Source organism: Euphorbia lathyris, chromosome 9 (assembly GCF_963576675.1).
Source record: "Euphorbia lathyris chromosome 9, ddEupLath1.1, whole genome shotgun sequence".
Classification (NCBI taxonomy): domain Eukaryota; kingdom Viridiplantae; phylum Streptophyta; class Magnoliopsida; order Malpighiales; family Euphorbiaceae; genus Euphorbia; species Euphorbia lathyris.
This window is the reverse complement of record NC_088918.1, coordinates 9,879,969-10,015,000: the sequence shown is the minus strand read 5'-3', so window position 1 is coordinate 10,015,000 and position 135,032 is coordinate 9,879,969. Positions and strand designations below refer to the sequence as shown.

At 36.6% G+C, this 135,032-nt stretch overlaps 2 protein-coding genes and 3 pseudogenes across 2 annotated transcripts; 2 read left to right on the top strand and 3 right to left on the bottom strand.

Moving 5' to 3' along the window:
- Positions 1-22,450: 22,450 nt before the first annotated feature.
- On the top strand, positions 22,451-26,187 carry LOC136207244 (peroxisomal 2,4-dienoyl-CoA reductase [(3E)-enoyl-CoA-producing]-like). The gene is made up of 4 exons (XM_065998547.1): positions 22,451-22,456; positions 22,866-23,025; positions 25,318-25,490; positions 25,960-26,187. Exons 1-4 carry the CDS (start codon positions 22,451-22,453, stop codon positions 26,185-26,187), a joined length of 567 nt encoding a protein of 188 aa, XP_065854619.1.
- A 1,868-nt stretch (positions 26,188-28,055) lies between these two features.
- On the top strand, positions 28,056-54,060 carry LOC136207130 (peroxisomal 2,4-dienoyl-CoA reductase [(3E)-enoyl-CoA-producing]-like; annotated as a pseudogene).
- Positions 35,680-41,372, bottom strand: LOC136207129 (DEAD-box ATP-dependent RNA helicase 36-like). The gene is made up of 6 exons (XM_065998410.1): positions 40,339-41,372; positions 37,063-37,385; positions 36,651-36,854; positions 36,487-36,568; positions 36,251-36,349; positions 35,680-36,081 (listed from the first exon to the last, which is right to left on the bottom strand). The coding sequence occupies exons 1-6, from the start codon at positions 40,963-40,965 to the stop codon at positions 35,920-35,922; spliced, it is 1,497 nt and encodes a 498-aa protein (XP_065854482.1). The 5' UTR covers positions 40,966-41,372; the 3' UTR covers positions 35,680-35,919.
- An 806-nt stretch (positions 54,061-54,866) lies between the features above and the next one.
- LOC136206698 (ATP-dependent zinc metalloprotease FTSH 12, chloroplastic-like) lies at positions 54,867-69,661 on the bottom strand (annotated as a pseudogene).
- Positions 69,662-79,464: 9,803 nt separating this feature from the next.
- LOC136206439 (uncharacterized) lies at positions 79,465-85,673 on the bottom strand (annotated as a pseudogene).
- Between the last annotated feature and the right edge of the window lie 49,359 nt (positions 85,674-135,032).

Below are 135,032 nucleotides of genomic sequence, written 5' to 3'. Positions count from 1 at the left end.
TCCAGACCAAATAAAATTTCTCATATGCCTAGTCATACGTGTAAGCAGCGCAGAGGGCCATTTATAAATGCTAAAAGAGTGAATGAAGCTACCAGTAATTACAGAATTTATCAGAGCCACTCTCCCAGCCATAGACAAACAATGCATTTTCCATTTAGCAAAGTGAGCAAGCACCCTATCCATCAAACTAGTCAGATGTTGTGTCTTTGGTAAACCAAAAAACAAAGGGACTCCAAGATAGCGAAATGGAACAGACCCTTGACGAATACCAATAATATCATCAAGACGATTGCCACATCCAAAAGAAACAAAGGAGCCCAAAAATAATTTAGATTTGTTCCAACTAACACACTGGCCCGAGATAGATCCATACAACTCAAATACACCCATAATAACAGCTAGATTACCCGAAGAGGCCCTGCAGAAGAGAATAATGTCATCAGCATAAAATAAATGAGTCGGAAACACCTTTGCAGAAGTATATTGCATTGGAGCAAGTCGGCCAGTATCCACGAGGTGAAGCAACCAACGACTAAGAAAGTCCTCGGCAATACCAAACAATATAGGAGACAGCGGATCGCCTTGTTGAACCCCTCTTAAACATTTGAAATATCCACTAATGGATCCATTGTTCAAAATTGAAATCCGAGATGCAGATAAAACATTCAGAATCCAGTCTCTGAATTGAATAGAGAAACTAAAAGCGTCCATCACGGCAAGTAAAAAATTCCAATTTAAAGTGTCAAAAGCTTTCCTGATGTCAACCTTCAAGGCTAAATTCCCTCCAAAACACTTTTTACGAAGCATATTAGTGCCTTCAGAAGCAAGCGAAATGCATTGGTGAATACTTCATCTAGGAATAAATCCAAATTGATTCTGAAAAACAATGTGAGATGCAATAGAAGCGAGTCTATCAGCCAAAATTTTTGTAATTATTTTATAAGTAAAGTTGCTCATTGCAATAGGCCTATACTGATCAAGAGATATCACACCCTCCACCTTCGGGATAAGGACCATAATACTGGAGCACAAGCCAGGATGTATCATGCCACTCATAAAGAAGCTTTTGACAACATCAAACACATCAGCACCAATAATATCCCAAAAAGACTGAAAAAAGACCCCAGTATATTGGAATAAATTACATTCATTGCTTCAAAGCTTCAAAACTTCAAAACGTAAAAGTTATGATCTATGAAGTTTTTAACTTTGAGGTCGTTTAGGTGTTGTTTTGTTATAAGGGAGAAAGTGGTTGTTTAGACACAGAAAGATTTAGAAATGGTGATTTAGAAAATCGAAAACAATAGTTTCATATAAAATATGTTTCTGAACAATTTTAATTGTTGGACTTTTCCATTTGAAGTTTATGGACAAATTTGATAATACGGGATAAGTTACAAATTTAGTTTTACAGCTATTAGGGAAAAACAAATTTAACCTCAAGAGTGCCGATCGAAAAAAAGTATAACCACAAGATTTATTTTTATACTTTTTCCTGGTTAATAAGGCTTGAAATTTAGTTTTATAGCTATTAGGAAAAGCGAATTTAACCTTTATATATAAAACAAAATTTCAAGCCTTATTAACAAGGAAAAAGTACAAAAATAAATCTTGTGGTTATACTTTTTTTTCGATCGGTACTTTTGTGGTTTAAAAATTTACTAAATGGTACTTTGAGATTCATTCTGCTAGCAAACAAGTGCTAAATTGGCTAAAGGTGTTAAAAAAAAGTAAAAAATCAAAGAAAAAAGAATTAATTTTATCCTTTTATTTATTTTATAAATTAATCCACTAATAGAATCCGTGGCATTCTTCCTGCGATCATTTGTCAGAATCAGGGTAGCTTTGTGCCTGGTAGACAAATGATGGATAATGTGGTGATCGCCCAAGAGATGGTCCACACGATGAAGATTAGGAAGGGGAGGAAAGGCATTGTGGCTCTGAAGCTGGATTTAGAGAAGGCCTATGATCGAATTAATTGGGATTTCTTGATGGAGAGCCTTGAGAGAGCTAGAATCCCGGACAGCTGGAGAAGTTTAATTAAGGTATGTATTTCTTCTCCTGTGTTTCAAGTTATGGTCAATGGGGATATGTCGGAGGAATTTTCCCCGGGCAGAGGAATCCATCAGGGGGATCCTATGAGCCCTTTCCTTTTTGTTATTGCTATGGAGAGGCTCTCTCACCTGATTCAGGATGCGATTGATAATGGGAGTTTCCACCCTGTGGCGATCAACAGCTTCTGTCCCCAGGTGACTCACTTATTCTTTGCAGATGATGTCCTTATCTTTCTTGAGGGTAATGAGGAGCAGTTGAGAGTCATTATGGATATTCTGGATTGTTTTTGTTCGGCCTCTGGGCAGAAGCTTAATATCCAGAAATCTAGGATGATGTGCTCTAAGAATATGAATCAGAGAGTCTGTAAGAGATTAAGTGATCTCTCAGGTATTCCTCTTACTGATTCTCTTGGGAAGTATCTGGGCGTTCCCCTCCATAGTGAGCGTGTGTCTAAAGGCTCCTTCAAAGAGACTTTGGATAAAGCTAATTCGAAGTGTGCCACTTGGAAAGCCAAGACTCTGTCTCTCGCTGGCCGCCTCACGTTAATTCAATCTGTTAATTGTGCTGCTCCCAATCACATCATGCAGGCTTGTAAGCTTCCGGATCCTGTGCTTAATGATCTTGACAAGATTAACCGTAGGTTCCTGTGGGGGGAAGCTGCGGAGGGCAGGAAGATCCATCTTGTGCCTTGGAGTGAGGTTTGCCAGCCTAAAGATTCTGGGGGTCTGGGTATTAGGAAAGCAAAGGACAATAATAAAGTTTTATTAATGAAACTCCTTTGGCGTATGTGGCAAAACCCCTCCTCTCTTTGGGTTCGCCTCTTTTGTGGTAAGTATCGGAAAGACAAAATCTTCGGGGGCCCGAAAGAGAGAGTTGCTAATTGTTCCTTCCTCTGGAAAGGACTTAGTGCTGTGTTTGATGAGTTCTGCTCGGGAGTTGGCCTGGAGGTGGGGAATGGTAAGTCCATTAGTTTCTGGTTTGATAACTGGATTGGGGATAAACCGTTAATTGAGGTGTGTTCTTCCCCCCCGCCTAGTGATATACGCAACTGGAGGATTGCCGATGTGGTTGACTCGGAAGGGGACTGGATCTGGTCAAAGTTTGATACTTTCTTTAGCCTTGAGACTCTCCTTAGAATGCGGGGAGTGAAGGTGAGTAATCAAGAGGAAGACTTGGATAGGCACTGTTGGGCGCTGACTAACAATGGAGTTTATTCTTGCAAATCGGCCTTTGAAGCTTTCTCTCTCTTTAGATCTGATCCTCCCTCGGATGTATGGAAGTCGATTTGGACCCTTAAAGTTCCTTTCCGTATTAGGAGTTTCCTGTGGCTGGGCGTTAAGGACAGGCTTCTTACTAATTCGGATAGGCACAGAAGGCACTTGGCTGATTCTGGAGCTTGCAGTAGATGCAGAGGCCATGTTGAGACTTTGTGCCATGCTCTTAGAGATTGCTCTAATAGTAAAGAGGTTTGGAGGAAAATTCTCCCACACCATATTTTCTCTTCCTTCATGGCACATTCTGAGGTCGACTGGTTCTCTGATGGTGTTAGAGGAAAGTTGCTTCCATACATGGAGCATGGTGACATTTTCTTTGCTATTATCTGTCACCAAGTTTGGAAATGGAGAAACGAGGAGATTTTTGGAGATAAAACTGTTTTTATGACAAACTTAGCTGATTTCTTCTCGAAAAAACTTTTCTCTATTATCGAGAGTTTCAAAGGAGAGTCCCTTGCCAGAGCCTCTCAGTGTTGTGATGTCCATCTCGTGGGATGGAGCAGGCCAAGAGAGGGGGTTGTGAAGCTGAATACTGATGGTTCCTGCCTCAGTAACGGTAAGATTGCGGCTGGAGGTGTGCTTAGAGATGTAGGGGGCGTCTGGCTTTCTGGGTTCTCCCAGAATTTAGGGTTGGGTTCTTCCTTTTCTGCGGAGCTCTGGGCTATTCTTACTGGAATCAATCTTGCTAAAAGGCTGGGTGTTAAGAGGCTCTCTGTGGAGTCTGATAATTTGGAAGCAATCAAAATGATTTCTGAGAATCATTCTATGGGTCTTAACAGTCGCAACCTCATCAAAGCTATTATAAGGCTTTGCTCCTCCTTTGAGTTCGTAGAGTTCAGACACATTTTTAGAGAGCAGAATCGTGTTGCTGATCGCTTGGCGGCGGCGGGCCATGAAGGGACGTTAGGCGTTACTACCCTTCCTGTTTCCCCTAGTTTCATCTCTCATCTTCTCTTAGAAGATAGGATTGGGGTTAGCTTCCCTAGGCTAATTCCTGGGTAGTTTGTTGTTATTCATTTTTCTTTTCCTTTTCTACCAAAAAAAAAAAAAAAAATAACAAACAAACTCCAAAATAAAAAATAAAATCAATTACACCATTTTCTCTATTTCTTATTTTTCTTCTACTTTTTCTCTCTTCTCTTTATTAATTTCTCTATATATAATCAATTCAACATAGGAGCAATGGATGTATGTGATCGGGTATACCAAAAACTCAACTTCCAGAGCTGAAACATTATGGGCCGCCGATTTTAGACGAAGAGGAAGTTGAGTTTTCGGTATGCCCGAACACATACATCCATTGCTCTTATGTTGAATTGATTCTAGAGAGAAATTTTAATAAAGAGAAGAGAAAGAAAGTAGAAGAAAAATAAGAAATTAAAGAGAAATAGAGAAGATGGTGTAATTGATTTTTATTTTTTATTTTGGGGTTTGTTTATGATAATTAGATAATAAGGGGGGTTAATTTATAAAATAAATAAATGTAAAGATAAAATTAACTCTTTTTCCTTTGACTTTTGATTTTTTTTTAACACCGTTAGTTAATTTGACTTGTGTTTGCTAACAGAATGAACCTCAAGGTACCATTTTGTAAATTTTTAAACCACAAGAGTGCCCATCGAAAACAGATGTAACCATAAGGTAACTATAAGGTTTATTTTTATACTTTTCCCTATTAACAAATAATGAGTTTTCTCATTAATAGAAGATGTACAATTTCATGTCTTATTGGATAGTCAATAGGTTGGAGGTTGCACGGGTAGCTAGAACATGAAATTGTATGTGAAAAAACTCATATAAGGCTTGAAATCGCATTGTCGGATGAACATTAGGGTTTAAATTATATTGTTTTGTATGTGGAACCTAAATCCGCTCTTTCTCGATAACTATAGATTAACTTATATATGTAACGACTCAGTTCAGATCGGGTGGCGCTGGGATAGAAGGTCTGAGCAAGGAACGACTCTAAAATATGACGATGGAGGTAGAAATGAATTGAATCCTACATTGGAAATGGAGATAGAATAACTGTATCTTATTAGTAAGGTGAGAATCCAATATATTCAAATGTGTTTTAAAGTCGTGAACCCCAAAGTTTTACATAATATTGAATTGGGATGTTATATTATATCTCGATCAATTATCCATGAAGATTTATAAGATTTATAGTGATCTCTCGTGATTAATGAAAGTTAAATTGATATTTTTATATAAAAAAGTTTAAAACTCTTAATACATTTCCCTATTGTCCTCCTATCCTATCGTTCTTTAAATTAAATGCAATTACAATGTGACATTTGGGATTCACTATTCATTATAAAATTTATTTTTGTTGATATAAATTAATATGTTAGATTTTCTCCTATACTTATTTTGCTTCGCGGAATAATATTGTAGACAGTTGGAATTTCAGATGTTATATTCCTTTTTCTGCTTCATTTACAGTATACTACTATATATTATCACAAAGTGAGGGACAATAAGACATTTTTTTTTTTCCCTTATAATTATAGCTCCAAAATAGTTGCATTTAATTAAACATTAATTAACATCTATGGGCTGTTGTAACTTTGAGGAAATGGGTAAAGTTCAAAAGAAATAAATGTATGTTATTTAACGTATTTGTTAAATTGATACCTTGGAAAAATTTGTCCAAAAGGTAGCTCACTTTTTCGTTTTATTAGGAAGATGATAGAGGTTTTTGATTTTACTAAAAGGATCTTAAAATTAAAATGAACATGAGGATCTCAAAATTAGAAAATTCAAAGACTTTATAATATTTTAAGCAACTTTAATTTTAAGATTATTTAGGTGTTATTTGATAAGGAAAAGGAAAATGAATGTTTTAGAGAGAAAAAGCTTCTGATACGGATTAATGGTGAAAGGACTGATTTTGATCTTAAATCAATAAAAAGGTTCTTTACTAGTTTGAACTAGAAGGAGTGTATCCTAACTAAAAGGTGTAATTTAAACCTTGCTTTCCAAGAGAAGTTTGTATTCAATTAATGAAAAAATGCTCATGTTTTAAATATTTTCCTTAAAATAAAGATAAAAGCCCATAAGGCCCTCATTAGAGTTACATCTCATAACTAATTGAGTAGGGGTAAGGTGGGATATGGAGGATAAATGGTAAAGCAGTAAATAATTGGTTAATGATAACATAGTGGAAAACTAGTAATTGTAATGAAATAGTGTTTTGGCAGATTGATCTCCTTGGTGAGGAAGTAATCTCACATGGCGTTGGTGTGACTGACAACTCCAACAACTCGAACGGTTGAAAGGGGCGATCTTCGGTGGCTTCTCCAAACAGGTATACGACATGTGAGGATAGCCACATTTCATGCAAATCTTCATAAAACTTCCAGAGACTCAGAGAGTCGTCCACACACTGTGTTGCCCTCTCAGACACCGCGTGGGCCAATCTCTATGCTCGGTTCATCCAACACCTTGCTTACACGGCGTGTGGCTGATGTTACATGGCGTGTGACCTTGTCTTGGATCCTTGAAGGAGATGTTTGCATTAAACAAATTTAGTTTTATGATTATTAAGGGAGAGCGAATTTAATCTTTGTATATAAAACAATGAAATTTCAAGCTTAACGTTTACAAGAAGGTTCACTTTCAAGTCTTATTAACAAAAAAAATGAGTATTTCACTAACAAAAGATGTACAAATTCATGCCTTATTGGATGGTCAATTAGCCGGTGGTTGCTTGGGTGGCCAGAAAATGAAATTGTACGTGAAAAAAATCCATATAAGGCTTGAAATTGCATTGTCTCACAAACATTAGGATTTAATTGTACTATTTTGTATGTGGAAGCTAAATCTGCTCTTCCTCAATAACTATAGATTAACTTATCTGTAGGGACTCGGTCCAGAGTGAGAGGCGTTGGGGTAGAAGGTCTGAGCAAGGGATGACTCTAAGGGATGGAGATGTGATAGGAATGAACTAAATCTCACATCGGAAATGGAGAGAGAGATTGTAGCTTATTACTAAGGTAAGAATCCAATACATGCAAATGCATTTTAAAACCGTAAAGTCCAAGGTGTTGGATTTGGATCAAATCAAACAATATCTATATAGTATTGGACCACAATGTTACATTATCCCACGATCAATTATCCATGTTAATAGTTTTGTTAATGGTTTCAGTTTACAGTTAAAAATGCTTGATTTATAAATTCTAAACCCGTGTGGTGAAGTTCTTAGCCTGTTGGTTGAGAGCTTACCTATGACTGTGGGGTGGGTTGTGGATTTTCATGATGATTTTTCACAAGCAAAATAAAAGATTATGTTATAAAATAGATCATGATTCATTATGGTGATCTATTATGATTTATGAGTGTTAAATTAATAATTTATAAGTAAACTGAATCTCACATTGGATATAGAAAGAGAGTGATTGTGGCTTATTAGTAAGATGAGAATCCAATACCATGCAAACACGTTTTAAAGCTGTGAGATCCAATGTGTTAAATTTGGGTCAAATCAGACAATATTTATATAATATTGGACCAGAATGTTACACTATCCTTCGATTAATTATCCATGTTAATGATTTGAATTTACAGTTAAAAATGCTTGATTTATAAATTCTAAACCCGTCCTAAAAATAACTAATATCATTTTTTTCAATTCAAAATCAACCTATCAGACATGGATCTAGACTTGGACGAATAAAAGATTATGTTATACTCTGGAGAATTTTTTTTTGTTCCACAATACATGATATTTTGCTTCAATCTATGCAAATTAATTTACTTTTACCAAATATATCCCTATTTAAATTGACGTTTTGCTTTGGGAATAGATAAAATTACTAGGGGACGCAATTAATACAAGGGTAATACAGTCTTTTACTTAAAATTAATTACATTTTTTTTGTTACAATGAAAGTAGAAAACAAAAGAAAATGCTACACTAAATAGCAATCAACCGAGGGAAGCACGTTCCCCGAATAATCATCCTGGAGAATGACTTTGATACCAATTGGAGCCTCATTGAGGAATGTTAGGCCGCTGGGGAAGCTGAAGGCAATTGATGCATTTGTTAATTAGTGTATATTAACTTTAAAAGATATGTATTGTGAAATAGATAGAGTAAATACTATCAAAGATAGATTCATGATTCACTAATTAGGAGACTTGTTGTAATTTATTGTGATTTATGGATACTAAATTGATAAATTTTAGGTGTTTTCCCCAATCAAAACTCGGTATATTTTTTATAAAATTTTCATCATTTTCCGGCGAGTGGACCCTTAAACCTCCCTAGCTCATATGGATCCGTCTCTAAATACAAGGCAAAAAACATCATTAAATTCCTGATTTTTTATTTAGATATATGATAACTCGGCGAATAATCTTCGTTGTAATTACCTGCAAAACAAAACCGGAGACAGGATCTCCGGGAAAACTCTCCGACGATCAAGTCAGTTTTTGAGGAAATTTAGTAGATTGATGAACACATTAGGTTTAAAAAAGTGACGTTACCCCTCTTCTAGGCTTCCCTATTTCTTTTATAGGCATCTCTAGGTAACCGCCTTCGGCGGTTACTCCTCCTATCCCACGTCTCCAACGTGGCCATGTGTGTGGTCCCTTATAACTGTTTCCCTGAGTGGGCAGTTAGTGTTTTTCCGGGCGGGCGGTTAGCCTTTTCCTTTATCAGGAGCCCGTTTAACTTGAGGTGTGGGCTTAAGTCATCTTAGATTGGGCCCGTGCTTTAGATTCGGCCCGGTCCAGTTAGCTTCGCGCATCATCAGATGCCTCCCCCTTGGTTTGATAAGAGCCCTTTAGGGTCTTTTCATACGTTTATGCAACTCCTCACATTCGTCTGGGTATTGAAATTCGGGGGGTTTTAACCAGTGGATTTTCGTTTTCTGTCATTTCCTCTCCAGCATCAACCCTCTCTTCTTCGTTCTTCCCCTGCGTTCTTTCTCACATGTAAGTTTCTTTTTCTGTAACTCCTTCAACCGTCTTTAATTTCTGCATATTTCCTTCGTTGATATGTCAAACCCCGAACTCGATTTCACACCCTTCAACGAGAATTATTTGCGCGAGGTGTCCAACGAAGTTGATGAGATGATTGATGAAGTCTCAACCAGCTCACCTAGGTCTGATTCTCATCCCATCGAGTTTCTCCACCTGGCGAATACGACTGATGAAGTCACAGGTTTTGACCCTAGGAAGTTGATTCCACCACCTATCCCAACTCCCCGCTTGTTGTCGAATAAGGATAGGTTAGGAAGTTTAGTTTGCCGCGAGACGATTGACGATTTGCGGGAGCAGTATCCCTGGCTTCAAGGCTTGGAGACAAGCATTCCCGGGGAAAATAGAGGTCCCGGCGACTTCCCCAAGGGGTATTTTACCATATTCGTTGCCCAAATCATCTGCGGTTTCACATACCCGTTGGCGGATGAGATTGCTTCCATCCTTGATGGCTATGGAATTGCCCCTGGGCAACTGCATCCCAACGGATGGGCGGACCTGACTCTAGATAAGTTTTTGGTAGATTGTCTGGAGGTCCCCTTCTCGCTCAAGGTCTTCTCCAAGCTTCACCACTTCAAAGGATCGGGGGAGTATTTTACCTTCATCCGACAGAGCGGTTACTACGGCTTTGATGAAAAGTCGAATAAAATCCGCGAGTGGGACAGGTCTTATTTCTTCATCAAGTTCAATGAGGAGAACCCAAACTTCCTTCGCCGCTGGGGTCGACCTAATATAAAGAGTCTGAATTTTGGTTATCCGAGCAAAGAAGAATCCGCCATTATAAAATTCTTGAAGAACACTCCCCCTTTCATATGGACATATGATCAGGCATTCCATATGTTAAGGAGCCGAGTGGCGATTGCTTATCGCGAGGGGGATCATGTTGTCTATATCCCTTATCGTGTTTTCGTACAAGGTATTATTAGCTTATTTCCTATTTGATGAATTCTCTTAACCCTTTGCAGGGGTGACCCTTTATCCCAACTCGCTGCAGATCGAGAGGCGAAAGCTTTGGCGAGGAGGAAGAAACGGTCGGCGGAAACAACTTCTACCGCATGGGCGAATCCAACTATGGGGGCGACCCCTTTTGTCGAGGCGGCTTCTACTACAGTTGCTTCCGTTTCACTGGACCCCGTTTCTGAGGACCCTCCATTAAATCGAAAATGGAAGAACAATGCGGATGCGGAGTCTTCTCGCCCCAAGAAGAAAAACACCTCTGTATCCTTGCCTGTTGGTGGCACGCCCGCGTCCACCCCATCAAAAGAAAAGTACCGTGCTCCCATCCACGAGGTATCATAATTTTCCCTCTCTTTTCGTTTTCTTTATTTTCCACCACATCTTATCAGCTACCTGTGATTCTCCTGATCCCTTTCCTTATGCGTTTGCAGCCGATTCCTGATATGAGCGGATGGTGGACTAGAACATTCGGTAAGGCCGTGAGCTTTTCCTGCAAGGACATTGCTTCTTCCATAGGCAATGTCCTTGGACGACTTCCATCTGCTTCTCGCATCCGCAAAAAGGTGCCGCTTCCAACTGCTATGGAGGGGATTGAGAAGCGTGCCATAAAGGTATACTGCTTTTCACTCATGTTCCATCTTTCAAATACACGTCTCCTTTCGCTCTTTCATTCATGTATCGTCTTATGTGCAGATTATCAATTTCGCTGAGGGTGCCCTCTGTAGGGATGCTGAAAGGGCGAGAGAGCTGGAAAACCTTGGTACTGAATTGGCGACTCAGAAGTCGCTTCTTGATGATGCCCAAGGCAAAGTAAAGGCCCTCGAGGATGCCTGTCAAAAAGCTGCCAGCGAAAAGGAGGAAGCTCTTAAATCACTTCAGGCTAAATCCAATGAGCTTCAGAAGGCAATTGATGATCTGAATTCGTCCAATGAAGCTTTGGAGATGCAAAAGAGGAAGGCAGAGGAGATCGTAGCAGAAGATAGTTCTCGCATCTACTGTTACGGGGAGCGGATCCATGCAGCCTATGAGCGTGGGCATCCAAAGCGTATACTCAATCGTCCTAAAGTTCCCATTCCTGATAAGGATTTAGCTGAAAAATGGGACAAGTTGGAGGCAGAAGATGCTGACATGGATGAGGTACTTTTCCTTGACTGGCAGAGTTTTCATGACTCTCCAATCGGCCGCGAAACCCCAGACCAGAATGTGGAAGAAGGTGCGCCGCAAAATGTTTCTCATGTTGAGCCAGAGGTACCTCACCCTGATGCGATTACTGATCTTATTGTTGGGGATTCGCTTGAAACAAATCACCCCGTTGAAGAAGATGAGGGAGCCGCTGGAGGCGAAGGGGGCAACAGAGGCGAAGAGGAAGGAACTGTAGAATAATTTCATTCACATCTTAACTTTTGTATGTAACAAACTTTAAGTATATTTTAACCGAACGACTTTACTTTTTTCGCTTGTCGTTTTGCTTATATGTGCAATTTCTGTGGGATTTCTATTCCCTGTCGCCTTAATGTCGGTTACTTTCGTATGCGACCCTTGCCTTTTGCCGACTTCATACTTGTAACTTTTTCGCAGTTAGTTTTGTTTTTGTTTGGGTGGCCAGACCCTTTTCGTAATTTTTTAGAGTACTCGTTTATTCGCTTAATTTTATGCCTTGCAATTTTTAAACAATCATAAGGTTAATCATAAGGTTTTGCGAATGATGTGTAATCATGCATCCGCCTTTCTTTTTGTAGGCAACACATTTATGTGTTTTTATTATCATTTGAAAAGGACATGCACTCAACTGTTGCATATTAGATAATTGTAACCTTTGAATATCTTTATTTTGCTATTAAAAAAGACTTCACGTTACATGGATACATAAACTGTGTGGGATCAAAGCCTCATTAAAACCTTTTATTAGAAAACCCAGTGGGATAAAACTTATAAAAGGAAAAAGAGCACTCTTCATTTCCCTTAACTACCCAGCCTGCTTATATAGGCGTAAAGTTCTCCAGATTCCAGGTGCGCGGGAGCTTTTTGCCGCTCATTTCTTCTATTTCAAAGGTTGCGGGTCCCAACTTCTTTGACACCCTGTAAGGCCCGACCCAATTGACACCTAATTTGCATTTGCCTTCTCTGGATTGTATTTTATCCGCTTTTTTCAAGACCAAGTCTTTCTCGTTGATTATCACCTTTCGCACCCTTCTGTCATGATACTTTTTAATTCTGTTGCGGTATACTGCCATTCGCATGTAAGCTTTTTCTCTTCACTCTTCCACATAATCCAATGCATCTTTAACATTGATAGGATTCTGGGTGTCGCAGTAATAAATCACCCTGTCTGTAGGTGACTTAATTTCAACATGAAGAACTGCTTCGGCCCCATAGACCAGCGAGAAGGGTGTTTCACCTGTTGCCGCCTTTACTGAAGTTCTGTACGCCCATAACATATGCGGTATCTCATCCGCCCAACCCGTTTTCTTAACACCGAGTCGCTTCTGTCTCACGTGGGACTATTGCTTTGTCATCAATCGCTTCCTTTCTAACAAATTGACTTAGCTTTCCCCTCTCAATCAACTTTTCAATCTCCCTTTTCAATTCGTAGCAATCATTCGTGTCATGGCCATTCAACCTGTGGAATCTGCAGTATTTACTAGGATACCGCCCCAAACTGGTTCGACCATTTGCCTCGGGAAACTGCACATCTTTCTTTAAGGGGTTCTTTTCAATCCAAAGTAACACCTCATGGCGAGTGGTGTTCAATGGTGTTTGATGTCCCCCTCCTTGAAAGGAGCGATCGCCTTTTCGGACAAAATTACCCTTGGATTGGGTTTGATTTTGATGGCGCCGATTGTCTGAAGTGGATCTAGCAGCATCTCTCTCTCGCCTGGTCTGAGCTCTATGTTCTCTGTTAACATCATCCACCTCCATGAATTCTTTTGCTATTTTCATCAGTTCGGCCACCGTGCGTGGCTTATTGCGAATGATTTCCTCCCGCATGCTCCAGTCTGTGGTTCCATCTGCCATTATGTTCCGAATGCTCACGATATCTGGATTCTGCAACCGCACCAGAATATCATTAAATGCCACGAAAAATTCCCTTAGCGAAGTATAATTTCTCTGTTTGATCTCTTTTAGCTGTCTGTCCGTCACATCCGCTGCCTTACAGCCCACGAACTTTGCACAGAAATCACGACTGTACTGAGTCCAGTTGTGAATAGATTCGGTAGGTAGAGATCGGAACCAATCGGATGCTGCTCCGCCCAAAGTGGTCGAGAACAGTCGACAAATTATACTTTCGCTTGCTCCTGCAACATCCATTAACTCTCTATAGTTCCTGACATGCGCCTCAGGGTCAGAGTTCGGATCCCCATAATATTTAGGTATCGCCGGTGCCTTTATTCTGTGATCTGGAATAAATTCCCGCAACGATGGGGCAAAAGGCGAATCACTCTGCACAACTGCTCTCGCCCTAGGGGTATACCCCATTCGTTCTATCATGTTTCGCATTTGATCTTCTAATTCAGTATGGGATTCCCGCTGAGTTTCTTCCATTCGCTGCTGGTGAATTCTGGGCGATATCCACCTCCCGTACTGTGTTGACCCTTGTTCTTGTTGTGGTTCTAACCTTTGTCCAGTTATAGGATCAAAATTCCAAGTGTGCTCCCGCCCAGACGTATTCGCTCTGGATGTCATCAACTCTGAATGTCTGTGAACAAAGGGCTCCGTTTGTTGTAGCAGAAAAAATCCTTGCATTCCTGACATTGGTTGGGATGCTTGCCAGGTCGAATGGGTCGCCATATTAGGATCTTGGTATGAGTAGTTGCCTGGATGGCTATGTGGTGTCATGCGACTACTCTGACCCACCCGATTTGTCTCTCGAGATGACTGCGGAAGCATGGATATGGTAGGAATCGTTGATGGTTGTGTTGTGGTGACAACGGGTTCTTGAGGAGCATCCGCTACGGCTGTATTGCGATCAGCGACTTCAGTTAATAAACTAATCATTCGATCTCCAGCCGCTTGGCTCATATTCGCAGCCAAGACTTGTCCTGTCATTTGTACGAACTCACTATTCGACATCTCCATCTCAGTTTGCACCTGGACCTCCAATAATGGACTCAACCGTTCCGAAGGATTCGATGAGCTGGGTACCACAGGCTGTGTACTCGCAGGCTGCGAACTCACAGTCCGCGGACCCCTTGAGTTCGTACTGGTTGATTTGGTTGTAACTCCAGTTGTTCGTGACGGTTCTGACATGTTCTTGGTGTACCTTTAACCAGATGTTGGTAAAAAAGGTTCCACGTTCACCGCACCAATTGATAACTCGACGAATAATCCTCGTTGTAATTACCTGCAAAACAAAACCGGAGACAGGATCTCCGGGAAAACTCTCCGACGATCAAGTCAGTTTTTTGAGGAAATTTAGTAGATTGATGAACACATTAGGTTTAAAAAAGTGACGTTACCCCTCTTCTAGGCTTCCCTATTTCTTTTATAGGCATCTCTAGGTAACCGCCTTCGGCGGTTACTCCTCCTATCCCACGTCTCCAACGTGGCCATGTGCATGGTCCCTTATAACTGTTTCCCTGAGTGTGCAGTTAGTGTTTTTCCAGGCGGGCGGTTAGCCTTTTCCTTTATCAGGAGCCCGTTTAACTTGAGGTGTGGGCTTAAGTCATCTTAGATTGGGCCCGTGCTTTAGATTCGGCCCGGCCCAGTTAGCTTCGCGCATCATCAATATATTAAACCCCTGATCTTTTATTTTTTTATCTCATTAAATCATTGATGATGAAATTAGTAAGCTGTGAATATGTAATTATGTTAAAAAGACGTTATTAACTTCATATATATTTGAAATTAAAAATATATTTTTTACAGTTTGAATTAAAAAAAATTAAAAATTTTTATAATCATATTACACATCCAAAACTTCTTTCAAACAGTGCAAAAATACAAATTTCGAATGCAAATAAAATTAATAACAAACTATTAACCGAATTTTATGTTCAAAATTACTTTTTTGATCATCAGTGGCTCAGTGAGACCAAAAAATAAAAGATCTATCCAAATAACAAATCAAAGGTTTTTTTTTTCTCAAACCTAAAAAATCAAAGGCATGATGAACCAAAAAGTAAAAAAAATAAAGAAAAAAATAAAATAAAATAAAAGATCACGGACTAATAATACTTTTTGCCTAAATAAAATTAGAATGTTACATGTGGGATTCACTATTGCTAATAATATTGTAGACAATTGGAATTTCAGATGTAATATTCTTTTTTCTGCTTCATTTACAGTATCACAAGTCAGGGACAAGAAGGTTTTTTTTTTTTTTTTTTGTTTTCTTATAATTATAAATTATAATTAGCATTTTTGTCCCTTTTAATGAAGACATTATAGTTCAATTAATTAGGTTCACAACTAATTAATCTTTCACTTGATAATTGCCATTAAATATATAGAATTATTGTTTAATTTGTTTTAAATCAATCGGCGGACTAAGCAATGTTCACTTGATATATGCTTTTAAATAGCACTATTTGTTTACAATAAATTACATTTTAATTAATAATTAGTACCAGTAGCACGAATACATGATTGATCGGTTGGGGGTCGATTTTACATGTGTATGTAAATTTTTTTCCATAGATATACGTGTTATAATCTTGATAACTTGTGAAAAAATCGTTGATCGGAGCCCTTCCCTGTGAGGCGTCATTGGGATCGGCCAGGGACACTCCAATGCCTAAATCAGTAATATTCTTGAGAGAATAATCTGTAATCACAAAGTAGAGTTAGAATAATGTGTACCTTTGATCCTAGGTAGCGGGGATATTTATATGCTATTATGTAATAATCGCATTAATCCCATTTATTATCCTTGAATGTGGTTTTAATGTAACCTTAGTTATACTCGATGGTTTCAGTATTAATAGAGTTGTTAGTATCATCAATGTTGGAGGTTTTTCTTTGATAACGGTTTAGAAACCCCTAGATTAATCCTGCATTAATTATCATTAATTCCATATTAATCATGCATAAATCCCATTTTTATAGGAAATAATGGTTTGTCATTATTTCTATTAATTTTCTTTTTATTCATAATAATTTGGGTTGTTATCAAATCTAAGTGGTCAAGAACCAATTTTTAAGTACCGGTGTAAAACTTCTAAAAATTAAGCTACGTTGTGTTTAAGATTTTTAACATATAGAAAAAAATCGGGTTTAGGAAGCACCTAATAAGCCAAAAAATTTAGAAATTTGGATTTAACGAGAGCCTAGCAGGAAAAAAAATTAGATTTAGAAAGAGTCTAACAGGCAAAAAAAAATAGAATTTTGAATTTAGAGATGGCTTAACAGGCCAAAAAAATTAGAATTTTTTTTTGAATGAACCATATAAAAAAAATAGAATTTTAGATTTATAGATGACCAAACAGGATCTGGACCAGTTTTGGGGTGCTAATTCAGTACTCATCAAAATTTCTTGGAGACAGAGGACTAGAACGGCCACAATCTCAAATTTTGTGGAGATAGAGGCCAAAACTACCCCTGATCATGGTGATTCCGATGGCGGGAGGGGCTGAGACCTTCCCTATATCCGCCCGTGATTATTACTATTTGTTACCAAAAAAAAAAAAAATTATAGAAAAATTAGACATAAAAACAAATGTTTTTTAATTATTAAAAATATAAATGAAATCTCTTTCAAAGAATATAAATGAAATTATTAGTGTTATTTTAATGCATAATACCCATTTGAGTCCCCAAATTAAAGCTTCAAAGTCAATTAAAACCTTAAACTATTAAAATCATCAATAAGGTCCCTGAACTAAGTAAAAATCATCAATTGAGTCATCATTCTAAGCAAAAACATCAATTGAGTCCTCATCGGAAATCATTCGGTTGAATAGTTCCAAACTCTTTTTCTCAAATCCATCTTAAGCCAACATAGAGATCATTACGATCCATGTATCACATTTTATGTTTTTAGAATAGCAAAAAGACTCAATTGATGATTTTGCTAAGTTTAAGGATTTAATTAATAATTTTGATAGTTTAAAATTTTAATTAACTTTAAATTTTTAGTTTAGAGATCAAAATGAGTGTTATGCCTATTTTGATTGAGTGTTATATTTTAGGTAATCGATTATATGCAATTATAATAAATAATTAATATATTAAATTGAAGATTAGTTAACAAAAATAGAAAATATCAACAACCTCACACAATACCTTTTGCCATTTTTTAATTGTGTGATTCCTCTTTGTCCTTTTTTTATAAGATTTATCAATAAACACATTTGCTTCCAAATTCTAAGGTTAAATTCGTTTAATTGTCATTTAGGCTTATCTCATACGGGGTTAAATGCATCATTGATCACTAAACATATATAGTTGTTTTAAAATGGTCATTCAACTTCAATTTGTCTCAATAAAATCATTCAATTTTGAGTTTTGTCTCAATTAGGTTACTCCGGTGATTTCGATTATTAAAAAGAATCAGAATGATGACATGAGTGATACATCAATATAAGTCAACTTAGATCTCTTGCCGAAAATGATAGATGGAATCCACATATATGTCACATGGTAACCACATGTCGGTTAATTTTATGATAAACAAAATAAAACTTAATTTTTTTCATAAAAATAACTGACATGTGGCTAACCCGTGTCATTTCGGTCAGAAATCTGAGTTGATTCATGATGTCGTGTCAGTCATGATATTATTCTGATGCCTTTTAACCACTGAAATTATCAGAGTGACCTAATTGAGACAAAATTCAAAGTTGAATGATTATTGGGACAAATTGAAGTTGAATGACCATTTTGAGACAATCATGTAAGTTCAATGACCACCCTCTCATATGGTGTTATCACTTTCTCATGTCAGCCAGTGAGGGTTGCTCGAGTGGTAAGGAGTTGAATCTCTATTTATCAGGATTGAGATTTCATTTTCCATTCCATTAAAATTGAACGACTGTGTCATGTCAGGCTGGTGTTTATGTAAATTGTATTGTCATCTCAGAAGTTGTTACCTCTATATAGAATAATAATAGTTTTTACATAAATGAAACTGTTATATTTAGACTTATTTAAATTTTAAAGTAGAGATTTAAATTATTCTAAAATTTATATTTAATAAACCTGAATTTAACAATGACTGACATGGTGAAAACCACTAATAGGACAATACAGGTTAATAGGAATTTTCACATGCACCTTAATGAGCAAGTGAATTTGCTCATTCACCGTTAGATATATGTTTATTAAATCTAAGCCTCAGAATGCTTTGAATCTCCACCTTAGGATTCTAATAAGTCTAGATCTAACGGTGAATGAGCAAATTCTACATGCTCATTAAGATGCATGTGATCAAGACCGGCAAGCTAAACTGAAAGTCACCAAGATAAAGAGTGGGCTTAAAGAAGGATATGCCCGGCCCATGAATTATTGGATACTTTTTTAAGAAATTTGAAAAAACAGTTCTAAGGTCAATTTCTGATGGGCCACCAAATCCATTTAATAAAAGTACAAGCCCATTTAACAATATATCATGTTATGATATTCTATATGTTGTAATATATTTTTTTTAAAGAATATATGTTGTAATAATTTTCATTAATTAAAAAACTACTAATTTTGCTTGAAAAAAACTACTAATTCCCGATTATTTTATATATTATGAAAATGATTATATGTTTATTAGATAAAAAGAGTACAAATACAAAAAAAAAAATATGGAATAAAACTTATAAAGTTTACAGAGGGACAAAAACGACTACAAAGAGCAACAAAAACTCATAAAAAGTATAAAAAAAACACAAAAGGCAATAAAGCATATACTTCTTGAAAATCCAAATTTGCAGAAGAGCAACTGCAATCCAATCTTCATCATTCAGGTCCTTTCCAACATTCAGATCGGATTCATTTCGTTTGTTGCAACCACATAGATATATTGATCCATGTATAAAATAAATTGTTTCCGCTTTTACTAAATCTGAAAATGGTATAAATAAAAGAATAATTAGGAGCATATACAATTTAAACAAACAGAGAGATCCGAAAAAAAAAAAATATAAACACTAGTTAAAAAAAAAATAACAAAAAAACGCATAAAACCTAACCCGGATGGAGGAGGTTCTTTCTCCTTCAAGTAGATCCACCAGAAAGAACAGTTTGAAACTGATGATTAGACTTTGATTTAGGAAGAGAAGAGAAGCAGCATAAAAAATGATGAATGAGCGGTCCCTTTGGTTCCGTTTGGTTACTTGTTGTTTGTTGTTTCTGTTTGCTGATTCCTGCTCTTGTTTGCTGTTTGCCTTTGGAAAATGCTGCTTTTCCAAAAAACAAGGATTTCATGCTTTTGTAAAAAGCTATTTTTCAGCTGTAAAAGGCAAACAGGAGGTGTCTAACCAAACACCTCAAGCTCTGGCTTTTAAAGTGAAAAGACAAACAAGAGGTAAAAAGTAGATAAAAAAACACCCATTTATCAACTTAAATCATTTAGTTAAGTAATTACTTGTTATGGTATAAAATTCTTCTTTTTTTATATTTTATAAAAATGCTTATATATTTATCATCATTAGATGAAGTATAAGTACAATAACAAAATGATAAGAATACAACCTAACACATAAGGTTCACGAAGGGAATAAAATGAGTATAAAGAATACAAAACGTTATAAAAGTATAAATAAAACATAGAAGAACAATAAAACATATACTTCTCGTAAATCAATATCCGCATAAAAACACCTGCAATCCAATCTTCAAAATCTGCATAAAAACAGTTGCAATCCAATCTTCATCATTTAGATCTTTTCGAATATTATGATTTGAGTCTTTTCTTTTGTTATATCCATATAGATCTAACTGACAAGATAAATTGTTTCCACTCTTGCTAAATCCGAAAAATGTAAAAATGAAAGAATAATAGAGATCCGATAAAATATATGAACACCGACTAAAAAGAAAAGCAACGACTAGAGTGGGAGAGTCAGAGTCGAAAAGAGGATTCCTCGCTTCTTTCTCTCATTCAAAACCGTGCTTCCTCTATTGTTTTGGATTCAATCCTCTTTTTTGTGCCTTAAACCGAGCCGTTAGTTTCCTGGAGAACGTCGGTACCACCGGCAGGTTGCTGATATGAAGGAGAAAGCCCGCGGTAATTGTCTATTTCTAACCATCGTCTATTAGTGGAGAAGGTTTTGATTTTTTACCTAAGGTTCGTGCTACAATCTTTGTTGTTCACATAACCTGGGACAACAGCTGGACTCGAATTTAGTTAGAGTATGTTTCTTCTTACATGGTTACTCTTTTTAAGACTCAAACAACTTCAATCTCATGGGTGATTGATTGGCTTTCTATTCTTCAGCGTCTATCTACTATTCAAGTCATTCTGCCCTTATAATATAGAGAATGTAATTATTTGACCCAAAAAAAAAAAACCATAACATACATTTAGCTCCACAAAATAGAGCTTCAAAGTTAATTAGATCTTTTAACTATTAAAATAATCAATCAAGTCCCTGAATTAATAAAAAGTCATCAATTGACTCTTCATCTTATCCTAAAATCAGAAATTGATTTGACATGCATTATAATAATCCCTGTGTTGGCTTAAAATATGAATGGGAACGAGTGTCTGAAACTGTTCAACCGAATGATATTCGATAAGGACTAAATTGATGATTTTTGCTTAGAATGATGACTCAATTAATGTTATTTGCTTAGTTCAAGGACATAACTGATGTTTTTGATAATTTAAGATTCTAATTGGCTTTGAAGTTTTAATTTCCGAACCAAATGAGTGTTATGCTTTTGTTTTTTAATGGCTTAATACATCATTTGCCTCTGAACTTGTCCAAAATGGTTGATTGACCCCCTAAACTTTCAAAGTGTCTCGATAGTCCCCTGAACTTGCATAAAATGTTCAGTTAGCCTCCTAAACTTGTATAAAATGTAATCCATTAATCATTCGGTTGTAAAAAAGTAAATCAAATACGGAAGATATGTTACACGATACTTCACAAAATATATTAAAACATGTTAAAAAAGAATTTCTTACTTATTCAACTATAAAACATTTTATTCTCTAATATTATAACCGCATACCCCGATCTTTGTCGTTTTACTTTTTTAAGATGCATGCAACATATCTTCCGTATTTAACTTACTTTTTTTTTTTACCACCGAGTGATTAATTGATTACATTTTATACAAGTTCAAGAGGCTAACTGAACATTTTATGCAAGTTCAGGGGGTTATCGAGACACTTTGAAAGTTCAAGGGGCAATCAACCATTTTGAAGAAGTTCAGCAGGCAAATGTTGTATTAAGCCTTTTTTAATTAATGAAAATTATTACAAAATATGTTCTTTTAGAAAAAGAAAATTATTACTAACATATAAAATATTACAAGATGATATATTAAATGGGTTTATACTTTTATTAAATGGATTTGGAGGCCCAGAAAAACTGTTTTTCTCAAAAAAAAAAATAAAAAAAATAAAAAGTAGAGTATCCAATAATTCATGGGCCGGGCATATCCTCCTTTAAGCCCACTCTTTATTATTATAATGATTTTGAATCTTAACTTGTATTGTTGTATTTGATTGAAACATTATCGATGACTTACTAAATGGATTTCATCGTTAAATTTAAATTTATTAAATATAAATCTTAGAATGATTTTAATTCTACTTAAAAATTTAATAAATTTAAATCCAATGGTGACTAATCACGTGAAACTCATTGTTATTCTTTTTTTTTGGTAAGAAGGGAAGAAAAAAAAACAAACAAACAAAAACCTAACCCGGGATCAGTCTAGGAAGACTGACCCCAATCCTATCCTCAAGAAGAGAAGGTAACAGAAAAGAAGGAGGAACGGAAAGGGTAGAAACACCTAACATCCCCCATGCCCAGCAGCTGCCAAGCGATCCGCCACGCGGTTTTGCTCCCTATAAATATGGGAGAAGGTAAGAGAATCGAAGGCAGGACGAAGCCTCAAGATAAAACTCATTGTTATTCTATATAAAGGTAACCATTTCTTACATAATAACATGATTTATATAAGTATTAGAATCACACCACGCAATATATTCAATATGCTTTTAAAAGAAATAGTAAGAAGTGTGTATGTTTTTTTTAGTGAAGATTGGAAGCTAGCATTTAGAAGCATATTGAACAATGAAGGTTAGCACTTTCAGGGAACAACGAAGAACTAGGACCAAATTTATATTAAAAAAAATTAAAAAAAATGCAAAAAGAATACAACCTCGAGAAGAGGTAAATCCAAATTGTTCAACTCTGTTAAAATCATCGCAAATTAAAGAACTACAAAAAATGCAAGAAAGAGCTCCATCAATGCAATTCATTCGACCTAAGTCGAAATTAGGCAAATACATGAACCGCTCTTCAAATTCCGGTATGCAATTCCTGTCTTGGATGAGATTCTCCATCTGAGTTCATTTCCAGGTCTTATTTTTTCACGAAATCTAATGGTTTTGATTTGATTGGATTAGCTCTCTTTTAGTAATTCATGGATTGAATTTAGGGTTCTGTGATTATAATTCGGCCATTGATTTTGCTTCTGAACTTGCAGGCTGCTGGTTTTGCTGGGGATGTACGGAAACAGGAAGATGCGAAGAGAGTATTGGAATCAACTTTTCAACAATTTGGGAGGGTTGACATTCTGGTTAATTCTGCTGCTGGAAATTTTCTTGTATCACCTGAGGATTTATCTCCAAATGGATTTCGAACAGGTTTGTTTTCTTGAAGAAAATTCTTTAAATAAGGCCCATTTGAAAATTATAAACCTGTTTTCAATTGCAAAGAACTCTCACGGGTTCAATATCAGATGCTGCTTATGTTGCACAGACACTTCTAGTTAGTAGCGTCTCTGCTTTTCGTGTCCATGTTCCTGTCCATTTTGTGTCAGTGTCCATTTTCGTTTGAAGTGTATTGTATGAAGGTTATGTTTTAGAAATAACGTTCCTGTGCCCCTTTCCGTGCAATATAACCATAAAGGTGTGTCAGATGCTCACTGAATCACTAGGTTCTTTGCATTCAAAACCAATATTTTGAATACCCGTTTATGGGCATTAAGTCCGGAATTTTTTGGGACCATTGAAACCAAACTGTATTTGGAAATCAGACTTCCTTGTGCAGCTAACTTGGTAACAAATTATGAAAACTACTTCAGTTAGGAATCAGTGCTCCTATGTTAAGAATCTAATTCAGAACTACTTTCATGGCCGTTTCCATTTCCATTGCCGTTTCATAGCTATATTTTTTTTAAGAAATAACGTTCCTGTTTCCCATTTCCGTTTCCGTTCCCGTGCAACATAGATTCAGAGCCATTGAAACAAAATGGATGGATGATGAATTTGGTCCTTACATATAGATATAATTAGGCTCATTAAATTATTAGGTTTCAAACTTACACTAAAGGCCTAATAACCCTCCTAACTTTCAAAACGATCTTTCCGCTGCCTCAACTTGCTTGAAATGATTTTTCTTCCACCTTACTGTTGCCCCAACTTCCTTAAAATAGTATTTCCGCCCCCCCAACATGCTTGAACTGCCAGTGGGTTCATAAAGTGTGTGGTACTGCCACGATAAGTGGCTAGATATGACAGTTTAAGTAAGTTTGGTGGCAAACAAGTTGTTTGAAAGTTTAGAGAGTCAATAGACATTCGAGTGCAAGTTGGAGAGGTTAAATATGTATTATGTTTATAATAAACTTTGCAAATCCATTTACTCCACGACATAAGATTTTTCTTTTTTGTAAAAATATTTCAAAAGTACGTGTCAACATATGATAAGTGGTTCCCAAACACTCATACGTTACTTTCATACTAATTTGACAAAAGAAAAAGGTCTAAGTTGCGAACCAAATTGATAGTTATTTTAGCCAAGTTTAAGTTTAAGAATCAAATTTCTTGTTTATCAAAAACAAAAAGGTATGATCCAGCTTCCCTTTGCCACTCAAGTGTACGGCATCCGCCGTGCTTAGGCCCCTTCTTCCCTACCCTAATGAAAGAGTCCACCTCTTCCTTAGTAGCCTCAGGGTTCAGGCCTGCCTCTTTCTTTAGTAGGTGATTCACTACCGAAGCGAAGAGAGGGCTGGATCATTGTTGCTGGACTCTACCCTCTCCCCCGGCTCTCTCGGCTCTATGCCCAAAGCTTCAACTCAATCCCTTGGACAGAGGGATTCATCCTACCAACTGCAGGCTCGGGTGGGAGAACGGTATCCATTGCCTGCTGCCCCATCTCAATAATACGCGTTTATCAACCATCGGTGCATGCAACTGTAGTGGGAAATCAAACCAGATCAAGAGCTGATTTCGGGTCCGTTTAGTTCAACTGTTTAGTAGATATTAGCAGATTTTCTTCTAAAATATATCAACAGCTGTTTCGAAATCGTAATCAAACACTTCATAGTTATTGTTTAGAGTAAAACAACAACAGCAAAAAAAAAAAAAAAATGCTACAAAAAGGAGAACCAAGCAGACATTTAGTAGTAACGTATGTTGCACGAACACTTTTGTTTTGTAGCATTTCGTGCTTGTGTCTGTTTTTTTTAATGCTATTTTATGAAAGTTATGTTTTAGAATAATTTTTCCGATGTCCGTTTCCATGTCTGTGTCCATATCTTTTTCTGTGTCCGTGCAACGTAGGTAGTAACGTCATGAAAATTGCTGAAGTTAGGAATTAGTCAAGTCACTCTATGTTGCATGGGAACTCTTCTTCACTAGCGTTTCCACGTTTCTTGTCCGTTTCCATTTCTTTTCCGTCACCGCTTCCTAGCTAAATTTTCTTAGAAATAACGTTTTCTGTTTTCCGTTTTCGTGCAACATCTGATTCATCTGAACCTCCTTGAAGAACTGATTATGGAACCAAAAGCTCTTATTTTTGTGCACAAAGATTCAAACTCGATACCTTATTTACAAGGAAGGAACTCTTGATTATGCTAATCAACTACTCACAAATTAGTACTTAATTAAGATTAGCTCTTTAACAGATGCTAGTGTTTTTTCAACTGCCCTTCACAGTTATGGATATTGATACTGTTGGCACCTTCACAATGTGCCATGAAGCCCTTAAATACATCAAGAAAGGAGGGCTCGGCCGAGGCGCCTCGGATGGCGGAGGATCAATCATAAACATCAGTGCTACTTTGCATTACACAGCAGCCTGGTATCAAGTACATGTATCTGCAGCAAAGGTTTGTGAAATTTTTTCATTGACATGAGTTTATTAAAATCAAGTAAATTGGCTGAAATGACTATTAAAATCAAATAAAAAGTTCAGTGATTTCATTAAAGGCCTAATACATTCTTAGTCGGTCTTGTCTATAAAAGTGAATTGCCCCCTATACTTCGGAAAGGTTCTATTCATCCCGAAATTGCTTAAAATGAACTATTGATCCCCTCAAATACACGTGGTAAGATTTTGGACAAGTTAAAGTGCGTAACACTTTAAGCAAGTTCAGAAGGACAATACGCTATTTTAAGCAAGTTCAGGAGGTAAATAAGACGTTTCCAAAATATAGAAAATAGTTGACTTAATTGAACAAATACAGGGGCGAGTGATGTATTAAGCTTTTTATTGAAAGAAAATGAAGTTCCGTGATGTGTTTTAGCCATAGTTTTTGTGGCATTATGAAGTTGAGCATAATGATATGTTTGAAATAGGCTGCCATTGATGCACTTGGTAGAAACCTGGCACTGGAATGGGGCACAGACTATGATATTAGAGTAAATGGGATTGCTCCTGGTCCAATCGGCGACACTCCTGGAATTAGTAAACTCGTGCCGGATGAGATCGATATCCGGAGAAAACAAGTCCAGCCGTTATATAAACTAGGGGAGAAATGGGACATTGCCATGGCTGCTCTCTACCTTACTTCTGATGCAGGTTAGTGACTTGTAATGCAAAAATTTCTACTTTGCATATTACCAAATTAATCGTAGTTATGGCTGTAAATGAGTCGAGCCACTCATGAGCGGTTCAGCGTTCGACTCGATTTATATATGAGCTGAACTTGAGCACGGTGAAACTCGGCTCGAAAGCTCACGAGCAGGCTCATTGGAGCATAATTTACCTTCAAACTGCGTAATTTGTATGAGTTTGAGAGTAAATTACACTCATGGTCAGTGAACTTTATCTCGGCTGAAATTATGACCACTATACTTCAAAACTTAACTTAAAGGCCTAATACATCCCTAGCTCCCTGAACTTGTCCATTAAAGCTGAACTTTGTTATTGTCTCACCAACTCCCTAAACTTGCTTATTTCGTATCATCAGTTCCCTAAATTTGTCCATAAAAGTATATTAGCTTTCTGAACTTTGCAAGTGTCTCACCAGCTCCCTAAACTTGCTTATTCCGTAACAACTAAATACAAAAACTTATTAAACCTAAATTCTAAAAATACATCTTCATCTATTCGTGAGGTAATTTTTTCTCTTCTCCTGCCTTTCAACACATTATAAGAGTTAGTGTTGCATGTTTGAGAGATCAAATGGATGAGGATCGGAAGTTAGTGTTATGGTTTTTGTATTTAGTTGTTACAAAATAAGCAAGTTTAGAGAGCTGGTGAGACACTTGTAAAGTTCACTAATTTATTTTTATGGACAAGTTTAGGGAATTGCCGATACGAAATAAGCAGGTTTAGGGAGCTGGTGAGACACTAACAAAGTTCTGGGAGCCAATAAATATATTTTTATGGACAAATTCAGGGAGTTGGTGATGTATTAGGCCTAACTTAAAAGTCAATCAACTTTTACAATTTGTAACATAATAGTCACTCGATTTTTAGTTAACTTTTACTCTAAAATTGATGGAAATGATATTTTAAACCACTTTAATTATTTAACTTTTTCGTTTTGAGATCATTTATATTTATGTGTTCTTTGGTTAGAAAAGAAAAAATGAATAGGTAGAGAGAGAAAGCTGCAAAAATGATGATTTTGGAAAATAAAAGGCGTGGTGGTAAATGTGGTTTTAAACAATTGTAATTGTTGGATTTTGAGCTTGTAAATATTATTTTGAGGCGTTAATAGATGTTTTGTGGTTATACATTCTGATGTTTAGTGATCATAATGTTTAGTGAGCTTGTTAATAGATGTTTTGTGGTTATACATTCTAAAAAAAAGTGAACTGACTAATCTAAAAAAAACATTAATAAATTAATCTAAACCTAAAGACTAATTGAATCCCCTTAAATTAATTAAAACCATGAACAAACTAAGCTAATGATTACATGAAATATAGAAATAGGTATTAAATTGTAAAACATCCACCATTAACTATTTTAGACATCAAAATATGGATTTAGTGAGGACACAAATGGAAATCGGGTTAGGAATTGATATTAGGCCCAAAGATACCCATTAAATCATGAAGAGCCCAAAGTAAGAAAAAGGAATTCTATTTAACCCTAGTATAAGTACATATTAGACCTAAAGCCTAAATTAAATCTCTTACCTTGAAGTTGAGGCAGCAACCACGAAAGCTCCCTCCTCTCACTCCATCTTGCCTTCTCTTTTCTAGAACTTCAAAGCTCCGGTCGACATTCTCCCTTCCTTCGATGCCGGCTTGCGAATGACAGTGACGGTAAGGAGGCAGGCTTACCGATGGGAGCTGTGGTAGGAGCGTTGGCTTGTCAATAACGACGGCGACGACTCCTAGGTGAGCATTCTCCCCTCCCTTCTCTGATCTTCTTTACTATTCTGATTATTTTCTTCTCAGATCTTGATTCAAGATCCTTTCTTTGGTTTTTCGTTTAGATCCGGATCTTCCATGGCTGATGGTCAGTGATGAGTGAGAAAGACGGTGGGTGGTTTTGCGGTTCTGGAAATCGCTCCGTTGAGGATGACAGTATAATGCGGCTGAATCCGAGATCCGGACAAGGCTTCCCGAACCAAATCCGCTGGAGAAAAGTGAGGTATTTGATATTTATTTTTTTTATTTTGGGGTTAGTTTGTAATAATTAGATAATAAAAAAAGTTCATTTATAAAATAAATAAATATAAGGACCAACTTAACTTTTTTTTTTCTTTGACTTTTAACACCGTTAGTCAATTTGGTATGTGTTTGCTAACGGAATGAACCTCAATATACCATTTTGTAAACTTTAAACCACATTGGTGTCTTCGAAAACAGTTGTAACCACAAAGTTTATTTTTGTACTTTTTCCTATATATATTTATTTAAAAGAATATATATATTTTTTTTTTTATTTTATGAAAATGCTTATAACTTTGTTAGATTAAAACACAATAAGTCCAACAAGAAAATAACATTAACATTAAGAAATCAATTCTTACAAGATCTACAAAGAGACTAAAGCGGCTACAGAGAGCAAAAAAAAGTCATAAAGGCAAAAAAAAAAACACAAAACAATAATAAAACATATATTTATAGTAAATCGAAATTTGCAGAAAAGTAGATGAAATCCAATCTTTAGCATTTAGACAATTTCGAACATTCGGATCTGAGACATTTTTTTTATGCAATCATGTAGATATATTGATCAACGTACAAGATAAACCGTTTCCCTATTTGCTAAATTCGAAAACGATATAAATGAAAGAATAACAGAGAACAGATACAATTCAAACGGATGAAGAGATCCGATAAAATATAGAAAAACTGACTAAAAAGAAAAAATAATAAAGTAAAACACATAAAATCTAACTCGGTAATATAGGAAGAAGGAACACAAATTTCATTCCTTTTTCCTACTCAAAGTAAATGGACAATTATATATAAATTATATATATATATATATTTTTTTTTGAGATGGTAAATTAAAATTATTATACTTATTCTTTTGCAAAACATAAACCTAAAGCTAAATATTTGTTATTTTTTTTTAATTTAAAGCAGCCAGCCGCCGCCACCACCACCACCACCACCTGCCTAGCGATCGATCCTCTGTTCACGACGACGGTGTGAGAGGGTAACTTTCCGGCGACCGTTTCTTCTTTCATTGGACGACGACGTATGCTTGTCGGCTTGATTTCTCACTGGTTAGTCGTTTCTCTTTGCTGATATACTATTTTTGGTTTTTTGGCTGTGTTTCTGGGTTTTTTTTGCTGCGATTCTTGGTATTGTGTGTGATTTCTTGCTTTGAATTTGTGTGGTTTTTCGCTATCTTTGTGTGTTCTGGTGGGAGGGGTACCGGCCAGAGGTTACGGGTTAAATTTCTATTACTCATGTTTGTGATGAATCGGCGCTCTTTTTAATTAATTGATTACTTTAATGTTCTGCTTTTAGTTATATGATCAGTTTTTTTGGTTTAAAAATTATAAATTGGAGTGACTAATTACAAATATAGTACTGGTTTCAAAAAAAATTACAAATATAGTACTAATAGATTCATATATTTATCTATAGTCTTGATCACATGCACCTTAATTAGCATGTAGAATTTATTTATTCACCATAGAGTAATTAGTTTTCATTAATTTTTTTTTCTATGGAAATTAAAGATAAGGTGCATAAATACCCTAACGTAGACTTGTTCATGGGTTGGGCCGGATTGGGCTCGGGTCGGGCTGCATCAGACTTATGAATAAAAAGTCTTAGCCAGGTCCAACCCAACTCGTCTTAAATAAATATAGGGAAAATTACACAGAAATTCATATTTCAAAAACTATTTACAACTATGTCAAATCATAATTTTAAATTATGTCAAACTAGTAAAATCAGTACTTTTAATATATTTTAAGGATTGGAATTTATAAATTAGAAGTCTACAATATATTTCCTAGGGTTTATGATTTATGAATTGGAGTTTATAATTTTTAAATTATGGTGTAAAATCATAATATATAGAGAATAATAATATATTAAGAATTAAGTTTAGTGATAGGACTTAGTTGTAATTTTGTACTTAATTATGATATTCCTGTAATTGACTCTTAAATATGCTTCGGACTCAGCCCGAGCTGGGCTGAATTAGAGATCCTTAATCCCAGACCCAGTCCAAACCCGCCCATACTATTTTTTATATATTTATAAATTTTAATTTTATTTTTATTAAAAATAAATTACAAATATAAATAAAATAGTAATAGAGGGACTTATACAAATATTAAACTCACACTAACAGAGAAAACAGTAGGGTTATTGTTTTATTACACTATTAATAGAACTGAATCATATAAATTTTATAATTAAATATGAAATAAGTTTTATAACTCAATTAGGTGCATCATTTTTTTGAGTTTTATTAAGAAAATATAGTATAAATTGTAATAATATAATATAAATATATGTGAATAAATTCCGGGCCAGGCCGGGCTGAATAGAAATTTAGTCGGACCAAGCCCGTCCCATTATCTATGGACCTGGGCTGGCCATCGGGTCCGTGATCAGGTCTAGGATTTAATGTTTATAGCCATTACCCTTACGCCCCGTTTGGTACACCGTAATGAATGTTGTAATGGAATGTCCGTTACAATGGAGGCTCATTACCATGTTTAGATTACCATATTATTTTTGTTGTGATGGAATCACAAATACATCATTCAATTTTTCTTTCAATTTTTCTTTACAAATTGATGTAATGACCATTACATAAAGAATAGACATGAATCTCCATTACGACTACTCTTGTATTTTTAATATTGATATTTATCATGTATAATTTTTATTAAATGATAAAACAAAAAATAGAAAAAACACGAAAAATTAGACATGAATCTCCATTATGACTACCCTTGTATTTTTAATATTGATATTTATTATGTACAATTCTTTCTTTTCTTTTTTTTTTTAAAAAAAAAAATTTGCACAATGCGCTTACATTAAAGAAGAAGGAAAAATCCCCACCAAACCCGGATGTGATTCGAACCCATAACCTCCCAAGACATAGGTAAGCTCTCAACCACTAGGCTAAGAGCTTCACCACTTATTATGTACAATTCTTATTAAATTATAAAACAAAAAACTAGAAAAAACACAAAAAATGGAAAAAAAAACATGAAAATTAAAAAAAAAACAGGAATAACGAGAAAAAAATTGCAATTCATATTTCTCATATTTCACGTTTTTATGCTTTTGTTGATTTTAATTGTGTAAATAAAATTTTATAATTACATTTAACTAAACATGTAAGTATTGTAATGGTAATTACATTTTTTTTATCAACTAAACATGGTAATGGAATCACTATTCCATTATATTACAAGTTTGATTACATTACATTGCATTACGTCATACCAAACGCACATTTAATATTTAAAATGATGCAGTTTTTCCTCTAACGTTGACAACCAATAGTAATTTTACTCATAATATTGTCGAGCTGAGTCAATTTGAGAAATAATTTAACAAATTGTCTTCTCGTTCATGAATCTTGCCATCTATCAATTGTTAGTAACAGATCATAAACATGTGATTAGATGTTAAATTTTAAAAAAAATTACCTGGAGCCAAGGGGGTGGGTAGGGTCGGCCGATCGGAATTCTTATTAAATTATAAAACAAAAAACTAGAAAAAACACAAAAAATGGAAAAAAAAACATGAAAATTAAAAAAAAACAGGAATAACAAGAAAAAAATTGCAATTCATATTTCTCATATTTCACGTTTTTATGCTTTTGTTGATTTTAATTGTGTAAATAAAATTTTATAATTACATTTAACTTAACATGTAAGTATTGTAATGGTAATTACATTTTTTTTATCAACTAAACATGGTAATGGAATCACTATTCCATTATATTACAAGTTTGATTACATTACATTGCATTACGTCATACCAAACGCACATTTAATATTTAAAATGATGCAGTTTTTCCTCTAACGTTGACAACCAATAGTAATTTTACTCATAATATTGTCGAGCTGAGTCAATTTGAGAAATAATTTAACAAATTGTCTTCTCGTTCATGAATATTGCCATCTATCAATTGTTAGTAACAGATCATAAACATGTGATTAGATGTTAAATTTTAAAAAAAATTACCTGGAGCCAAGGGGGTGGGTAGGGTCGGCCGACCCTCCGATCGCCGGAAAAGCTTTGAGAGGATAAGTTCGGTGTTAAAAGTCAAAAAGAAAAAAGTTAATTTGATCCTTATATTTATTTATTTTTATAAATTAATCTCCTATTATCTAATTATCACAAACAAACCTCAAAATAAAAATTTAAAATCTAATATACCATCTTCTCTATCTCTCTTTAATTTCTCATTTCTCTATCTTCTCTCTCTCCTCTTTGTTAATTTCTCTCTCTAAAATCAATTGAATTCCAATCATGATACTCGAGACGTTTGGCACTTTAACGACCTATTAAATATATGGGGCTAATTTATAAAAATAAATAAATATAATGACCAAATTAACTCTTTTTCCTTTGACTTTTAACACCGTTAGTTAATTTGATATGTGTTTGCTAACGGAATGAAGTACATAGTACCACTTTGCAAACTTTTAAACCACATGGATGTCGTTCGAAAATGGATATAACCATAGAGTTTATTTTTGTACATTTCCTTTTAGGGATGTCATTGCTAATTTGAGATGAATGATTGTCCTGTTCTTTATTACTTAATTTCATTCTTTATTACTTAATTTCAGTAACAATCAGTTCAATAGTAATCAGTTCAGTATTCAGTTTCAGTATTCAATAATTTATCATTATTTATTTATAATTTCAGCAATTTATTATAATTATTATAATTTATTATATATTAATTTATCTATTTTCATTATAATTATATTTATATATAATTTATGCTTTGTCATTACATATGTTATCATTATTTATTATAATTATAATTATTTGGTGCAACTTATTTGCAAATTTTGCGAAAAGTAAATAAATATTATATTAATACGTTTACATTACAATGCTCTAAAAAATTAACTGGCTCAACTACCTTAATATCTCAAATAGTGCAATTTTATCTCTAATATTAGAAGCCAATAGCAATTTTACCCTTAACATTGATAAATTGAGTCAAGATTTTGTATTCATATGAAAATTCATATTTAGACGTTAGGAGTAAAATAACCCCGGACCCAAAACGTTAAAGGTATTTTTGTACCTTAATACTTAATTGTAATAAAAAGTTAAGAGTGTGTATTCATATAAAAATTTGTATTTAATTTCATAGGCTTTAAATTATATATAAATTTGTGTTTGTATCTAATTTATATTTTTAATTTAAATTAGACTTATTTTTAATTAATGTCATAGGATTTTATCGAGTCTAGATTTTATTTGATATTTAATTTAGTTTAATCTTTAATAATATGTTTATTTATTATTGATATTTTTTTTTGGTAGAAATATTATTATTATTATTATTATTATAAGCTTATTAATGTCCAATATTATCATTAAATTATTTTAGAGTCTAATATCATCATTATTGTTACGTTCGATTAAATTCGGTTAAGTTCGGTATCATTCAGTTAAGTTCAGTAGCATTCAGTTCAGTTCAGTTTTTTTCAGTAATAAAGAACAAAGCCTAATTGATTTTTACTCTATAATTTAGATAACCAATAAACTTAATGCGAATAAATTTTTATAAACAACCCTATTATAATTATAGTTATGATTTTAATTTACTTTTTTTTTTTTTTTGAATATATGATTTTAATTTACTCAACATTATAGTTATGATTTTAATTTACTCAACGAATTTTAATTCCAATTATAAGAAAAAAAAAGAGATTTTAATGTGAAATTTCTTCGACTCGGAAAAAACTAAAGAGTTTATCGTGTAATCCATATATAATGGCCCTGTTTGGTAAAGCGCGTTTTGAGATAAAAAGAGCGGTTTTGACCAACTTTAGAGGTTTGACTACTGAAACCGCTAATTGGAGTGTTTGGTGGAAAGAGGTTTGGAAGAGAGTTTTGGGATGAAAACGCTAATTTAGAAAAAACTCTTAGAAGGAGTTTTTTCAATTAGCGTTTTGCCATATTAAAATTAATGGAGCCTAATAGATAGACTCTCTCTTCTCCTCCGCCAAAATTAATGCCCTTATTCGTCTTTTTGCACAAACCGCTAATATCAATTAGCTAATTTTTACCAAACAGGTCTACACAATCAGCTAGTCAAAGCAGCTAATGTAATCAGCTAACAGCTAATTCCCAAACAGGGCCAATATACTCTATATATCCGTTTCATAATAATTTTTATATTATTTATCAGTTTAAATTTTTATATTATTTATCAATTTAAACTATACGTAGTCCTTCGAACTTGTCATTTTACCTCTAAATTTACGAGACAATCCATTTGTCCCTTCAACTCTATACAAGTGGTATTAGCAACCTCTCTTTTCATTATAACGAAAACAATCATGACATTTTCCCATTGCAAGCATCAATGTCATAATAAAAAAAAGGGTTGTACACTATGAAACCAAACTGCAAATGAAGTTTGTATATATAATACACAAGTTATCTTGTAAAAATTGCATATAATTTTAACTCCTAAATCGTCTTCGTATATGCAGACTGGTTCCAGTACTTCCATGATGAACACGTGTATTAATATTGTAATCGAATCTTGTTTCCATTATAATGAAAAGAAGAGATTGCTAATACCACTTTTAAATAGTTGAGGGAGCAAATATATTGTTTTATAAGTTCAAACGACAAAATGACCAAAATTGACAAGTTCAAGAGACGGCATATGGTTTAGGCCTTTTATATATATGTTTTTTTTTTTTTTGTTATTTTAAATTTTTGGAATATGAAATATGGTATAATCTAAATAACGGTTAAACCAATTGAAATTTATCTTGTTGAAAACATTTAGATTAAATTTACAACATTCCATACATTAAGACTAAATTGACACTTATATCAGTCCGATTCGAATCTGACAACTATGAGTAAAAGACACAAATTGATAATCATGTCAACTAAATTACATCATTGTAAATCGTGTTATCATGCCATCATGTCGGAATTTAACAAATCCACTCAGTCACGGTTGTATATCAAATTAGGAGATCTAGTTCGTCAAATTTGGGGATGCACATAGCACTCCCATTCAATAGGCCGAACTATTGTCTAATAGGATTTCGACAGGCAGAGATGCATCGGACCCGTTCACCCCTCCCTCTCTGTATGCCGGAAAACAAATTCCGACTTTGATTAAGAATAATGACACCAAGATTACCAATTGCACCTATCAAACCTAATTAGATTTGAGAAAGAAAAACTGGATAAAAGACTTGATTTTACTAATTTAGACATATTCGTCGATTTTGTCACACAATGAACACGAAATTCCAGCTCTCAACTTGAATTTTCATCGAAATATACCATTTAAAGATCAAAATCGTCACACTTGAATCCATTGCAATTGATAAATTAAACGAACACGAAATTTGAGCTCTCAACTTGAATTTTCATTGAAATATACCCTTTTAAAGATCAAAATCGCACGCTTGAATCCTTTGCAATTGATAAATTAAACCTGAAGCATATTATACAGTTCTTCCGAGGCCTATATTCAGCCGGTATATCATCATTTCTCATAACTGCATTATCCGAAGAAAATTTCTTACCTAAGACAAAGTTTACTCATTGGCTCCGATGGAGAAAAGGCTGCTTAGGCTGTGGGAATGCAGGATTAAAGTAAAGATCGCACTTACACACGAGCAGTTTACGAGCATTCATCTACTGTTTCGCGGAATTGAGTCTCTTTCTCTTTCTACCTTTCTTCTTCAGCAATCCCTTATCTGCTAGAGTTTTCATCTTTTGCTTTTTTCGTTCCTTCTCTTTCTCCTCGAAGCCATCGTCCATCATCTTCATTGTTGCCACACGTTTGGCTTTATAAATCTGCGAAAATATATAATCAAAGAATGATCCACTTTATCTCTTACACTTCAGTGATATATCGATTATCTAAAAAAATGAATCCACTTCCGCTAGACTCTGTGGAATTAACCATTTAGCGCGCATAGGACATGTTTCTATGTCTGTATGTAGTTCGTGTACCAGATCTTACCTTTGTAATTTCTGAAAGAACTTCCTTCTCTTTACATTCGAATAACTCCATTTTTTTTCCGACCTCAGCTTCTATCTCGTGGATGAGATCTACGTCATTCTGCAAAATTTACGTCGTAAAGTTAAGTTATAAGCAAGTGAAATGCAAGCAGCACAAAGATCCTTCACTTGTTTGAATTAGAACAAAATTGTAATATAAAACCCAAAACGAAAAAGTTGCAAGCTTCATTTATATACCTCTGTGACAAAACTTACAGCCAGGCCTCCTCTGCCTGCTCGAGCAGTACGCCCAACACGATGAACGTAATCTCTAGGAAACCTGCAATAGAAACAACTTAAAAGTTAAAATCCCAATTACGAACCTTTTCAGGACAAGGACGGAGATATTTGACGATTATAACCTTGGAATATCATAGTTAATAACAAGATCAACAGTAGGAATGTCCAAACCACGAGCAGCAACATCAGTTGCAATTAAGATAGAAGCTTGTCCGGATTTGAACTGATGTAGCGCAGAAAGCCTCAAAGACTGCGATTTGAACGAATGCAATGCTGTCGCTTTTTGATCAAGCTCTTCTAATAATAAACTCAAGAGGTGGCATGTTCTGCTTCCATGTTACAGAAAAGAATTAGTAACGAATAGATCCCGAAGCTACGACTATTTAAATACTAGAAAAGGAACAGGATAATCAACTAACGAACAGGAACCAGAAATCAACTCTGCAGGGATTTTAACACAAGAAAAACTACGACTACATCATGAGAAACATCGACAAACAATGATAAGAGTTTTCGGATAAGAGGCAAGTTTACCTGCAGGTCGAGACAAATATTATCGCGGATCGGATACCCATATCTTCAATTTTAGATAAAATGTGTACAAGATAAACATCCTTCACATTCTTAGGTATGAAAACATATTGTTGTTTAAGAGAATCAACGGTCTTGAATCCTTCGTAGGCCTTGTAGAAGTATGTGTTGTTAGCAGAAACCTCAAGTAACGACTCTAGATTACTTGTCATTGTTGCAGAAAACAATAAAGTCTGCCTGTTTTTCGGTAAGCATTGGAATACTACTCGTAATTCCTCTTCGAATCCAACATCCAGAACTCTATCAGCTTCATCCAAAACTAGGAACTGAAAACACAAAAACAAAAGAGAAATCAACTCACACATTAATGGCCTCCTGTGTTCAAACATAATCCTTAAGGTATTAAAATTCAGAGTTAAATTAAACATGTTTTATTGCTAATATGTTTGTGAAGTGTCTAAATTTATTAGAAGCATAATATATAGGCAACCAAAAAGGCCCAAGTCGAAACTGGTACAAGACCCAAAACCCGGAACCAAAAATATCCTAAAACAGATTGTCTTTAGACTACACTAACATCCACAAGTAATCCACTCCCTAGATTTCTGACAGAAAAAGTATCTTCCTGTCGAAGCACATTATTTAACTCATTCATCAACTTCCACTCAAGCTTAATAAGCCCACCGACACTTGAGAACTAAGTAAATGTTGGACCCCCTCCAGTCTAGCCATCAACCGGTTCTTTCTGTAACTTTTTTTTACCAAAAACTTAAACATTCCAATTGCCCAAGCTAACAGAAGAATTTTGTAAGCCCTCCATCAGCCCATTAGCGCCATTCCATGTAACATTAAATAAATACAAGAACTCTAGATGCTACGAATAAGCCGTCTGAAAACGAAAAAGAGAGTGAAAGTGATATCGCCTTTGAAATCAATCATAATGGGGACATGGTCTTAATTCTAACAGGGAAGGTGCCTAACAATTATCGACTAGTCAAGATTACAAAGACCCCATATCAAGCCTACAAGCAATCTGGATCCAAGGAGAATTGCCTCCAAACCAAGTAAAAAGAGGACCAATAAACCCAAGATCCGCTAAGCATAACTCATTCATCCAATTAGCAAAAGAAGCAAATAGATCAACCATATTTCGAACGCACCCATCTTCTCTTCAGCAGATTCAGAACGATTAGATCTCTCACGATAACCAAAGGTTGAGATTTCATGGAGAAAAAACCTCTTAAAATTAGCCAGATGTCGAACATAAGTAGTTGTAAAAGAAAACAAACGCTTATGCAAAATCCCCACAACAAGGCTGACTTGCTAATGAAGAAATTGGTCATTTCCTAACCAAAATAGAAACCAATACTCTCAAATCATCCTAGAACATCCATATGACACCCTTAAACTCATCCGCCTTAACAATCTCCATACACGAAAATTTAGGCTTCCTTTGCAAGTCTACAGCCATAGTGACTTCTCATTTTAACCACATCAAAAAGGTATCTTTGGAAATTACAAGGCATCTCTCCAAAGTTTCCTTCGGAAGACTATTCTCTATACTAATTCTAAGGTGCGAGCAAACTATAGACCTCATCGATTTAAAGTGAAATTTACAGATTAGCTATCAATAAAGGCTAAATTTTGACGAGGTGGGGAATCGAACCTCAAACCTAATAAACCGATATTCAAGTCTTTACTACTCGGATCAACCCTTATTGGCATGAATGAATGAATTGATTATTTGCCATTTATCCATACTTCCCCAAGTTGATCTAGTAATATTGACGTAAGCTATAGGACCCCTTCTAAAACAACAACAACAACAAAGCCTTAGTCCCGAAATGATTCGGGGTCGGCTAACATGAACCATCATATGAAACGGTGCAATCAAGTCGTGTCAACGCTCCCTCCACTGTCCTATCCACTACCATATTCTCCTCAATCCCGAATAAACTCGTATCACTCTCGATCACCCTCCTTCCAAAACAAAAAGATATATTGTTATATGTAAGGATTAAAGTGGGATAAATAGAAAATATATTCTAATGCTATTTAGAAACAAAGAAAGAAGATTAAGGAGGCATTGACTCATGTAATAGTATGTTCAAAAAACATGTGTATGAAAAATGTGAAAGTGTGAATACAACATTTAGCAACAAAAAGGGCTAAAAAACTAAGTAGAGAGAGATGGGGACATTTAAAGGGGAGACAGTTGGCTCGTAGGCCAATCGGCCAAAGCATTGACACAACTCCGAAGAAGCTTTAGCAGGACATGTTGAATGGGTTGTTCGTCCTGCACACCAAGTTGGTATAAGGACTACTATAGGGGACAACGCACTTCGGCTTAGGATCTCCGCACCCTGGACCAGTGAACATGCACTTGGCTTAAGTGATGGGTAAATTACACCCATGGCCCCTCAACTTAAACCTTATTTTCTTTATGACCCTGAACATCAAAACCGGACATAAAACTCCCTGAAAACTTTGCCCTTTGCTAACATAGAAGTCTCTAATGAAAGTAAACAACCGTTGATGATCTCAAAATTGAAAATTCTTAACGTTGTTTAGAACTACATTTTCCATGGAATCACCTTTCCAATTTTCCAAAATCACAATTTTCAGGCTTCTCTCTAAATGTCCACTTTCTATATTCTAATTCCTAACCAAACAACACCCTAAATCACCTCTCAAACCAAAACATTAAAAAATTAAAGTTTAGAATATTGGTAATTGGTTAAGAGATTTTTACTTTGTTGCACAAAGTAGAATTTCCGTGTTTCATATCGGTTTCAGGTTCCATTTCTTTTCCATAGCTATATTTTTTAGAAATAAAGGAAATTCTGGCATATAATAAGGAAAGTGTCATTCAAGTCCATTCTTCAACCTACGGGTCTTGTTATCACTTTTTCACCTGAGTAAGGGACATACAAATTTCCTCTGAATTGACATTTTGATCACCCGTGCAACACAGGACTTTTATGTTAGTAAAAAGGCAAAGTTCATGGACTTTTATGTCCGATTTCGAAGTGGATAACAAGTATTGGCTTAGGTTTGATCATACTTTTGAATATACTTTATAGGAGAGAATTCCAGAACTCCCTGTTCCCTATCAAAATAATTTCAATCATTCTTATGTTCTATTATTAATGGAGCACAATAAAACTAGATTAAAATATCTCACAGGACACCTAATTTCCTCCCAAAAAAAGATTTCATAATGATCAAATTCAACAATTACACAAATAAGAACAGAGATTAAAAGGCAAAATTACTTACCTTGGTTCCAGAGAAAACACCTGAGATATCAGGATTATCCTCCAACAAGACCTTAATCCTCCCCGGCGTAGCAATAACTATATGTGGTCGGCTCATCAAAGTCTTAGCCTGAGTCAGCATATCCATACCCCCAACAACCACTGCACACCGCAAATGCAAGCAAGACCCGAGAGCCCGGAACTGTTCGGCCAATTGGTAAGCCAATTCTCTAGTCGGCGTAATCACTAAAGCGAAAATCCCATACGGATCCTCGGCCAGACGGTTGAGGATAGGCAGCGCAAAAGCTGCCGTCTTACCACTACCAGTCTGGGCTAGACCCAGCACGTCCTTACCGGCTAAAATTTTGGGGATGCAGTGAGATTGAACTGGAGTGGGGCACTTCATTCCCAATTCCTTGCATGTCTGAACAGCCCATTCTGCGAGACCTAGGTCGGAAAACAAAGTTTTGGAGGCTGTGATTGAATCGGAGTTAGAGTTGGTAGATTTTTCTCTTTCAATTTGGGGAATTAGGGGCGCTTGAACAGGTTTCAGGGTTTTAGCAGCTTGAGAGGGTTTATTAGGGTGTCTAGAAGATTTGAAGAAGAGGGGAAAGTTTTTGTCCACCAGGGTTTCTTCCTCTTGCTCCATTGTTATATTCAGACGATTGAAAGGTAATTTACCTGGAGCCAAGGGGGGCGGGTAGGGTCGGCAGACCCTCCGACCGCCGGAAAAGCTTTGAAAGGATAGGTCCGGTGAGCTTCGTCTCTCCACTTGCACAGCTACGAGCCCCTCCAATCACGGCAGCACAACAAGAAAGAAAAGAAAAAATAATTGGAGAAGAAAGAGCAGGAGATCCGATGAAGAGACCACCGTATAACCAGTCTCACTATTTGAGAAGACCTCGAAACAAACTTTTGCTATTTCTTATTTCCTATTATCAATAGGATAAATACACTATAACACGGGTTAAATTCTTACATGGTCTTAATTTTAAAAATAATTTTTTATTTAGGTATAGTTAAAATTTATTTTTTTTAAGAGGGGCTGTTTTTAAACTTTAGTTAAAAAGTATTCTCATTATGGTGATTTATCCACCGTAATAAAGAAAAAGGTGTTTTGTTTTATTCCATTACGGCGGTGCACACGCCGTAATGGAGTAAAAGTATCTTCGCATTTCCTACCGATCTATGCCATTCTTCGTAGTATACCTGACAAATCGGGAGGTGCCAACTCTCTTTCCTTTTTGAAGGAAGGAGATAATATATAATTTTTTTTTATTTTATATTAAAATTATTTTTATATTATATATAAGTTGTGAATTTTATATTTTTAGAGTATAGTATTTTTTGTTTTATTCAGTCTTTTGATGGGTAAAGTTGTCAAATTAATATTATCAGTTTATTTTTTAAACTACTCATTCCATTCAAATTCTAAAATATAATGGTATCAAATATCTGTATTAAGAGATAGTTCCAGTATTTTAAAAGTTTTAAACCGCTTTAATACTCTTATTTTTATAAATTAAAATTAATTTTTGACTGAACGAAGAAAAACCAAATAAAATCAAATTTTTAGGATAATTTACAGAAAAGATGAAACAGTTAGCAACTATATTATTGTAGAGTAAAATATAAAAAGACTGAGGTTTAACCTTTTTGTAAAATACAGTCAGCAGCTCTTGTAGTTTAAAGGCTTTAGGTCGTTAGTTTTTTATTCTATTTTTTAATATTTTAATACCGTTAATTAATTTGGTCTTTGTTTGCTAACAGAATGAACCTCAAGGTACCTTTTCGCTACCAGCATTATGGCTAAAATTGCATCATTTTAGACTTTAAGAGTAAAATTATTCCTAATTGTAAACGTTATGGATATTTTTTCACATTTTCCCTTTTATAATTTCATTGTTGATTAATTAAAAACATGTCAATTTTAGACATTTTAAATCCGAACAACAACAGTTCAATACAATTTTACCATACACTAGTAATTAAACAACTAATAACAAATACCTAACAACTTATTACAACTGCAAACAACTAACAGCAACCGCAACAACTATTAGCTAACATCTGAACCAAACAGGCCCTAAATATTTAACTGTAACGTTTCAAAGAAAGTGCAGATCTAGCCCTAATATATGAAATTATGCAAATTTAGCACTAACGTTTCCAAAGAAGATCAATTTTAACCATACGTTGCCAAAATTTTGAACAAAAGTTGTGTTTAACTCTTATTTAGCCACGTCAGACCTTCTAAACGAGTGTGTCGATAAATTGAATCAGTTTTATACAGTTTTTTTCATAACTATATTAATAAAATAGTAAAATATTTGAGACAGTTTCAAAAAACTAAATCTGTTAGATATAAATTAATTACAATTTATTTGAAAATGTTTAAAATATTTTACTCTGTTATTAATATACTAAATTTTTTTTTTTTTGTTAATAATGCACTAAATATTTAACCGTAATGTTTTAAGTAAAGTACAAATTTAACCCTAATGTAGAAAATTATGCAAATTTAATCTAACGTTTCTAAATAAAATTAAATTTAAATTTTAGTTTTTTTTAAACAAAATTTAAATTTTAGTTAAATTTTTATAAAATAAAAATTCAACAACATTATTATAATATACAATTTTATTTTTATAAGATGATAAATTAATTTCTTTGTTTTATAAATTTTATTTTATAAAATAATAATTATTTTTTTTAATATCTCCCCACTGTCACAACAGGAATCTACTGAGTAAAAAAAAATCAAAAATATACAATATTTAACTATGGTTTAAAAACAGCCCTTTAATGAAAATAAATTTCAACTATAACCAACTATATAATAATTTATACTTTTAACCCCAAACAAAGGTTTAATCCCTATAACACCCACTAAATAATTATTTTTTTTTATTTTTCATACCTATGTTACTTTTCATCCGAAACTTTTAGGTTTTCTTTTTAATTTTTTTATTAAAGTTATGCCAGAAAACCGTAAATTAATAAGAATTTGAAACTTTTTTTGCAAAAAAAAAAAAATATATATATATATATAATTAAGGGTTTGAATTTTACATGTTTTAAGAATCAATCTTCTGATCAGTTATTTTTTCACATTGAGCCATTTATCATTGATTTTGTTATATATTTGATCTTTATTTAACTTTTTCATCAAGTTTAGGAGATTAGAAGATCGATTTGACGATTCTAATATTAAAAATCATAAAATGGGAGAGGAAAAAATCGAGTTTGAAAGAATATACTGGAAATTAATTTCTATAATTTCGTTTTAGTTTTTAATTTTTTTATCTCTCATAGTTAAGGAATTCTTATTTTTATTTTTCCATGTCAACAAGTCGAATCGCTCTAACCATGTATGCAGTCCAAACTCGATTAAAAAGTTAAATAAGGATTTAATCCATGATACAATCAATGATCAAGGGTTTAATATAGAAAAATAGATGATCAGGATCTTAATCGTTAAAACAACCAAAATTCAGGAACTTAATTATCCTTTTTACCAAATTTTTTTAAATTGTCACACCTTGAGGTATAAGGTGAAGGTGTGTAACTAATTAAAGAAAAAACAAATCTTAATATTTCTAATTTCAATTTTTTTTAGGGAAAATTACAAAACTAGGTCAAATGGGAGGCCCATTTACATATTAAACTCATTTACTCAACCTATTACATATCTAGACTGATTTTGTGTGACTTTTCCATAATACCCTCAATATTTACGCGCGTCTCGCCCTCTCCCGTCTGACTTCGCAAATTCCATATTATGCGAAGCTTGCGAAGCTAATGCTCATAATAATAGATGAATTTAGTTCGCATATGCGAAGCCTGCGAAGCTAGAGTTTGATTTATTTGATGAATTTAATTCGCATATGCGAAGCCTAGATATGTTTTGTAGCTAATTCGCGAAGTGATATATAACAAAAAAATGGCAAACAACAAAGGATTCCAACATTAAAATCATAACATTATCAAAATTTACAATAAGATTGCCACAATAAACTCATAACAAATCATCTCATAATACATAGGCTACTATTCACTAAGATTGCCACAATAAACTCCTAACAAATCACTTCATTATACATAGCCTTTTATTCACCACAGAGGGATGGAAGTCCAGGCGTTCTCGAATGGATGTCTCTCATGGCACCCTAACACACCGGCTTCCAGGAATGAATATTACGTATTCAACCACCTTCAGAAAAATTTAATCGTGTTAGTCAGAAAAAAGGAAGATTTGGCTTCGCGAAACGACGATTCGCTAAGTATGCGAACATAAATGTGCAAGGAATGTGACGCTCTGACTTCGCGAAACAATGATTTCGCGGAGTCTGCGAGGAGAAATGTGACACTCTGGCTTCGCAAAACGCAGAATTCGCGGAGTCTGCGAGAGAAATTTATCGAATTACCTCGCAAACTTCGCGTAATCAGCGTTTCGCGAAGTGAAATCAATAAATTTCTCCCCGAAGACCTCGCAATAACCGCATATGCTAAGTGGATTTACGGGGGAAAACGCAAAAAAAACAGCATATACTTACATTTTTTTATGAACCCAATATGATAAACTGGGAAAAACGATGAAAATAACGTAGATTCACCATTTTTTCGAACGAGCAGAAACTGGAAGATGAAGAACCATGACTTCGTTTTCTAGGATTAGGAAGTTGCAGAATCAAGAGATGAAGAGAGGAAGAAGAGAAATTCATTGTGATTTGGAGAAATGAACCAGATTTCGTGGAATTTAAAGGAAGATAGGAAGATTAAAAGTCTTGGCATCATTAATGGAGGAGCTGTCACCGTTTCGCACAGCCAAGGAGAAAATGGGAGAGAACGTTCGCGTAAGGGAGGAAGTGGGAAGGTTAGGGGTATTATGGAAAAGTCACACAAAATCATTCTAGATATGTAATAGGTTGAGTAAATGGGTTTAATATGTAAATGGGCCTCCCATTTGACCTAGTTTTGTAATTTTCCCTTTTTTTTTATTCCTAATTGATGAATTGAAAATTTATTAGAATAAGGTTGAAAATAAAAATATTAATTCTTAGGAAATGATTAATGTTTTTTTTTTCAAGTTAATATTATTATTTGATTGTTTAATTTATTTTAGTGTTAATAATTTTGATTTATTAAAAATTGGATAGGTTAGGATTATATAAATCTAAGAATATTGTGTATATTAAATTGATTTATAGTATTAATTTAGTGGGCTGCTATTTACCGCAATATTTTTTCCACCTACCGCACTATTTTGACAATTATGCCTTCCTCATAATTTAAACTCAAAAAATCAAAAATCTCAAATCCTCTCTAGCTTTTTGGATTTTCAAAAAACCCGACCTAAAACAACATGCCGCCAAAGGCAGGACCGGGTAAAGGCTTCATGAATGCTCCGGTAAGGTTTTTTTTTTAAAAATTATTCCGAAATCACGGGTTCTGCCTCCGAATCGAAGGCGGAACCCGTATGAATTTAGCCTAAACGGACGGGTCGTGCCGTTTCCACCACGGGTGGAACGAACGAACTGCCCGTTCCACCGTACGGTGGAACGAACGGCGTGCTCGTTCCACCGGTGGAACGAGCAGCGCAACCGTTCCACTTGCGCGCTGCCCGTTTAGGCCAAATCCATTTAAAAAAAAATTTCAAAATTTAATAAACGAAATTTTAATTTACATCTATATCGTAGGATTACATCGTGTACGAAATCATGGTCTTCGGGAATGCTTGGGTCCATTTTCGTCCAATTAGAGTTTTTAGGCTTGGGAGAGAAAGAGAGGAAAAAAAAGTTTTGGTTTTTGAGTTTAAATTATGAGGAGGGCATAATTGTCAAAATAGTGCGGTGGTTGGAAAAACATATTGCGATATATAGCAATACCTTTAATATATTAGGCTATACATTGAATTACTATTATTGTATTATAAATTGAGTTGATATTGTTAAACAAGTCATACTGATTTCGTTTCAATTAGGGGAGTGATACAGTAAAACCTCTATATAGGAATAACCTCTATTTTATTATAAAAAAACACGGTCCCAACTTGGGCCAGTTATAAATAGGAATAACCTCCCAAACGTTATTTGTTATACACTTTTCAAGTCCCACCTTTAGAAACTATGCCTCTATATAGTAATAATTATATATTTATATGTATATATATTAAGAATTCAAACTAAATTATAAAATATTTTAAAAAAACTATTGAAATTATCTATGAGTTGGGAACAAATTACAACTTGAAATTATAAATATTTAGTATTATCATTGATGTTTACATTTTTCCCACAAAACTCTTCCAAATATCTATATATTGAAAACCTAAACTCTAAATTGAAATTGTAAATATTTAATTTGTTCCATTAATGTCTATTGTTATACATTATATATAAACCATGCATGCCTATGATAAAAATTTAAAATTTTATGTGTTGAGAAATTTTATTATATCAAACTCTATTTAGTAATAACCTCTCAATTGTTATACAAATAGTCCGGTTCCAAATGTATTCCTATATAGAGGTTTTACTGTATTTCCGGGAAAAAAAAAACTAGTGGAGTATTAAAAAAAAATTGTCCAATTCATATGGGCTGGGTTGTATTTGAATTTTTATCTTCGGCCTTTGGTGATCCAGAATATTAGATGAATTAATGACGACTTAGTGAAAAACATTTGTCAATTAAAAAAAAACACTTTTTTTCGAATTAAATTTTTTTAAAATATATCATCTCGTACGTTTTAAGTTTTTAGTACCTTATTTAATTCTATTTTCTATATGTAGTGCAGCTCCCTCAAGCTTTCGCTCTTAGCTCCGCCAGGAACTGATATAATTGCAAATAATGCTTTAAGGAACAAAAAAGATTAAAATGTATGGGGTATCCTTCTTTTAAATTTATCCCATTTTTTATTCCCTAAAGTTAACAAGCACGTGGATACCACGTGCCACTCTGTTGAAGTAGTCACCTCTCTAGCTGTCGTCTTCTTGTAGAGAAGTTGAGAAGAAGTGAGAGAAACAGTTTTTGTTGTTGAAGAATTCCAGAGATAGAGAAAGAGAGATAGCTATGGAATCTCCATTTAAAGCAGATATATTGAGAGGAAAGGTTGCTCTAATAACAGGAGGTGGATCAGGAATTGGATTTGAGAGTTTGGAAAACATGGTGCCTCTGTTGCCATCATGGGCAGACGCAAACAAGCCCTGGATTCTGCCGTCTCCGAGCTCCAATCCCTTCAAATTCCGGTATGCAATTCCTGTCTTGGATGAGATTCTCCATCTGAGTTCATTTCCAGGTCTTAATTTTTCATGAAATCTAATGGATTTGATTGGATTGGATTGGATTAGCTCTCTTTTAGTAACTCATGGATTGATTTTAGGGTTCTGTGATTCTAATTGAGCCATTGATTTTGCTATTGAACTTGCAGGCTGCTGGTTTTGCTGGGGATGTACGGAAACAGGAAGATGCGAAGAGAGTATTGGAGTCAACTTTTCAACAATTTGGGAGGGTTGACATTCTGGTTAATTCTGCAGCTGGAAATTTTCTTGTTTCACCTGAGGATTTATCTCCAAATGGATTTAGAACAGGTTTGTTTTCAAAACAATTGGATTTTTTTTTCTCAAAATAATGCTTTTTTTGAAGAAAATTCTTTGAATAAGGCCCGTTTGAAAGTTGGAAAGCTGTTTTCAATTGCAAAGAACTCTCACGGTTCAGTATCAGATGCTGCTATGTTGCACGGACACTTCTAGTTACTAGGGTTTATCCCTTTCTTGTCCGTGGAAGTGTCCTTTTTCGTTTGAAAGCTATTTTATGGAGGTTATGTTTTAGAAATATCGTTTCGGGTTCCAGTGTCCCTGTCCGTGAAATATAATCAACTGGAAAAGGTGTGTCCTATGTTGCACTGAAATGGAAAAGGAAACGGATACCGGTATTACCAAGAAAATATAGCTACGAAACGGTAATGGAAATGAAAAAGAAACTGGAACGGAAACGGAAACTGATATGAAATGAGTGAAACACTACTGAAGAAGAGTTTCCGTTTAACATAGGATGTGTCAGATGCTCAATGAACCTAGTGATTCAATCACTAGGTTCTTTGCATTCAAAACCGAAATTTTGAACACAGGTTTTTTAGCATTAAGTTTGGAATTTTTGGCGCAACAGTAGACATTGTTGTCGTTAGGAGCGGCCTCTTGCCAAAAACTTGGCACCGGGCCGCCCTTTTTAGGGAATTTAGGAATTTTCTTCAGAAATAGCATTGCTCTTAAGGGAAAATCCAAAAAAATTACTGTTATTGAAACTCTGGGATGATTGAAACCAAACTGTATTTGGAAATCAGACTGCTTTATGCAGCTAACTTGGTAACACATTCTGAAAACTACTTCAGCTAGGAATCAGGCAAGTTAAAGTGCTCCTTATGTTATGAATCTGATTCGGAACTATGTTGCACGAAAACTCTTCTTTGTTAGTGTTTCCGCATTTCATGTCCGTTTCCATTGCCATTTTCTAGCTATATCTTTTTCAGAAATAAAGTTTCCCGTTCTGTTTTCGTTTCAATATCCGTTCCTTTTCCGTTTCCGTTTCCATTTCAATATCTGTTTCTGTGCAACATAGATTCAGAACCATTGAAACAAAATGGATGGATAATGAATTTGGTCCTTACATATAATATATTTAGGCTCATTACATAACTAGTTCTCCAACTTACACTCAAACGCCTAACCCTCCTAGTTTTCAAAATGATCTTTCTGCTACCTCAACTTGCTTGAAATGATTTTTCTGCCACCTCAACGTGCTTAAAACGACCTTGCCGTTGCCTCAACTTCCTTAAAATAACATTTCTGCTCTCTCAACATGCTTGAACTGCCAGTGGGTCATAGAGTGTGTGGTATTGCACGATAAGTGGCTAGTTATTATGACAGTTTAAGTAAGTTTAGGGGCAAAAAAGTCGTTTTGAAAGTTGAGAGAGTCAATGTGCATTTGAGTGCAAGTTGGAGAGGCTAAATATGTATTAAGCTTATATGTTCATAATAAACTTTGCAAATCCATTTACTCCACGACGTAAGAATTTTTTTTTTTTTTTTTTTTTGTAAAAATACTTCAAAAGTACGTGTCAAAATATGATTCGTGGTACCGAAACCCTCATAAGTTACTTTTGTACTAATATAAAAAAAAGGTCCAAGTTGTGAACCAAATTGATATGTTAGTTTAGCCAAGTTGTACGGCATCCGCCATGCTTAGGCCCCTTCTTCCCTACCCTAATGAAAGAGTCCACTGCCTTCCTTATTAGTCTCAGCGTACAGGCCGGCCTCTTTCTTTAGTAGGTGATTCACTACCTAAGCGAAGAAAAGGCTGGATCATTGTTGCTGGACTCTATTCCTCTCCCCGGGCTTGCTCCGCTCTATGCCCAAAGCTTCAGCTCAATCACTTGGACAGAGGGACTCAGCCTACCAACTGCAGGCTCGGGTGGGAGAACGGTATCCATTGCCTGCTGCCCCATCTCAATAATACGGGTTTATCAACCATCTGTGCACACAACTGTAGTGGGAAATCAAACCAGATTAAGAGCTGATTTCAGGTCTACTGTTTAGTAGATATTAGCAGATTTTCTTCTAAAATAGCTATCAACAGCTGTTTCGAAATCGTAATCAAACACTTCATAGTTATTGTTTAGAGTAAAACACTAAATTTTAAAGACTCTTAAATAATAAAAAACCCTAAATAATATAACCTAAAATAAGACAACCGTAACAACGTATGTTGCACGGACACTTCTCTTTAGTAGCGTTTCATGTCTGTGTCTGTGCCTGTTTTTGTTTGAAGGCTATTTTATGAAGGTTATGTTTTAGAAATAACGTTGGTGTCCATATCCGTTTACGTGTTGGTGCAACATAGGTAGTAACATCATGAAAATTGTTGTAGTTAGGAATTAGTCAAGTTAATTGGACTCTATGTTGCATGGAAACTCTTCTTCACTAGCGTTTCCGCGTTACGTGTCCATTTCCGTTCCCGTTACCGTTTCCTAGCTAAATTTTCTTAGAAATAACATTTTCCGATGTCCATTTCCGTGCAACATAGACTGCACTCTATTATTATGTTGATCTGATTCATCTGAACCTCCTTGAAGAACTGATAATGAAACCAAAAGCTCTTATAACAATATTTTTGTGTACAAAGATTCAAACTTGATACCTTATTTAAAGGGATAAGGTACCAAAATAGGACTATGGTTTTTGAGGAATTATTAATTTAGGCTCAACGTACAAAATAGCACCAATATATGCTTAACGTTTAAAAAGAGTACCAATTTAGGCGTCGATAACGGAACGTGACACGTTATTAAATTCTGTCAATTGTAGAGAAATCAGAACTTAATGGTGTAATATGAATAACATGTCACATTCCGTTATGGAGGCCTAAATTGGTACTATTTTTTAAACGTTAGCCTACATCAGACCTATTTTGTACGGGAGCCCATATTGATACTTCCCCAAAAAAGTTAGGTCTATTTAGTACCTTATCCCTAATTTAAATGAAGGAACTCTGAATTATGCTAATCAATAACTCACATATTAGTACTTAAGAAGAACAGCTCTCTAAGGCTCTGTTCTTTTTCACTGAAAAAAACTGAACTGAATCGAATGCTATTGAACTAACTAAACTGAAATAATAATATAATCCTTTAAAAATAGCAATAATTAAAATAAAAATCTTATAAAAATAATAATGGTTCTAATAATAATGAAAAAAATAATTATAATTATAATAAGTAACGATAAATTACTGAACTGATTGATACTGAAATTAAGTAACAAAGAACACGGCCTAACAGATGCTACTGTTTTTTCAACTGTCATTTACAGTTATGGACATTGATACTGTTGGCACCTTCACAATGTGCCATGAAGCCCTTAAATACATCAAGAAAGGAGGGCTCGGCCGAGGCGCCTCAGATGGCGGAGGATCAATCATAAACATCAGTGCTACTTTGCACTATACAGCAGCCTGGTATCAAGTACATGTATCTGCCGCAAAGGTTTGTGAAATTGTTTGCCTCTATTTCTTGCATAGTTTTTTGGGTAAATTGTAGTTTCGGATTTGTTTCAGAAAGGTTAGCGAAATTATTATTTTTTTAATAAAATCACCGAACTTCACATTGATTTCAATAAAGTCATTTCGGCCAATTTATGTATAACAATTCATCAGAATGTTGATGCGGCAGAGCAGACAGTTAACTATATGTCAACTAACCTTTACCATGGACAAAGATATGTTTTTTTTTGTAAAAGAAAATTTTGTGATTTGCCACGTGGCACACGCGTCAACATAAAAGTAAGACATGACACTTAATTTCCATATAGACATTTCGTTGACATGACTTTATTAACATCAAGTAAATTGGCTGAAATGACTATTAAAATCAAATAAGAAGTTTAGTGATTTCATTAAAGGCCTAATATATTCTTAGTTCGTCTCGTCTATAAAAGTGAATTGCCCCTGTACTTTGGAAAGGTTCTATTTCTATTTACCCCTGAAATTGCTTAAAATGAACTATTGATCCCCTCAAGTCCACGTGGTAAGATTTTGGACAAATTGAAGTGCGGAACACTTTCAGAGGGCCAATGCGCTATTTTTAAGCAAGTTCAGGAGGTAAATAAGACGTTTCCAAAATATAGAAGATAGTTGACTTATTTGAACAAATACATGGGCGAGTGATGTATTAAGCTTTTTATTGAAAGAAAATGAAGTTCCGTGATGTGTTTTAGCCATAGTTTTTGTGGCATTATGAAGTTGAGCATAATGATATGTTTGAAACAGGCTGCCATTGACGCACTTGGTAGAAACCTGGCACTGGAGTGGGGCACAGACTATGATATTAGAGTAAATGGGATTGCTCCTGGTCCGATTGGCGACACGCCTGGAATGAGTAAACTCGTGCCGGATGAGATCAATAAGCAGAGAAAACAATTCCAGCCGTTATATAAACTAGGGGAGAAATGGGACATTGCCATGGCTGCTCTCTACCTTACTTCTGATGCAGGTTAGTTGGCATGTAATGCAAAAATTTCTACTTTGCATATTACCAAATCGATCATAGCTGGGGCTAAAGATGAGTCGAGCCGCTCATGAACGGCTGAGTTCGACTCGATCAACTCGATTTAAAAATGAACTAAGATTGAGCACGGTACAACTCTGCTCGAAATCTTACAAGCACGCTCATTATAAGTGTAATTTACTCTCGAACTTTGTATGAGTCTAATTTACTCTCAAACTAGACCCATTCACTGAACTTTTACAATTTCTAACATAAAAGTCACTCAGTTTTAACCACTTTAATAGTAGTCAACTCTTCACTCTAAAACTGTATGGAAATGATATTCTAAGCAACTTTAATTCTTTAAATTTTTCATTTTGAGATTATTCAGATGTTATTTGGTTAGACACGAGAAAGTGAATGTTTAGAAGCCACGAAAATAGTGATATTTTGGAAAATAAAAAATGTGGTTCCATAATAAATGTGGTTATAAACAACTTTAATTCTTTAACTTTTTCGTTTTGAGATCATTTAGGCGTTGTTTGGTTAGGCACGAGAAAGTGAATGTTTAGAGAGGCCACGAAAATAGTGAATTTTTGGAAAATAAAAGATGTGGTTCCAAAATAAATGTGGTTATAAACAACTTTAATTCTTGTACTTTTCCGTTTTGAGATCGTACACGGTAATTTCAGGCATTAATTGATGCTTAGTTATCGTAATGTTGGAAAGTGTAAAATTGTGTGACTTTTATGTTAGGTGTTGAAGTTTAATAACCATAATAGCAACCCATATAAAGGGTAAATTACACTCATGGCCACTGAACTTTACCCATTTTCACATTATGGCCACTGAACTTCATTTCTTCCTGGTGTGGCCACTGAACTTTACACTTTTTAACACCGATGGCCACTCAAATTTAACTAACTTCTCAAAATGACCGTTAACAATCGTTAACGACCTCAAAATGAAAATATTCAAGAATTAAAGTTGTTCAGAACGACATTTACTATGAAACCACATTTCTCCTCAAAGAGAACATTTATGTTAGGGTAAATAATTTATCATTCCTTACATTTGTACATAATACATTGTTTAGTTTTCGTATTTTAATAATACATTGTTTAATCTTTTCACTTTTGTTCAATTTAACTTTTAGTTTCTCAAATATAAAAGTCTAAACTGTTGAATATAAACTGTGTTAGTTAAAAATATAGGAACTAATAAATTATTTACCCATTTATGTCGAAGAATACTTATCAATCTCAATATGAAATTTTGAAGGTAAATTTGTGAACGGAACCACAATGGTTGTCGATGGTGGAATTTGGCTGAGTCGTCCTCGTTTCGGACCAAAAGATGCAGTAAAGCAGCTTTCAAGAACTGTGGAAAAGAGATCAAGAGAAGCACCAATTGGACTTCCACCTAGCAAACTTTGACGGATCCAAAAGGTCTAAGTTCCATACACGGTTTTCATAGAATTTTTAGTGTTTTCTGGCAACCAGACGTTGCTCAATTCCTCCTGGATTATTGTCAACAGTCACTTAATCCAGTAGGAACTGTATTTTTATTCTTATACAAATAAATCATTGTAGGTTTGATTGTACAATCTAGACTCGATTCTGCAGATCTTATAATGATTCTGAAAACATTGGAGACGTCAAATACAAGTTTTACTAGCTGAATGCCAAAAAGCTAGGATTCTATAAACTCCCTTGATTTTACGAATACTAGAAAGGAATACATTGGTGACATTGAATACGAGTTTTACTAGTACCATGTTGATTCGGTTGAATGCTACAAAACAAAGATTGTATAAACTATGTTGATTTTACGAATACCAAAAACGAAATTCTCTTCGAATTATAATTCAATTTCAAATTACGGCAAAAGTATCTGTTACAAAAGATGTTTAAACTCTATAACTAAAATAATTGATCAGGGGTTTAATTATATTTTTTTGCCATAAATCATAGTAGGTTTGATTGTACAATCTAGACTTGATTCTGCAAATCATATACGAAGTTCTGAAAATGTTGGATACGTCAAATACGAGTTTTACTAGTTTCTGTTTATTCGGCTGAATGCCAAAAAGCTCAGATTCTATGAACTTTGTTGATTTTAGATTGTCAAAAAGGAAATTATCTTTGAATTATTATTCAATTTCAAATTACAACAAAATATCACTTACAAAAAGATGTTTAAACTCTAATTATAACTAAATTAACAAAAAAAAAATTGTCAGAAAAACTCATCCTCGAAGCACGTTCGTGCCTCGTTTCATGGTTATGAATATTTAAAAGCTAGCACTACAAACTCTGTTGTTATACGAATACTAGAAAGGAATACATTGGCGACATTGAATACGAGTTTTACTTACTACTATGTTGATTCGGCTGAATGCCAAAAAACTAAGATTGTATAAACTATGTTGATTTTACGAATACTAAAAGCTCTGTTGATTCGGCTGAATGCCAAAAAAACCAAGATTGTATACACTAGGTTGAGGTTACGAATACCAAAAACGAAATTCTCTTTGAATTATTATTCAATTTCAAATTACGGTATCTCTTACAAAAGATGTTTAAACTCTATTTATAATTAATGTAACAAAAAGAAACATTTATAGAAAAAAATGCTCTCATCTTCGAGGGCACGAACGTGCCTTGTTTCATAGTTTTGGGCAAATCTGATCATCAAAGCGATGTCGACATCGCCTTGTGACTTTAACTTCCATTTCTTTACAAGATTTTCAACTATTTCCTCCATTTTCACTAGATCAATTCATGTGTAGCCATTCAACTTCAGCTTCTTTGTAACTCTTGAAATCGGAATTTTGATGCCGGAAAGTGAAGTAAGATCATGGAATCCACAAACAGGTGCCTTCAAGCATTGATGGAATGGTGCATAAGCAGATATCAGAACTTTCAACCGCGATGGAGTGGAGCGGGATAGATATCCAATGGCCGGTACCTCAACTTATCATTGTGCGGCAATGGTCCCTCCTACAAAATTTAGGGAAGAAATATAGCATACCATTGCAAATTAGAGTTAATGGTTGGCTAAATTAAGGCAAACCGTATCTTTGAGCCAACAAGACTCCCACCGATCAATTTTTACTAAGCTCTGATATTTTTGAAATTGATACATTAAGCTTTTGATCTATTAAATGGATACAATAAGCCCTTTAAAGAAATATTTTTTAACACATTAAACCCGCCCCGCTTGGATGGCTCAATTACTCGTGTGATCCAAACTCTGTTTAACATTTGCGGAATTATTAGCATGTCATTGTTCTCCTAAGTAAAACAGTTAAACTAAATGAGTTTGATTGTGTACTTTAGGTATTAGAGTAAAGTAATGTGGTAAGGTTATCTTAGAAACAAATGATATGATGTAGCGATCAATGTGTTCAGTGACAACAGTGACATGCGCTCTGAACAAAGTTGAAACACACATAACTACGCCGTCCAAGAGAAGCTTAATATGCCACATATAACTAGGCCGTTCAATAGAAGCTTAATATGTTTAAGGATAATTGATCTAGAGCATAGTTATTAAAGGAGCAAGGCACACTAAGGCGCAGGGGTCCTGGAGCCTTGGCGCAACGCGCAACTTAAGGTGCACAAAAAAAAAAAATGCATAGTTACTAAAGGCGCAAGGCGCACTAAGACGCAAGGGGGGTCGAGGCACACAAAAAAAAATCATAAATTCATAATACTAGTCACAAATAGTCAAATACCAACAATAAAACCATAAAATGCATGAGTTAAGTTCTAGTTAACTACTAAGGCATAATCTACTAAGCTCGATGAAAAGTATTGATACTTTTTGCTGCGCTTTTCTTTTATTTTCTAAACTAATCTCAGCCATTCATCTTATTTTTAATCCATGGCTGATGATAAAAGAATTTTAAAAAAAACCCCTAAACAGCCCTAACCAAGCCGAGGCGCTGTAAGGCGCGCGCGCGCCTCTGTCATCCAGAGGCGCTAAGGCTGGCGCCTTAGCCGAGGCGCGTCTCAGGATCTAGAGCTTAATGTATCCATTAAAAAGATCATGGGCTTTATGCATTAAATTAAGAGCTTAATCGGTAAAATTGAATTAATTAGGAAATACGCGTTTTCCCTTAAATCAAGGGAGTTATTTGATGATGAGAGGTAAGACAACTTTACATTAGTAAAAGATTAACAGAATAGCTACTGAAACCTATGTTGCAGGGCACTCTTTTTTATTAGCGTTTCCGTGTTTCGTGTCTATTTCTTTTCCATTTCCAAGCTATATTTTTCTTAGAAAAAGAAAATAATTTATTAGACCCTACATTTTTACCTAAAACACTGTTTGGTCCTCATATTTTAATAATAGATCATTTAGTCTTTAACTTTTGTTCTATTCAACAGTTTAGTCTCTCAAATATTTGAATTATTAAACAGTTTAGTCCCTCTACTGTTGAATAGAACAAAAGTTAAAGTGTCTCAGTTTCCGTTTCTGTTTCCATGCAACAAAGACTGGAATTGATAGAGAAGTACCTCATTCAAGTTAATCTGGAATGGCTTGACAAAATCTTCAAACATTTTAGGATCAAGTCCCTTCATTACCTCCTCAACTTCCTGGAAAGATCTCAAAGAAGATAAATCATTATAAAACTCAAGAGATAATTGAAACTTCAAAATGAGATTAACATAGAATAAATTTGTTTTAAATCTAGAATTACCAATCCAGTTATCCTTGACCTCTCCAGTAGTTCCCTGGTAATCACATCCAGTATGTTCATATTGTCTCTCAGTCCTTTCATTGCAAGTTCTTCAGTGTCTTCAACATACTGACACAAACAACATAATTTATGATTTCAGTCAATAAAGAGCAAGTATAGCCCAATGAAGGATTATTGGTTAATTTGACCTTTCAATTTAGTTCACAATTTGGCATTTTTGGCCTATGTTGCACAGAAATGGAAACCGAAACGGGAACTGAAATGGAAAGGGATACTAGGAAACGTAATTTCTGAAAAACATAGGAAACGGAAACGTGTAAATATTAAAAATATAGGGGCATATTTATAAATATCAAAAATATAATAATATTAAAAAAAAAAACAAGATTGAAGAACAAGAGGAAGAAAGTCCAAGCACAATCGAGATTCAAGAGACAAAGATTAATGGAGAAAGAAGTATGGGTAAGTTCTTTAAATTGAAGGATACAATGAAGACATTATCTCTCAAACAGGAAACGTTTGAAATTAGCCTAAAACGGGAAAATCGTTTGAAATTTGAGAGACACATCTCATATTTTGAGTAATTACGGGAACGTGCCCGGAAACGTTTTGTATCAGTTTCCGAGAGTTTTCCTTTCCCACATCTGCCAGAAACGGGAAAACGCAATGTCATGAAGAGTTTCCATGTGTACTTGTCCAAAAAAGTCAATTCCCCCATTATACTTTTAAAATGTTCTGCAGAACCCCTTCCTCACTTCTACTTAGGAAAAAAGACCAGGTTCGGAAAAGAGGCCAGGTTCGGACACCTGGGAATATCTCATATCCCTCCCATACACTGTAATTGCTCTGATGGTCACGCGCTGGTCAAGAAGCTTAGCCACCAAACTCACCCTGAATAGCCAAAAAGAGGATAGAGCTTTCTTGAAGCCCGGTATAGCATCACATTTGACTAAAGGATAATTTAGCCTCTGAACTTGTTTAAAGTAACCTATTAACCCTCTAAAATTCACATGTCGGAGCAAAGAGAAAATTGGAAAGTTGAAATGTGTGCACTTTAAGCAAGTTCAAGGGGCCAATAGACTGCTTTAAGAAAGTTGGGCTAATAGGCAGCTTCTAAAGAGTCAATTGGTAATTCGGGGTTAATGGAACTTTTTCAAAGTACTGACTTTTTTTAGACAAGTACAGGAGACTAAAGATATATTAAGCCGGCATTTTTAGTCAAACTAATCCATATGTGTCAACGTGTGATTGTGTTTTGTTGGCACGTGTCAATTTATGTTTTTCTTGTTGCTTTAGACGGATTTGACAAAAAAATACAAAGTTGAAGGACTAAATTGATTAAAATATCAAATAGAAAGGATCTTTGCTTAAAAAAGCAAGACTTACCCGTGCTAATTCTCGAGTAAATAGTTCTGATACTTCAAGTGACATGTTTGCAGGAATCACATGCGGGTCATCCCACTAAGATCATAAAGGAAAATACAAACAAAAACAAGTTAAGAAAAGCATTAAGCAGATAAACTTCAAGCGATATGCAGTAGGAATGACAATTTGTGCAAGTGTTCAGCTCCAGAAAAAAGGCGTGAGCCTCCAATTGCTGTACCTGGTCGTTTAAATCAGATCTCTATTTCAGTACAACGAGAAGGAGTTTACTATGGTCAGTGCAGTGAGATTTGTGGAACGAATCATGCCTTTACGCCTATCGTCGTAGAAGCTGTTCCTAGGAAAGATTATGGTTCTCGGGTAGCCAATCAATTAATTCCCCAAATCAAGTTTGCCTCGTGTTCACATATTACATGTAATTTTACTATATCTCTAAATATTTATATTATTTTTGGATTAACACGTTAATTCTAACCATCTAAAAGTACGACAAAAATATCTCTATTAGGGATGACATTATAAGAATATGGAAGGTTCAAGTTATGTTCATGGGTCAACCTGAAAATAATATGTAAAAACATAACAAAGTATAATAATAATTTTAAATATTCGTGTGATTTTTGAATTAGAAAGTCAAACCTTATCCCAACCCAAAAACAATTTCATATAACCCAAAATGCAAGGTTGTAAAAAACGCTAGGCGCTAGTCGGGCGGACAGAACCCTCAAGGATTAATCGGGGACTAATCATATTTGTATTTTTTATTTGTTAATAAACAAATTGTTGTATAAATTCAATTAAACTATGTATTATACCATCTAAAACTAATAATATAAAATGATTTAATATAGAAAATCACGTATATTTGTAACATATATCTTTAAAAATGTACGAGTGGTAAGGAGTTGAATCTATGCTTGTTAGGTTTGAGGTTCGATTGCCTACTCCGTTAAAATCTAGTAGGTAATATGTAAATTCGACTTTAAATCCTCATTGAGGTCTGTGGTTTGCCATTATGAAACAATATCCTTAAAGTGGAGAACGCAACTAAATCAAAATACCCGAAAATAATGAACATAATTCACGAAGAACTATGTGACAATATTCAAAAGTTAATAAAAATAAAGCAAAATAATAATAATAATAATAATAATAATAATAATAATAAACGCGGTGGCGTCCAAGCGGTCTAGGCGGCTAAAAATCGCCTAGAGGTACTAATCGGAGAAAATCGGGACAGAATCTCGATTTCGAACGCCTAAGTAGTCGAGACGGCCTTGTTTTTTAACAGTGCGAAAATGACACATTACTTAGTCTAAAAAAGCACTAACTCACTAAATTTGAATAGAAAATAAAGAACATACCCTATATTTTATCAATCCGCCATCTGAACTATCTGGTTGATCCATCAGTCCAACTCTTCTTGTTAAAGCAGTAAGTCCCAACCTTGCATTTTGAGGGCTGATCACCATTTCCCTAGCAATCTGAAAGGAGACAGTACGGTGAGATCATGGCTGCCAATTTCTAACACGACAATACGATTTACAGATATAAACCACCTGACACGACCCATTTAACAGGATTATCATTTTGGTTGTATTTACATCATTTACAATCACGGAAAAATATAGATTACATAACACGATTATAACACGACAGCCTGTTTTGACACATGATACAAAGTGTTGCAACGACAGACCTTTGTTATCTTTTCAAGATCGTCAGTGCCTCCATCAGTAATGTCATCACCAAAAATAAGATGTTCAGCACAACGTCCACCGTGAGCTACCACCATTTGCATCTTCATATAGCCGAACGTCGTATAACCTTGGTCTATCATATCTTCTCTAGGATAGAACACTGATATTGCAGTTTCCTGCTCATAAAGAAAGCAAAGAGACAATAAGAGAAATAAAGGGGAAAGCACCGTTATTAAAGGCGCCAAGTGATCCTAGAGCCAAGGCGCACGCGTGCGCCTGAGCAACACAAGGTGCACTAAAGAAAAATAATATAATAAAACCATAAACAACAATTAATATTTCTAAAATTCAACAAATAGTCGAATACTAAATCATCCAATTATCCATAATCTTAGGCACTGTTTGTTTATTGGAAAATATTGGTTAAAGGTAAATTTTGTGTTGGAAAATAAAATGTTTTTCGGTGTTCGGCTACAACACCTGAAAACGGGAAGAATTGGCGGGTGGCTATTGTTTTTAAAAGGGTAAAACATTTTCCTAACTTTCTTCATAAAAAAAAATTTATTGACTAACCTAATATTTTCTGTTTTATTTTCCTAGACAAATAAACACCGAAAGATCACGAAAATATTTTCCTGTATAATATTTTACGACAAACAAACAGGGCTTTAATCATGAAATTTTAGCATGAAATAAATTCCAAATTAACTATTAACTCTTCCATAATCATAATTCATAACAATAGCTTCTAAATCTAAAGACTAAAGTTCAATCAAATCTTAAGTTAACTAACTAATAGTTTAATAACTACTTTTAATCAAGACTAAACTCTCCATAGTCCATATTCACCTGATAACTATGCTATAAAAAAGGGCGGCCTGGTGCACTACGCGTCCCCGCTAAGCGAGGGTCCGGGGAGGGGTCCCACCACAAGGGTGTACTCGGGACAAGCCTTCCCCTGCCTTTTTTTTTTTGGCAAGAGGCCGCTCCTAAGACTCGAACCCGTGACCTCTAGGTCACACGACAACAACGTTTACCGTTGCGCCAAGGCTCGCCCTCCTGATAACTATCCTATAAAATATAAAAAATTTGTTATACTATCCACCTTTCCTCCAGGCAAGAGCTGAGAAAATGCATGCCAATCGAAGTTCGGAAACAAGTGTGCCAATAAAATGTGACCAGCTTCATGTACAGCAAGAAGTCTCTTCTTTTCAAATGACACCTGAAATGTGAAAAAGCTAGCCATATGACTAAACAAATTTCATCATAGAAACAACTGCGAACAACAGATAGACTTACACTTTCTTCGCATTTCTGCTGTTCTTCTTCGGTAAGAAGAACACCCATGCCCTCGAGCAATTGCTTATCTAAAACATCAACAATGTCTTCCTGGTTGATCTTGGTATGACCTTTCCTTACCTGCAAGAGGAATTAAAAACTGCCAATTGAGTGTAACTCTCTACAAAGGGTGGAGGTGGGAAGTGACTTCAATTCTCATATTTATCAAGAACCCAAAAATGTCTATAAATTGCAATGAATTAGAGAACACTTCACATTCTTACTGATTTTGGGGCATTAGAATTTGGGATAAGGGCCAAATTTGGCCCTCACGTTATAGGGGAAGTGCAGATTTGGCCCTAACGTACGAAATGGTACAACATTTACCCTAACGTTGTAGGGCTAAACTTGATCTTGCTTGGGACGGTAAGGTAAAATTTGTACCATTTTCGTACGCACTTCCCCAAAAACGTTAGGGTCAAATTTGGCCGTTATCCCTTAGAATTTTGAAAAGCAAATATGGGACACCCCAAATATGGGACACCCCAAACTTACAGTTCAAACCTCAAACTGAGATTAAAAAAAAAAAGGTACATAAGTAATGATTTGTTGAAAAGATTCACTTACAGACATAATTGCAGATTCATTAACAAGATTCCGAATATCTGCCCCGGAGAAGCCAACAGTACGAAAGACAAGCTGTAACATGACAAGGAGAAAATAGTAAGCTGAATTTGAGCGTTATCGATGCAATTATATTCCTAACTGAAAAAGCCGAATGTTAATGGTTGAGTATTCAGCTATCACACTGTAGACATTAAATTGGGCTGTCAATTTCTGACACGACAACACGATTATTCTTACGTTACTATATATGGTAACATAAGTATAATTTTCTTACCTTTCCGAAGTCTACGTCTTCTGCAAGTTTTTTTCCTGCACTATGTACACCAAAAATTTGCACTCTTTGGTTAGCATCAGGCAAACCAATGTACATACGACGATCGATACGTCCAGCACGAACGAATTCCAGGTCCAATTCATCTGGCCTATTGGTAGCACAAATGAATATCACTGCTTGTCTAAGTGAAAATCGATCTACACCAGTTTTTTCCTTCCTGCATTAGAAAGCTCATTGTCAACAACCTTCCACTGATCTATGCTTAACTGAAAAAAAACGGAACCAAAAAAAAGAAACATCCCAAGACATATAGTTCAACTAAGTAGCAGAAAAGAGTGTCTCGATCTATGTTGCACGGAAACTCTTCTTCATTGGTGTTTCCACATTTTCGTTTTCGTTTCTATTACCGTTTCCTAGCTATATCTTTTTAGAAGTAACATTTCCCGGTGTCCGTTTCCGTTTCAGAATCCGTTTCTGTTTCCATGCAACATAAGTCTCGATTTTCTTTCCCTCAAGTCAAATTTAAGCCAGAAGAATCAAGCTGTAGATTTACTCACTCCCCGTCAAGTTGAGCAATCAGAGCCTCAAATGTTGCCCTTCTTCGAGGGTCCTTCCTTGCATGCCTTCCAGCAATGGCATCGATTTCATCGACAAACACAAAGGAAGGAGCCTGCAAAGAGAGTAGTATGTAACTTAAGTCTGTAGCTACGGAAAACACAGAAAATAATATAAGAGAACAATGAACTTACGAAAGAAGAGACTATTATAAAATTTAGGGATAAGGTACCAAAATAGGCCTAAGGTTTTTGGAAAAATATCAATTTAGGCTCAACGTTCAAAATAGCACCAATATAGGCTTAACGTTTACAACATAATATCAATTTAGGCTCAACGTTTACAATATAGCATCAATTTAGGTCTCACGTACAAAATAGCACCAATATAGGCTTAACGTTTACGAAATAATACGAATTTAAGCTTAACGTTTACAAATAAACGTCACAATTAAATTAACCATATTATATTTTTTTCCTAGTAACTTTATATGTTATTTTTTTATTTATTATAATACAATTAATTAGTATTCTTGCCCATTAAAACCTTAAAATAGTGTTTGAAATAGTGTGGATAATCAATTACTTTTAATTTGCATATATTATTATATGAGCAATGGAATTTAGGAGTCACGGAATGGTTGATGAAAAACAAATATAAGGTTTTAATGGGCAAGAATACTAATTAATTGTATTATAATAAATAAGAAAATAGAACCAAATAAAAAAATAACATATAAAGTTGATAGGAAAAGAATATAATATGATTAATTTAATTGTGACGTTTATTTGTAAACGTTAAGCTTAAATTCGTATTATTTTGTAAACGTTAAGCCTATATTGGTGTTATTTTGTACGTGAGGCCTAAATTGATACTATATTGTAAACGTTGAGCCCATAGTTATTAAAGGCGCGCCTATGGCGCATGGCGCACCAGGCGCATGCCTTAGCGCCATGGCAGCCCCATGGCGAGGCGCAACTGCCATGGCGCGCGCCTGGTGCGCCAAGAGGCAGTTGCCAAAGGCGCACCAAGGCGCGCCTTGGCAGTGAGAGGCAGTTATGGGCAGTTTTTTGGAATTTTTGGCATTTAGTTTTATATATCTGGAATGAAACACGTGTTCTATTAACAAAAAGTATTAAAAAGGAGAGAGGTTATACGTTTTAACTAACTAGAAGACGAAGAGACTCTTTGAAGAGGAAGAGACAGAGTCATTTGAAGAGTGAGAGACAGAGTCATTCTATTTATGCTTAAGATATTTTCATGATTTAGTATTCATTGCATTTTTATGCTAGTTTTATAGTTTTATAATTTTTATTTTTGTAAGTGCGCCTTGTCTCGCTATGGCGCGCGCCATCGCCGTGCGCCATGCGCCAAGGCTCCAGGACCCCTTGCGCCTTAGTGCGCCATGCGCCTTTAATAACTATGGTTGAGCCTAAATTGATATTATATTGTAAACGTTAAGCCTATATTGGTGCTATTTTGAACGTTGAGCCTAAATTGGTACTTTTTCAAAAACCTTAAGCCTATTTTGGTACCTTATCCCTAAAATTTATACCACTATAAAAAAACAAAAAAAATCTAGCAAATAGTGGAGCTAAAGTATCTAACTATATCTCCTGGTCACTGTAAGCATATAATAGCTACTAGGGGTGGCTATTCATGAAAGTGGGTCGTGCTCGTATCATGTCAATTATCGGGTTAGTGTCAAATGGTATCAATTTCATCGACAAACACAAAGGAATGAGCCTGAAAAGAGAGTAGTATGCAACTAAAGTCTGTAGCTATGGAAAACATAGAAAATAAATACTATAAGAGAACAGAATGAATTTACGAAAGAACAAGACGTTTATAAAAATTATACCACTATAAAAAAAATTCTAGCAAATAGTGAAAGTGTCTAATTATATCTCCTGGTCACTGTAAGCATACAAAAGCTACTGGGGATGGCAATTCGTGTAAGTGGCAATTATCAGGTTAGGATATATATTAACACTTTTAAATATTTATGTCATTTTTAGATTAGCAAGTTAACTCTGACTGTCCAAAAGTTTGACTAACTGCTTATATTATGTTCGGTTCATAATGTCTTCACATAATCACGTGTAATTTTACGATCTCTATTAAGGATGACATGCAAAAACATGGGAGGTTGGAGTAGTGCTCGCGGGTAACAATTGGAATCTTATTACATCTATTAAGATGGCATGTAAAAATAGGGATGAAATAATAATAATTTTAAATATTCTTAACATTTTCGAATTAGCAGGTCAACCCTAACCCAATCCCAAATCGTAAAAGTTACAATTTACCGTGTTTTTTGCTTGCTTTCCACTTTACCTTCAAAAATTTGCGTATCAATTTCATGCCGACCCAAAAAATGACTCATTACATGTTTAATGAAACACTAACCCACTAACGTCGTGTTGGGTTCGTGTACACAATTGCCATGTCTAACCACTACTACTCATATAGCACATGAAAATTAAAAATGAAAAGCGGCTTACATTTCTTCTAGCAATGGAAAACATCTCATTGATCCTTGCAGCACCGCTTTTTTCACTATCAGTAAACTCTGCACCAGAAGCAAAAACAAAAGGCAGCCCGCCTTCCTTCGCAAGTGTCCGGGCAAAAAGTGTCTTACCAGTTCCAGGGGGTCCAGAAAGAAGAACACCCTGACATTCATACACCCATCAAGTATTAGACATTTTCTTACATCTCTATAGCCAAAAGAAAGCTACTAGGGGTGGCAATTACCCGAACGAACTTGACTCCTCGTTCATAGTATTGCATTGGATTGCCCATATAAATCATTAATTCATCAAGAAGATCCCAAACATCACCTCCAAGTACGACATCCTTATACATCGATTTTTTTTCACCAACATCTCCAACTGGCTAAAAGAGTACATAGTGATAATCAGGAAATAGCACCGACAAGAATGAAATTGAGATGCAAGGGAAAGGATAAAGGCCTTACCATGATAAAATTTTCAGCATACGCCATATCGAAAAGTTGATTATACTTCTTGTAAAGAAAACGATTAGAAGTGATGTGCAATAACATCACGGACTCCCTTATAAGCCAGAGGATCACTAATCCAGGCAACAATGCAAACAGAACTTTCAGAAAATAATGGATTTGCTGCTTCTGTAGGAGATCTACTTCAACTCCCGAGCTTGTAATTGCCTCGAACAAGTATGGATCGAGGGGAATATCAACCTATGACATAGAAACAAGCTGGAATTCTAAGCCAAAACAGCACGGAGTTCAATTTAAAGCTAACAGAAATCAAATTTAGACTTACAATATATTCCAAAGGAAAACCTTCTTTCATAGTTACGTATAGTCTTTTCAGGTCCTCTGTGAAAACAACAGCAGCTACCTGTGCAAACAAACAATCGACCAGCCAATCTATCAACGGTAAAATCATCAATAATTTTCTAGTATTTTGCACTCAGCTGCAAAATTACTACTCGCCTAGTGCTCCTATCTATATAAGTATATATTAGGCCAAGGCACAAATTTAGCCGTATGGTTATTGGGGATAACAAATTTAGACTCCAGGTATAAAACCGTGCAACGCTAGCACTTTGTGGATAAGCAATTTCATATTCCACTAGCGACCTATGTTGCATGGAAACGGAAACGGATGGAAACTGAAACAGAAACGGAAACCGGGAAACATTATTTCTAGAAAAATATAGCTAGGTAAGAAACCGTAATGGAAACGGAAAAGAAAGTGAAACGGAAATGGATACGAAACGCAGAAACTCCAACGAATAAGAGTTTTTGTGCAACATAGCTAACGACAGATCCAACAGAAATTTATTTCCCATAATTTAGTTACACATCTACACCACCAGGTACAAATTTAGCCTATGGTCATTGGGGAAGAAGAGATTTAGACTCCACTTATAAAATTATGCAATATTAACACTACATTTGGTTCCACGTGGGCGAAATGGAGCTTAGGTGCCACAGACACGGAACCAAATTAAAAGAACATGGGATTTTGTTAAATGTATCGGTAATGATGGAGTCCGAAAAATTGCTTTATCTACAAAATGTTAGTGCAAACATTGCGCGGTTTTATACATGGAGTCTAAATCTTCCTCCAACAACCATAGGGCTAAATTTGTACCTTATCCCAATGAATTATATATCCATGTGATCACGAAAACTTAGTTCAACTCAAATGGACCTCAATTCTCTACAAGGTGTTAAAAGTTTTTAAGAACTAAAAAATCCAAAATGTCAACGTGTGATCATTCAAAATATGGGAGCAATTACCTCAGAGCAATCAAGCTTTTGAAGAAAATAATTATACGGGAGTTGGGGACGATAACGCCACCCATGCATCTTGAGGAGGCACCGGGACAAGCAATCAAGTTATCCTGAGGAGGCACCGGGTCGTCCTCCCATGCATCTTCTCCAACATAAGAAGTATCACGAACCAATGTTCCATCAGGACCTTCAACAAACTTCTTCATTTTCAAGCCTTTAGGTGTTAGCTTCTTCCACATACCCTTCTTAAACCTGCATTTATCATATTAATAGGTAATTATACTATTGATTAGAAGCCAATCATACAATAAAGTTCATTACTCCGTTCACGAATGAATAAATTGACCCTGGCAACCTTATTATTCCTAGATATCATGCAATCAGCATAAACTAAAAGCTAGACGAGATCCATGTAAATTAAGCACTAACACGGAAAACGTCTTATACTCATTAGATGGCTCAATACAATTTTTTTTATAACAAATGAGAAAACGCACATACTTCTGGATATTAATAGGGGATGGCTCCAGAATCAATGCCTTCATATAAGCTTCTGTTAATTATACTATTGATTATAAGCCAATCATACAATAAAGTTCATTACTCCGTTCACGAACGAATAAATTGACTCTGGCAACCTCATTATTTCTAGACATCATGCAATCAACATAAACTAAAAGCTAGATGAGATCTGTGTAAATTAAACGCTAACACAGAAATGTCTTATACTCAATAGATGGTTGAATACAATTTTTTTTATGACAAATGAGAAAACACACATACTTCCGGAGATTAATAGGGGAAGGCTCCCGAATCAATGCCTTCATATAAGCTTCTGTTAATTATACTATTGATTACAAACCAATCATACATTAAAGTTCATTACTCCGACATGAATGAATAAATTGACTCTGGCAACCTCATTATTCCTAGACGTCATGCAATCAACATAAACTAAAAGCTAGATAAGATTCCTGTAAATTAAGCACCAACGGGAAATGTCTTATACTCAATAGATGGCTGAATACATAACAAATGAGAAAACGCACATACTTCCGGATATTAATAGGGGATGGCTCCGGAATCAATGCCTCCATATAAGCCTCTGTTAACTCTCTTCTTGCTCGAACTTGGAACGGAGCTCGAATAGCAATATAAGTTCTTTGACAAGCAAAAAATGTAACAAAGATATAGAGAATGAGTACACCGACTCGTTTAGGCTCCCACTTCTTGAAGTCCTGATCACAACAAATTACTGTATCATAGTTTAGTTCCTCAATGAAGTTGAACTTTTTTTTACTAAACACGAAATTAGATAGCCAAAACTATAGTTTTTAGTTCCTATTCATGAGACCAGTTCTATTCAGATACTGCTGTTTCTTGTTAATTGTAAGGCCTAAACCATAAGGAGCCCCTAAAGTTGTACATTTTGGTCACTTTGCCACCCGAACATAAGGGACAACCTATTAGCCACTCTAACTCCCTAAAAGTGACATAATGTGCCTTTTATTTTGACCACTCGCCTTTCTGTTGCCTTCCCATATGTAATGTGAGTTTTCCCTTCAAAAAAATTTTAGTCCTGCATATTTTGCAATAGCTCCTCTAAACTCATACACACTTTAACATATTATCCTGAAAGGCCACGTTGCAAACTTTTATAAAACGAAAAACCTAATTGCATATGGAAAGTCAACCGAAAGTTGCCTGGTTTTCACGGGTCAACATCTTCCCGATGGAGGGAAAAATAAGGGGCGGTTTATAGCACTTTTATGGAGTTGGAGTGGCTAATGTGTTGTTCTAAGTTCGGGGCAAAGTGACCAAAATGGATTGTCCCTAATTGTAATCATTTTGCCAAATTCAGCTAATCTCAAGCATAACAGTGTATTGAGCATATAGCAATTCAAACTAATTCAAAGAAGAAGAAGAAAAAATTACCTTCCAAAGCTCCAATCTATTCCATTCAACAAATTGGGGTAACAACTCGGTCCTAAACCGAGTCAGCTCTGCCTCACCCTTCTCCACCTGACCCTTAACACGCTCCCGAAACTCACTCACTTTCAAATTTGCCTCATCAAAATCCACCCCAGTTTCCCTCTTCACAGACTCGCCGAGTTTCAGCAAAAACCGCTCCGAACCGAGCCGCACAGCTCTACTTAGACGCGGCCACGAAAATCCATCAGACTCATTTGGTGTTACAGAGGAATAGATTCTAAAATTAGGTATGTTTCTGGGAATTCTTGGCCTGTACTTAGGGGGAAACCGGGAAATAATGGGATTTGGACTGGTTTGGATTTGAAATGTTGATGGATTGAGGAGAAGCGGATTCTGTTTGTGTGGAATTAAATTCATTTTTCGGACTTTGTTTTTGTTTATCAAGACATTTGAGAATCTGTGATGTTTCTAAGAGTTATCAGAGTTTTTCAGTCTCTCACAGTTGAAGAAGAAGAAGAAGAGGCCATTGACATAAATTTGGGGGGTTTTTGAGGTTTATCTGTAACTTAGCATTCTAGCAATGGCAATTCTTATATTTTGTAAAAAATAAAAAAAGAAGAGAAAAAAAGACAAAATTGTTTCAAAAAAAAAAAAAAAAAAAAAGACAAAATTGATGCCGCCGTTTTGGGTTTGCCCATTGGGCCGTTCAACGGTCCGTTATATGGCCACCGTGCACTGCCGCGAGAGGGGTTGTCGCCGCCGTACGTTAAAATGGAGATTGATATCATGGGCTGACCGGGCCAGCCTCAACTGGGTCAAATACTAAAAACCTTTATCCAGCCTAACACAACCCGTATTTTTCAAAACTCGGGATCGGGATCGGGCTCGGGCCAGGGCCAGGGCCAGGCTCAGCCCATATGAGAAACATAAATTTCAGGCCCAATCCAGCGTCCAAACTTTTTTTTAAATAAAATTGATTTTAAAATTTAGGGTTAAATACATGAATATCATAATTAATACAAAATTACAACTAAGTCATATTACCAAACTTAATACTTAATATGTCATTATTTTTTATATATTATGATTTTGCACCATAATTTAAAAATTCTAGACCCCAATGCATAAATCATAAACCCTAGAAAATATATTTTAGACTTCTAATTTATAAATTTTGATCCTTAAAATATATTAAAAATAATGATTTTGCTAGTTTGACATAATTCAATACCATTACTTGACATAATTGTAGATAGTTTTTTAAAAGTGAATTTATATGTAAATTTTCCTAAATTTTAATGGTGAAAGATAGGGTGTAATCGAGCCGAGCTTTGACCTGCTCAAACTCGGTTTGTCAAAAAATTGACGAGTTCGAGTTCAACATTCTTTTCGTGAGCTGTTCGCGAGCTTGTTAAGGAGCTCGTTCACGAGCTTTGCTCGTGAACTAACTTCGCTCGTCAACAACTTATTAATTATGTTCATTAATTATATATTGATTTAAAATTTTTTAACACAACTAAAATAAATACGGATGTTCAAAGCCTGTATTCGACCCGAATGATTAGATCTGTTATGAATCCATTGACCCACTCGGCCCGTCTTTCATAGATGGCATTACACCCATTTGTGTCCCCAAACTAAAATTTCAAAGAAAATTAGGATCCTAAACTATTAAAATCATTAATTAGGTCTGTCGCAACCGGGATTTCTCCGGGTGCGGTTGCCGGGCGTTGAAGTTGGAATTAATTAATTTATTTTGCCATTTTTAAACTATTTGTTAGAGTCGCCACCAATCAAAATTAAGGCGTGATTGGACACCGAAATTGGGTATATTTTAATGGATAAGAAGGTCTGCGAAATAGAGATTTTAAGTTCGTTTGTCGGTTACGTGTGGGGAAGAAAACTTTGAGTAATCACCCTACCCCGCCCAAAATTGGTACTAAAAGATGTGATTTTTGTATTAAACTTATTTGATTTATTTCGATTCATTTCTCTTTATTTTATATACTTTTTATAACAAATTTGTATAAATTTGGACCATTTAATTTGACCGATTTCATACCCCTATGACATAGGCGTACAAATTGAGTAATTTCATTTTAATTAATTTTGACCGATTTCATATCTTTATAACATAGATGTATGAATTGATCCATTTTATTAATTATATTTTTGCCGATTTTCATACCCCTATAACATAGACGTATGAATTTCGTCGTTTCATTTAAAGTAACTTTATTTTAGACCGATTTCAAACCCCTATGACATAGACGTATGAAATGAACCGTTTCGTTTTAATTCATTTTATTTTGACCGCTTTCGTACCCCTATAACATAGACGTATGAATTGAGCCGTTTTAAACTTTTTTTTTATTTCCTTTTTAACTATTAAATAATGAATTTTGAATTATTACATTTGATGTATAAATATATTAATATAGTTGACATCAAACCAGAATTAATAATCAAATTCTCCACTTAATATATTTACATTATAGTATTTTAATTAATCTCTGTGTTGACGAAGATTCGATTGTAGTTTCTTTTCTGCGGATTTGGATTTCCATAAAGTATATGTTTTATTATTATTCTGTGTGTTTTATACTTTTTTATGCTTTTTGTAGTTGTTTTCGTTCATTATGGAGTTTGTAAGGTTTATAATTTTTCCGTTTCTTATTGTACTTGTACTTTTCATATCTGTATAAGCATTTTCATAAAAAAAGAGTATATTTTGAATCGAAGTTTACAGGCTTAAAACACAAGGAATTATGGACTTTCTACCTAAATATCATAATTAACTATAAAATTACAATTAAATTAGATTATCAAAATTAATTCTGAATATATCATTATTTTCTATATATAACAAATAAAGTATGATTTAAAATTCCTAAATTTCAATTCATAAATCCTAAACCCTAGACAATATATCCTAGACAATTCATATAACACCCTTAGAGGTCCCAACGACACGGTCTAAACCATTCATGCGTTTATAAAGTTGAACCGATTACGAGAAATAATTATGCTCAAGATGAAAGCTAACCGAGAAGCTTGTATTTTAACCGAGAAATAATTATCCTGAGATTGAAATTCCTTAAAACAAATGGCTTGTACTGCTCAATGGAGATAACATATGTGAACTTTGTAATGAGAACCATAAGGTTTGAATTTCGAACTCTGGACATATGGCTTTTACTGAAAAAACAACGAATCATCTTGATATTTCAGAAAGCTTTTTAGTTTTCATTACCGTTTTCTAGTTACATTTTTCAGAAACAACGGTTTTCCAATATCCTTTTTCGTTTATGTTTCTGGTTCCATTTATGTCCGAGTTTTCGTTTTCGTGCAATATAAACAAGGAGTGATCCGATGAACGTTAGATAATGCAACACAATGCACTGAATTTCAATAATTGAAAAATGGAAGGTTTCCGATTCTATTGAATCAGCATTCAACCTTATTATTCCTTGTGGACCATAGGACCAATTGTAGAATACCCAGAGGCGACGACAGAGGGGCCACACACCCCCACACCCCCCGGAACCACCACTACCCTACTAATAACAAATTAAAGTTCTAGTAGTTAATTAACTGAGTTTGTATTTAATTACAAAATCCAACTTAATTAATAGGCTTAATGCTTCTCTAGCCCCCTTAACTTGTCCAAATTGGTCATTTTACCCCTCCAACTCATCGAATGTCCTATTTACCTCCCTTAACTCCATAAAAATGGTATTTCTCACCCCCTTAACTTGTCCAAATTGGTCATTTTACCCATCATCAACTCATCGAATGTCCTATTTACCCCCTTAACTAGATAAAAGTGGCATTTTTCACTCTTTATGATCCTATTTACCCCATTAACTCTATAAAAGTGGTATTTCTTACTCATTTATAGTGCAAAATTAATAGGACTTATTCAAATGAGTTTGAAAATATATTTTTTTAATATCAACTTTTTTATTTGTATTAATTTGATAATTATATTGATTCTTCATGTGTTTATTATTAATAATATTGTATTACAATAATTAGATAATCAAAATTTAACTAGCCAAAAAATTGAAAAGAGAAGGAATGAATAAAAGATACAAATAACAAGAATATTAATATAAACAAGTTAAAGACATTATTATATGTAGGGATAATGTACCAAAATATGCCTATGGTTTTTGGGGAAGTATCAACTTAAGTTCCACGTACAAAATAACACCAATTTAGGTTTAACATTTAAAAAATGATATCAATTTAAGACTCGATAGCGGATTGTAAGAGGTGAAAAATACCACTTTTATGAAGTTAAGGGGATAAATAGGACATTCTATGAGTTGGGGGGTAAATGGACAAGTTGAGAGGGGTGATAAATACCACTTTTATGGAGTTAAAGGGGTAAATAGGACATTCGATGAGTTGGGGGTAAAATGGCCAATTTGAACAAGTTAAGAGAGCTGGAGGAGCATTAGACCTAATTAATATATGATAGACGATAAATTTCCCTTAAGTTTATTCAAAATAACTCAATTTTACTTTTTTAGTCTGAATCTAGTTTAATTTTGGAAAGATTTGTAGTAATACGTAAAAATTGGCTTTGGATCACTCAGATGATAATATATATATATATATATATATATATATATATATATATATATATATATATATATATATATATATATATATATATACACGCAAAAAAAATGAACTAGTTCAATTTAGCAAAAAAATAATAATAATAATAAATTACACACGCACATGTAAAATTGGCCGTCCATCATAGCAATCTTGAAAACACCCCTAAGTATCGATAACTCACAACAAAGAGGAACTTATTAAAAGCATGACTTAATGCTTCTCCAGCCCCTTTAACTTGTCCAAATAGGTCATTTTACCCCTCCAACTCATCGAATGTCCTATTTACCCCCTTAACTCCATAAAAATGGTATTTCTCACCTCCTTAACTTGTCCAAATTTGTCATTTTACCTCTTCTCAACTCATCGAATATCGTATTTACCCCCTTACTCCATAAAAGTGGTATTTCTTACCACTTATGATCATATTTACCCTCTTAACTCCATAAAAATGGTAATTCTTATCCCTTTATAGTAGTAAAAAAAGTTGAAAAGAAAAAGAAAGAATAAAAAAATACAAATAACAAAAACATTAATATAAACAAGTTAAATACATTATATGTAGGGATAATGTACCAAAATAGGCATATGATTTTTGGGGAAGTATCAATTTAGGTTCCACTTACAAAATAGCATAAATATAGGTTTAACGTTTAAAAAAAGTTATCAATTTAGACTTCGATAACAGATTGTAAGGGGTGAAAAATACCATTTTTATGGAGTTAAGGGGGTAAATAGAACATTCTATGAGTTGGGGGATAAATGGACAAGTTGAGAGGGTGAGAAAATACCACTTTTATGAAGTTAAGAGGGTAAATAGGATATTCGATGAGTTGATGGAGTAAAATGATCAATTTGGACAAGTTAAGGGGGCTGGAGAAGCATTAGGCCTAAAAGCATAATTAGATGGAGAGGCACCCGTTTTTGTTAGAAATTTAGTTTAAGGATTAATTACAAATAACTACCCTATGTTTTGGATGATTTGCAGATCGGTACCTGTGAGTTTTTTTTTTGCAAACACAGCTTTGTAGTTGTAAAATTTCACATGTTTTTTTACTTTACCAAATTTGGCCGATAACGACCTCAAAATGAAAATTTTGAAGAATTAAAGTTGTTTAGTATCATATTTACTATGGAACCATATTTTTAATTTTAAACCTCATCATTTTTGGAGTTTTCTCTCTCTCATAAAAACAACACCTAAATGACTTCGAATTTTAAAATATCATTTAACTCTTGAAAATTTTCATTTCGGGGTCGTTATCGACCAAATTCTAACAAAAAATGAACTCAAATGCAAACTTTTATAAACCACAGAATTGCGTTTGTAAAATTTTACAAATTAGAGAGTTGCTTTTGCAAAAAAAAAAAAAAATCATATGTACCAGTCTACAAATCGATGAAACCACATACTAGTTATTTGTAATTAATCTTTAGTTTAATGAATAAACTTATAACAATTTAGATTAAAAGCTAAAGTTACATGAGTTATCTAGGAGTTATTAGATTGTTAAGTTACTAGTTAATTTATGTAATTAAGTTAATTTACAATTAGGATTTTAGAGTTACTTAATCCTAACACTATATATTTATGTTGTTTCGTAACTTCATATCACAACCTCAACTAACAATAACATAGTTCCTTCGGGTCTTCTCTCTACTATTTATTTTGTATTCTTCATTCTTTACAACAAAGTGGTATAGATCTTGGATAAAGGTGTTAATTACTCTACGTTCTTGTTCTGTTGATCTCAAACTAAACCATTTCAGCATGGATTCTTGACTAACGTGTCCTTCATTTTCCAACCACTGGATGATCTTCACACAGTTTTCAAAGGTTTCATCCAAGCAGCCGGACCCGTTGGATACACAGTAATCAAATGGGTCAGGTTGCTTGGATGAAAACTTTGAATATTGTGTGAAGACCATCTGACGGTTGGAATGTGAATGACATGTTACTGAAGAATTCAAGTTGAAATTGCTAACATGGTTTAGTTTTAGATCAATAGAGCAAGAATGTAAAGTAGTTAACACTTTCGTCCAATCTCTGATACCACTTTGTTGGATAGAAGGAGAAATATATATATATATATATATATACTCAAAATCTATTATATGAGCATGTCATGTCAGCAATATATGAATTGTCAAAATTCTAAAATTAATCCAAAAATGTTCTCCATTAATTAGTTGTCAAATTTTAGAATTTGATGTCTGTCATTCTGTCTCTATTAATTAGTAAGAGGTTTAACCACACATATTCATTATAGAGACCGTTAATAAACCCTTCAAATTGTGTCCCCAATGATTTATAATTACTTCTCCTAAATATTCACAACTACAACACGTTCCAATTGTTGAGACCTTTCGCAAACTCTTATCCTTCTTTATTACGCTCTTCATATCCTTTCTTCGAATTTGAGTTTTTTTTTTTTGCTAATTGTTTCATTTTACAAACGTAGATGGATGACAAAAAAAAAAGTTCTTGGTGACCTTATGTTGGCAATTTACCAAGATAACATGTCTCGGGATGCCCTACAAGTTCAAACAGTCAGAACTGGTATATTGAATTCATGGGAAATCTCAGTTACTGACAAAAGCAAGATGTTTTTTTTTATTCTTGTTTTTCATTAAATAAATTTAAGAAGGATTGTAGAAGAGAAAGGGGATGGTAAAGGCAAGTTTTCATTATTAGAATTGATAGTTTGCAGATGCAAAGAAGAAATAATTCTCATCGTAGTGGGTTAAGTCATGATCTTTTTCATAATATTACTATTATATTTTGATTCGATGAAAAATAAAAATAAATTTTAATGTTTTATATCTTTTCTAATTGTTGCAACCAACTGAAACCTTCATTTTAATTAGTGATTCTACTTTGAAAATGCAATATCAGTGCTCATCACCACCATTAAAGGCGTATAAGCTTATTATACCTTGTGGTCTTCGTATATATTTTTTTCCCTTTATTTCTTACGATTGCTTCAATTTGAATGTTTGATGGTTCCATTAGGAAGTTTAGCTGCCTAAATATCCATATTCCTTTTTTAGTGTTAGAGGTCATTCCATTTCTATTGTTTTCTTGATTTTGCTTTCTTTGGGAATTAGAGGTCATTCGCTTTTTACTGTTTCTGAGTTAAGGTCATTCAACCTTCACTGATCACATCATTAATGCCAAAAATCGTCTTCTCTCAATAGTAAAGTAAGTTCTTCCATCCTATTTCATTTACGTACATTATATATTTTTTTATTGAAATTGCAATTGATACATTTAACTCTGCATACATATATGGGTTTTCTTTTATTTTGTTGTTTGATGGCTCAACTCAATTACGGGATTTTTAGGACGTCACAGGTCAATCCTCAGTTTCTACATAGGTGAATGTTCATTTGGTTATGGAGAGGTAAGCTTCAATGTTAATTTGATAAGTTCTTAATGATTATCTAATTTTCATTAATTATTAACTCTATACTATAGTAAAAGTTAATTTGCCTCTTTGTTATTGCTAGCAGAATTAATAGAAGAAAATGAAACATGGTCATAGTACAAGTTGTTGAAAAAATGTGAATTAAAATTGTTATTGCTTAAATCTCTTCAATTTTGAAAATTGTCAAGCCGAATGACTCTAATTGATAGAATTAATTTCACATATTAATTGTAAATGCTTTTGTATTGTGTGTTTATAATTGAGATTTAATTCCCATTAACTCAAATTAATTTCACATATTATTATGACGTGTCGTGATCTATATGACAGAGATTGGGAGGTAGAACTCGTTCATGTCCTACGAGAAGGAAATAAGACGGTTGATTAGATGGAAAACTGCGCAGGGAATTTGAGTTTAGGTCTTTAGAAGTGTGATGTGCCTCCTACAGGCATCTAGGACATTCTTTTTTCTGATTTTTGTGATTTTGGGCTTCCCAGAATGACCCGTCTTTAAAGGTCGATTTGTTTCGGTGTTCTTCGGGATTAGCCCCTCCATTGTAACTAAAAAATATATCTCATAAGAGTGTTAACATGAATTTACTTATATGGCATAATAAAATATTGAATTTTGATGACATACATGTCAATGTCAATGAGGGAGTTTGGCCATAGGCAAACTCAACCCTAGACATGGACAAAGCCATCCCAAACATGGACAAGAGCTTTGGTAAGGCTACAAGGAGAATTAGGGAACAAGTGGTGAATGAGACATATCAACATACGTTATAGGAGGACAAGGATACCCTGACATAAGAAACACTATATGGGGATAAAGATATCCTAACATTAGATCTTCGCCAACCCCTAAACCAGTTGTCGATACTGGTTTAAACAATCCACCTTAGTCCACTAGAGACTAGGAGAGTTGGGTATCCAACCTTCGTAAAAGGAGGCAGATGTCTACATAGATATAGACATTTTGAGCTCCAAAGTTACTAGTTAGCCCATAGTGCACGTCCGATATGATCAATGTTATCAGGTTCGGACTGGACCGGTCGGTCCGATCGGTCTGACCAGGAACCAGCTAGGAAACCCGTCCGAGCCTGTCTAGTTATTTCAATGTTGAAATAACCAGAGTGACCCGAGGTCTGGCAGTCAGACCAGAACCCGGTATGACCCCGGGTCTCTTGAAACAAAAAAAAAAAATCAGCGTTGAAATTTTGTAGGCGGGCTGGGTATTTTTAGAATTTGAATTCTGAAAGGCGGGCGGGATATAAGCACAATGAATGAAATTAAAAAAATAAAAGGTGTGTCAAGCCATGGGACCTAATTTTGGTGGGATGGTTAATCGATTGCACCCCCTTACGCGTGAGAGAGCCTTTTTCCTAGTACTTGGTTAAAGGCTTGTAAAGCTCATTTACTTATAAACTAGTTAAGTTTCTCATTTCTTTCCTATGTGGGATGTAAATGTTTAGTTTCATTTTATCTTCTTCCAAACCATTTCAAATTGTTCACTTTGAGCATCAATTTCTCACTCATCATTTATCCGTTTTGAGTTTATAATATATATTTTTAGGAAGATCTTACGGCATAGAATACGTTGATATATTTCAATTTATTCTGAATTTAATTTATTCGTTATATATTTAAGACTCAAATTAACAAAAAATAACAAACCAAAATTGTTTAGAATTTATTTTGGATATATATAATGTATAAAAATAATTTTAAATTAATTATATATATTTAATGTATATAAATTATTTCTACCAAAAAAAATGTATATAAATTATTTATTTATTTATTTATTATGTTATTCGGTTCGACCAATCTGAACCATCCGATCCGACCAAGTGACCCGTAACCCAATCATCAATCCGGTTTGATGTCCGGTCCGGTTCTGATAACATTGGTTATGATGCAAGATTTATACACAGGGAGACCTTTTGGAACAAATATCAATAGACAAATTGACAGAACGCTTAAAAAAAATCCTTCGATAGGAATTAGCTAGCCGAGAATTCAGACAATTCTCAGCACCACACTAGGTTTTAAATAAATAATTTTACTTGATAATTCTTCACAACACAACAATAAGGAAATAGTTGTACATTGTAACTAGAAGAACAAAAAATATATCATTATAAGGTTTTCCACAAACGAGTTAATAATTTAGTACAGTCGATTTCATTACTTCATTTTAAAACTGGTATTTAATTATTGTTTCTAATTTATATATTCAAAACAATGTAATAGGAATATAGTTTCCATACATACAAAATTAATGCAAATAAATTAACAAACCCCGTGCACGAGCATGTATCTAATTATATTATTTAAATCACAAAAAAATGTAAATTTTTTTAGAACCAACTGCTATACAACTGGTACATAATAAGAAATAAAATTCATGTGTTTTACAATGATGTCTAAATTTGACTCAACTTACTTACCAATATTATGAGTAAAATTGACGGTATTTTTAAATCTTATCCCGTTGCTTTTCCTTCTAAAATAGCTACCAACCATTGTTTCTTAATCCTAAACAAAGACTATATATCTACTGAGTAAAACAACAACAAAAAGGACAAAAAGGACAACCAAACGGAGATGAACTTCGTGTTATTTTATTAATGAGGTATCCATCCAAGCTTATTAAGTAATTGTTATGCTTTTCTTGGACAACCTTACGGGGAGACACCGGACCCAGGGGAGGACACAGCCCGGAGCTCGAGGGGAGGGGCTAGACCCCCCAGCCTTCGCACCATCCTTGAGGAATAGTGGTTCAGTCCCGAACAGCACCCCAAGATAATTAAGTTAGTACCTATAATATAGGACGTGATTGTATAACACAAAATTAAGTGTACACAGTTGGTAGTTAAGGACTCCTTCATAACCATGTGGTTCTAGGTTCGAACCTCCTCCTTACATCAAAATGTGGTTTTATAAAATCCTGGCTCCGCCACTGACCGGACCGGAGAGGAGACTGGAGCAACAAAAAAATATCATCTAGCCATCAGAAAAATATTGTTGATATCAGCTGTCTTATTAATCAGGAAGGATAACCAAGTAACCAGAAAATGGAAGAAGTAATAAATGAATATGTGAAAGCTAAACTGAATCCGTCCTGCACAGTTGATTCATGCCGGAATGGTCCTTCCAGAATTTGGAGCTGAACCAATATAAATTTCGGTTTATCGACACATTTGTGGTCAATTTCTATACAATTTCCCATTTACGGTGGATTTCAAACTATTTCAGCGTTTGTGGTAATTTTGGCTTGCCCCGCAGATTAGTAAGGCGGATAAGGAATTCTTATATCAGATGGACCAATATGTGTCCGCCTATCAAACAGGCAGACTAATATTTCACAAATTGTTTGGCTTAGATTCTAATCCAAACAATTGTGAAATTTGATTCTTTGGCATTTCTCTAGCTTGCCAAGGTTTTTGTCATTCCTTGGATGTGTGCAACAGGCGACAGGCGGACTGATATTGGTCTAAATATAAAAATTCTACATCCAACATGTCCGTCTTTCTAACCGGTGCACCGAGCCAAAATTACCACTAATTCAGAAATACTTTGAAATCCATCATAAATGGGAAAACTGTTTGGAAAATGACCACAAATGTGTCAATAACCCTGAAAATTCCTTCTAATTTCCGGATCAGCACTAAAAAAAACCGATAAAAGAGAAAAGGGTTTACCTTCTAAGAATCAAGGAGAGAGAAACCATCATTTTCCTTGTCATCTAGAAGACATAGCTTCCTCGATTTCCCTAATTACGACGCTTAAACTGCTACCACGTTCAAGAGCTTTAACAGCAGCACGATGAGCCTGCTTCTGCCACTTCAGTAAGTTGTAAGATTGCAGAACTGACCATCTTGCTTGATTTGACATCTACTTAAAATAGTGACAAAAGAAAGAGAGTAAAGTTATAGCAATTAAAAAGCTTAACAAAGCGCTATTTCCGATCGAAGAACACAATAGTAAGTAAGAGATACCTGGGCTACAGATAATGGAGGTTGTAACAGAACAGAGATGCTTTTAAACAAATTTTCATCATTTTCTCCACCCTCTGCCTCACCATAAACAAGAGCTTCGGCAGCAATTCCGGCAAAAAGCACCGTACAGTACCTAGACATCACACGATGCTGGAATAATAGCAGATTTACTCATAATAAGTAGCTAACTATCTATTGCATAACGTTTTGAGGAAAGTGCGCATAAAATGCAATGTTCGGTTTTTGCAACAAAGTCACATTAAGCATCTGATTTGAATGATTTAAAGCAGGTAGGCGGAAAAAATAGCTGCAAGTAGAAATTATAGATGCCTACCTGTCAAAGGTAGTGCCGCTCAATCGTCCTTCAGCAAGCTCGGTACTCATCTTTTCATCCCAAAACTGAGTTCCTGCCTAAAAGAATAGATAATTATGAGTTTCTATTGCCAGTTCCGAATGGAATTTTTATCATAAGATAGTAAGATACTAATAAGAATGCAGCAATGGTCATCGGCGGAATCCGCAAATGTGACACACCCCCACACGCAACACAGGCCCATATTACCATGTCCTGCAAATAACTCAACAAATGGGGCTGCCAGGAATCGAACCCAGGACCACTTGGTCACACCGGCTCTGATACCATGTCATGGAACCGTTTTAGCTAAAAGCTCAAGCTGATAGTTAAAGGTCCACTTCATATTAATAGCTGACAGAAACAAATAAATTGAATCGTGCAGTACTGTTGCCAAATGAATGTTGAATTTTATGGTTTCAGTGACTTTCAATAATTACACGGGAACTGCAGAGTAAAGTGAGATGAACTTATCGGCGAGGAAAGCAAATTCCAACTGAAAAGAAAATAAATGTCAAGTGAAAAGAAACTATCTCCAGCTTATGATTAGGAATTCTAATTGACTTCATAATTTAAGTTCTCAAAATATTTAAGTTCCACAAATGTATAGGTAGAAATAAGAATTGGAAGTGGGACATCGACTACTCCACGAGAGCTCTTCTTTTCATCCCACTTCTAGATTGAACCAGATTCAAAGTGATGTTTTCAGGTGGGAACTCTTAGGAGCCGGTCACTGAGGTTGGTAAACTCTGGGCGCCTACCGTACTTGTTCCTCTATACATCCCCTCTCCCTGTAGGGCTGAGGGCGGAATTCTGTCTTTCGGGAGGAGGGCGATTACGAAAGGAGCAGAGTTGCAATGGAAAGGGCTCTTTAAACTCCAGCGATTTGCGATAAACATGAATTATCATAAAGAGAGGACATAAGCATTTAAAATCTATTAGACTAAGTTGTAGGGATACGGACATGGACATGGACATGGAAACAAACAAGGGAAACGTTACTTCTAAAACATAGCCTTCAAACGAAATGGACACCGACACAGACATAGACACAAAATGCAGAAACTCTAGTAAAGAAGAGTGTCCGTGCAACATAAAATCTAAGTATTAAGAATTACCTAACTAAAGATGTTAGTTCCAGGAAAAAGATAGAAAACAAACTTTAGGAGTACCTGGCCTTGAATGCCCATTTGCATTGCAACAATTGGGTCTAAAATCACACCGCGAATCGGGCAACCCATAAGATAAGCTGCAAAAAGAATTTCACAATGTTGATTGTTGAAGAATCTCAAAAAACTCCTACATTTGACTCTATTATGCTTCCCTAGTTGCAGGTAAGAAGCTATTGCATTTCATTACATACCTACCAGAAGATGACCAGCCTCGTGAACTAAAATTCTACGTCTGTATGGAGGCCAGTAACTTGAGATTTGAGCTAAGCAAGAACCACCAAGGAAAATAGAGTCTAGAAAGGCCAATCCTAATATGGCTGCAAGGTTAGGTCTGATATCAATCCCTTGAGAGAGGAGAAAAGACGCTCCACCCAAAAAAGCAACCATTGCAAAACTTGAAGGTCCTGAAACACCCCACTTCTTCGGAGCGAATTTAGACACTGGATAACAAAACAGATAAATTTTTTTATTATATTAGACGGATTCACACTTAATCATGAAAGGAATTATATATAGGGATGTAATCGAGCTGAAATTTGGCCTGCTCATGCTCAGCTCGTTAGAAAATAGACAAGCTCGAGCTCAAGCTCAACATCCTGTTTGTGAGCTGCTCGCTCGCGAGCTTGTTCACGAGCTTTGCTAGCTCGCAACTCGTTAATTCTGTTCATGAACTTTGCTCGAGAACAACTCGTTAATTATGTTCATCAATTACGTTCATTTGAATTTCTTTAACACAAAACTATTATATAAAAAAGGAATAAGGTACCAAAATGACCTCAAGGTTATTGGGGAGCACGTACAAAATAGCACCAATTTAACACCAACTTTATGAAATTATTATAACCTCATCTAATTTCCTTGGAGAAGAAAGGGATAGAATGTTAGGGTCTAATTGACATCATTTCATAAATGTTGGGCTTAAATTGATACCATTTCATAAACATTAGGGTTAAATTGGTGCTATTTCGTACTTGGAGGTCAAATTGGTGTTATTTTGTACTTGGAGGTCAAATTGGTGCTTCCGCAATAACCTTGAGGTCATTTTGGTACTTATCCCTCAAAAGGATAATCGAACTAAGCTTGCTCACGAGCGTGTTCATGATCATTATAATCGAGCTTGTTCATGAACCTATAATTGAGCCTCCTCATGAGCTTTTGAGCAGAGCTTCGCTGTGGTCAAACTCGGCTCGTTTATAAATCAGGCCAAACACGGTCAAGCTATTATTAAGAGCGGCTCGGCTCATTTACAGCCCTATATAGCAGAAAATAATATGCTTTGAAGTGACACAATTAGACAAGCATGAGCCGTGAATATGAAAGACACGGTAAAAGTATTTTAATATACGTACCTTCTAAACCTGTTGAAGACTTGAAAATAGTTGGTGTAACATCTCTTGGCCCCTCCATAACTGCAGAAGGAAAAAACAACATGGAAAAAACAAGTAAGGGCTTGGTGCTCCTCTATTTAAAAAATATGGGGTCAAAGACAGGAAGGCAAGAGGTTGATCCTGAGATGTAATGCCATTTCCATGAGATAAAGGCAGTAAACATGCCATTTCCGAAACTTGTAAGAAACATTTCGGGTCACATGGCCATAGTTTCAAAACATTGGAAACTCATTTTTCGTTTCCTAGGATGTAATGCGTATTCAGAAGTAGATCAATGCTAATCACATGTTTAGCAAATTCCTAACATATTCAAGATCATTTCTACAAGCTTTCCAAATGAAAAAACCTCCTTTTTTTCCCTCTTTTACGTGACTTGTACATAATTTCTTTTAATGTGTATATATATACAAATTTAAGCATGAATCCTTATAATCTGAAAAATTTATAAATATAACATTGTATTTTATTACTTACCCGTTTTACCACATTTCCATTTCCTATGTTTTTTTACAAATATCGTTTCTCTGTATCCCTTTCTGCATATCCGTTTCCATGTAACGTAGTTCATAAGCACTTCCATGTTTCCACCTGGTAGGAGTCATGAATTTATATAGGGTAATGTTTTATCAATGTTGCACCGAAACTCTTCTGCATTAGCATTTCTGCATTTCGTGTCATTTTCTGTTTCGTTTCCTAGCTATATTTTTATAAGGTTTCCCGGTGTCCAGGTGTCCGTTTCCATTTCAGTTTTCTTTTCTTTGCAACATAGCATTTTATCAAACATTAAGACTTAGTTCAATGAATGTTACAAATTCAGAACTATATCATCAAATGGAACATAAAAAAAAATAAAAAAAAATAAAAAAAAAAAAAAAACTAGAAACCAAAACAAAATTTGCATAAAATTTATAACAATTCACATAAATTATCATACTAAACCAGTGAACTTACTAATACTGCTGAATTTTCCAAAACTGGGCAATAGACCTCTGTTCTTGAGGAATCCATAAGCACTGCCTACAAGCCTCATATCATCAGCATTCAAACAAGTATCTAACACCTCCCAACCCCTTAGCGACCCATCCTAGAACCCTAAATCAGAGATTCCACGCTGCGGCGACTCATCAGACAGAGATTCACTAACTTTCTCAGCTGACTTATCGGTTTCTACGGATTTCAAGAACCTGAGAGCTCTAGCAAGGTCCTTGCGCTTCACAGCATCCTCATACTCACGCCATTCTTTAAGAGCTTTCGGAATGAGTTTGGTTTTCTTATTACGGGGTGTTTGGATAGAGAGAAGGGAAAATTGGCTAGAAAACAAGTGAGGTGAGCAAAGAAACTGCGGAAAGTTTCCAAGGGTTAGAACAGGAGAGGGGAAATCCATCAATCACAGAAGGTTGTCACCAGAACAAAGATTTCAATTCCGATTTTGAAATTGCGAAGTTTTGGATAAATTGGATAACAATTTCTGCCTCAAATTTGTTGCAGATCTTTCCATTTTCATCAATCAAGAGTGTTTGATAACATGCGTGAGAGAGAGCAAGCAAGAGACGATTTGTGCAGCAACAAGGAAGTTGGGTTGAAGTTCGCACTGAACTGGGCCGAGGATTGTGGAGACAGGTATTGGACTTAAGACTGTATATTGTTTCTTTGGGCTTCTTCTAATGGCTTTATTTCCTGCTTGGAGAATTCAACAAAATGTTTTTAGAGGAAATTACATTAAAATTCAAATTTTAAATTTATTTTACACTTAAATAGCGTCTATCTTGGTATTTTATCAAGGGTTAAGGTGCAAAAATACCCCTAACGTTTTGGGTCAGGAGTAATTTTACCCCTAACGTCTAAAATGGTGCAATTTTACCCCTAACGTTTGTAGCCAAGAGCAAATTTACCCCTAACGTTAATAAATTGGGTCAATTTCAGAAATAATTCATCAAACTGTCTTCTCGGTCATGAATCTTATTATCTACACTTCACATGTGCGTCATTTTATCAGTAACAAATCATAAACATATGTTGGGATGTGAAAAAAAAATAAAAAAATAAAAAATATACCGTCTTTTGTACGAATTAGACAAAAAATTCAAAAAAATTCACCGAATTTGTAAATATTAATCTCCAATTCTATTATTAAATTATAAAAAACATGAAATCTTTTTTTTAGAATGAATTGATATGCAATTGGTACAAAATAATGAACAAAAATATGTGTTTTATAATGTGTCTGAAATTGACCCAAATTACCAACGTTAGGAGTAAAATTGCTCTTGGCTACAAACGTTAGGGGCAAAATTGCACCATTTTAGACGTTAGAGGTAAAATTGCTCCTGACCCAAAACGTTAGGAGTATTTTTGCACCTTAACCCTTTTATCAATTCATTGTTTTCTTTAATTAATTTGTCATAAAACTCTTAACTTTTATTCTATTTTATCAAACTAACAGTTAAAGGTTTTTAATTACTTTTATATTAATTAATTACTAATTTATTATTTCATAACTAATATTTGTTCTTTCACATTATCACTGCTCTAAATCTCATTGCTGTTTTGCCATTTTCATTTTTTTTTTCTAATTCCACTTTCTTCTCCTTCCTTCCATAGTTCCATTTCTAAACTCAATTTTCATTGATCAAATGTAATTGCAGTCGAGCTTTTCATTCTCCATACTTTTCTTATACGACTTTCTCTTTCATATAGACTTTTTTTTCCATCTGGTTTTCTCTTTCATCTCTGTTAAATTTGACAAAATGAGAAATTTTTTCCAAGTAATAGATAATTATAATATTTTATTCATTTTTGACATTCTTGTAACTAACCCATGTTTTTATAATTTAGGGATTAGGTTTAAATTCCCCTATCGCTTTTCAGAAATTGTGGATTTAACGCTAATATAAGGAATGATAAAATTTTATTCTAATATTTCCAATCGAAATCAATTTTATCCCAATTAAATTTCAACAAAATGGTTTTACTTATGTAACTGAATATCATAATTAAATACAAAATTACAACTAAATCATACCACCAAATTTAATTCTTAATATGTCATTATTCTCTATATATTATGATTTTATACCATAGTTTAAAAATTTTAAACTCCAATTCAAAAATCATAAACCCTAGAAAATATATTCGAGACTTATAATTTATAAATTATAATCCTTAAAATATATTAAAAGTACTGATTTTACTAGTTTGACATAACTCAAAATTATACCTTGACATAGTTGTAAATAGTTGTAAAATATGAATTTCTGTGTAAATTTCCTTTTTTTTTTTATATAGATTAAGGTACTAATTGACTCTAAAATTTTAATTTAAGGAAAAAAACTATTATTTCCAATTCACTACAAAAAAAGGGTCTATTACGACACTTTTTTAACGACGCTTTTTTATATGTGCCTCCGTATCTTAAAATTTAGCAACACTTTTATACTTGTGTCGGCCTTTATTATCATTTAACGTCATTTTTTTTATATATGTTGGCATTTTTAAAAAAGTAACTACGCTTTTAAAAAGAGCGTCGATATTTTTAAAAAAATTAAAGACGGTTTAAAATTTATATCGTTAAAATGTGTCTATGTATTTTTTTATTTGAATATTTTTTTTATTTTTTTATCCCGTACTTAAAATTCATCATGTTTTTTAATTTGTCTGCCAATTATAATCGTTTGACGACTCTTTTAATTACTAAAATATTTATTTCTTAAATTGTATTACAAATTTCGTTTATCAGTGAGAAAAAAACAAAGGAAAAAGAAAAGTCTAACGAGGACACAATTATATTAATTATAAATTTATAATGAAGAAAAAAATCCATATTAAAAACTTACCCTAGCTATAGGTCTAAAATTTTGTTTGGCCCTATACATTACCGCCCAAAAAATAGTCAAAACTCAAAATACCCTATAGTCCCCTCCCTCTCCCTCCCCGAAAAAACGCGATAATATTGCAGTCCTCTCTCTAGCTATGTCTTTCCCCATCGCCTCTCTCTCTCTCTCAGTGGCTCTAGAAAGCATCATCCTGCACCTCCAGTCTCTTATCACGAGCTTCAATTCGATAAACCTATAACCGCACCGAGTGAAACGACTGGTAAGACTATCTCAAAATATTGGGGATTAACCTTTATTTGGGGTACATTGGCCCTGGTTGGGAAATTTTCCCTGGAAGGGACTGTTTCCCAACCAGGGTTACTAATAATTTTTTTTTTTAAATTAATTCCTCAGCGCCAAAGGCCCCGTAATGAGCAACTGATAGGAATCTTCGGATTCCTATCAATTTGTGTGGGCAGTGGCTTCACGCCACTACCCACACAAATATATATAAAAAAACTTTATTTTTTTTTACAAGAAAAACTTTAATTTATTATTTAATAAAAATGAAATAAAATTTATAAAATAAATATAAAAAAGTTTTCATTTATTATTTCATAATTGTTAGTAATCTACAAAATATTTAATCTTAACATTTCAAGCGAAGTGCAGATTTAGCCCTAACGTATGAAATTGCGTAAATTTAATATTAACGTTTCTACGTAAGATCAATTTTAGCCATACGCTACCGATAATTTGAAAAGATTTGTTTAACTGTTATTTAGCCACATCAGACCTTCTAAATCAGTTTGTCAAATTTAATACTAACGTTTGCACGCAAGATCAATTTTAACCATACGCTACCAAAAATTTGAAAAGACTTCTTTGACTGTTATTTAGCCACATCAGACATTTTAAACCAGTTTGTCGGAAAACTGAAGCAGTTTCACATATTTTTTTTGTAACTATATTAATAACATAGTAAAATATTTTAGTCAGTTTAAAAAACTAAACCTGCTATATATATAAATTAATCACATTTTTTTTAAATTGTCTAAATTTAACACCAATGTTTCCCAGTAATATCAATTTTAACTATACACTACCGAAAATTTAAAAAGACTTGTTTGACTGTTATTTAGCCACATCGGACCTTCTAAACCAATTTGTCGATAAGTTGAAGCAGTTTCATATATTTTTTTGTAAGTATAAACACAGTAATATATTTTAGACAAGTTTTTTGAAACTGTCTAAAATATTTTACTGTATTATTAATATAGTTAAAAAAATGTATGAAAGTGTTTCCATTTATCGACAAACTAGTTTAGAATGTCCGATATAGTTAAATAACAGTCAAAGAAGTCTTTTTAAATTTTCGGTAGTGTGTGGTTAAAATTGATATTACTTGCAAATTGTACAAATTCAATCAACATTAGTATGATTTATATATAATTTGATTTTTATAAAATAATAAATTAAATTTTCGATAGCGTTTGGTTAAAATTAACTTCCTTGATAACGTTAGTGTTGAATTTGCACAATTCATACGTTATGACTAAATTTGTACTTCAATTGAAACGTATATATTAAATATTTAGTACATACTAACACAAGAAAATATTTAGTGCATTAATAATATTATTATAATATATAATTTTATTTTTATAAAGTAATAAATTAAATTCCTTTTTCCTAATTGTTTTATAAATTTAATTTTTATTTTTAATATTATAAAATAAAATTTTTTTTATATTGGTTGGGGGCAGTGGCAAGCCACTGCCCCCATTTGTGGACAGGAAAAAAAAAATTGAATAACTAACCCTGGTTGGGAAACAGCCCTCTTGGGAAAAATTTCCCAACCATGTCTAATGGGGTAATTTTTTATAATAAGAGTTTAATCCAAATATTGGTACTGATTTGTCTCAAAATTGGAGTTTCTAAATATACTTGAAGCACATTGATTAGTGTGACATAAATGCGTTTAGGTTTGGTTTCATCAAATTTTAAGTTTTCGATTTGGTGATATCCTTGACCTTGACCGCTAGCATATTCAGGACCAGGGTTGTTAATGTTGCAGAAAATATATAACCAGAAGTAATCAATTCATGATTACCCCAAAATTTGATTTTTTTTCTATGCTTCCATGTCTCTGTTATGATATGATGTTAGTTGTCTACTGTATCAATGTTTGCCAAGTTTCATGAACAATTGATTTCACTTTTGTTCTACTGGCATCATTTATGAAGAAAAGAATATGATTCCACACGTTTTCATGCGATGTTGGCAGATGAACTAAGTATTTTTGTGGTATATAAAGTGGATTTCAACATTCTATATCTGACAATGATTACTTTATTTCATCTTTTTTCAAGTATCTGAATGTCTTACGAGTAACTTTTTTTGTAGTAGAAGATAGTGAATATTTTTTTTTTTTGTTGCATTTACCTATTAAAATTTGTCATGTAGAAATATTGAAATATATTAGAACTAGCTCCATTTTGTTTTTTCTGCTCTCTTTTAGTATTTTATTTTTGCAGTGTTAAGTGTTGTTGAAATAGGGAGTTATGACCCTTAAATATTAAAATGTTTATTTGTAAAAACTATCGTTATATTAATGTTGTAATAATGTTTGTGCATTGCAAATTAGGGACTTTTTTTTCAATAAATGTTGTTCATTTAAATGTTTATACAGTTATGTTAGTGTCGCAATTAGATGATATTTCATTTACAAAATGTGGTCGACTTTGGGACATAATGGATTTTTATGTAGCTAAATATAGACATTTTTTTAATTAAATGTTGCCAATTTGGAGACGTTTTTAAATTAAAATGTCCTGATATTTAAGACGCTATTAATATTTTCTGAAGCGAAATAACGACATAACAAATCTTATGTGTTGTTCACTTACAACGCTTTATTAAAGTGTAGTGGAAATTTTTGAAATTGAAAATAAATTATATAAAAAAAAATCACGACACTAAAAATGGAAGTGTTGGAACCATTACGACGCTTGTATATGTTATGTCGTCGGACTAAATTTACCCACACAATGCTTTATGCGTTGTTAAAATTAACGACACGCAATTTAATGACGCTTGTGACGACGCTTTGAAAAGCGTGGGTAAGTATTTAGAGACGCTGAAAAGCGTCGTTAAACCTTAAATTTTAGCGTCGTAATAGACCATTTTTTTGTAGTGATTATTTTACCTAACAAAAAGTTAATAGTAAATAAATATACTTGAATACCTTATTTATCAACTTAAGTTTTTTAGTTAAATAATTACTTGATATGGTATATATTCTTCAATCATCACCTTTGGAAATGGAAAGAATTTATGTGGCCAGCAATTCCACTTATATAGGTGCAAACCATGTAAAAAAGGGAATAGCCACTGCTACCGGCGATGGATACGCTTGCGAACCAAAAAAATCTACAAAATATACTTTTAAATTGTAGCAACTCTATCTAAACGGCAAGCCACCTTAGTGCGCGGCATTCGATCCCGGAACCACGTATAGGGGATTAATTTTTTAAAAACAAATAATTAATGGTTTAGTGTATTAAAAATTAAAATTACTAGTTGAAATTTATTAATTAGGTCAAACGAAAAAAAATCATAGAAAATTTCATTAAAAATACGTGAAAATAACAAAATCGCCTTTTTGAGACTCTAAACGATAGAATTCGACCAAAAGAGGATGATGCGCACTTTTTTTAGTGTGGCTTCTACAATTGGTATGCTTCCAATCAAAATAGGATTCGAAAATGCTAACACCCTAAACTGTAATTTGACTCGTTTTTCTACCTAGGTCATTTTGGACTAATTGGATCTCGAATTAAACATTCAAAAGCCTAACCAAATTTCATTTTGGTTAAATTGATCCTACTAGGGGGATTAAATTTAAACGGAGTTTGAAAATTATTTACATAAATGACGTGTCAAATAGGATAGGGGCTTAATCTTTTAAAAACAATTGATTAATATAGTGTAGTACACGATTAAAAATAATGGTTGAAATTTATTAATTAGGTCAAACAAAATAAATAAATAAATACTTGCAAATTATATTAAAAAGTCGTGAACATCACAAAATCAGCTTTTGGCTCTATATGACAAAATTCTGCCAAAAATGGGTGGGGCCCACATTTTGTGTTGGTTTTGACCGTTAGCCGTTTCCAATCAAAATAGGTTCTTGAAACCCTAAAACCATATAACCTAATTTGACACGTGTTCCTACCTGTGTCATTTTGAACTAATTTGATCTCGAATTAAACATTCAAAATCCTAACCAAATTTCATTTTGGTTTACATATACAGTAAAACCTCTATAAATTAATAATGTTGGGACCATCAAATTTTATTAATTTATAGAGATATTAATTAATCAATAAATTAATAATTATTAATTTATAGAGTTATTTTTAAAAAAATAAAAATAAATTTTAAATTACTAATTTAAATAAAGTTTTTTTTTGTCTAAAATCAATGACCAAATAAAGTTTTTGTCTATATAAGGTATTATAGAGTCATATTTTGTTAAATTATCCTGAGAATAGTTAGAGATGAAATTCAACTAGATTTAAATTTTAAGAAAAAACAAAGCACTATAGAGCTATATTTTGCTAAATTATCTTAAGTATATATCTATATGTACTTGGTATATGTATTTGGGAAATTATTAATTTATAGAGATAATAAAACAATGTATTTATGAAGGGTTGTTTCAAAAAATTATTATCTTATTAATTTATTAAAATTGATCATTTTTTGAATTAGCCTAAGTCGGGATCAGAAAAAATTATTATTTTAAAGAGATTATTAATTTATCGAGTATTAATTTATGCAGGTTTTATTGTATCCTACTTCAAATGTTTAATTTGTGACCATATTAGTCCAAAATTAAATTTGGTTAGACTTTTGAATGTTTAGTTTGAGATCTAATTAGTCGAAAATGATCCAGGTACACGTGTCAAATTAGAGTGTAGGGTTTTTAGGGTGTCCAGACCCTATTTTGATTGAAAATAGACCAACGGTCAAAACTCAAAGCTTTGCTTTAGGCCCCACCTTCTTTTGGTTTAATTACACACATCTAATCGTCGGATTCCGTTCATCGGAATTTTTTTTACCTGGGGTTCTGCGATCTTAAAATGACCGTCTAATTAGAACGAGTCCAACGACATAAAAATGTTCGAAAAATGAGGTTGGAAAAGTCGGAAAAATGCATTTTAAAGAACAGAAATAAAACAATTTTCTACAGAAATAAAACAATTTTCTTTCTCCTGCGATGACATCAGCAATACTTAATTACAAAATTGGTCATTCTCACACTATAAACTCTGTCACACTATAAAAAAATTGTCACACCGGATCTTTTCTATATATATATAAAGAAGTAATTGTACCAAAGTTGTTGATTTTCCTTTTAATGTTATTACTTATTCCGAACCAAAATTGATATTGTTATAATGTTAAACATTCACAATGATCGCATATCAAAATACAAAATATTCATTTTTATGGTGATATTTAAAATTTCAAAATTAATATGTGCCCTGTTATATTATAAGGAAAAGTATAAAAATAAACATTTTGGTGTGACCAATTTATAAATACAATTCCTGTGGTTTAGAAGTTGACAAATTGGTACTTTGGGGTTGATTTTGTTAGCAAAGACAATTGACAGTTTAGGCCATTAACAACGTTAGAAAATATTGATGTGGCAATTTTTGGTTATTAATAGTCAAATAGTATTTTTTGTCATTCAATTTTTTTATTTTTTATTTTTTACTCTTATCAATTCTATAAATGACACATCATCACCATCTTCATCTCTCTTCTCTCTCATCATTTTATCTCTCTTTCCCTAAATAAATGGTTGATTTTTCACAAAAACACTCAAGAAACTACTAAACACGATGTTTTAAAAACTGAACCGGACGTCGAACCGGATTGACTCGAATTGGATGACATCATAAATAATATATATCATATGTTAAGCTTGGATGGACTCTTGGATTCGGGCGATGACCTAGCGCCGCCTCTGTCACCTCATCTCTGCTGCTACTCCGATCATGGCGAGCCCCCACGGTGCCCCCTTTGCCATCGCTCACCTCTTCAATCGTGAATCATTCACGAAATTCTCTACGCCTGCTACAGACTCTTCGGCAATCGCGCATCTGTTCTGTCGGGATGCGTTCCACCGTGCGACCTCCTCCGTGCCGAAATCTAGTCGCAATAACGAGCCTCCGGCCACTGACCCCACCTTAGCGGCTGCGCTCAAGGCAACTATTGTCGTCACTTCCATCGATGGTCCCCAATTGATACAGATCGGGTAACGGGCGACAGTTTTCAATCGTAAACTACCAAAGATATTCTCAAGCTAAACTTGAAGGAGCCGTGAAACCCCCATATTGACAATCTAAACTTGAAGGAATTAGAAATCCCCATGGTTAAGAGGGATGAACCCTAAAAACATTCTAAAAGAGAAGATATAATTTGATTGATAAAAGTTGTATATCCTTACAAAGATGGGGTTTAAATACCTCCCCTAAAGAAAACTAAAGACGTAATTACCCCTACTAGGGTTACAACTAAAGAAAGAAAATAAAGGGTAAAATAGGTAAGTGTATATTCTTCCTTGTGAAGGAAAGAAAACTTAAATAGGCAGAATGTATATCATTCCTTGTTTAAGGAAGGAAAGCTTGCAACTATCCTTCCTTAAACAAGGAAGGAAAGTTCACTCCTTATAAAGGAAGTAATCTCTAGGACCCGCCGCAGTTATTCATCCGGTATACGCCATTAGGTGCACATGTTGTTCGTATTGCCCATATCTGAATATGATCTGCCAGGATTCAATGTAGAGTGAGATCCGCCAATCTGGGTCGAAGTAGATACAATAGGTAGATCCGTCGAAGTAGATATACATCGACAGAAATACAATGAATAGATATGCCAAGGTAGATCCACTCAGGTAGATAATGGAAGTAGATACGTCGATGAGTAGATACGCCAATGTAGATATGTCGAAGTAGGTCCGCTCAACCAGATACCTGAAGGAGATACATCAACGTAGACACATCGAAGTAGATCCGCCCAAGTAGACACCTGGAGGAGATACATCAATGTAGACACATCGAAGTAGATCCGTCTAAGTAGATACCTGAAAGAGATACATCAACGTAGACACATCGAAGTAGATCCATCCAAGTAGATACCTGAAGGAGATAGGTTGAAGTAGATCTGCCTATGAAGATACTTGAGGAGGATACGTCGAAGTAGATTAGCTCAGGTAGATGCTTAAAGGAGATACATCAAAGTAGATACACTGAAGTAGATACGTTGAGTAGATCCATCGAAGAGATCCGTTGATGAGATCCGTCGAGGGGGGTCCGTCAAAGGAGATCCATCAAAGGAGATCCGTCAAAGGAGATCCATCGGAGAGATCCGTCAAAGGAGATCCATCGGAGAGATCCGTCGAAGAGATCCTTCAAAGGAGACCCGCTGAAGAGATCCATCAAAGGAGATCCATCAAAGGAGATCCATCAAAGGAGATCCGTCAAAGGAGATCCATCAGAGAGATCAGTCAATGTAGATCCATCAGAGAGATCCATCGAAGAGATCCTTCAAAAGAGGTCCGCCGAAGAGATCCATCAAAGGGGACTCGTTAAAGGAGATCCGTCTAAGAGATCCGCCCAGGTAGATACACTTAAAAGAAAAAAGATATACTAGAACTTTAAGTGTGTCTTCATCCTCTTCTGAATCACTTTCCCCACATACCTGATGAAATTTGTTACCTTGCTACTTCCCTCACCCGGACTTGGAATTTCTTGAAAAGATGTCCGCATCACCAATTGCTCAAGATCTCGGAGGAGGGAGGATTTAAGTCGATAAGAATTCAACAATCCATTTACGAGGAGATACTTTCCTCCTACAAACGCTCTGTGATTGGAAGACTCACCCTGGCAAAGGGCGACCGCCCCTGGCGACATTCTGATCTCAAGCTCAAGCTTAACCAGGTAAGGAACCTCACCTTTGATTAGAAACTGATTTCATTGGGTAAAGGCTTTTTCATATTATTATGCCATCGACCACCACTTTACAATGTATTTGGAGTTTGGGTGCTATACATTTACAACCTGGAATTATGAGATTTACCCCATGATCCCCTGGTTTCAGTCTAGACTCTCATTAGTCAACTTCAGCCCAGATATGGGTGAGGCTATATGATCTTCCATAGGAATTTTAGGATACAAGAATATTAGCCAGTATTGCTCGGGCCGTTGGCATCCCGATTAAGTTTGACCAGAACACGGTTAATAGACGGCCACTATGCTAGGGTCCTGGTGGATGTGGATCTCTCCAAGGAACTCCAATCTAAGCTAATGGTGGTGTTAGACGAGGTGCCGCGGCCTAATCTCCCGGGCTGACTGGGGGGTGGACAACCTCATGGCGACGTAAGCGGTGATTGGTGCCGAAAGCAACCAATCGTGGAATCAAACTGCTCGGCAGGACCGGAGCTCGGAGATATGGAAGAGTCGCCACCCACGAATGGGAAAATGAACACCGATCCCTTGCGGGAGACCGATGTGGGTTCGGGAAACTTAGGTACGAGCCGAGAAGGCTAGCTCCTTTCCGGAGAAAGGCTACTAGGCACCCCGACATCGCCCGGTTATGAACCACCGGCCTCCTACTCAGCATGTTAGGCGATAACGGACTAATCGTATACTTCTTTAAGTTTAAAATTCATTTGAAATCCTTTTCTTTCTCTTTTTAGAAACCGTTTTGAGCATATGATATTGAAAAGCCATATCAGTAAAGAATCACCCATTTACGTTATACATACACAGAGAGGGGAAAGGAAGAAATGATTTATTTACGACTTATTTACATGTCATGTTGTGTGTTTATTCTACACTAACTTATTCCCCCAAAACGAGTTTATTTACATGGTTCGCACCTTAATCGCCGTTGGAACGATTTAGGTGCGTTTTAAAGCCCTGTTTGATGAAGTTTACCCGAATCGCCGTTGGAACGACTCGAGTATTTGAAAACGTTTGAGATAAAAACCTTTTAATGAGAAAACGTGGTTAAACATACAAGTCGATTTTATTTTGTACAAATCCTTTAAGAAAATGATTCAAAAATTCTATTATTCACAAAGAAAACGATTTTAATTACAATGATCCTTTAATCCGCCTTTGGAACGGATTAAGGTTTTAAAACGTGGTGTTTTGAAGACGATTTGAAGTATTAACAAGAATGACTCTATTTATTTACATTAGAAATCTAAGAAAAAAAACATTAGTTTAAATAATTCAATTGAAAACTCTCTTTTTGTGATTTATTTTCCACATTCATTTAATGGACCCTCTAATTGTTATAATTACAACAATAAACTTGTTTAAACTAATATTTATACTTAAATAAAGCCCATTTGAAACATGGACCCATGATTAAGCCCAAAAGAATAAAGGAAGTAATTCTAACATATATATATATATATATATATTTGAATCAAAAATAGAATATGAAAATAAAAGTTAATACAAAAGGAACTATATGTATATAAAAATAATAGGTACAATATATTTATACAAAAAAAAATGTGAAAATAATAAGTAAATCTCATGAATAAGAAAATAACATTTTTCCAAAAATAATTTCATTCAATAATCAAAATAACCCAAATATCCCAAAACTATATATATATATATATACATAACTAATATAGTTTTAAATACCAAAAATGACATATACTAATATCTATCCATTATTTCTCAAAATATCAAATAACTAATATTTAAACATAGCCTAAATTAATAAAAAGGAAATACATGTATATATATTTATACTTATATTGTAAAATAGAATAAAAATGATATACAAATTTTCTAAAATAAATATATATATTAAAGTTCTAAAATAACTTGAAAAACATATATTACATAATTATACACATATATACTAAGGATTAAAAGCTTAAAAGTTAAGAAAAAAGGACCGAAATGGCATTTTTCACATTTTGGCAGATTTACCGACGGAAAATCCGTCGGTAAACAGCATTTAGTGACAGAATTGGTCAATTACAGCAGCACTCCTAAATGTTTCCAGATTTATTCAAAAGCTTTAAATTAAATCTAATTCAATCGTTTTGGATTTCGAACTACAAAAAATGGATCATAGTCGAAAACGGAAATTCCTAAAACGATGTTTTCATTTTAAAACATTATTCCTAAAGTTCTTTTAAATTAAAAACTTATAATTACAACGTTTTCGATACCCGAACTACCTTTTTATCGGATCACGGTTCGTATTGGGATATCAAAACGAGGTTTTTTATTTTAAAACAAAACCAAATTTTATTTAACACGAAACGAAAATTAAATAAATACGCTAATTAAATAAAATGTGACAAAATAAATAAATAACTAGATGAATAAAAAACTATAGCATAAAAAAAAAATAGAAGAGAAGAATAAATTAAATAAAATAAATAGTCTAGTCCTCGGATAATACCTTGAATTCGGTATCTGACCGTCGAAGCCGATTGATTCCACGAACCGCGAGCTCCCGTTTTTTTATGAAAATTTAGTAAAAATTGAACTTAGGAAATTTAGAGATTTTCAATTTTTAGGAAAAAAAAATGTTTTTTTTCCTAAAAAAATCAAATTCATCTCTCTAAAAAAATATCTAGTGTGAGAAGCTCTCCAAATTCTCCCCCCTCCTTCCCCTTTTTTGTATGGGGATCCGTGCCTTTTATAGGCAAACGGGTCCCCGGACCAATGGGCGACGCCCAAAAAAAATTGGGCGTCGCCCATTGGGGTTGGGCGGCCGCCCAACAAGAGTTGGGCGATCGCCCAACGGCGTTGGGCGAGCGCCCAACGCGAGGTTGGGCGCCCGCGTCCAACCTTCGTCGGGCGTTCGCCCAACGTTCGTTGGGCGTTCGCCCGACGTGGTTGGGCGCCCGCCCGACGACCCTCGGGGCGCGCCTCGCGCCGTCGGGCGTGCGCACCCCGCGGCCGCCGAGCGCGCGTTTCGCGCTGTCGGACGTTCACACGTCGCGGCCGCCTAACGCGCGCTTCGCGCCACCGGGCGTGTGCGCTCAGTGACCCATGAGCGCGCTCCGTGCCACCAGACTCGGGCGTTGCTCGGACGTCGAGAGCGTGCCACTCGCGGTGCGTCCGACGGACGCCGAGCGCACGTCCCGTGCCGCCGAGCGGGCGTTCGACCATTGTCGTACGCGTGCCGGATGCCGCGAAGCACCCGCGCCGTGCCGCTAATTTTCCTTTGCTTATTATTCTTTATATTTTTTTCAAAAACTTCCGAAATCAATTGCTTCAACTGTCTTGTTTTCAGGTTTTCGTCACAGGTCCTCCGACTCGGTGTCTACAGTTGCCCCTACTTTTCTATTTTGACAGTGATGTGTGTGTTTCGAAAACGTTTTTTGCTAACGCAACACATGCAATGTAAAACATATAAAAGTAAAAGACACGTAAAGAGTAGGAGGGAGCATACCTGTCCTTTGCGCTGCGCGCTCCGGCGTTGTTCTCTGATTTCTTCAGACTCCGCTTTGGGTGGCACTGTGCTGCCTCTGAATCGGCTGCTGGCGAATGTCCCCCTTTTCGACTCCGGCCCACGTTGGCTGACTGCGATGAGAACGGCTCTAAAGCGATTTGGTCTATGGTTGTGGGGATGATGGCTCAATAGCTACCCTAGTCTACGACTGCGAGGATGATGGCTCAAAAGCTACCATAGTCTGCGACCGCGAGGATGATGGCTCAATAGCTACCCTAGTCTACGATCTTAGGTAAATATGGCTCAAAAGCAACTTTGGTCAGCGACCATGAGTCAGATGGCTAAAAAGCAACTCCGGTCAGCGACCGTGGGTCAGATGGCTAAAAAGCAACTCCGGTCTGCGACCGTGAGTCAAATGGCTCAAAAGCAACTCCGGTCTGCGACCATGAGTCAGATGGCTCAAAAGCAACTCCGGTCTGCGACCGTGAGTCAAATGGCTAAAAAGCAACTCCGGTCTGCGACCGTGAGTCAGATGGCTAAAAAGCAACTCCGATCTGCGACCGTGAGTCAAATGGCTCAAAAGCAACTCCGGTCTGCGACCGTGAGTCAGATGGCTAAAAAGCAACTCCGGTCTGCGACCGTGAATCAGATGGCTAAAAAGCAACTCCGGTCTGCGACCGTGAGTCAGATGGCTAAAAAGCGGGGATTGTTCCTGGATTTTCTTACAACACTGTTGTCTGTATTTTCTCACTGGAGCTATCATCTCGAAGGTTTAATGGGAACGTGTTTTAGTCTGAAATGATATAGACTAATGATTGTTTTTCTGTTGACTGTCGTCTGTATTTTGACTGGTGTCACTGTTCTGTAAAAATTGACTGTTGTCTAGAGTTCATATCTTGACAACGTTGGTCGCTGTCTGGGAGAAATGCAGGCTGAAACGGACTGCAAATCGGAGGTCTGTGCACCTAGTAATTAATTATTTACTTTTTACCTTTATGTCAAATCGTACTTTTTTCACTATTTACGGGAATGTCATTCCCTTTTCCTATATAAGGTGGTGGGGTTTCATTTCAACCCCACACCTTCTCTCTCCTCTTTCTCTCACTAGACTTCAATTTGGATTATTCTCGGGATGGATTTAGACGAATGGGATGGCACTAGAGGCATGGACGAGGTTTACGTAAACCTGGATACAGTGGATACCTTTCACGACCCCACGACACATTTGAGCAGGACACGCTGCAATGAGGTAAGTAATTTCTCACTTTTATTTGATTCGAACTCTAGGCTTTAGCATTCCTATACGAACATGATTTACATGCTAACCCTTAGACTGCATTAGAGAACTTTAGCTAGAAAACATGAACTCCCTTATTTACAAGTAACACCTGTTTATTTTTGCAAGAATGCGCGCTATATGCATGTGAATAGTGACACTACGAATTTATGCATGCTAACAGTAAAAATGACGTGAACAGTGTAGATGTGAATAGTGCATGTGAATAGTGAAAACGTGAATAGTAAAAACTTAGCTAATGCACGTGAATAGTAAAACGTGAATAGTGCACGTGAATAGTAAAAACTTAGCTAATGCACGAGAATAGTGTACGTGAATAGTAAAAACGTAGCTAATGCACGTGAATAGTGCATGTGAATAGTAAAAATGTGAATAGTGAAAACTTAGCTAATGCACATGAATAGTAAAAACGCGAATAGTAAAAACTTAACTAATGCACGTGAATAGTAAAAATGTGAATAGTGAAAACTTAGCTAATGCACATGAATAGTAAAACCTAACCTATGCTCATCGTCACCGTAGACGATGGTGGATTAAAGAATTGACTAAACCTTACGTGAATGATCCTACAGGAGAAATTTTTACAGGAAATTGGTCCTAACTGACCGAATGTCTCTAGGTTAGAAAATGAACGAATACCTAGTCTTAACGCGTTCTTATCAATTGCATGCTTTTAGGAGCTGTATTTAAATTTTCTCATCTTGTTCCTTTTTAGCTCATTGAGATTTCGGGGACCACTGCCGAGATTCTCTCATGGTATGATAGGTTAGGTGCCGCGGCGAGAGCCCGTGTGCGCGAGTTGGGCTTTGAGCCCTTTATTGCAGCGCTGCCCCGCACCAACGGGGTGTGCGATCCTTTTGGCCTACGGGCCTTGTGTGAGCGGTGGGTTGACTCGACCCACACCTTCCACCTTTCCTTTGGAGAGATGACCATCTCGCCCCGAGATTTTTCGCTATTGACCGGATTGCGAGGGAGCAACACTCCCGTCCCTTTCCATTTTGGTATGATGCGACTGCGGGTCGACCCTTCTAGGCTTGCTGCTTTGATTGGACCGGAAGTTCGTCTATGCGCCAAGTCTACCCCGGCGAAGTTTGTTTCCACTGCTAGCCTCTTGAGTAGACGAGATTTCTGCGAGACTGACGCTACCGATCTGGCGGTTCGTAGCTTCTTAGTATATGCTCTGAGTGAGATGATTTTCCGCACGAAGGGCGGGAAGGTACATGCGGGTCTCATTCAGGCACTCAGCGACTTGGATGCAGCGGCTTCGTATGATTGGGCGGGGGCAGGCTTAGCCTTCCTTTACAAATTTTTGGATCTGACTTGCCGGAAGCGCAAGGACTTCGGTGGTTATACTTTTGCCCTGCTGGTACGCGACGCCTTCTTGACTTATCCGTCTTATCTTCTTCGCATTTTTCACACTCCTAGTCCTCGTTTTTACCGCAGGTGTGGGCATACGAGAGACACATCCTTCCCAGCCGGTCTCGATCTCGACCGAGAGTGCCGAGGCCGCCATTCATGACTCGATGGAGGGATTTTGACTTGAGCGCCGAGAGGAGTCGGACAGTGTCGCGGCTTCTGGATCGGATCGACTCGCTGACCCTGAGTCAGGTAAATTTTGCCTAATCGTGCTAGATTTTGGTTTGAGCCCCTATGACTTTCTCTTTGTGTATTTTCCTTTAGATTCAGTTCAGGTGGGATGACCTCGACTTCGGCCCTGACTATGCATACGTATCGATGATCCAGGAGCAGCAGTGTGTGCTCACTGGCCCCTGCGTGCGGGCGTGGTATCTAGGGGATCGAGGCATCACCGGAGTTCGAGACGCTCACTGGACGCCGGGTGAGATCCCCGTCTCTATGTTCGCGGTGCGGACCCTACCTTTATCGGTCATTCGACGGGACCTGACCCGTAGGTATGTTGGTAGAGCGGTGTGGATTCACGCCGGGGGCCGTGAGCCTTACTTGTCTACTTTACTGAGCGCGAGGGATGCCCAGGCGGCAGCGATGGAGGTAGATCCGGTGGCGGACGTGTTTTCGAGGGAGGCGGTCACGGCAGTCTTCGGTCAGGAGGAGGTTCCGATAAGTGATCCCGCTTCCCTTTCCTTTTATTCATGAGATGCTCAGAGGTTTTATTGTGTGTTTTTTTTGCAGGAGGGATCCTGGAGGAGTGCCCACTTATCTGATTTTTTCGATGGCACTCGGACTCAGACACCAGCGTGCGAGTAGCCCTACTTCGTCGGCGAGTCCTCCAGCGCAGCCCGACCGGAGAGGTCGTCCCTAGGCGTGCCTATACCAGGCTACGGGAGGGATTATGCTACGATCCGCTATGATGAGTCTGGGGCACCTTATGCGGGATTTGAGGCGGCCCCTCCCACCTTCTCCTCGAGAGTCCCATTTGAGCCTTCTGACGCTTCACTGACCACTAGGGAGATCTGTACAGACTATGTGGAGCTGTCCGGCTATCTACGAGATTGCCTCAGCTTGCGCTGCACCGATCACCTGGTATGTATCATAACTTTACTTTAGTGTAGTGGGATGTATGCATGTATGTATGATTTATGTTTTTGCCTATGCTGCTTTTTATCTGTCTCTTTTTTCTGTAGAGCGATCTACATGCTCACGAGCGGAGGCAGAGTGAGCTAGTGCGGGAGGCTGATGCTCGAGTTGGTCATGTCTATCGAGAGAGGAACGACCACTGGTCGGGGGTGATGCGACGGGAGACTGAGGGTCGCCTTGCCGTTGAGGAGAGGATGCGCGACGAGTCGATCAGATGCCTTGCTGCAGAGGAGAGAGCACGAGCTGCTGATGAGAGGGCACGCGCCTCTGATGAGAGAGCGCGAGTTTCTGACGAGAGAGCGCGTGCTGCCGAGGAGGCATTATCTGCAGAGCAGGCCTCACACTTGAGAGATTTTGAGGATTATTGGGACATTCCTCCGTATTAGGCTCGTTATGTATTGCTTTGTAGCTTTCATTATTTCTTTGTAGCTTTTTTTTCGATGTATAGCTGAGGTATAGGGAGTGGGGTGAGTAGCAGGTAGGCTTTTTGTGAAAAGTAGGATAAGAAATGTATAACTCATGATTCATATTACCATGCATTCGGTAGATTATAACGATTCCAATCATTCTCGTCAAATATATTCATGCCTTTATTTATTTATAAACAACAGAAATACTTAGTCTCTTATACATTGTTTTTGTAATTGCTCAAGTTATAACTATTGTTACCAGGACCCGCCTTTCGGTTTTCGGATCTCGACGATTTTTCTCCTCTCCTTTTACTATCCCGGAATTTTTAAATGAGTGCCCTGTCGGGTTTTCACCCATTGGGATTTCCCTCGTTGTTGCATAGGTCGCCCTTTGCGGGTTTTCAACCTATCGGGAATTTTTCTTTTATTTTTATTTTTTTTTTTACGAAAAGTATTTCTTAAGCCTATCCAGGTTGGTAGGTTCGGAGAATTCCATGCCGTCCATTGTGGTTAACTTCACCGTTCCTTTGCTTAGTATCTTTTTCACGACGAATGGTCCTTCCCAGTTAGGCCTGAACTTCCCCCTCGGGTCGGTGTGCGTCACACGGATCTGTTTCAGCACCAAATCTCCTTATTTGATAGGGCTGGTCTTGACTTTTTTATTGAAAGCCCGAGCCATCCTTCTTTGATATAACTGTACGTGGTAAAGGGCTTCCATCCTTTTCTCGTCGACTAGAGCCAACTGCTCGCATCGCCTCTTCACCCATTCCGCCTCGGGAATTTCTGCCTTCGCCGCAATTCTCAACGATCGCTTTTCGATCTCAACCGGCAAAACTGCTTCTGTGCCATACACCAAAGAGAATGGTGTTGCCCCAGTTGAAGTTCTAATTATCGTGCGATAAGCCCATAACGCGAGTGGGAGGTGCTCATGCCAATCCCGATGTGATTCCACCGTCTTTACGAGGATCCTCTTAAGGTTCTTATTAACTGCTTCTACTGCTCCATTAGCCTGTGGACGGTACGGAGAAGACCTGTGATGTTCAATGCCATATTCTCGGAAGAGATTTCTTACTTCCCCCTGAAACTGGACCCCATTGTCCGTAATCATGTGATGAGGCACACCGAATCTGGTGATTAAGTGTTTTTCAATGAACTTTCTCATCTGCTTGGATCCCAGTTTGCTGAACGACTCTGCTTCTACCCACTTGGTGAAATAATCGATGGCGACAGCAATAAACTTATGTCCGTTCGAAGCGTTAGGCCTTACTTCGCCAATGATGTCAATGCCCCAAGCAGCGAATGGCCAAATAGGTGCTAGCACATGTAATTCCATGGCCGGAAGATGACTGCAATCACCGTGGATTTGACAATCGTGACATTTCTTCGCATACTCGTTACAATCCCTTTCCATGGTGAGCCAATAGAAGCCTTGTCTAATAATTTTCTTAGCTAGTACTGCTCCTCCCATATGGGCTCCGCAAATTCCTGAATGTACCGATTCCATTGCCTCGCGAGCTTCTCCTGCATCCAAGCATCTTAGTTGTAGTCCATCAATGTGCCTTTTGTAAAGCAAGTCGTTGTGGATGACAAACTGACGAGCTAGCCTTCTAATCACAGCTTGATCCCTAGGTTCTGACTCTGCCGGATATGTTCCGTTCTTCATGAAGTTCATGATATCGAAGTACCACGGTTTTTCATCTGCCCCTAACAGCATGACATCTTCGTAGCACGGTTTGTGAGATCTTCTCAATACCAATGGTTTCGAGGCAAGATTCCGGGGATTGTCCCAAACTGACACCAAAGTGGCCAAGGCATCCGCGGTTTGATTCTGAGCTCGAGGGATATGATAAAAGCGACATTCTTTGAATCTCAATGCCAACCCTTCTAGCTGATCTAGATATGGACGTAGCCTTTCTTCCCTTACCTCCCAGTTTCCTTGTGCCTGTTCGATGATTAATTTTGAGTCACCCCAAATCTCGACATATGACGCTCCCAGTGCTGCTAATGACTCTAAACCATAAATGCACGCTTCATATTCGGCCATATTATTGGTAAGAGGGAAGGATAACTTCTTCGCCATCAGGATTCTTTCTCCTTCCGGTGAGATAAGTAGTACTCCTACTCCGGCTCCACTCGAATTAACCGCTCCGTCGAAGAACATTTTCCATGGTATAACTTCGATTGCGTTCAAATGTTCATCGGGGAAATCATAGCTTATCTCTTCTTCTTCTGTATTCAGGGGTTGGTTAGCCAAAAATTCTGCCACGGCTCTTCCTTTGATAACCTTCTTCGTCACATATTCGATGTCAAACTCGGATAAAAGCAACAACCATCTGGCTAACTTCCCCGTCAAGGATGGAGTTTGGTACAGATACTTCACGGGGTCCATCCGAGAGATAATGATCACTTTATATGATTGGAAATAGTGCCGCAGTTTCTTTGTCAACCATACTACTGCCACGCATGTTTTTTCGATCATGTTGTACTTGAGCTCGTACTCTAGGAATTTCTTACTTAAATAATACACCGCGTGCTCCACACCGGTGTCTCCCTCTTGAGCCAACATTGCTCTAATAGATCGCTCTTCAATCGCTACATAGAGGAGAAGCGGCTTTCCCAGTTTAGGCGGTCTCAACACTGGCGGATTAGACAAGTAGCTCCGGACACTCTCCAACGCTTGTTGACACTTATCATTCCAAACGGCGGGTTGGTCTTTCCTTAACAACTTAAAGATTGGCTCGCAAATTATGGTGAGTCTCACTATGAACCGACTGATATACTTGACCTGCCCCAGAAACCCTCTCACTTCCTTCTCATTTCTCGGCGCCGGCATTTCCTTTATAGCCTTCACTTTATCGGGATCCACCTCAATTCCCTTATTTCCGATTATATAGCCTAAGATTTTCCCTGACGAAACGCCGAAAAAGCACTTCTTCGGGTTTAACCTTAGCTTGAATTCTGCAATTCGGGCCAAAAACTTCTCGAGTGCGGCAAAGTGCCCTTCTCTTGTCTTTGATTTGACCATCATGTCATCTACGTAGACTTCTACCTCCTTGTGTATCATGTCATGGAACAGTGCTGTGGCCATTCGCTGGTAGGTTGCCCCGGCATTTTTCAAACCAAATGGCATTACTCTGTAACAGTATGTCCCCCACTCAGTTGTGAACGAGGTTTTTGCTTTGTGTTTTTCGGCCATCTGAACTTGCATGTAGCCCATGAAACCATCCACATTCGTGTGTAAGACGCTTGACGCTGCACTGTCGATCAATACATCGATATGAGGCAATGCGAACTCATTCTTGGGGCATGCCTTGTTAAGATCTCTGTAATCCACACACATCCTCACTTTGCCGTCCTTTTTCACGATTGGCACCACATTTGCGACCCAAGGGGGATAGTCGATTACTTTGATGAATCCTGCTTCTAACTGCTTCTTCACTTCTTCTCTGATCTTATCTGCCCATTCGGGTCTCATACGTCGGAGCTTCTGCTTTACGGTCTTTGCTTCGGGGTAAGTTGGAATGCGGTGAGTTACGATTGATTGATCAATTCCAGGCATGTCTTCGTATGTCCAAGCAAACACAATTTCGTATTTTTTAATTATTCTCTCGAATTCTTTTCTCTCTTCAATAGTTAATTCTTGAGCAATTTGTATAAGTTTAGGATTTTCATCCGTACCAAGATTGAAAGTTGACATTTCTATTGCATTGATTTCAAATGTAGGCATGTTATATGAATGAGAATGCATGGAATGATCATGATCAACATCAAGCAAGTAAGCAAAATCAGAATTCATTTCATTGATAGCGTGGGTGATTACATCATCTGACTCAAACAAAGCAGTAATACAATTTTCATCATCCGGGCCTTCGGACTTCTCATACACTCCGGAGGTACTAGGCTCAATCCCTACCCCTGCAGTTGCTTCGATGGTGATGACTTGCTCCTCGGCATTTAAATCCAGCATCATGATCTCCTCGACAAAGCAGCTTGCCTTTCCTTTGCCCCAGTCGGCCACATCATTGAAGATTTCAAACCCTGGCAGAATCTTTCCTTCCGTGCTAGTCCACGACTCGGGGGTTCCTGAATATGCCTTTCCATGTCCCTCGCTCACAAAATACTTCCTCAAGCCTACTTTTCCTTCAGCACTCGCATTGGACGGATTCCCCTGCTCATATCCCAAACCCCTCCGGGTTTTCTGACTCTTAAAGTCCGGAAACTCTAGCAATCCTTGATGGCGTGCTCCTAAGCCCATTCCCGGGATGAAACCTCCCTTCATCATCTTTACCACATCGGTGGTCATGCTCGACTCGTAAATCCCGGAGACTTGGAATCCGGAGAAAAGTTGAGGTTCAATTCCCAGTGCTGCCACCGAGCTTAATTTCTCAGCTCTAATTGTCACTATCTCCTCCCCGAAGGGGAACTTAATCATTTGGTGGAGCGTGGAGGGCACACCTCCCAACTTATGGAACCAGGGGCGTCCCAACAGCACGGCAAAAGTTACCGGGATATCCAGCACCGTGAACTCAGTTTCTTCCTCGTGCGGCCCCACTTTCAACTTGGCCTTGAAGACTCCTTCAATGTGCCTACGGCTGTCGTCATATGCTCTAATCACAGTTTCAGAGGCCGTCAAGTCTCCTCTTTCCACTCCCAACTTTGACAAGAGTTTCAACGGGCAAACATTAATAGCCGATCCATCATCGACCATCACACATCTAGTCTTCTTCCCATTAATTTCCGCTCGAATATACAATGGCTTATTGTGAGCCTTCCCCTCTTCTGGGAGATCCTCATCGGTAAATGTGATCTCAGTCTTCTTTCGGGCCATTATTGCCCCTACTAGCGCTGCCGGCTCAGTATCGGTGGAAATAACTAGATTCTGTAATTCCTTCATTAGATTTTCACGATGGTACTTAGAATGGCACAAAACTTCCCAAACCATGGACTTAGCTTGCGTCTTCTTCAACTGCTCAAGAACTTGGTCATCGGGCTTAGGAGCCGACCCTTCTCCAATCTCAGTTTCTACCATTGGTGCCTTTCCTTCGGCCACACGACCTGATCTCGTCATTACCGCAATTTCCGGCTCATCATCCGATTCGTCCCAAATGTTAATAGGAATCTTCCGATTGGCATCTTCCTCGTCTGAGGAACTCTCCCAAATGTCCACGACCATTAAATCCATGACGTGAGGAACACTAGGATTCAGGAAAAAGGGATCCGCCGATCCATACAGAGCCCAACCTATCAACTCATCATAGTCACGGAGGGACACCCTACTCATCCTTCTTGCGGCCAACGGAATAGCACCTCGTTGTATGCACATAAGCTGCACCTTATCGCTCATTGTCTCATTACACTGCTCATAACGGTGCCTCCACCTTCTAGCATAATCCACAAAATGTTCCTCGGGGAATTGCCTAATCCGGTCCAGATCGTCCAGGGATCCCATCCACGGAATGTACAATTCATATCTCGCCACAAAGGCGCTTCTGAGTGGTACCCAATGACACATCTCTTCCTCTGACAGACCCTGATGCCACAATAAGGCTTCACCCATCAAGGTTTCCGAAAAATGTTCATGTAACTCACACTGCGGAAATCCGGCGTTATACATATGATCGCGGAATATCCTCGCATGCTCCACAGGATCCTGGTATCCACCATACCTAGGCATCGCTAGCACCGCATCAGGTGTTTGGTAAGACGGGGAATCAGGGGTTTGCTCTGCTAACATCTATACTGTATACTCCTTGATAAATCTCTTCGTCATAGCTGCCCAATCGATCTTAACATACATCGGCAGCGACATATACCACATCAGCGGTTCACCCATCAATGAATTACAAAACAAGTTAGTGATCTCTTCCTCTTTAAAACCCAAGGCTGCCATAGCCGACAAGTAGAAGTGAAGGTGCTCCATAGGGTCCTTATTGCCGTTATACTTGCTCACCCTCGGCAATGGACGTTTGATGGGTCCAATCTGCATTGCAAAGCGCTCCGCAGTTCTATCTTCAGCTCTTTGATACTTTTCTAGAAACAAATCCGACAACCGATCCCAATCGTGCTTGCAAGAGTCGGGTAATGAATGGAACCATTCCAAAGGCTCGCCTACCAGCGAATGGTGGAACCACTGAGCAATTTCATCTACTCCGAAGGATTCAATAAACATGTCGTGCATATATTCACGCAAGTGCACTTCGGGATCCCTTCCTCCACTAAACAAACCCAAATCTGGCACAATAGTCCGAGACGACCCTTCTCCGGTCTCTTCAGCACTATCCTCATCATATGGTGCTCCACCATCTGATCCTTCTTTCATCGGTTCATCCTCTTGTTCCTTACCCAGGAAGGACACATACAGACCATTTCCCACATTGCTTCTTTCGACGGAGTCCAACAACTCCTCTACATCTTCCTCAAAAGATTCCATCACTACAGTTTCCGTCAAACCAGCTCCGATCACGCTCACCCTATGATTAGGCAATGGATTGCGCCTAACGGAAGGGTTTGCTGACGAAGGATCAGCTATCTTCTTCTCCTCAATCAAATCTTGGATTTCGTGTTTCAGCCTCTCGCAATTCTCAATCGTATGTCCATAACTGCTATGGAACTCACAATACCCTCTAGCCTGTATCTGCGGAGTAGGTTGAGCTTTGTTATACGGGGTAAGGGCTTTCAACAATCCCTTCTTTTGCAGACGCTTGAAAACTTTAGCATAGGTCTGATCGAACTTGGCGAACCGCCTCTTTTCAATAGCATTAAGATCAACCACTTTCACTGCTGCGGGTTCTGTACTCGCGCTAGGCCCTCCGGCACTATATCCAGACTTCATCCACTTGGTATAAGCTTTCTTCGGCTCCCCATCACCTTCGACAGTTAAGGCACAACTCTACATCTGATTGAAATCCATGAACGGCATATACCGCAACTCATTCTTAATATATGGCAACGTGTTGCCAACCACCATTCGGATCTGATCCTGCTCGAGCGGCTTTTGTTTCATCACTGCGGCCTTAGCCCTCCATCTTTTCACAAAATCGGAAAAGGATTCCCCAGCCTGTTGCTTAGTGCTCTCTAACTCTTTCAACGTGACCTCCAGCATGGTGTTAAAGCTATACTGAGCGATGAATGACTTCGCTAACTCCTTCCAATCCTTCTTTGTCACCATTGGCAATACATGAAACCATGTGAGGGCAGCCCCCTCTAGGTAGGTGTTAAACAGCCCCAGGACTTGATCCTCAGTCAGGATCGTGTGCTTCATCACAGCAACATACTGATTCATGTGAGCGGTGGGATCTCCAGTTCCATCGAACTTTTTCATGTCAGGGAGCCGAAATTTCAAAGGCAAGGCTGTTGCCGACAAACAATTCTTCAAGTTATAGAAATCCTGACTTCCGGAGCTTCCTCCGCGCAAGTCCTGCACTTCCTGCGTGATATGTTGCTTCCACTCCTCTTCCTTAGCTTTCTCCTTCTCTAACTATTTTCGGATATAATCCTGATAATCCTCCTTATTCCCAAAGCGAGGGCCATCGTTCACCTCATTCTCAGCACGCTTACTACCACTCTTGTTGTCCTTCAGTGCTAACTCAGCTAGCTGGGCCAAGATTGCGGCCAGCTGATCATTGATATTGTTCACAGAATTCTCCAATTCAGCCATTTTCTCGTCGGTCGCAGACATACTGACGGAAGACTGAGTATACTCGGATGAAGATGATTCAGAAGCCACAACTACTGATTCGGAGCTATCTACTCGCAACTGATCAAACTGTTTGACAAGCCGATTACTCTCGCGAAACCACAACCGCTTAATGATGACGTCTGCGCGAACGGTATCCATTAGTATGTATGCATGATTTTATATGCATGATTCGTGGTGTGTGCGTTTATTTATTTACGATTATAAGATAAGAAGAACAAACGTTAGTTCTATTTACACGCATCACAACATCTCTCTTCCACCCTTATTCCTCCACACACTCGTCGGTCCAGGTCTCTTTCCTAGGATTTTGGTTTTTTGCTCACATTGCGGTCCAGGGGACGCGTGATGCCGTCGATTATTGCCGAAAAGTAAATCACCCATCAGACAATACAGTTCGTTTTGACGTATCAACGTTCAGTGACTAAAAAATCGACCAAGTTGGATTGTTCTTTCGGAATAACTCGTCTTTCGTCCTTTCGCGAGACGCATTAATTCGGGTTTTGACTCCCTTTGAGCGCATCTCAGTTCTTAGACGTGGTTCGAGTTACTCTTCTTAGTTCAATCGTTCGTTATCGTCTATGATTCGTTCCCTTTTTATTCACATGGATTCGTGTCTCGATTTTTGGATTACAACGGGATCTTTTTGGATCTATCGAGAGACGTAACCATGCGTTTATTTAGTGATGGAATCACTTTTGAATTTAGGGAACGGACTCATCGCGTAACGTGTTTGTTTTTAGCGTTGAGATTCTGTTTGCTCATTTTAGCTACGTGAAAAGACGGCGAGTCTTATTTGAGCGCACGGTAATCCTTCGGCTAGCAACAATCCTTTATTCTTTCCAATCTACGGGATATATCACCTTAGTGTGGTTATAGAAAATCAACGTTTCGTTGAATCGCGTGTTTATTCGAAGCGGAGATATCACCGTTTTCTTTCCTTTAGGCGCGAATTTAAGCAAACACGTACATCGGGCCATATTTCTTGCAGTTTTGGTAACGGTCGAAATGATCGAGTCGTTAGTCAAAACCCGCAGTCTCGTCCATATGGCGCAATTGTATGGTTTGGCTTAATTCGGCTTCGAGATTTTAAACGGGGTGTATATTCGCTCGAGACACGTATTCAACGGCATTGGTTTATTTTCTTTAACTACCCTCGGGATTGATATATATCGTAGATTCGGAATGAATTTTGGTCGTTTAGTTTATTTTTATTTTCTTTTATTTTCTTAGTCACCTTTGCGGACACATCCATTTCTCTTAAGAACAACGCGAGGCATAACGTAAAAGCTCGTCTTTTATTCGGAAGGGACGGGCTACTTGTGCGAAACTTTTCACGTTACGACAGGGTCATTCAAGACAGAAATGTTCTTTGTTTTCGTTTCGTCATGATTTCTTTTTATCCCAATTTATTTAAAGAATGTGAATGACGGCTTCTGTTAATATAGTCTTTTGTATCGAGATGCAACTATCCTTAACACCGAACTGATTCATACTAATACGTGCTTACGTCATAACGCATTTCCTGAACACGTGCCTTCGTCGGGACACCGAAAGGGACAAGGCGAGTCGTACATGTTCATTCATGCGAGATGACTAAGTCGTCTTTAGTTCAAATCGTTTCAAGGTTTTAGGGTAATTAGTATGTCGATTCATGAGTATATATTAACGCATCGTCTCATTTTCTTTACATAACTTAGGATTAGACACGTATCATGGCGGTTTGAAAACACGAACTGATTCATTTATCACATCAAAAATAGTAACGGGTAATCCTATGGAAACTTCTAAGGCTACTATATGCTGACACGGTTGACCGCGGGACCTCACAAGACCGCACAGATTCGCCCCTAACGAATGGATGGGGACTCTCTGGCGCCTTACTGTAAGGGGGAACTTACGCTAGCCTCTTTCGAGCGACGAATGGACGCTCGCTAGAGGTTTCGCGGAAATTACCCAAAGGGTTTGCAATAATGCACATGTATGCATACGAAAAGAAGTAAAACGATCCGTCCCCGTTAAGGGCTTAATACACGGCTTCCGGAATCAAATTTCTCGCTTCCCCAGCAGAGTCGCCACTTGTTAGACGAGGTGCCGCGGCCTAATCTCCCGGGCGGACCGGGGGGTGGACAACCTCATGGCGACGTAAGCGGTGATTGCCGCCGAAAGCAACCAATCGTGGAATCAAGCTGCTCGGCAGGACCGGAGCTCGGAGATATGGAAGAGTCGCCACCCACGAATGGGAAAATGAACACCGATCCCTTGCGGGAGACCGGTGTGGGTTCGGGAAACTTAGGTACGAGCCGAGAAGGCTAGCTCCTTTCCGGAGAAAGGCTACTAGGCACCCCGACATCGCCCGGTTATGAACCACCGGCCTCCTACTCAGCATGTTAGGCGATAACGGACTAATCGTATACTTCTTTAAGTTTAAAATTCATTTGAAACCCTTTTCTTTCTCTTTTTAGAAACCGTTTTGAGCATATGATATTGAAAAGCCACATCAGTAAAGAATCACCCATTTACGTTATACATACACAGAGAGGGGAAAGGAAGAAATGATTTATTTACGACTTATTTACATGTCATGTTGTGTGTTTATTCTACACTAACTTATTCCCCCAAAACGAGTTTATTTACATGGTTCGCACCTTAATCGCCGTTGGAACGATTTAGGTGCGTTTTAAAGCCCTGTTTGATGAAGTTTACCCGAATCGCCGTTGGAACGACTCGAGTATTTGAAAACGTTTGAGATAAAAACCTTTTAATGAGAAAACATGGTTAAACATACAAGTCGACTTTATTTTGTACAAATCCTTTAAGAAAATGATTCAAAAATTCTATTATTCACAAAGAAAACGATTTTAATTACAATGATCCTTTAATCCGCCTTTGGAACGGATTAAGGTTTTAAAACGTGGTGTTTTGAAGACGATTTGAAGTATTAACAAGAATGACTCTATTTATTTACATTAGAAATCTAAGAAAAAAAACATTAGTTTAAATAATTCAATTGAAAACTCTCTTTTTGTGATTTATTTTCCCCATTCATTTAATGGACCCTCTAATTGTTATAATTACAACAATAAACTTGTTTAAACTAATATTTATACTTAAATAAAGCCCATTTGAAACATGGACCCATGATTAAGCCCAAAAGAATAAAGGAAGTAATTCTAACATATATATATATATTTGAATCAAAAATAGAATATGAAAATAAAAGTTAATACAAAAGGAACTATATGTATATAAAAATAATAGGTACAATATATTTATACAAAAAAATGTGAAAATAATAAGTAAATCTCATGAATAAGAAAATAACATTTTTCCAAAAATAATTTCATTCAATAATCAAAATAACCCAAATATCCCAAAACTATATATATATATACATAACTAATATAGTTTTAAATACCAAAAATGACATATACTAATATATATCCATTATTTCTCAAAATATCAAGTAACTAATATTTAAACATAGCCTAAATTAATAAAAAGGAAATACATGTTGATAACACTGGAGAAACTTCTGATTGGATCACGTCCCTGTGAGGTGCCGTTGGGATCGGCCGGGGACACTCCGATGCCAAAGTCAGTAACGAATATGGAGAATAAACTGTATGGACAAAGCTTAGGGGGTGTAAGAATGAATGTACCTTGATAGCCTAGACGTAGGCTATTTATAGTTTGAGGAATTTGTAACCTCTAGGTAACTAGAAAGTCTCCATTAATGCTCATTTAATGGCGGTTACAAGTTATTCTTAACCTGGCGGGTTAAGACTATTAATGATTCATTTAATGATCATTTATGGCCGAGACGGCGTCCAGCCGTTTATCGAGGCGAATGGAGGGATCCGCCTACGAGATCCGCCAGCGGATCTCTTAGAGCTAATCCAGGGGGATCCGCCGGACGGTTTCCTTTGCTACGTGGCATATTTAAGGCAATTATCTCTTTCGGTCCTTATGATAATATCCTGATGTTATCAGAAGCCCCCCCAAAATGCTTTTAAAGTCCTTCAGGGCTTTTGGACTTCTGCGCGCCGTCTTATGCTTTTGCGAGCATTCTGTTCGGTGTCCTTTTATGGCCGACACGTGTAGTGACACCACAGTTGTGGCGGATAATCTTTAAAGGAATACTACCAGCCTTTGATTTTGTTTTTTCGCTAGGTTCTGTTCCTTAGGAGATATCTTTACTGGTGGCGAATCTATGACTGTGGAGGAGGATCCTCAAGCGGCGTGGGCAAAGAAGAAAGGGGATGCCCCTATTACTTTTAGCTTTTGTTTAGAGATTTTGGTTTGGAGTAGGTGGCCAGCCATACTCCATTGTATGAACCTTTGTGAAGGTTTTGAAGCTGTTCTATTCCTTTTTAGAGGAAGTAAAGCTGCCCAGGGGTTCAATTTGCTACCTATCTTTGAGGTGAAATGATCCGCCCGCAGGACTTATAGATCCTTCTCTGGGAAGGGTAAGAGAGTGTAGAGACCTTGCGTCCAAGGATCGTTTTAACTCTATTGGTGACCGTGATCCGCCAAGTGGCGGACCTATTGTGCGTGTAGAGAGCGTGAGATGCTCCCTTTATGGAATACTGAAATCGCAACAGTAAAGGACATAAAAATGATCAACAATATTTATTAATGGGAAAAACACCTTATTACAGCGAACAGGTCTTTATAAAGGAGCTTCTTTGAAATCTCTAACAAGAAAAACCACATGGGAAAAAGCTTGCTAGAGGGAAAAGAACACTTAAGACCGAGAACATGCTTTATTTTCCGACGAAGTATTTACGGAGATTTTGGAGATTCCATGTGCGTGGTAGCGTATTGCCCTCCATGTCTTGTATTTTGAATGTGGCCGGTCCTACCTTCTCCACTATCTGGTATGGACCTATCTAGTTGATCCCTAACTTGCCTTTGCCTTCTCGAGATTGGATTTTATCAGCTTTACGAAGCACCAGATCCCCTATCTCTAGATCCACAAGCTTGACATTTTTATTATGATAGGATGCAATCCGCTGTTTATACGCTGCCATGCGTACATAGGATTGGTTCCTGCGGTCCTCAACCTGATCTAGGTGGTCCCTCAATCGCCTATCATTGTCCTCATGGCAATAAAAGGCCACTCGATCACTGGGGATTTGTATTTCAACTGGGATTACGGCCTCTACTCCATGAGAAAGGGCGAATGGCGTTTCTCCCGTAGCAGTTCTTGGAGTGGTACGATAGGCCCACAAAACACTTGTAAGTTGATCTGCCCATTTTTTGTCGTGTTCTCCCAGCCTCTTTTTTATCCCTTTTACAATCGTTCGATTGGTCACTTCGGTCATTCCATTGGACTGAGGATAATAAATGGAGGCGAATCTGTTCAGGATGCCCAATCCTTCACAAAAAGCTTTGAATTTGCCACAGTTAAACTGCATTCCATTGTCGGTGATGATGGTATGTGGAATGCCGTATCTTCCCATGATGTTGTCCTTGACAAACTCTACTATTTGTTCTGCTGTAATGGAGGAAACAGCCTCGGCCTCTACCCATTTGGTGAAATGGTCCACCGCTACTATTACATACCTCTTTTGTCGGCGAGTTGGAGGAAACGGGCCAATAATGTCTATTCCCCAGAGGGCGAACGGACGGCCATCGATGATTGGTTTCGGGATGTGTTTGATAGTGTGTGATTCATTCGCATGAATCTGGCAACTGTGGCAAGATTCTACCAAACTTTGGGCATCTAACTCGGCTGTGGGCCAGTAGAAACCTGCTAATCTGGATTTTTTCAAAATCGTAGCGGATGCTTCATGAGACCCATAAGACCCCTCATGTAGCTCCTTAAGGATTCGCTGTCCCTCTTCGGGTAGAATGCACTTCAACCAAGGATGGCTAAAGGATTTCCTATAGAGACCATCGTTGATCAAGGAGAAATAAGCTGCTCTTCTGATTATCCTTCGCGACTCCTCTTTATCTTCAGGTAATGTTCCATTTAGCAGATATTGGCGGATGGCTGTCCTCCAATCCTCTTCCACCGTTGTGAGTAGGGATACTTCTGTAGATGCAAATGCCGGAGCCATTTTTACTTCGAAGGGACAGTCCGGATCTGCCCAATTTGCCTCACAAGAAGCCATTTTGGCCAATTGATCCGCCTCCGTATTGGATTCTCTTGGTATGTGAACCAATTCCCACCTGGCTTCTTTAGCTTCAAGGTTATCTAGCAACTTTTTGACTTCTGTAACATATTTGGCCAGGACCTCGTCCTTTACCTCGTAATTCTTGATTACTTGGTTGACCATTAGTTTTGAATCGCTGTAGATCACGATCCGTTCTGGGGTGATCTCTTGAAGTAGATGTAGACCCAATATCAGAGCCTCATACTCAGCAGCATTATTAGTGGCATGGAAATTTAATTTCGCTGCGTACCGCAATTTTATGTACTGGGGACCTTTGATCACAACTCCCACACCTGCTCCATCCGCCGATGAAGCCCCGTCGGTGTACATCGACCATTCTTCTAACGGAGGTTTGGGATGAGATATCCCTTCATCCGTAAATTCATTTACGAAGTCCGCCAGGACTTGACTTTTCAATGATGACCTGCTCTCATATCTTACATCAAATTCGCCTAGGCGAATCGCCCACTCCATCAACCTTCCCGAAGTGTCCGGCTTCTGCAATACTTTTCTCATTGGTATATTGGTACGAACTATTACTGTATGCGCCTGAAAATATGGCCTAAGGCGAATTGCCGTGGTTACAACAGCCAGTGCCATTTTATCTAGTTTTGAATATCTGGTTTCAGCATCTTTCAAAACCTTGCTCACGTAATAAATTGGGAACTGTTGGCCATCCTCTTCACGTATCATGACCGTGCATACGGCTTTGTCCGTGACCGATACATACATGTATAAATCTTCTCCTTTCAAAGGTCGACTCATCAGGGGTAGTTCTGCGAGGAACCGTTTGATTCCTTCAAAGGCATTCTGACAATCTTCATTCCACTCGAACGCTTTTTGTTGCTTGATAACTTCGAAAAAAGGCTAACATCTACGGGCCGAGCAAGAGATAAACCTGCCCAAGGCTATGATACGCCCGTTAAGGCGTTGTACCTCCTTGATATTCCGGGGCGCTTGCATCTCTAGAACTGCTTTGACCTTGTTAGGATTTGGGCTAACTCCTTTTTCACTGATCATGAATCCTAAAAACTTTCCATATGTGGCTCCAAAAGTGCATTTTTCGGGGTTCAACTTGATGTTGTGACGCCGAAGTACGCCCAGTAGCTCCTTTATATCCTCTGCATGCCTTTCTGCAGTTGTGCTTTTGATGATCATATCATCTACGTAGACGGAATAGTTACCACTTTTATTGTCCGCAAATATTTTGTTCATCATCCTCTGATAGGTAGCTCCCGCGTTCTTGAGCCCGAAGGGCATAACTTTGAAACAATAAGTGGCTTGATGCGTTACGAACGAAGTCTTGATTCTATCCGAGGGCTCCATAGGGATTTGATGATAGCTAGACTTTACATCAGTAAAGGAATACATTGCGTGACCAGCAGTTCCATCTACAAGCATGTCTATGCACGGCAAGGGATAATTATCTTTGGGGCAAGCTTTATTGAGATCTGTGAAATCAATGCACATACAGTAAGATCCGCCAGCTTTCTTCACTAGTACGACGTTCGCCAACCACTGGGTATAAAGTACTTCCTCAATGGCATTCGCCTTTTGGAGCTTGGCGATCTCTTCCTCAATCACTTTTTGTCTTTCAGGACCATGGTTTCTCCGCTTCTGAGCCACAGGGACAGCATTTTTATCGATGTTGAGTTTATGGGTGATCACGTCTGGGCTAATTCCGGGGAGTACTTCATCCTTCCACGCGAAGACATCTTCAACTTCGCCGAGTACTTTGGTAATCGCATCTCTAATCTCGCCTTGTAGCCCTTTAGCTATCCGCACCTGCTTCCCCTCCGCCATAGGGTACATTTCGGTTTCGCCCAAAGCCATTGTGACGTGCTCCTCTTCATCTTCTTCCTTAGATTGAGGGCGAATCATTAAGGATGCGGAATATGTTTCTTGAGCCACCTTCTGACAACCTTTAACCATCACACCTCCCTTGGCCACGGGAATGTAAAGTGTTAGATGGCGAATAGAGATAAGAGCTGCGGCCTCGGAGATAAACGGTCGTCCAAGGATAATATTGTAAGCTAGTAGTCCATCCAAGATCGAAAACTCCAAATCTCCTCTCCAAACTTGATCATCCCCAGTAAGCTCGCAATCCAAAGTAACTTCACCTTTCGTCTGAATGGTATGACCAGTGACTCCCAAAATGTCAACCACGGTTGGTTCTACCCGGACGGGATCAATCTTGAGTTTGGCGAATGCTCCTCGGGTAATGATGTTACATGAACTTCCCGTGTCAATCATTACCCGCCTCATTTCCCAACCTTCAACCATCATGGTAACGACCAGTGCGTCTGCATGGGGCGCAATCTCCGGACCTGTATCTGAGAAAGGGCGATTTAATGACGTCTTCTCAAGGGTGGTTGTCCTTGCCTTCTTCAATGTTGGCTGATAACCTGGTCCGCCAGCTATGACGTTAATGGTGCTTTTTCTCTTCCTCTTCAAGTCATCCTTGGGTCTATCATCCGCGTTTCCTTTCATTTGGATGAACCGATCCGTTTTACAATAATTTTTAAGAGTGGTTGTTCCTGTGCGACCAGCACTTGATGGTGTAATTACCGGTGATTCAATCCCAGAGGAGGGATTTTGCCTTTCATCGGTCATGACGTTTCAATGTGAACGGAAAAATCCTTTATTAGATCAAGGATTCCACGATCACCGCACCAATTGATAACACTGGAGAAACTTCTGATTGGATCACGTCCCTGTGAGGTGCCGTTGGGATCGGCCGGGGACACTCCGATGCCAAAGTCAGTAACGAATATGGAGAATAAACTGTATGGACAAAGCTTAGGGGGTGTAAGAATGAATGTACCTTGATAGCCTAGACGTAGGCTATTTATAGTTTGAGGAATTTGTAACCTCTAGGTAACTAGAAAGTCTCAATTAATGCTCATTTAATGACGGTTACAAGTTATTCTTAACCTGGCGGGTTAAGACTATTAATGATTCATTTAATGATCATTTATGGCCGAGACGGCGTCCAGCCGTTTATCGAGGCGAATGGAGGGATCCGCCAGCGGATCTCTTAGAGCTAATCCAGGGGGATCCGCCGAACGGTTTCCTTTGCTACGTGGCATATTTAAGGCAATTATCTCTTTCGGTCCTTGTGATAATATCCTGATGTTATCACATGTATATATATTTATACTTATATTGTAAAATAGAATAAAAATGATATACAAATTTTCTAAAATAAATATATATGCTAAAGTTCTAAAATAACTTGAAAAACATATATTACATAATTATACACATATATACTAAGGATTAAAAGCTTAAAAGTTAAGAAAAAGGGACCGAAATGGCATTTTTCATATTTTGGCAGATTTACCGACGGAAAATCCGTCGGTAAACAGCATTTAGTGACAGAATTGGTCAATTACAGCAGCACTCCTAAATGTTTCCAGATTTATTCAAAAGCTTTAAATTAAATCTAATTCAATCGTTTTGGATTTCCGAACTACCAAAAATGGATCATAGTCGAAAACGGAAATTCCTAAAACGATGTTTTCATTTTAAAACATTATTCCTAAAGTTCTTTTAAATTAAAAACTTATAATTACAACGTTTTCGATACCCGAACTACCTTTTTATCGGATCACGGTTCGTATTGGGATATCAAAACGAGGTTTTTTATTTTAAAACAAAACCAAATTTTATTTAACACGAAACGAAAATTAAATAAATACGCTAATTAAATAAAATGTGACAAAATAAATAAAAAACTAGATGAATAAAAAACTATAGCATAAAAAAATAAATAGAAGAGAAGAATAAATTAAATAAAATAAAGAGTCTAGTCCTCGGATAATACCTTGAATTCGGTATCTGACCGTCGAAGCCGATTGATTCCACGAACCGCGAGCTCCCGTTTTTTTTATGAAAATTTAGTAAAAATTGAACTTAGGAAATTTAGAGATTTTCAATTTTTAGGAAAAAAAAATGTTTTTTTTCCTAAAAAAATCAACTTCCTCTCTCTAGAAAAATATCTAGCGTGAGAAGCTATCCAAATTCTCCCCCCCTCCTTCTCCTTTTTTGCATGGGGATCCGTGCCTTTTATAGGCAAACGGGTCCCCGGACCAATGGACGACGCCCAAAAAAAATTGGGCGTCGCCCATTGGGGTTGGGCAGCCGCCCAACCTTGTGTTGGGCTACCGCCCAACCTTGTTGGGCGATCGCCCAACAATTGTTGGGCGATCGCCTAACGGCGTCGGGCGTTCGCCCAACGTTCGTTGGGCGTTCGCCCAACGTTCGTTGGGCGTTCGCCCGACGTGGTTGGGCGCCCGCCCGACGACCCTCGGGGCGCGCCTCGCGCTGTCGGGCGTGCGCACCCCGCGGCCGCCGAGCGCGCGTTCCGCGCTGTCAGACGTTCACACGTCACGGCCGCCGAACGCGCGCTTCGCGCCACCGGGCGTGTGCGCTCAGCGACCCATGAGCGCGCTCCGTGCCACCAGACTCGGGCGTTGCTCGGACGTCGAGAGCGTGCCACTCGCGGTGCGTCCGACGGACGCCGAGCGCACGTCTCGTGCCGCCGAGCGGGCGTTCGACCATTGTCGTACGCGTGCCGGATGCCGCGAAGCACCCGCGCCGTGCCGCTAATTTTCCTTTGCTTATTATTCTTTATATTTTTTTCAAAAACTTCCGGAATCAATCGCTTCAACTGTCTTGTTTTCAGGTTTTCGTCACAGGTCCTCCGACTCGGTGTCTACAGGTGGATACATATTCTCTTATGCAATGGGTGATGCTTGAATATGAGCATCCCCCAGTTCTTTGCACTGCGTGCTCTGCCATTGGACATTCGGCAGCCCAATGTCGAAAGCAATAAGGGACACATAGAAACTCAAGGGTTCCACATCGTGAGAACAAACAATCTCAGAGGCCTCACTCATCTTCACGGTAGCCTACCAACGCAGCACCGGACAATCCGAGTTCCTCACAACCACTGCAAGCTGTCGAGCCATCCCTCCAAATGGTTCTGAACAGTTCTGCTAACAGTGAGAAGCGTTGGGGAGATTATGAGGATGACAGTAGATCTCAATCTGATAATGAAGCGAAATTCCATTGCCAGCTACCTCCTATGTCGCGGGCAGTCAGTATAATACCTAGGAATGAGGGATGGAGCATCCCTAAATCAGCACTACAGCAGTCAACGGCTGAGTCTGTTACTGATTCGTGATGCTTAATTTCAGATTCTGAGAAAGCATAGACAACAGTTCAAAAGAAAAAGAAATCCCCAAGGACTCAGGTGTCGGAACCCCACTCTAAGAGGCAAAGCAGGCCTCCAAATTGGTATTTATGATCTGTTTATTCTGGAATTGTAGGGGTATCAGTAACCCCTAAACGCAGAGAGCCTTGAAGCTTCTCTGTACTACAAATCGTCCTGATATTTTTTGCATGGCTGAGCATATGGTAGCCTTGAGAATATCCCAAACTCGTTTTGGTCATCTATTGGTTTTCAATTTACTGCTTGCAATTCTAACAATTCAATCTGGGTTTCTAGTCGCCAATCCATAGCCTCTCGGATTTCGATTCTGGCTTGTCACAACCAGCATATTACTATTCAGATCACTAATGCGGGGGTAATATCTTTTGTTTATGACAGTACCACGGCTGTGGGGAGACGGAATTTATGGTCGGATTTGCTGGCTTTGAATTTTAGTTCTGGCGACAAATGGGTTGTGATGGGTGATTTTAAATCTGTTACTGGGGCTCATGAAAAGACCGGGAGCAGCCCGGCAGTGGGTGTTGGAGTTTAGTGTCCTAAAGACAATTGTTTTGGGATATTAATATTAATGAATAAATTGTTTATTTGATCATTTGTTTAATCAGATATATAGCATTAAAATGTAACTATATATAACGGCAATAATCTTTCATAAAGAAAGTAACCCTAAGTTTATTTAAGTAGTTATAAAGTGTTCATACAAGCATGAAGTGAGACTGTACTTTATAATAGACCAATAAACTTAAAGTAAACTCAAGTCAAGTAATATGTTATAAGGGTTGGCATATTACTGTTGAGACTTGCATGTAACAGTGTTTTCTATCGAGACAGAAAGCTGATCTCACAAGCTTTAGATATTCGGATATCTAAACAGTTACATGGATTCGGTGAAGGAGTTCATTAGGATTGGGACCCGACTTGAGATAACAGAATGGATTGATTTATCTAATGTGTCAACTATTCATCTCATTGGTGTTAGTAGGCATAACTAATCCTCAGACTCAAACATCCGTTAATTAGTAATTCTGGATTATGGAGTCTGGTACTTTGATTCTGTGCGAGCACGATCCAATAGGTGAGAGCCTAGGATGTGTGAGAGCAATGTTGGGTATCACGCAAAGTGATTGCAGAATGGTTAATGTCAGATTGAGCATTCGTCAATCCCGATAAGTGGGAGATATATCCAAATGGCCGCTTATGGTGAATTCACTGAAATCCTTGTAAGGTGATACAGTTAAGAGTAGAATGAACATTTCACTTAACTTATCTTTTCAGAGTAAATTCAACCTGTACAAGTAAAACCGGACTCTTCGTTATATGTAACCTTTACACATTCTATGGTTATAAGGAATTGACCGACAGGATATAGTTGATGAAGGATCGTATTATACTGTATCTAATACAGAAAGGTTAACGTTAGTTATCAACCTGACTTCTTAATTGCTCTGGGGGAATATCATAGGTTCTGCTAGTGACAGCTCGCGACGGTATTCCGTTATATACATGTTAGAATTAATCGTGATGAATAATTTCAAAGGATATATACGGCTAGTGGCAATAAAGAACCTAATGGGTCGCATATGGGACTTGGAATCGGAGGACGAAAATGTAATTAGTAAAGACACACTATATGGGCCGAAATTTATATATATATTAGGGGATAAATTAATTTGATTAATACTTATAATTTGATTATAATTATGGATTAAATTAAAAGATTATCTGATAATATTAAATTAGAAGTTTTTATGTGATTGAAACTCTAATTAATTATCCCTAACATTAATTGATTATTAATTTGATTAATAATAATTATCCAAATATAATTAGTTATTGTTTAGATATTATTAAAGTGTTTATTTAATTATGGCCTAATGCATACCCAGCCCCCTAAAGTTGTCCATTTTGTTCATTTAACCCCCTCACCTTACGGGACAACCCTTTAACCCCCTAAACTCCATAAAAATGGTATTTCTTACCCCTTAACTTGTCCATTTATCCCCCAATTCATAGAATGTTCTATTTACCCCCTTAACTCTATAAAAGTGGTATTTTCACCCCTTACAATCCGTTATCGAAGCCTAAATTGATAATCATTTTTAAACGTTAACCTATATTTATGTTTTCCATAAAAGTGGAACCTAAATCGATACTTCCCCAAAAATCATAGGCCCATTTCGGTACATTATGCCTACATATAATGTATTTAACTTGTTTATATTAATGTTCTTGTTATTTGTATTTTTTATTCGTTCTTTCTCCATTCAACTTTTTTTATTACTATAAAGGATAAGAAATACCATTTTTATGAAATTAAGAGGGTAAATAGGATCATAAGTGGTGAGAAATACCACATTTATGGAGTTAAGGGGGTAAATAGGATATTCGATGAGTTGAGAAGGGGTATAATGGACAAGTTAAGGGGGTGAGAAATACCATTTTTATGGAGTTTAGGGGGTTAAAGGGTTGTCCCGTAAGGTGAGGGGGTTAAATGAACAAAACAGACAACTTTAGGGGGCTGGGTATGCATTAGGCCTTTAATTATCTAATTAGGAATCCTATTTAGAATAAGATTCCAATTAATTGAATTCCTAACACAACTGGGATTAGGGTTTTGAAGAGTCTATAAATAGACCCCCTAACCCCAGATTTCGGCCAACCCTATTCAGGAGAGCAAGGAATCGTTCCGTCGTCGTCTCGGCTAATTACTTTAATTTCTTACTCTCTCTTTGATCTCGTATCGATTTTTGTTAGAGGCAATCATTGCAATTGCTATTCATTGAAGGTTGATTACTGATTATCTTTTGTTTTGTGTTGAATCAAACGTTCGTGGTTCACGAGTTGATAATAACAAGTTGTGGGCACTTCGTTTGCAACAGTAGATAGTTCATCAGTAAAGGTATTACTTTCTATCCCTCTTTATACGAAATAACTATTAACAGATCTTGGAAAAGGAAAATAGATAAAATAGATAAAATTTTATTATTCCGCTATGCCTAGGCTTGTCTATTTTCCTACATTGGTATCAGAGCCTATGTTAATCTGTTATTTCATATATGTAAATAAAAGAGTTTTTCAATCATATTGAATAGATTTATTGTTAGGTTAAATTAATTAATCGATTAGTTCAATTAACCTAACGATAAATAAGTTTTGATTACTTGTTAATTAAAACTGATTATGCATAGTTTCTGATTATTTCAGTTGATAATCGTTTTAAAAAAAACCTAACAGTTTTATAGTTAGATAATTAAAACGTTTTGTTTTATTAAATCTAAAAGATAAAACTATTTTAATATTATGAAAATTGTTTTGAAACTGTTTTAGAACAATTATATATATATATTTATATTTTAAAAAAAATACGAACAGCCGTTCAGAGTCGCTGCCGCGAGGCAGCAACCCCGAGCGGCTGTCGGGGTTGGTTGCTGCATTGCGCAGCAACCAACAGCGGGGGGCGCTGGTGCTGTAATAGCAGCGGTTCCCCTGCGACTTGATGCTGCCGCGAGGCAGGAGCTGCTACGAAGGGCGGGCCGATCCGAAGGGTACCGTTTTAAAAATTGTTTTTAAAAGCAGACCCGGGTTTTATATATATATATGTTTCAGAATATAATAAATTTGTTTTGATTATCAAAATCAATTTATTTAAAAGTTTGTTTTACCTAAATATTTGATATAAGTAATTCAAAGTATTAAATTAATTATTCGAATTAATTAGGATATGCATAATTGAAATTGGATGAAAATTAATTTAAGTTGTTAATTTGATTAACTTAAATATTACATAAATAGTTTGTGTAATCAACCAATTAAATTTAATTTAATTGAGTTTATGCATGTTTGGCATTATGGACATATTAGACCCTCTTCAATAGTTATTTAGTCTTTTGGTATTTAAATAGGACTTGCGTGTCCTGCCTTCTCTTACTCTCTATTGTATTTCTCTTCTCATCCAAATCCCTTCAAGTAAATCGAAGTTTCTTTGAAATTGAATATTATTGTAATTCAAGGCGCCAAGGAGAAGACGGAGGACTCAAAGAGAAATATGTAATAGTTGGTATTTCCCTAGGGTGACCATGTATTCCGTTTTTGGCTGAACGGAATAAACTTAGAGATATGTCCGTAATTGTCAATGTTGAATGTATGAATGTTTGATATGTGCTAAAGCAAATCAAGACTAAGTTAGATTATGAGACTTAAATAAAATCTCTCACTAATCAAAAGTTAAGTAAATAAGCAAGTTATTAAAATCGGTTGCCCCTCCCTAATATTATAATTCAGCCGGCAGTACTGGGAGCCTTTGGGTTGTTGAGTAAACTCAAGCTCGGGGTCTTATGGTAACACCTGAATTATTGAAAAATCGCTTTTCACGAATATGGGGTAATGCTTAAATTAGGATAGAATAATTGGATGGGTAAACTCATGTTGTTCTAACCTAATGGGCAATATGGTTGGGATTGATAGACGACACATATCAGTTACTAATGTAGTTAGTAACCCAACAACCTAGAAATCACATGTTTGATGTGATTGATTACATGAATCTACCTAATGAATGAAACTAGCTTGTTGAGTAAACTCAAGGTGAAATTTCAGGAGTTAGGATTCTAGCTCACTAAAGGAACTGTGAATATCCTTCGAATTAATATAGAGGGTTATTAATTTGGTAAAATAGTGGGAGAAATTTAAAACATAAAAGTCCAGCGTATTTAAATTGTAAATGAATTAAACAAATGAATAACATCTATCACTTTTCTCACTATCAGGTTAATTTTACTCTAAAAACAATCATGTCGAAAACCGATCTAAGAAATATCCTTACCGATAAGAAGTTGAATGGTTCAAACTTCACCGACTGGTATCGCAACCTCAAAATCGTTTTGAAGTTCGATAAGGTAGGGTATGTACTTGATACACCGATACCCTCTATCCCGACTTTTAATGCACCCATCGAAAAGATCAAAGCTTACTTGAAGCATAAGGCTGATGATAATCATGCAAGAACATTGTACTTGCATCTATGCCACTGGAATTGAAAAGGCAACATGAGGATATGGATGTCTATTTCATGGTCGCGCACCTAAAAGAATTGTTTGGGAATCAAATTCGGTGCGAGCGTTACGAAATAACGAAGCAACTATATAGATGCAAGATGCAGGAGGGCAAGTCTGTTATGACACATTGTGTCAGGATGATTGGCCTTATTACCAAGTTTTCTAGTATTGGAGATGCGATGGATCATGAACTAAGTGTAGACTTACTTCTTCAATCCCTCCCCGAGAGTTATTCACAGTTCATCATGAACTACCAAGTGAGTGGCTTGCAAACCTCTCTTGAAGAGCTTTCAAATATGCTCGAGACGGTCGAGCCTAATATAAAAGAAAACAAGGAAATAATGGCCCTTGCTACTGAGGGATCAAAGAAGAGGAAAGGGAATCCTCCCAATCCTAACTATCCCAATAATGGCGAGGGGGCCATGCCCACCGAAACAAAGGGGATGCAAGTCAAGAAGCCCAAATGGGAATGCTACTTCTGTGGTAAAGATGGGCATTGGAGGAGAAATTGCAAGGAGTACCTAGCTTCTCTCAAGAAGGGAAAGGACGGTGCTTCAACTTCTGGTATGTTCTATATTGAAATTAACTCAATTTCACAGTCTGAATCTTGGGTATTAGATACCGGATGTGGATCTCATATTTGTATGAAATGCAGGAACTAAAACAGACTAGAGAATTGAAGAAAGGAGACATAAACTTGCGGGTTGGAAATGGTGCAAGGGTTGCCGCACTCGCAATTGGAAACTATGATCTACATCTACCATCAGGACTTGTAATAGTGTTAAGGAACTGTTTGTATGTTCCAGATATGTCTCGTAACATTATTTCTATTAGCTGTCTAGTAGAAGATGGCTTTTATGTTTCAATTAAGAACAATAATTGCGAATTTTATAGAAACAAAGTTTTCTATTTTTCAGGAATATCATTGAATGGGATGTATGTTTTGAATGATAAAGTTTCTAAGACTTAGATTAGATAACTCAACTTACTTGTGGCATTGTCGTTTAGGCCATATAAGCTAGAGACGCATGCTTAAGCTACATCAAGATGGGCTTATAGACTCAATTGATTGTGAATCGATGGGAATGTGTGAGTCATGTTTAAAAGGAAAAATGACAAAGACACCCTTTAGCAATAAAGGTCAGCGTGTATCAGACACTCTAGGATTAATACATTTAGATGTATGTGGTCCTATGTCAGTCCAAGTAAGAGGAGGATTCAGATACTTCATTAGCTTCATAGATGATCATACCAGATATGGTTACATCTATTTGATGAAGCACAAGTCAGAAGCTTTTGAGAAATTCAAATGCTTCAAGAATGAAGTTGAGAATCAAACAGGAAAGACTATCAAAATACTTCGATCTGATCGAGGTGGAGAATATCTTTCTGAAGAATTTATGAGTTATCTAAATGAATGTGGAATATGCTCACAATGGACACCTCCTTATACACCACAACACAATGGTGTATCAGAAAGGAGAAATCGCACCTTACTAGATATGGTACGATCCATGATGAGCACCACTTCTCTTCCAAAATCATTCTGGGGATATGCCTTAGAAACTGCCCTATTTACCTTAAATCGAGTTCCAAGCAAATCCGCCAGTTCCACACCATTCGAACTGTTCGTTGGTAGAAAACCCATCCTCTCTTTCATGAGAATATGGGGATGTTCAGCATATGTCAAACGTATTGTGTCCGATAAATTAGATCCCAAATCTGACAAGTGTTTCTTCATTGGATACCCAAAGGAAACTATGGGATATTACTTTTATCATCCAGATGACCAAAAGGTAATATTATACAAATACGCAGTGTTTCTAGAGAAAGAGTTTCTGGAAGAAACACAGAATGGAAGCGTGATTGAACTTGAGGAAGTTCAAGAGGAATCATATGTTGAAAACACGGAAGAAGTTGAACCCGAACCCGTTTCACTAGATGAAACACAAGTGTCATATCCCACTCGTAGGTCTCAAAGAATTCGTGAACTCCCAGTTAGATATTGTTTTCTAGTGGGAGATGACAAACTGGTTCCCGTGTTAGACGATGAACCCGAAACCTACGAAGAAGCTCTTACTAGTCCAGAATCTAAAGCATGGCTTGAAGCCATGAATTCTAAAATGGACTCCATGTATACTAACCAAGTGTGGACCTTGGTTGATCCACCTGAAGGGATAAAACCCATCGGGTGCAGATGGATCTTCAAGAAGAAGACAGACATGGATGGAAAGGTTAGTACCTACAAAGCTAGATTAGTAGCGAAAGGATATCGTCAAAGGCAAGGTGTTGACTATGACGAGACTTTCTCTCCAGTAGCCATGTTCAAATCCATCAGAATATTGCTTGCAATTGCCGCTCATTTTGATTATGAGATTTGGCAAATGGATGTGAAAACAACTTTCCTAAATGGAAACCTACTTGAGGATGTATACATGATGCAACCTGAAGGTTTCACGTCAAAGAATGCAACCAAGGTTTGCAAACTTCAAAGGTCCATTTATGGACTCAAGCAAGCATCTAGAAGTTGGAACAAACATTTTGATGAAACCATAAAACAATTTGGTTTCGAACAAAACTCAGAAGAGGCTTGTGTTTATAAGAAGACAAGTGGGAGCTCAGTCGGTTTTCTTCGTACTATATGTTGATGAATACTACTTATGGGAAACGATGTTGCAATGTTGCAAACAGTAAAATTTTGGTTATCGAGTAATTTCTCCATGAAAGACTTAGGAGAAGCAGCCTACATCTTTGGGATTAAGATCTATCAGGATAGATCAAAGAGACTGCTCGGACTATCCCAGTCTACATATATTGACAAAGTCCTAAAGCGTTTCAACATGCATGAATCGAAAAGAGGTAACTTACCAATGGTCCATGGTGTCAAGTTATCTAATGGTCAATGTCCTAAAACGGACAGTGACAAGAATCGCATGGTTGTAATTCCTTACTCCAGCGCGGTTGGTTCGATCATGTATGCTATGCTTTGCACTAGATCTGATGTGGCGTTCGCATTGAGTATGACGAGCCGATATCAAGGGAATCTAGGATTCGATCACTGGATTGCTGTCAAGAACATTCTAAAGTATCTTAGAAGAACTAAAGACATGTTCCTCATATATGGACAAGGAGAATTGAAAATTGAAGTATATTCAGATGTTAGTCATTTGACTGATGAAAATGATTATAGATCCCAGACAGGATACCAGTTCATCCTGAATGGAGGTTCAGTTAGTTGGAAGAGTTCCAAGAAAGGAAGCGTTGCTTTCTCGTCAACTGAATCAGAGTACATCGCAGCTGCAGAAGCGGCAAAGGAGACTGTTTGGATTAGGAAGTTCATAACAGAACTAGGAGTGGTGCCTGACATTGTGAATCCCATTACTCTGTACTGTGATAACAATGGAGCCATTACACAAGAAAATGAACCACGGTCTCATAATGCATCCAAACATTATCTCAAGCGATATCATCTCATTAGGGAGATCATAGCTAGAGGAGATGTGAGAATAGAAAAGGTGCCCACTGAGGACAACGTTGCAGATCCGTTGACCAAGCCATTACCACAAAGAGCTCATGATAGACATCTTAGTTCTTCTGGTATTAGTTTCAGGAACAATTGGCTTTAGTCCAAGTGGGAGAATGTTGGAGTTTAGTGTCCTAAAGACAATTGTTTTGGGATATTAATATTAATGAATAAATTGTTTATTTGACCATTTGTTTAATCAGATATATAGCATTAAAATGTAACTATATATAACGGCAATAATCTTTCATAAAGAAAGTAACCCTAAGTTTATTTAAGTAGTTATAAAGTGTTCATACAAGCATGAAGTGAGACTGTACTTTATAATAGACCAATAAACTTAAAGTAAACCCAAGTCAAGTAATATGTTATAAGGGTTGGCATATTACTGTTGAGACTTGCATGTAACAGTGTTTTCTGTCGAGACAGAAAGCTGATCTCACAAGCTTTAGATATTCGGATATCTAGACAGTTACATGGATCCGGTGAAGGAGTTCATTAGGATTGGGACCCGACTTGAGATAACAGAATGGATTGATTTATCTAATGTGTCAACTGTTCATCTCATTGGTGTTAGTAGGTATAACTAATCCTCAGACTCAAACATCCGTTAATTAGTAATTCTGGATTATGGAGTCTGGTACTTTGATTCTGTGCGAGCACGATCCAATAGGTGAGAGCCTAGGGTGTGTGAGAGCAAGGTTGGGTATCACGCAAAGTGATTGCAGAATGGTTAATGTTAGATTGAGCATTCGTCACTCCCGACAAGTGGGAGATATATCCAAATGGCCGCTTGTGGTGAATTGACTGAAATCATTGCAAGGTGATACAGTTAAGAGTAGAAATGAACATTTCACTTAACTTATCTTTTCAGAGTAAATTCAACCTGTACAAGTAAAACCGGACTCTTCGTTATATGTAACCTTGACACATTCCATGGTTATAAGGAATTGACCGACAGGATATAGTTGATGAAGGATCATATTATATTGTACCTAATACAGAAATGTTAATGTCAGTTATCAACCTGACTTCTTAATTGCTCTGGGGGAATATCATAGGTTCTGCTAGTGACAGCTCGTGACGGTATTCCGTTATATACATGTTGGAATTAATCGTGATGAATAATTTCAAAGGCTATATACGGCTAGTGGCAATAAAGAACCTAATGGGTCGCATATGGGACTTGGAATCGGAGGACGAAAATGTAATTAGTAAAGACACACTATATGGGCCGAAATTTATATATATATTAGGGGATAAATTAATTTGATTAATAATTATAATTTGATTATAATTATGGATTAAATTGAAAAATTATCTGATAATATTAAATTAGAAGTTTTTATGTGATTGAAACTCTAATTAATTATCCCTAACATTAATTGATTATTAATTTGATTAATAATAATTATCTAAATATAATTAGTTATTGTTTAGATAATATTAAAGTGTTTATTTAATTATCTAATTATAAATCCTATTTAGAATAAGATTCCAATTAATTAAATTCCTAACACAACTGAGATTAGGGTTTTGAGGAGTCTATAAATAGACCCCCTAACCCCAGATTTCGGCCAACCCTATTCAGGAGAGCAAGGAATCGTTCCATCATCGTCTCATCTAATTACTTTAATTTCTTACTCTCTCTTTGATCTCGTATCGATTTCTGTTAGAGGCAATCATTGCGATTGCTATTCATTGAAGATTGATTACTGATTATCTTTTGTTTTGTGTTGAATCAAACGTTCGTGGTTCACGAGTTGATAATAACAAGTTGTGGGCACTTCGTTTGCAATGGTAGATAGTTCATCAGTAAAGGTTTTACTTTCTATCCCTCTTTATATGAAATAACAATTAACAGATCTTGGAAAAGGGAAATAGATAAAATAGATAAAATTTTATTATTCCGCTATGCCTAGGCTTGTCTATTTTCCTACAGTGGGAAGCTGTAGTGACTTCAGGAGATTCATCGATTCGGGGGATCTAATTGATGTCGAAACTGCAGGTTATCATTACACTTGGTTAAATGGCCGACAGGGCAGCACACATGTGGAATGCAGACTTGACAGAGCACTAGTTACTGAAGCCTATCTAGACTTTTGAGATCGGGTCTCTTGCCACGCCCTCCCTAGGCACAGGTCAGACCATTGTCCTATTATTCTCAGTTGTATTTCGGGGCCTCCACGTTATTCTCAGTTTTGCTTTTTGTCCATATGGCTCACTCGCCCTTACCATTAGGGAGGTTGTGGCTAGGAATTGGGCTTCCGTTACTCTCTCTTTGCCCTCTGCGCAACTACTGGTCCATAAGTTAAGGACGATAAGACCTGTTATCAGGGCTTGGAACAAGCATATCTTCGGTAGAGTCGAGAGGAACATTGAGGTGGCCAAAGCAAATTTGGAACAGATCCAAATTGAGATATCGAAAGATGGGCAGTCGGTGGAAAGACAATTGGAAGAAGTTGAAGCTCAAAAGGAGATGGACTTGCAATTGTACAGATAGGAGTTGCAACTAAGAGACAAAAAGCAGATAGAAATGGCTTTCGGCTGGGGATAGGAACTCGAGTTTCTTCCATAGAGCGGCTAGAATCCAGAAAACACATATTGGTATCTCCTCTTTGGTTATTGACGGAGCAATGACTTCTGACCGCACCCAAATTTCACAGCACATTGTGGATTTGTATAAGAACTTGTTCGTTGGCACTGCTGTTAGAATTGACTCGGATCTAATTAACTCGGTGATGCCTAGCCTGGTGTCTGCAATGGATAACGCAATGCTCTCAGCGAAGCCTGGGGTTGAGGAAATTAAAAACGCCGTTTTTAGCTTGAACAAAGACAGTGCTCCAGGGCCTGATGGTTTCGGAGGTTGCTTCTTTCAGTACTTCTGGGATATAATCAGCCAGGATGTTTGTTGAATGGTTTTCAGCTTCTTTGATAGTGGCTATGTTCTTCCTGGTATGAACTCAAGTCATATGGTCCTGCTGCCAAAAGTAGACGGGGCAAATCAAATCACTCAATTCAGGCCAATTGTAATGGGTAATTTCAGCTACAAAATTATCTTAAAGATCCTTGCTGATCGCTTGGCCCCCGTGGCTGCTCAAATTGTTTCCGCCAACCAGTTCGGCTTTATACATGGGCGCAACATTCACCAATGCATATTGGCTGCCTCTGAAGGAGTCAATCTTCTTTCCAAACGTTGTTATAGGGGCAAAATGGCCTTAAAATTTGATATCAGGAAAGCATTTGACACCTTAGACTGGAACTTCCTCCTGTCGGTTATGGAGGCTTTTGGCTTCTCTTTTCAATTCAGGGACTGGATCCTTAATTTACTTGATCATGATCAATGGTTATCCCAATGGATTCTTTGGATGCTCTAAGGGCGTCAGATAGGGGGACCCTTTATCACCGATCCTATTTGGCATTGCAGAGGACTTCTTTAGCAGATGGCTTTTGAATTTGGAGCAGGATGTTAGATTCACTCCTATGGCATACACTGGTAGAATCACTTTTCCCTCTCATTTACTGTACGCGGATGATATGTTGCTATTCGGTAAAGACACGAAACGCAACATGCATGCTACCAGGGACCTTTTCATCCTCTATGGGCATATATCGGGTCAGACGGTCAGTTGGGAGAAATCATCGGCATACTTTGGCAAAGCAGTCCCTCGATATAGATCTGTGTGTCTGGGTAGGGTGCTAAGA

Bases quoted from the DNA above. Each gene is read 5' to 3' on its own strand.
- LOC136207244 (XM_065998547.1), top strand. The intron at 23,026-25,317 runs GTTTGTTTTCTT...TGCCCTTCACAG, and splicing joins TCCAAATGGATTTCGAACAG to TTATGGATATTGATACTGTT. The intron at 25,491-25,959 runs GTTTGTGAAATT...TGTTTGAAATAG, and splicing joins TACATGTATCTGCAGCAAAG to GCTGCCATTGATGCACTTGG.
- LOC136207129 (XM_065998410.1), bottom strand. From the start codon at position 40,965: ATGGAGCAAGAGGAAGAAACCCTGGTGGACAAAAACTTTCCCCTCTTC. The intron at 36,569-36,650 runs GTTATAATCGTC...TTTCTATTGCAG, and splicing joins ATTAACTATGATATTCCAAG to GTTTCCTAGAGATTACGTTC. The intron at 36,082-36,250 runs GTAAGATCTGGT...ATATTTTCGCAG, and splicing joins TTCTTTCAGAAATTACAAAG to ATTTATAAAGCCAAACGTGT.